General features: G+C 42.0%; 1 protein-coding gene across 1 annotated transcript; it reads right to left on the reverse strand.

Annotated features, from left to right (window-relative positions):
• Positions 1 to 24,417: 24,417 nt before the first annotated feature.
• TUBGCP3 (tubulin gamma complex component 3) lies at positions 24,418 to 83,072 on the reverse strand. The gene is made up of 22 exons (XM_086482098.1): positions 82,997 to 83,072; positions 69,522 to 69,629; positions 67,602 to 67,669; positions 64,251 to 64,328; positions 63,409 to 63,626; positions 57,350 to 57,522; positions 54,660 to 54,778; positions 50,993 to 51,118; positions 47,490 to 47,558; positions 44,141 to 44,273; positions 42,646 to 42,812; positions 40,785 to 40,895; positions 40,286 to 40,394; positions 35,350 to 35,539; positions 33,921 to 34,056; positions 33,048 to 33,116; positions 32,090 to 32,225; positions 29,340 to 29,428; positions 29,074 to 29,205; positions 28,553 to 28,693; positions 27,851 to 27,967; positions 24,418 to 25,558 (listed from the first exon to the last, which is right to left on the reverse strand). Exons 1-22 carry the CDS (start codon positions 83,070 to 83,072, stop codon positions 25,400 to 25,402), a joined length of 2,724 nt encoding a protein of 907 aa, XP_086338224.1. The 3' UTR covers positions 24,418 to 25,399.
• Between the last annotated feature and the right edge of the window lie 61,107 nt (positions 83,073 to 144,179).

Consider the following 144,179-nt stretch of genomic DNA (forward strand, 5'->3'; position numbering starts at 1 on the left):
TGAGAGCAGCCGGCCTGGAGCGTCCGGTGGGTGCCGCAGCAGTCGGTGTGGGGCCGGAGGGGGTTCAGGCCACCCTGCGCTGCTCCCTGCCCTCTGGTTGTTGTACAATAGAGATGTGTTACAGGGTCTGCTCACTGCCTGCCTCGCACAGTGTTTCTGTTGTAATTACGGAAAAGGCGCGGGGTGAAAACAGTGCGTCTGACAAAGTGCTCGTGTGATGCAGCTGTATCCGCTCTTAATCCTTCATTAATGCCTCATCAAAAGAGTACTGTACTTTCCGTTTGTTTCCTTTGCCGAAGGTCAGCATACTTGGAAGCTATTGTCATACAGCATTGCAGACTTTTTACATATTTCTCTGGTATTGTTCCAAGCTATTGTATACGCAAATGAGTCAATTGCTATGCAGATTGTCTATCATTAAAACCATTTCAAAATCAGCTTTGTCGTTGCTTCAGCGTTGGAGCTTGCATACCCTTCCTGAATGTAATGTGTTGTTCTGCATGGGTGCGGTGAGGTGGTCCTGGGTTTCATATTGGCAGAACTTCCAGTGAATTCCAGGAAAATTTTTCCTGGAGCCAGGCCTGCAAGCTGAAGTCCTCTGCTTACAGCACCTTCTCTTTGTGAACCATGTAGGCTACACGTGGCCACTATCAATGCCTGTGCCTTTCCCTCCTCTCCTCCTCTATTCACTCCCTCCTCTCCTCCTCTATTCGCTGGGTTTTGTTTTGCCTCAGCTGCAAAAGTTTTTCCTTGTCACCTGGGAAGAGGTGGCAGCCCCAGAGCTGGTCGCACATTTCCAGTGGGTGACACATCTCCTGCAGCTACCAGCACTGCCTGCGCCAGCAGCTTACTTGCTGCCAACGGCACTGAACCCGCATCATCACCTGAACACATCCAAAGTTTGCACATACCTGTGGTGGAGTCTTCTCTGTTTTCACTATCAAGCAAGAAATAGTGCTTCAAAAAATAAAGGCCACTTGCCTTTTCTATCATCTTCACACAGTTATTTAGTGTTTCCTCTGGGGTTTTTTTGGCAGTTTGTATTCAGTTATCACAAGCTCTTGGTGCAGAACCTGGATTCTCTTGTATACAAAAACTATTTTAATGACTACTGTGTGAAAAAAAGAGTATTTTTATTTGCAGCTGCATTGTAGATATGTCAAATGACATAAAAGTCTTCTCTCTAACAAGTGAGCTATATAATCATAATCAGAAAAAAATGAAAGTAAAAATTAAAAACTACATTTATACAAAAAGATTCAATGGCAGTAAATGTTCATTTTAACAATGTGCAATTTATCAGGGGTTTAGAAGAACAGGAAATGTAGATATACAGTTCTTACCAATAGTAGAGAGCTGAGTTAGGGACTATCTGTACAAATGCAGTATTTACAAGCTATGGGACCTGATGAGATGCAGCTGAAAGAGCTAAAAGTGTTGGCTGACCTCATTGCAAAGCCACTTTCTATCATCTTTGAAAGATCATGCAGGTCAGGGAGTCCCAGACAAGTAGGAAAGGGCTAAATTTATGTTCATCTACAGAAGGACAAAAGGGAAGATCTGGGAAACTACACACCATAGTGGCTCACTTCTTTCCCTGGGAAAACTGTGCCTTCATGGAACATATGAAGGAGGCAAATGAAGGACAAGAAGGTGACTGAAAAAAGCCATGTATTGGGTGATAGCCTTCTATGATGAAACTACTTGCTTGGTAGATGAGGGGAGATCTGTGGAGAACACTACCTTGATTTTAGCAAGGTGTTTGACAGTGTCTCCCAAAACATACTTGTTCACAAACTGGGAAGTTATGGACTGGACAAATGAACCAGAAGATTGATGGAAAACTGACTGAACTGCTGTGACCAAAAGTCAAACTAACAGCCACTTACAAGAGGAGTTCCTCAGGAGTCAATACTGGGTTCAACACTGTCCAAAGTTTTACAAAAAATATGGATGAACAAGTTTAAATGCCCCCTTGCCAAGACTGCAGACAACACTAAGATAGGAAAAAGCCACCATACAGATAGACCTCAACTGGCTGGGAGATTGGGCCAACAAGAATTGCATGAGATTTAGGAATAATAGATTTAAAGCCTTGCACCTGACAGAATAATTCCAAACAGCAGTACAGGCGAGGGTCTGGCTGCCTGGAAAGCAGCTCTGCTGAAAGGACCTGGGGGAAAGCAAGCTGAACATGAGCCAGGAGTGTGCCCTGGCAGAAAGGCAGCAAACACCCTCCTGGGCTGTGTCACCAAGCACACAGTCAGCAGTTCCAGGGATGTGATTATTCCACTGTTGTTGGCCCCTGGAATATTGTGTCCAGTTTATGTCTCCCTAGTGCAAGAACACCACTCAAAAACTGGGGAGGGTCCAGTGGACACCTACAAAAATGTTTAGAGGGCTGGAGAACATGGTATGAAGAAAGATTGAGAGAACTGAGTTTTCTCAGCCTAGACAAGACAAAGCTCAGGAGAGATCTAATCACAGTCTTCTGATACCTAAAACAGAGTTATAGAGGAGAAGCAGATACTCTGTTCACAAAGATGCACAGTACCAGGATGAGAGGCAATGGATATGTAGCTTCAGGAGAAATGCTGTCTGGTTGCAAGAAAAAAGGCTTTGGTGTGAGAGCAATTAAACATTGAAACAGGTTGGCCAGACATATGGTAGAACCACCCTCACCAGAAATATTCAAGACTTGTTTTGTCAGGGCCTTGGAAGACTTGACTGAAGACTCTGCTTTCAGCAGAAAGTTGGAGCAGATGACACACCAGAAAGCTCTACTGCCATTCAGCGAGACTTGGACAGGCCACACAGTTGGGCAGAGAGGAAGATAATGAGGTTCAGTAAGGGTATGTGTAGGGTCCTGCACCTGGGGAGGAATAACCCCATGCACCATTACAGGTTGGGGTGTCGACCTGCTGGAGAGCAGCTCTGCAGAGAAGGACCTGGGAGTCCTTGTGGACAGCAAGTTGACCATGAGCCAGCAATGTGCCCTTGTGGCCAAGAAGGCTGATGGTATCGTGGGGTACATTAAGAGGAGTGTGGTCAGCAGGTCAAGGGAGGTTCTCCTCTCCCTCTACTCTGCCCTGGTGAGGCCACATCTGGAGTACTGTGTCCAGTTCTGGGCCCCCCCAGTTCAAGAGAGACAAGAAACTACTGGAAAGAGTCCAGCGGAGGGCTGTGAAGATGATGAGGGGACAGAGGCATCACTTTTATGAGGAAAAGCTGAGACCCATGGGTCTGTTTAGCCTGGAGAAGAGAAGACTGAGAGGGGACCTTATCAACACTTATAAACATCTAAAAGGTGGGCATCAAGGGAATGGGCCTAGACTCTTTCCAGTGGTGCCTAGTGACAGGGCAAGAGGCAACAGGCACAGGAAGTTCCACCTGAACATGAGGAAAAACTTCTTTACATAAAGGGTGGCAGAGCACTGGAACAGGCTGCCCAGGGATGTTGTGGAGTCTCCTTCCCTGGAGATATTCAAAACCTGCCTGGATGCAGTCCTGTGTAACCTGCTCTAGGTGAACCTGCTCTGGCAGGGGGATTGGACTAGATGATCTCCAGAGGTCCCTTCCAAACCCTACCATTCCATAATTCTGTGTGATTCTGTGATCTACAGAATTCTCTTCCAACCCAGATTTTTCTGTAACTTCTATGGTTTCTACCACAGTAATGGCAAAAATGCAAAAAATCTAAGTTAAATGAACAGCCACTGGAACTACCATCTTATGTGACTTAATGGAAATACACTCTTGGAGTTGGAAACCACCTCCAGCATCCCCTGAAAAAGCACAGCATTACTTAAGGGCAAGGCTGCACGCACAAGTCCAGACGCCCAGTCACCACACAGAAACTGTCCAGAGAGAATCTCTTTTAATTCCTGTGGGGGGAAATTAACTGAAATGAGCACATGCTCATAAAATACTGTGAAGGCTGAAGAAGTCATTACTCATTAAGCTAGGAATAATACAGTATAATAATCCCATAAACTTGGGATGTTCTGGTCAGTGAGAAAGTATTGTCTGGCCACAGAAATTCTGACGCTACACAAGGCAGAATCTGTGCAAGTGATTCACCCAGTGTGATGTTGAATAGCAAGGTCACCCGTGTCTCAGTGTCCCAGCTTCTCTTCCAGCTGGATGTGTTGCTTCCCGCACTCTTTGGTGCTTGCAGATTAGGTGGTACCATGTAGCCCTATAGCACTGGAGACATGCTATGTCAGATGTCAGACCTTTGTAGCTCTTGCTTTTTGACCTCATACACAGACCCATTTCTTACCACAAGGTTGCATTTTGCTTACACTCCCAAATACCCACTTCAGAATCATTTACAGGGAGTTTTGTGCCATCTTGCCACTCTATTGCAAGCATTCTCTCTGGTAATAACTACCGCACGCCCTTGCAGTTTCATTAAGTAACGTATTTTAGGATTTGCTTCTCCATCACAGGGGTCTTCTAGATGTCAAGAGACCCTTGACATACCTCATACACATCACTGCTGCTGTTAGTGTCTGCACTTGTTACGCTATTCCTGTAACTGAGGAAACCAGTACACCGTTCCAGGATCACCAATTTATTCGTAGAAATTCTAAAATATCCTCAATAAGACACCATGTGAAGGTACAGGTTTCTCAATTTCAGCATTGCAAAGGCATGTTTAATGCTATACAATTTACTAAGTAAATTTATTTTGGGAATAATTTCTGTACTTATTTGACTTGGGGCAATTCCACAGTAAGGTAATAAAAAGCTATTTATTTGAAAGAATAAAAATTTACTTTATTTTATTCAGGTTAGATTTGACTTAAAATGTTCTCTTAAGGCACTCCAAGAGGAAATTATGAAGATATAAAAGCAAAACCATCCAGAGTGATCTGTACGAGCTCGAGAATTTGGCCTGTGTGAACCTCACAGAGTTCAACAAGGCCAAGTGCAAGGTCCTGCACTTGGGTCAGGGCAAACCCTGGTATTATTATACAGGCTGGAGGATGAAGGGATTGAGAGCAGCCCTGCAGAGAAGGCCTTTAGGGCACTGGTGGATGAAAAACTGGGCATGACCCAACAATGTGCGCTCACAGTCCAGAAAGACAACCATATCCTGGGCTGCATCAAGGGGAGTGTGGCCAGCAGGTCGAGGGAGATTCTACCCCTCTGCTCTGCTCTGGTCAGAACCCACCTGCAGTGCTGTGTTCAGCTCTGGGACCCGCAGCACAGGAAAGACGTGGAGCTGCTTGAGTGGGTCCAGATGAGGACCACAAAAACGATCAGGGGGCTGGAGCGCCTCCCTGATGAGGACAGGCTGAGAGAGTTGGGGTTGTTCAGCCTGGAGAAGAGAAGGCTCCGGGAGACCTTAAAGGAGATCTATAAGAAAGATGGGGGCAAATTTTTTAGCAGGGCCTGCTGTGATAGGACAAGGGGTAATGGTTTTAAACCAAAAGAGGGTAGATTCAGACTAGATATAAGGAAGAAATTTTTTTACAATGAGGGTTGTGAAACTCTGGAACAAGCTGCCCAGAGAGGTGGTAGATGCCCTATCCCTGGAAACATTCAAAATATTCTCAAGTGCCAGCTGAAAGGATGGAGGAGTTACTGTACTGTAGGAATTGGTGAAAATGCAATGGGTCTACTTCAGTCTGTGTGAACTGTAAGACTTGTAAATCTGAGGTTTTAGAAGCATGAAGCATGTATGGATAAACTGCTTACACAGTGGGAAAGGATTGGTCAGAGCCACACTGCAATGACACTCCATGTCACACTTTATATTTGCTGGTGAGCTGCAGAGCTGATCCAGAGCCTCTTCTACCAGTTCCAGCCCAAGCTGAGACCCAGAGACTCTTGCTACCCCAGTTTTACAGTTAATGCTCAGAGTTGCACTCTGCAGGTATTGGTATCCAGATGTTGAACAGGCGAGCATTTTCAGCTCATGCATGATCTCTGCCTGCAGCTGGGCAAGGCAGGAATGATGTTGAAAACAATACTGTCTGCCCTTTCCTCATGCAGAAAATCAGGTCATGATGCTGACTCTGCACTGTTATCAGTGCTTCATTTTCAGTCTGCAAGCTGTCACATGCCCCGTCATTGGAAGTGTTCAAAGTCAGGCTGAACTTTGAGCAGCCTGATCCAGTGAAAGGTGTCCCTGCCCATGGCAGGGGGTTGGACTAGATGAACTTTGGAAGTCCCTTCCAACCCATATCCTTTTGTGATTCTTTAATTGTCATGAGACAAATGTAGCTGTTGCTGGTGCTTATAACCACGTGCACAGGGCACTTGATGAGGTGTCGTTCTCCTCATTAACTGTCACAGGACAAGCAGCCTTCCAGTTACACAAGGGGAGAATGACCTTGGACCCTGGAGAAGATGCACAGCCAGATTTGGCTGAGACTGGCAGACTTTGCCTGGCCTACAGGCAGTCTCCTAGCCTGAACAGGAGCAAGCCAGGCTGGCCTAGACCCCTTCTTTTCCACTCTCTCTGAGGACCTTCATCAACATGTCAGAGCAGGATGCTACCTGTGCACCTGCACTGCGTGGCCCAGGTTGAAGAAGCCTGCCATGTTGGAGAAGCGATCCTCCACTGCTTTTGTGTTTCCATCTGCTTTTGCATTTGCAGGGACCTTCACGCTTCTCAGATGTGTGGTTGTCCGAAAGCAGTGGTTGCTAGAAGGAATTGTCCTACCCATTGCCCCAGTGTGAGGGTCTGGTACAAGCAAGAGAGATAATCAGCACATAGAGCCAGGCTGGGTCCTGCTCTGCACCCTGTCCCTGTGCAGGTTACTGCCTGCTAGCCTTGCTCTCCTTTTAGCCTAGTCCTAAATAAGAGCAGTTAGATCACTTCAGTGCAAGGAGCAGCAGCAGCACACCAACAGCACCCAAACACACATACAAAAATGTTGATTTATGATTTTCAGTTCCAATATGACAACCCAGCAACTCTGGAGCCCTACCATAATGGTAGCACCTTCTGCTCCTCATCATTTCTTGCCCACTGTGGTGTCCAGCCTCATTTCAGGTTATCAGCTGTGGTATCCAAGCTAAGCGGTCACCAGAAACACCATCCAGTCAATGTGAAAAATAATCAGGTTCAAGAACAATTCACCCCGACTAAAATACTAGTTATTCATTTTCCTTCTGTTTCCAAGGTCTTTCTGCTTGCAATATTCCTTTCTCACGTTTCGCTAGGTGGAGTAAATATTTCCCGAAGTCATCCAGTCAAGACTGCTTGCATACGAGCATGTAAACTAATGAATGGACAGAGTCGGTGAACTTTGGTTTGCTCTTCCTGCCTATCTCTGTGCAATGTAGGGTTGTGTAGCTAAACTGAGTCTTACCTAATACAAGAGGAGTATCATTTTGGTTCCGTACTTCTTAATTTAGTAAAATACAGCTATCCTCACACCGGTTTTGAACGCTTGTTTTGGGGCTTATAGTTGGGTTTTATTCAGTTGAAAGACAGTAAAAATTTTTCTGTTGCTATATGACCTCAGTTACAGAAATACCAGGGCAGATTTTGTTGTTTTTACTGAGTCATTTAGAATCCAAGGAAACAGTCTGGTAAGGCAAGAGGTTAGAATTCAGAATGAGACACTACACAAAACTGATGGTCTATTTGCTGCATTAATTTTGAAATCCAGCTGTGCAAATTTAGTTTGAGAATTCATCGAACAGACCCTAAGAAAACACTTTATGAATTAAAGCTCACTAATGGGTCTAGCTGAGCAATATTTTTCAGCTGAAATGTATTCTGCAGAACAAAGAAATTTAAGTAGGTGCAGTAATGCTATAATAATAATAATAATAATAATAATAATAATAATAATAATAATAATAATAATGCAGTAAAAACATATGATACATGATTCCCTCATGCAGTACATCTTCAGTGGGAAGCCTATAGTTTTTAGTTTTTAGGCAGTAGACTTCAGAGAGATGAGCAGGAACCATATTTATTGCATAGAGGGAGGAGAAGCCCAGTGGATATGCTGCTTATCCGAAAAATCTCCCTCTACTGCATTTATACTCCTTTTTTTTTTCTCATAGAGATCTATTTTGAAACTGATATATCAATGCAAAAGGAATATGGTGTGTTAAGTGTAAATGGCAAGGGGCCAGCAGCAGGGCAGCTGCAGTGGTGGCCTCTGTGAGGGGGTGGCCCCATGCCAGACACAGCATTTCCACCCGGCTCTAGTGGACCCACCAATGGCCACTGCTGAGCCCATCAGTGAGGCTGGTGGTGCCTCAGTGATAATATACTTAAGAAAGGGCAAAAACCACTGAAGAGGCAGAGGAGTGAAAAAAAAAAAAAAAACCAAACCAGGGAAACAGCAGCGCAAACACCAAGGTCAGAGAAGGAGGAGGTGCTCCAGGCACTGGATCAGACATTCACACTGCAGCCTGTGGAGGGAGGACTCCACACAACAGCAGCTGGATATTGCTGAAGGAAGCTGCAGTCCATGGAGAGCCCAGAGTGTTGCAGAAGAAAGGTGTGGGAGGAAAGGAGCAACAGAGAGAAACCGCTACATACTGACCATAAACGCCCCCCTTGCACCATTCATTGCCTCATTGAAGGAACTGAGCGTATCTGCAGTGGTAACAAGTACGGGAGGAGACAAGTCTGAAGCGAAAGATTGAACTTGAGCTTGGGAAAAGGGGAAGGAAGGTGTTTTAATGCTTGCCTTTATGTTTCTCACTACCTGATTCAGTAATTAAATTTTTATTTTAATTGGCAATAGATTAATTTTCCCCAGGTCAAGTCTTTTGCCTGCAGCAGTAATTGGTAAGTGATCTCCCTGGCTTCATCTTATCCCATGAGCTTTCTCATTTTGGTTCTTCCTGTTTTCTCCCCCCTGCACCACTGAGGGAGTATGTGAGTGAGTGGCTGGGTGGGAGTTTGGTTGTTAGCCATGGTTATCCTACCGTGTACGGTTATTGCACCGGAATTAGCCTAACAGACTCCTAATTTTTTTTTTTTTTTTTTTTTGTTTTTTGTGAGACAGACTTAGTGTCCGAACTTTCATACATAGGGATTGTTTCTGGGGATGCCTAATTCAACAGGGAAGATCCTGCAGCAAAGTGAGTACTTTAGGTCTGCGTTATAGCAAAGTGTTAAGGATAGTAATTAGTCTTCAAGAAACACATCAACCCAAGAAAAGGAGTACTATAAGGTGTCTCACTTTTTTAGCTTTTAAAACGTGTCAAAAAGAGGAAAGAAGGCAATACCGAAATCATAGATGGCATAGAAAGGAACAAGAAAGCAGGAAAGAAGAGATATGGAAAGAAGAATGAAGTAACGTGAAAGTAGAAAGGAGGGAACTTGTGACTGTAGTCTCTGGATTTGCAAAGCAAGTGTAATGCTGTGTTGAGGGAATGGAAGTTGTACCAAACCAGGTAGGAAAAGAAAGATATTTTCTTATTTAAAACTGTCCAAAAATGCTTTAAGGGCCAAATGCTGGTAATCATGGCTTCATGTGGTCCTGTGTGAACACAAGGAGGGAGGAAGAGAAGCTTATCCTTTAGGCTGATGTTGGCATAGGAACACATAGGCTGCCCACGGAAAAATGTCTTTTAACAGCTGTGATGTGTAACCATTGAAATAATTCAGTGGCTGATGGGTCTTCCAGTGGTAGTGGTGGGAAGAAACAGCATTCACTGCTCTGAGGGTCAAGCTTGTATAATCATAGAACATCTCAAGCTGGAAGGGACCCGTAAGGTTCATCGAGTCCAACTCCCTGCTCCTTGCAGGACGACCTAAAACTAAACCATATGACTAAAAGTGTCATTCAGATGCTCCTCAAACTCTGAGTCCACTGACAGAAGAAGATCCTTTAACATGGCAGTAGCAATAGGATGGATGCACCAGCAAGCTCTTTCAAGGCCTTTCCTCCTACAGCCTCCCAACCTAGATGATAAGGTCCCCTCAGGGTAGCAGCTTTGAGCCCAGACCTGCGCTCCAGAGCCCAAACTGCATGTGCAGAAATAAAAAAAACATTAAATACAACAGCAAATTTAAATTGTTAGCAAAGCTTGGCAAGTATCTCTTCAATGTTGAAATTACAGCTTTCCAAATCAGTGCTTATTAAATGCCCAGTTGCACGCTGCTTAGTAGGAAAGCATTTAGCACCTGACATGGGAACGAGGTATGTGGGAAGGCAGTGATGACTTCCCTTCTGTTTGACCCTCACTGTAACTGCATGGATAGGCTGTAAAGACAAGAGAGAATGTGGCCGCATCTCACTGAATCAGATCGCTAAAAGTCAGAACCGCCGTAGCCATAGAAGTGGTTCTAGAGACAGTCTACAGAAAAGCTCCAGAGCATATTAGTTTGCAATGACTTGAAAGTTCCTTTTGTTGCTACTGAAATCAAGAAAATGTTGCTGTTCCAGGATTTTCACTCATTCAGAGACACTAACAAAGTGAAAAAGACATTTTCCTGTCAATGTCAAGACAGATTACACAAGAATGTCAAACACACTGTGAGATTATCAACAATGCAAGAACTCCCTTTCTAACATATGGACTGCATGATTCCCTCCATACAGGAGGGACACAAAGGCTGAAGATCATAAAGATGTACGGAAACACCATATCATAATCTCTGCAGCATTCTCTGTTTCTGTGTTGGTTGGGACAGTGTTGACTTCAGTAGTCACTTCAGTGATGGAGAAGAGAAAGCGGTCAGTTGATTCCCCCCCCCCCATGCACATAATTCTTTATTAGATGGTTGATATTAACCATTAAGTCTTTATAGTTACCGAACTCTGGAGTGTGACGTTAGCTGTTAACAATATTCTACTGAGATCTCTGCTGTGAGGTTGTGGTTTGTTTGTTGTTTTTTTTTTAATTAGCTTCTTAATTCATATCAGGGAATGTCCTTTTCTGAAACATTTTTATTATTGCAGAGGATGAATATTAACTAATACTGACACTGCCTGTGAAAGAAAAGAATCAAAAGCAGAAGAACACAGACAAAACTCAGGAATATAAGCAAAAAGAGGATGTGACTGCCATACAAATTGTGAATCTCAACAATAACTGCAGTGAACCATCTGTGACTGCCAGCAGAGGAATCTTAGGGCAATGGTACGGACTCAGCAGCTTCAGAAGAACAGCCTGCTCATGAGGCATTCTAGCTCAGAATCAAAAGCAAATGATGAGAAGACCAGAACTTCTGCAATGCTACTGTGCCCCAAAACCGTGAAACCATTCACAAGCGCCTGTTGTCCACAGCTGCTGCTCAGAAATGAAAAGTTACAAGAACTGCAGTGCCTACTTTACAATAGTGGAGAAGTTGCAATCTCACTTGGTTATTTTAGTACTAGTCATTTTGTACCATGAGAGCTTAGCATCTGTAATTTTACGTGGTGTGATTGTGGCTTGACCCTACAAGTGCAGAAAGTCAAGTTTTCTTTTGCAATTGTACTAATGACAAAAAAAAAAAAAAAGGTTTTCTATTAGGCTTGGGGACTTGCTGATATTAGAACTGGTTGCATCCTAACAGTATCTTAAGTAGCAGTGAGAAGCGAACGAACCAAATCTCCTGTTTCCTCTCAAGAATAAACACACCTGGCTAAAATGGAGCACATGCTTGGTGGCTGGGTATTTGGGTCCACCAACGTAGAACTTGTTGAAAGCATTGGTTATCTGAGACCAGTTGGCAGAGAATAAACATTTGGGACTCCAGAGACACTTCTGCAACAGTTACAGCAGCACATACAGAGACCATTAAATTATTTAAACATGCCTGTAAATGAATATTGAGTTTTTACAATTGGCCAGAGTTGATGTGGCAATACCATTACTGTAACAGTGACACACAGAAGGTGCCTACACTGGAGAGTTAGCTAGTCACCAACCCCTCAGGATGTTTTCCAGAGGTCTGCAAATGCACTTGGATTTCCAGATGCAACTTAATTTGACGATTCTTTAAACCAGAGTCCTCTGAACTCTTCAGCTTTCCCTTTGCACACAAAACAACGCTTGCCTCATAGAACAAATGTTCTTTTGGCTGAAATGCTACCTGCAAGTGCTCCAATGAAGCTGCATTGGCAGGTCCATTAAGTGGAATGGGAATAAAAATACATATTTTATTTCACAGGAGTGAAGACTTCATTCCCTAAAACATGTCTGAACTCATAACTGTAATTGGTGGAGCCAGAGTTACTGAAATGACTTAATAAAACCGCAGAATTTAGTTAGCTGGGAGAGAAGAGTAAGAAGAAGGAGGCAAAAGGCCTGACTTCTGGCTTAAAGGAGAAACATAGCTCTAACTGTAGCTAAAAAGAACAAAAACAGACCCCAGAGGAGAAGTAGAAATAAGACTTTCTGAAGTCCATTTGCAGGTCTCAGCTAAAAGGCTCAGGGAGGCACGAAGTAAGTCCCAGGAGCTCATTGCAGATCTCCAAGGAGCAGGGAAAGAGCAGAGGGCTGTACAGCTGCAGGAGGGAGGACATGACAACAATTCAGTTAAAGTTAGCTCAGTGAAGTGAAGAGGGGGCAAAACAGAGGGAAGGAAGTGGGAGAAAAGACAAGACAAACTCTTTTTGTTAAATAACCACATGACCTGTGAGTGACGCTGAAAGACAGGACAGTTTGGTAGTACAGGTTTCCATCCTCTGCATAGGTCACAATTAGTTTTATCAGATACATTGCCGTAATGGATGTTTCTGTTGCAAAACTTCGAGATTCACGTTTTACCTTGCTAAAAAACCCTGCTTCCAAGCAAAGATCAGAATCTCAGCACAGCTTACCTAGGTCAGGACAGAGCCCAGCCATCCTGTAATGCAGGTGAGGAAGAAGCTGATGCAAAGCAGGCTTCTCTCCTGGCGGTAAAACTGCTTACTTAACCTTAGAGGTTAACATCTGACTGCTTCAGAAGCCTAATATCAATTTAGCCAAAGTTTATACTCCATCAGACCTTTGGATCATCAGGGATGTGCTTCTCCCTGGCCTAAATCAGCAACTTGGTGCTAAGAGATTACCCTCCTCTTTTTTTTGCTCTTCAGAGACAGCAAAATGACAGACAAATCAAACAGACTGGCAGCGTAAATTGCAAGTCATATCACCTAGATTCTTCTGGTGAAAAATACAGGGCACTTTATATTGGAACTGAGAGGAAGCAAAACAGTGTCTTTGCCTCAACTACAGAATCTGCAAAGTCTTGGTCAGCGGATTTCTTTCAAGGGATTGGCAGCTTACTATGAAGTTAATCTGTCCCTTTTGATTTCGATTTAAAAGGCTTTCTCTTGAGAGTAATATATCTAATTGTCCAGAAAGAAAATGACACCGTGGCTGAATCCCCATCTCCCTCACCCTTGGCCACGTTCCCAGGACTCGCTCACCACCTGAATTTTAGCTCCCCTCTACAGGTCCATCCCTCTTACACCACATAGTGCAATTGAAGAGTCTGTGCCCATCCCACCTGGGAAAAGCAGGCTATCCTGCAGGGTTACCACTGGGGAGCACTGCTTCCACCATCAGCAGTGTCTGGATGTCCAGAGGGCAAAACTCTTAGTCTGTACCTGTGGGTTTGAAGCATCATCCTCATAAGAGTTCACCTCCATCATGACTCACAGCAGCCTCACTTTCATGGCTGGCACGTGCCTCTGCTTCCCAGAGATTCAAGCACACTAAGGGCAAAGGGCAAAAAATAGAATGATTTATTTGTGGGCAATTTTTAATTAATTAATTCCACACAACTGTAACTGTAGTTAATACCAGTACCAAAGCCTTGTAACGGGTTTGTTTGCTAGAGAGATCTGTAAACCAACTGCACTCTGGAGACTTCTTGCTTACTCTGCTCAAAAATTAGTGTCTTTCAATTGCAAAAGGCGGAACAAGTGTTTTAAAGCTAATTGTGTTTTTCTTTGTCTAAGTTTGTACTTGGGAAACATAATATATGGATGCTTTAGTTACCTGATATAATGACATCCTTGCAAACAAAAATAGAGATTCCTTCCCCCAATATCTGCGCAGCAATGTGTAAATATTTACAAAATAAATGTAGGCAAGGAGAGAGAAATAAAGCAGTCTTGATTACCCACACCATTTTCTTTCTAACACATCAGATTTTGAAAATAAACTACACTTTCCTTTGACAGTATTGAGGTTTTAACTTCAGTTCTTAGGATGTTTCATATGCAATAAGGTCACTTCTGCTCTGCTGCTACAGTTTGCTCCTGTACAGTAACTGTAGAATTTCCCTACTAAATGACTTTTGTTTCTAATATTAACCTTGAAAACAAACAGTGAAAAAAAATTTAAAGTATGTAAGTTTGTCATAAATATAACACAGTATTGAAAATGAGCATAATTACATGCTTTATATAGCTTCTTAACAAGAACATTAGGTCTGAGTCCAAAACTCTTGGCTTTAACCAAAGTGATTTCAAATAGAACAAGTATATATAGAAAAAGAATCCTATACTATTGTTAAAAAAGGAAAGGGTGCTTTCTTAAACAAAAGAACTTGTGATTTCCTGGACACAGACCCAAGTTACAGTGGGAAGAGCTCAGAAAGCTTCAAACAGAATGTCACATTCATTAAGGATGATTTAAGAAGTTGATTGGAAGAGGTTCAATCAGCCCATTTAGTCTGGTAATTCTAGAAACGTCAGTGTAAAAAAAACCCTACTTTTTTGCGTTCGGCTATACAGTGTCACACAATCACACGACTGAAAACATGTTGCCTGCAGAAATGGCAGACACCGATCACACATGATTTGGCTGTATTATGTCAACACTGATTGCCTTGTCCAATAAGAGGTTCAACAACCTTTGGATACCGAGGTGCAGTCCTTCGCAGCTGTTTCACATATGTGAGCTTCGTCTGCCTCTGGTGCCCAAGGACACGTGAAGCCTTGGCTCTCTTTCTTTAAATGTTCATTGAAGTCCAATCTAAAGCTGAGAAACCGAAGGCTTTCATCAGAACTGGGTGACAGAGGTTTCATCTTCAAATGTCTGCCATGCACGTCAGAGCCTCCAGCGCAAACAGATCGGTCTTTTAAACCGCTCTCCCCGTGCCCTGCTGGCACCCTCCATCCGTCTGAGGGCTCCTGGGCTGTGGAGGAGCAGCCCCTGTGCCACTGCCCCAGCCCTCCCAGGGCAGCCCCACCGTACCTGGGGCACCATCCAGGACCCAACCCATGCCAACAGAAGACCTCACTTTGTTTCCACATTATACATACAATGCCGGCCAGGCCAGCATGGGACCACCACTTGCTTCAAAAACACGTGTTTGATGTAGGCCATATCTACAGCAGCAAGTGCCACCCCAGCTCAGCAGAGCATCTGCCCAGTAGGGCAGTCGGTGCTGCTAACCCAGCCAGCTTCTATCAATTTAGAAGAAAACCCAACTACAGTCTAATTATTGCTAACAGCTCTTAAAAATTTTGTCCCAACTTTTCCCAGGGAGGGAGAATTGCAATATTTGGACCTGGATGGGAAATTTCTCACGGATTTAAAGCTCCCACATCACAGTCCAGGATCTCTACAGCCTCCAGCAAGGGCCACCAGTATTTTTTTATCTGGGGACAGTGTTCTCTTTTCCATTGGACCTGAACATGAAGCACTAAGCTCCTTTTGACAATGCAGCAGTTCGTTCAGCGAGGCTATAGCTTAGCCAGGTGGAAACCGGAATTCTCAATAATAGAAAAGGCTACAGTATAACTAAAAAGACATGTCTGTTATGAGCCCCAACCTTATCTTAGAAAGCCACAGTACATAAACAGCACACATTAATACAGAGGTTGTATAATACAGAGGTTATACTTTGTCTGCACTTTGAATCAGAACTCATAATTCATATAAAACCCCCGAAGGATCCTGGACCAGAAGGCCAGAGCTGAAAACGTGTCATTTGCAATTCTCCGCTGTCCTCTAAAGGCCGTTTCAGGAATTTCAGCCTAGGAGTTTGAACAGCAAATTGCTTCTGCTCTGTGTCCATGTACTAGAGCACAGGCCAGCAAGTCAAACAAAAGTGGGAGGTTTATGCAGAGCTTCAGCTGGAGTTCTGCAAGCCACTACAAGAGATCGGTCTGACCAGAGACACGGAGAGATCATGTCCGTGAGGTGTGTGACACAGCACCAGCAGCATCGCTATCTCTGGCAAGGGACGGGATCAGCAGAATTTCTATTATTCTGCATCCTGATATGGCTGGCTCTGCTGGTGAGGCTTGTAAGCCCCTTACCATGCCCTGGAACCTGCTGCATACAGGAACGTGCATCCAAATCATCTTGCCAGGATGAACATACAAATTTGATCTTGTCTGGTACCTACCTATGCCTTTATAAGGTGCTCTTGAGGAGTTCTCTATTTATACGGAGAAAGGTCAGGCCTTAAAATAAGCCTAGAATTATATAATTGCCCATTTAGAAACCCTATAGTTTAAGTCTCAAGCGCCTGTAAACTTCTTCTATGCAGCTGTTTCTTCTGAGTCACTCACAGTGTTGTCCTTTAATGGTCTTAATTAAGGAAATGGTAACATTTATTCTTTTCTTATACTTCCTGGCTACCACCCAATTATTCTTTTCATAATTATTTCCTATTCCATTATTAATGTCTGTTTTGCTCTTTCAGTTTGCAGGAGCTTTGATTTATTTTAATTTCCAAAATTTTTTGCCTGTGAAATATTGGAAGCTGTGCACACGTCCTATCTCTAGGATAAGTCTGGATCTGGAAAACTCCATTCCTCTGCTGCTTTGCTGCTTTTCTCCTAGAAGATGGGACATCTTACCAGTAAAGATGTCTCTTCATGATGCTAAAACTATTTTTTGCCTGTTTCCTTGGTGTTCCCTGAAGACTTTATGAAAACACATATCTGTTTCCTTTGCTCACAGGGGCTTATAGAGTAGATCTAATCAACTAATTGCTCCTGTGGGCAATGAGGTAACCCATTGGTTGATGGAAATATGAAAGACCTGGAGTATATGGCTTGTAAAGCCTGTACCATATAATGCTGGAGTACAAAGGCAATCTGAGTACAGGACTCCTCAGCGTCTGAACGTTATTAGGAGGGTGTTCTGGGAAATTTGGAGGGGGTATTTATGTAATGCTGCGGTTATGATTATTTCCTCATTTATGGCTTTCTAAAGGATCCACCTTTCCTGCAACTCCTGACTAACTTCACCTGTCAAGAACTGCGTTTATAAGATCCTTTAAACTCTCCCTCCTAGTTGTATCAGAGATCCCAGAATTCCCCTAGATGTTTGAAAGGGAGAAATGAGGCTGGGGGGCAGGGGGGGGTGGGAACTAAGGTGAAAGGGAGATTGTGACATGACTTGTTTTCAGAATGTATCCGTCTTCCTTATTTCTCAGTCTTTGAAAACAAGGATGATGAGAGACATGGGAAGTAAAGTCACTACACATTTCCTCTTCAGTGGTTTGGGAAACACTGATCTCCAGTCGTTCTTGCAGCTAAGTTGCAAATGGCTCTTGAAGAAGTGCAGTGCTCGTCTTGTCTGCAGTGCTTATGAAACCCATTTTCTGTAGTGTCTAATGCCCTATCTGGCACTTCAGAGAAAAATAGTGTTGGCTCATCCATTCCGTTGTAGCTGAGAAATGTCTATCGTATCTTTTTCCTTAGCAAATAAAATGACATAATAATTATATTCCTATTGGTCTACTAGCAGTTTTATTAATTATGTGCACATATTATGTACACACGTACATGTGTATACAAAGGGTATAAATTTATACTGCGTTAGTCTTTTATGGGATAATAGACAAATTATTGCAGTTTATTTATGGACATTTTAATAACCTGGATCACAGCTGTCAAAAATGGATTCTGTTTTTGCCTTAAACTTTAATTGTGTTAATAAAGTCACAATGAGTGGGAATTGTCCTGCTTTTCTCATTTATCAAATACCATTTTCACCCCACATTTTATGTCCTCTTCATGCTTTCTGTTCTCCACTAAACAGTGACATTTTACTCCTCTTCATCTGATGGTTCAATGCTTGTTTTCTAGAGAACGTGTTCTTCATTTTCTGCCCATTATAACATGATCTAATTCTTATTTTTACACACCAGGTTGTTAAAGGAAAGTTCCCATTTGTCTTTTTAGTTGCTGTTGTAAGCTTGTCTGTAATTTCCCTCTGTTTCTTTACGCTCTTCAGAACCATTCATTAGAAACAAGAAGTAAAACCCAGTACAAATACCCACTTCTAAGGAGTGAATGAAGTGCCTTGTTAGAAAGCAAAGCAGAAAACTGTGTTCTTTGCCTCTCTTTTGGCAATTTTTGGAAAAACTTTAAAGGGCGATAAAGTGGCCTTGTGTAGTTTTGGGAATGCTACCATTGTAGAAATGAGAGGGATCCTAGATGCCTAACTATCTTGTTCTTGTGGCATGTATCTCAAATGCAAATAACTGGCTTTCATTCTCCATGGCATTGGAAGATTTCATACATGGCGTAATCACCTTGTGACAGCTTTTTCCTATGATATCTTTTAATACTCAGACTGATGGTAACAATCACTCCAATTGCATTTTCCATACTCTAATGTTTAGCTAACTTAATTGCTGTTCTGATGACTTCTGGAAGAAAATATTTAAGAGAATTCATTCCACAAAGAGCTAAAGTAAATTAACTGCACAGTGATAGAAATGTCACCTCCTACACTCCTCAGATTTTTTTTGGTATGTTTTTCTTTCTCTGCTCTCTCCTGAGCATCTCTTTGGTCACCATTTGCTGTCTTCCAGGATCCTTGCTCTCTTCTCCTCTGTTGTTCTCTCCATTTGTGAGTGGCTGTCCATCACCTCAGTTTCTTTAACTTTCCTGACCTCTGTATTCTCTCTGACCCTGTACACTTCTGCTCATCTTTGCCCTTTCACCTGCACTTGAGTTTCTTTTTCCACTCATGTGGCACTCAGGTTTTGGCCCAATGATTTCATGAAAGAATGTACAATGTTGGGTAGTCAAAGTTTATCAGCAAAAAGCTAACTTTGGAACAAAAAAGAAGGAAAATAAGTACTGATTGAGCACTTTTGCTGCTCTCCTGGTGAAAGAAAGTATCAAGTTAACACTTACAAGCCATTCTGATGCCTTAAAGACTCCATCGCTCTAAGCTAATATAAACTAGTTAAAATAATACATCAATGAGCCTGGCTTAAAATTTAAGAGAGACTGAGCAGTTCATACATTAAATTTGTAGTATTCCCTGTCAACATAAAATTAACGTAATTTCATTATTCTTTAAAATTGCAGTTCAGCAAGCCCTCAGAATGATGTATGACTAGTTAAATCGATGGCTGCAGAGACTTTTCACTCTGAACTATTGCAGACTAAGAAAGAGACTATCTTATCTATGACTGTTCATTGTTATCCTTGACACTGTAAGTAATTTTGGTTTCTTAAACTGGGTAGCGCAGGTGATGGTTACAATGCCCTTCTAGAAACCATACAGATTGATGTCCTCTGACTTCTGAAACAGCAAGTTCTTGTGTCTGTCCCTGCTCTACTTAGAAATGTTTGCACATCTCTTGCAGCTCTCACAATTCATTTTTCCTCTCTCCAATTAGCAGAATCTTACTAGCGGTTAAAGTGGTATTTTAGGTTTCCAGTTAGCCAAAAGATGATTTTCAAAATTAATTAGACATTTCTGGGAAGTCTCTGAGCACCTTTACATGGGGGTAAAATACACTGTCATCGCTGAGGCTGCTCATTTGAGTGAAAATTGAAATGAATACAAATGTGCACACCCACAGCTGGTTTCTAAGGTCAGCATTAGCAAACATTCATGAAATGTCACAGAGGACCTCAGTCTAAGTCTAAAATTTTAAAAATAAGCTTCAGTTTTCTGTCCAGATACCTCCCTTTTTTAAAATCATTCATTACCTTTCAACTCTCTGTGTGTTTAAAAATTTACACGTGCACTGGAAGGGTGTCCTCAAATACTGAGAATCATTGTTGGGTGTGGCATACTGGAAGTTACAGTTTCACACTGACCAAAGATAATTGGCCATTCTTGACAGAAATACCATTTTAAAGGGTTGAAAAAAGTTCTTGTCCAAAAAACAGACATCTTACATATGTGAAAGGAGGAAAACAGAATCCTTCCACAACTAATTTTAATAAAATAAATCACGTAGAATTAGGATTTTTATAAAGAAAACAGCATCCTCCTATGTAGTTGAGAGACCATGGCATTTGTTCACTGCATCTGGTTTAAGAGGAGAAAATCCACAGGACCTTGAGTGAAAAATAGAATCACTAGAATAAAACTGGATTATGATTATGTTCTGTCCTTGATCTCCTAGCCTAAACCTATAACTAATTCCCTGAAAAATACACTATATCATGGGCTTCTGCATTTCTTGGTGGATGTTTCCTCAATATTAAATTGCAACGTACTGTACCCTGAGTCAGTGGAGCTATTTTAACTTACAGAGGGAGATGAAATTTTCAGGGGCTGTTTTTAAAGCTTTTCTTCTTCAGAGTTCGTATTGGTTAAGATACAGTTTCCATGTCAGTTACCAGAACAGAAATCCCTTGTAGTTTAAAAGACTAAGATATAAGTGCTTTCCAGTTCTTTTCCTTTCTGATGTATTTATGATACTGGTAGCACCACATGGATAGCCCTTCACCCCGGAAGAGTTTCACATATTGTACGACATCCTAAGGTAGGTGACAATTTTACCCTCGGTTTCTGCATTTCTACTGCAGTTTCTCGGAAATTTCTTCAGCCCTTGGCAACTCTGAAAAGCAAGGGGCTGAGCATGCAGGGTCAGTTAGCAATGGCCCTGGGATAGGACGCAAAGAGTAGGAGGAACTGGGCCTGTTTCACCCTGGAAACAAGGCTGCTTCGGCCCTCAGCTGTATTTGTATTTTCAGACATTGTAGCTCCAACAGAAAAAGGTTGAAATTACCAGCCAGAAACCTGCATTACATACCTTACAAAATACAGAATAGCCTTGTATAGTGAATGTGTTGTTAAGGATGATACTCTTTGATTGCAGTACATAAGCAGTTCAATGATAAAAAATAAAGTAAAAACTCCTGTTTCTCTTTAGAAATGTACCTGAATGTTGCTGCTGCCACTCACTACAAGGTAAGACACTTGGTGCAGTCGCAGCAGAAGGAAGTTGTCAACTTTTACATTAAGTACATACATTTATGTGGAATTCAGTATTGATCTGGAGGTACAAATGAAATATAAGATCATTCCTCTCACACTTTTGTTAGGAATTGCTGAACCCAGCAGCCTGACAGACGCGAGGCTGCCACAGCTCCACCGCCTCAGGTCCAAGCAGTGGGAAGGCTCAGGATGCATCTCCCATAGGCACAAGCACACAGAGCACACGTACACACCACATACGTGTATATATGTGGCTGACCACACAGGTCAACGCAGACAGACACACAGAGCACTCATGAGAACACAGGCAGCACCAACGGCCTCATCCTGCTTCTCTCCCTGGCTGAGCTGGATGGAGGTCCATTAGTGGGAGGTATAGATATATTATTTATTAGTGGGAGATCTATATATCTGTATCTCCCACTAACAGATAATGTATATATATATTACTTATAATAATAAGTACAATGTTATTCCACACTAGGAGAGAGAGGGTGCAGGGTTTTTTCTAGATCTCAGGAAGAAAGGCCTGACAACAAATGGCTTCACCAAATAGATGTTTTAATATGACAGAAGAAAACCAGGAATATAAATAGGATAAAAAGAGGAGTACTGGCAGCAAATAAAACTTACACCCCTTCAGCTGCTGGACATCCTGCCTTTGTGCAGCACCAGACGGAGCCTGGATGGATCTTCCCGTGGGCACTGCACAGGTCCCATCCATGGAGGGTTTCCTTCTTCCCACGCCCTGTTGCACAGGATGAACTGGCACAGGGCGCTCCATCAGGTCCCTGTACAGCAGCTGCTCATGCTGACATTCAGGCTGCTCAAGCCCCAGGTACGAGGCCCAGCAGAGCAGACACCTCTGTCCAACATCACTGACTCCTTGAATACACCACCTTCCGCAAGGCTCGCAGTACAAATGTGGATCTCCCTCCCCAGTAGCTGAGCTTACACACACAGTCTAGCCAGCAGCTGACCCCTGGACCCTCTCACCTCCACACGCATCCGAGCTGTCGCTGCAGTGTCTGCAGGTGCTGGCACCACAGGCACACATCCCACCCGCAATCCCACTCCAGTTGCTGCACTCAGATCCCCATCACACACACCCAGGAAAGGGGATTTAGTAAGGAGACAGGACAGGCTGCACTGAGCAGGTGAAGAGTAAGGCTAGAAAAACTTACTGACCAGCACCCTATTTATACATGACTGGCCATTTTTATCTGCTTATCCCACATTTTCTTCTTCCAAAATCACCTTTGGGTCACCTGGTTAAATTGCTGCTGCAGAAGAGAAAAGGGTGAGTTGGTTTTCCTTGTATTTTTGGTTGGACAGCTGCTTCATGCAGTGAAGCATTTCTAGGGACAGCATCCTGGAGCGTGGTTAGCTGTGAGCAGCTCGGTCGGCATTTCTGTTGCAAGAGCTTTATAAAATCAGTCTCTCTCCTTCATATTGATGAAGATTCTTTCATGAAAGCTGTGCTTTGTTTTTGCAGAGAAGCCGCACTAGGTAATGCTGACAGTGCCCCAAAGAGGGAAGACCCAGCTGCAGGTGAAGGCAAAGCATAAATCAGTGAAAGGAAAAAAAAAAGCCAACACAGCTGAAACTGCCATAAAAATCAAAGATGACATCACTTGCTCCCATCCTTTTCCAGCACATCTTCCAGCAAAACTGGTCCAGTTACTCCGTGCCAGGGATTTAGAAACTTCCCCCTAACCTGGTGGTCAGAGAGGATCCAAGAGTGGTGATGGCTCTTCCCCAGGTACAGGCACGGGCAAAGCAACCTCTGAGACAAGAATGGATGCCATTGCCTGAGAAACTGAAGATGGCAGGAACAGTTCCCATCCACTTCCAGAGGATTTTCCTGCAGAGCTGGACAGGTTATTCTACACCTTGCCTTTCAAATATTTATGGACACATCAAGTCATAATTTTCTGCTCTGGTTTGAAATGTTGGCGCTCTCACATAATTTATTATGACAACGCTGTTAATATAGTTATTTCCAAGCCCAAAGGAATATTTGAAGTATTTATTGCTCAAGTTTTGATCCACTATCTCAATGAGAATCTGGCCCTAACAGTATAGGGCCAACAGATGATCACAGACTCATCTTTTTGTCTATTTTTTTCATTGCTCCATCTTACTTGAAAAGGGGTCACTGGCTTCCTCAAGCTATGCTTGTTACACCACAGCTGATCAATTTTAATTGTAGGATCAGAAGCTACAAAAATACATGTAGACTGAAATAAACGTGACAGCTGCTGGGTTAGGGGATAAAAGACTGCTCCCCACCCACAAAGAAGCACTGAGGACAACGGCAGGTCCCCAGCAGCCCAGGTATTCCGTGCCTTGTGTTCAAAACGATCCCCTCAGCCTGGCAGTCAGAGCAGCTCCAGCAGCAGTGAGGACTCTTCCCCAGATGGACAGATTTCTGCAGAATCATCTCACAATGATCATTCTCAGCAAGGCCACCATTGCAGGTTTCCTGTGTACCGCTGGATCCATTTTAGCAGCGAAGGGAACTAAACCTTCCTCTGCAACTTGTCCTCTAGTTTTGACATTGATGCTGCCTCTCTGGCCTGCGGATCGTCTAGTGACACACGGGATCAGGTGATGTCTCTCAAGGCAATGGCCAAAACAGTGCACATCCAGCTAATTTTTTTTCCCCAACAGTTTTGGCCAAAACATGTAAGCTTTGTAGTTCTTTCTTACACAAACAATACGCTCCCACCACAACCACAAAAACAGAGTACTCTTGCCTGTCAAGTGATTTGTGACCTTGTTATGCCAAGCTCAGCATCCTTCAGCTCTCCTGTGACAACACAGAACATCACCGCCTTCAGAGTCCATATTTTCTTACAGCTGAAACGCTACCTGCAAGTACCCTCCATGAAGGTAGCTGCATCAGCAGGTCCTCTTAAGGGCACAGGGTTAAAAGCCTTACATGTTTTATTTAACAAAAGCAAGGACTCCAAGGCCTGCACAGTAATGGGAATCCTGGTGTTTGGAAGGCAAACCTGCTAGTCCAGGGCTGCAAGTTGGTGCATTGTCCCCACGAGAGCTCACCTCCCTCACGACTCGCAGCAGCCCTGCCTGCATGGCCTGGCAGGTGCCTGGGTTCAAGCAGGGTAAGGCAAAAGGCAAAAAAGGCCACAGACCTAGTCCATCTGAGGGTAATTGTTAATTAATGAACGACACATAACTCTTAAGTATAGATAAGACTAGTACCAAAGTCCTGTAATGGGCAGGAATCTGTAAATCAACACTCCTAACTGGAAGCTTCTCCTTTCTTACCCTCTGGAAAAATAATCTTTCAATTAGAAAAAGCAAAACGCTTATTTGAAAGATAATCGTGTTTTTATTTTTCTAAGCTTGCACTTGTGGAACATAATAAATGACCTGATATAATGACAACTTTGCAAAAGAAGAATCCCCCTCTCCCCAACATCTGGACAGCAATATATAAATATTTACAATGAAAAAATAGGGAAGGGAAGAGAATGAAGTCAACATCAGCCAAGCCAGTCTGTTTCCACACATCTGATTTTGAATATCAGTTATTTCATTCAGTTCGGTCTTAACCAACACTTTCCTTTGACAGTACTGAGGCTTTAACTTCATTTTTTAGATCTTATGTGCAATAGATACACTCCCGCTCTGCTTCTACAGTTTTCTCCTGTACAGTAACCATAGAATTTCCCTACTAAATTTTTTATTTCAGTTTGTTAACGCTGAAAACAACAACAAAAAAAATTAAATATAAGTGTATGTCTCCTGATACAAAGTTTCTCACACAGTCAAACACATCACAACACTGAAAATCAGCATAATGAAATGCTGTATAGCTTCTTAACAAGGACATTAGGTCTGGGTCCTAATCTGTTGGCTTTAACAAAAGCTCTCTTCAAATAGAACAAGTACGTATAGAAAAAATAACCTTCTTATTTTCTGGTTAAAAAAGGAAATGGTGCTTTCTATAAACAAAAGATGCAATTTCCTTGACACAGATATAAGTTACAGTGGGGAGAGCTCAGAAAGCTTCAAATTAAATTGGCATTTGTTTAAAAGGATGACTTAAGAAGTTGATTGGAAGAGGTTCAATCAGCCCGTTTAGTCTGGTAATTCTAGAAACGTCAGTGTAAAAAAAACCCTACTTTTTTGCGTTCTGCTATACAGTGTCACACAATCACACGACTGAAAACATGTTGCCTGCAGAAATGGTAGACACCGATCACGCACGATTTGGCTGTATTATGTCAACACTGATTGCCTTGTCCAACAAGAGGTTCAACAACCTTCGGATACCGAGGTGCAGTCCTTCGCAGCTGTTTCACATATGTGAGCTTCGTCTGCCTCTGGTGCCCAAGGATACGCGAAGCCTTGGCTCTCTTGCTTTATAATGTTCATTGAAGTCCAATCTAAAGCTAAGAAACCGAAGGCTTTCATCAGAACTGGTTGTTAGCAGGACCAAGAACTGCTGGACGATTCCCTGGAGGAGAAAGAAAAACCCAAGAGACAGTTAAGACGACATCACTGATGTGTTTTGCACAACGATGCCAGGTGGTGCCCAGGCCTGGCAAGGAGGCAGAGGGAATCCGGCAAAGGACAAGCATAAGTGTTTATATCCAACTGCTAGCAAATCTGTTCTGCTAGAGTCACTCTTTCTGCAAAAACCCAGAGCTTCACGTTATCTTCAAATGTCTGCCATGCACGTCAGAGCCTCCAGCGCAAACAGCTCGGTCTTTTAAACCGCTCTCCCCGTGCCCTGCTGGCACCCTCCATCCATCTGAGGGCTCCGGGGCTGCAGAGGAGCAGCCCCTGTGCCACTGCCCCAGCCCTCCCAGGGCAGCCCCACCGTACCTGGGGCACCATCCAGGACCCAACCCGTGCCAACAGAAGACCTCACCTTGTTTCCACATTATATATACAATGCCGGCCAGGCCAGCATGAGACCACCACTTGCTTCAAAAATCACTTCAAAACTATTTGATGTCAGTTATACAGCAGCAAGTGCCACCCCAGCTCAGAAGAGCATTTGCCAGTCAGGGCGGTCACTGCTACAGACCCAGCAGCCAGACTCTACGCGTTCGGAGCGGTTTGTACGCGGGATGTGCACTCGGCAGGCGGGAGCTGCGCTTCTGGAGCCCGTCTTCCCATTCAGCTCTAGCCAATGGACTGCAGGAGCTCCACAGCATGCAGGAAAGGAGAGGACTTTGGGCGGATGGGAAGACTCACTTGAAGAGCTCATTCCTGATCTCCACTAAATCCTAACATGGGCACACCCATAACTAGAGCACCCTGTTACTTCCAAAGATGACCGAGGCTGGACAGGGAAGTCCTGCATGGAAAATCCATAGTTGGGCTCAACAGGAATACAGTCCAAGCAGGCAAAAGCTACATTGCCAACTTGTAGCAATCCTGTAGAGCACACAAACTACAATCTATTCACAGCCTACACTTAAAGAATTCGGCTCCTTTTCCCTCTGTGAGCGAGAACTGCAATATATGGACCCAGGAACAAATTCCTCCCAGATTCAAAGTCCTCGCATCAAAACTTAGGATCTCTACAACCTTCAACAAAAGCCACAAGTATTTTATAACCTGGGCGCACCATTCTATTTTCCTTCAAACTTCCACATGAACTGAACTCTTTGACAATGCAGCACTCTCTCCAGGGTAGCTATAGCTTGGCAAAGCTATAAGGCAATACAGAAATGCATCTGATGCAGATCACCAGAGAGCTGGATTGGGAAGTGCTCTGCAGAAGCTACACAAGTGCTAAGTCACAACTATAGCTGCTATAAAGAACCAATTGTACTCTTACAAGGTAAAATGAATGTATGGGTGACAACCCAGGAAAACTACTTCAAGCTCATTCATTTATCCAGGGAAAGAATGCATGCTTACATGTTTAGTATTTGTCTAAAAGTGTATTTATGGATATTAAAATAAGAAAGAAAGATACAAGAAATACCAACAGCAGGAAGGAAGAGAGCAGGCCCTACAGCTTTAAGCCAAACTCAATATCAGCATTATTAAAAAATCCTAACTTCAGGCATGCCAAAAGTGACAAACAAGAGAAGTTAAAAGGTACACTACGCTCCATCAAGAGTATCTCACATGTCAAAGTCAAGAGATGAGTTGGGAGAGGGTTTTGGTTTTCAGTTGATCTAGCGTCTAATCCTGAAAGGCTGCCGTGGCATAGTGTTGTGTCTCTCCCTTGCATCACTTTCTGGAATGATTTCCCTGATACCTAACAGCTTACTTTTCTGGGGAATGGGAGATTTAGAATCAGATACAACAAATTGAGACAAAGCCAGAAGAATTACCATTAAGGAAGATAGCCTGTGCACATTCCCCCAAACAGCTTACCCACCGGCCATCTCAATGCACTGAAAATCAAGTGTTAGGCCCTTAATAAATAAGGACCCTTTTTGCAGTCTTTAGTAGCAATGACTTGGAGAGATAGTGAAAAAAAAAACAGAATGCAGAAGGAATTTTTTTTTTTTCAGATTACACCAGGAGATAGCTATTACTTCCACTACTGGAAGAAGGAGGACACTTACATGAAATAACTATTCCCCTTTGTCAGAGGAACATACACGATCACAAAACCTACTGTCTACTGAGGAACAGTGAATATAGGCTTCTAAGTAGAAAAGCAAAAAAATGAAGACCTAGATCCACAAACACAGAAGTTACACCTACACAATATTTGAAATTGATTTCTACATATCAAAGCTCAGTATCCATATTAAAAAAGATATAATCTAAGGGGCACCTGGTAAAAGTGAGTGAGTATTCGCAGCTGTGAGCACATTTTGGGTATCGAGTCTTGAAATTCTTTCATCCTTTTACTCTCTTCTTCATCTTCTGACGCAGTTACACCCCACTTGCCCTACACAGAGATCAAATGAGTTAGGAGGTCAAGCATCACACGATGAAAGTTGATAACTGGGCCACCCTCTGCCCAGCTAAACCACCATGTTTATACAAACCAACCATTGCCACAGAAAGCCAAAGATGGAGCCTCTAATATGGAAACTACCAGTCCCCTTGGTGGTTGTACAACACATGAAAGAAATCTGAGGTTAGCAAAGCAGGGGAGTCTCACACCAGCACTGCATGTCCCACAGACTGACAGTAGTGAGGGCAGGTATGGACCTATGTCATTTTTCGCAAAAGGCTTCAGAATATTAAAGCCTCTTCCATTTCCTTCACCTGAAAGAGCCCTAAATTTCTCAACCTTCACAGCACACTAGAGAATCTACTCACCTAGATGTTCTGGACAAGACAGAAATTAAAAACACCATTCAGCAGTTTTGTTTGCATCCACTAGCTACTGCTGACAACTTTTACATTTGTCCTGACCACATTTTTCATTTTTGCTGTACCTCTACATGATATCTAAAATCGCCCATATATCAACAAACAAGTGTATCTGCCTCAATTAATTTTCATGTTCTAGTAAACCTTACTGTACCTCAAGCTCACGCTGTCTTTTCCTCTCTTCAAATTGCAACCTCAGCTGCAACTCCTCCAAAGCAGCTCTGTACATTGCATCTTGGGCATTCTGGAGCTCAATGATCTGATCAAAAACAGCTCGAAGCTGGTTGAGAAGTACCTGTGAGGCAGTTAAGCAACAAAACAATGGAACAGTTGCACAGCAAAAGAGTTTTAAGTTACTACCATTCTTCAGAGCATGAGTAAATGAAATCTTTTTACAAACAGCTGGAGAGACTGTTTTGCAAAGCCCTAAGTCAGCTGTTGCACGATCACACAGCTTCTTAGGACCAAAACCAACTGGCCCGCACTGTAACAAGTTTTATAATCAACATCTGTCACTGTGTCTGAGGAGTATGTACAGAGCCTACCATAATATGGTCTCGTATCAGAGGAAGAAAAATGACTTTTCCCCTTGCTCCTACAACATAAGAGAAGGTGGTTCCTAACGCATAAGCCAAGATCAGAAAGCTACAATTTAATGCAAAGGAGAAGACTTACCCTGGAATCACTATCCAGCAAGCACCGAGCTATGATTGTGTCTAGAAAAACTTCGTGAGCTGCAATGATGTGATCCAAGTCCTGTGCTTGTTGGACCTTGTTCCAGAGTTCATCCCACGAACATTCAAGCACCTGGAGCAATGATTCAGGATTGGGCTGTTTTGATTTGCTAGATGACAAGCTCTTTGAAATTTAAGACACACAACACATACAGAATATTAAAAGTACTTCATTTTCAAGCAACTAATTAGGTGGATAGAATATACCTCAAACGTAATGTAATACTGCATTTGATGAATGAAATGGACCATTTCTGATGCCAGAACGTGACACTGATGCAGCACCCCAGAAAGCTCTGTAAAAAAAAATCCAAAGAGATGGCATGTTAAAGACCGCAAGGACATGCACAGCCATCAAACCAGCTTGGTAAACTTTTTCCTACCAAACTGAATACTTCATAAAACAGCCACTAATCTTGGACAGTAGCAGCAATACTGGCTAGCAACAGATGAGCAAAGAACAATTAACTCCTAGAAACTGTGAGCCAAAGATGACACTGACTGTGTGCTCAGACAGTGCTGGAAACTTGCTGAGTATCACAAGCAAAAAAGACCCTCTCAGTCCCAAGAGACCAAAATGCAGTTAGTGTCCCGTGAGTTCTTTTGGTTGAAAATCTGAGGCCACAGATTTGCAATTGCTTCTGGGGCCTCTTGCATCTCTTACCATTAGCCCTCAAACCACGGATGGACAGCACATTTTTGTATTATTTAGCTACACTGAGACAAAAAGAGAGGGTGGTCGTGGCAGGTGTAGGGAATTTGTGGCCCATGTGGTCCAGGGTTCAATTCCCTGATCCACAACAGAGACCCACAGGTAAGTCACTAATGGCCGCGGCTGCTCACCTGTAAGAGAAGGTACCTCTATTGCGAAAGGGTAATATCAAGATTACCATCAACTGCAAAAATTATCTGGAATGAAGATACTCAGCCTTCTGTAATCAAGCAGATACCCAGACAGAGGAAGTAATTTCTAAAAAGCTGCCAAAGTAATTTGCCACTGAAGACAAGCTATGAGACTATAACAAAAGGTATTTACATTTTCAGATCTTGGGATGTTACAGGACCACCCAATGATCTGCAAGATATTACAACAAGCTACTCTGTACTCCACTCTTATGCCTTTGCAGGAAGTCTATCCCTAACACATTATGTTGCATTTCTTTTAAATAGGATCAATGAAAAAAACCTCCAGGGCTAGCTAAACAACAGAAATCCCTCAACATTATTGAGTTGGATACATCTGTGTTTCTTCTTCCAATTACTTACAGGAAAAGAGTGAGCTTGACACTACTGTCTAGAAGTACTCCTTTAAGCATTAAAAACCCTGGCTGTTAAGACCTTTTGGGAATCGTAAATGAAGCTATCCTTGAAAGTTAACGCTACTTCTTTATGGCTGAAAAACAAAAGACCCTGTAGCTGCTTCCTCCTGTCAGTTACTGTCCTCCTTTTGATGCTCTGTGACTGGAAGGGCATGGTACTGTTTTGGAGGGAGAGAGAGAAAATAAAAGCAAGTTCTACTATTTCTTCGTAAATCAGTGCTGGGGTGGACTTTCCATGTACTTCAGAAAAAAATTCTACTCGCAGCTTCCAACTTAGACATTCCAGTGAGCGAGAAAGATGCCTGTCCCTCCAGACAGAAGGCAGTACAGGTCTTTGTAAACATACTCTCCTTTGTCAGAGGCACAGAGTGAGAAATACCACACTTGGCTCCTTCTGCCAACAATAGCTATAACAGCTTGGCCAGCATTTTAGATGTCTGCATTACTCAAAACACAGACAAACCTAAAGGGAGCAAGCAACTGACCTTTTACCTACAGAAGATTGCTCCATGGCAAAGCAGAAGAAAGGCCTCCCAAAGGCGGCGTGAGAAAAAAAAGGAAGAAAGAAAAAAACCAAACTTGCTCCTGAGAACCCTAGCAATGGGAATGAAATTGAAATGAAACCTTAGCAACAGGAGACAGCTCCAACCTGAAGATCCTTAGGTGGTGAAAATAGAATCTGTTAACTGCACCCTAGTCTCAAAGGGAACAGAAAGCAAGAACACAATAGATGACTGGTTTTGAGTCAAAAGACACACTTATTTGGGACAGAGAAATGAAAATAAACTAAATCCTATCTCCCAGAAGCAAAAAACGGAAACCTAGTCATCCTGTACATTCCAGAGATCAGCCTGCTGCACTACAGCAGACTTTACAAGAGCTTGTTTCCCAGCGACCTTCTGAAGCTAAGGTGTTCATGGCCATCTACCAAACAGTTCCTAATTACAAAAATATAAATAAATCCTTGCAAATATTACTATGCCACAAAGAAGCATAACTCTCCACAGCTATTTTTTAATGAGAGAAATGTAGACAGGTAAAAGAAGTCAAGAGTGAGCCCGTACAGATGCTCATAAATATTCTCATCTGAGAAGTAGGATCAAAAACTCCCAGTCCATTAAACATATACCAGAGCCACTACACTTAACAGCGTTCCTATTTCTTCTCAAACATCCATTTCTCTTCTTAGCTTCTTCTATTCTTAACTAAACAAAAGCCCAGGGAACGCATGAAGGTAAAACTAATACATTCCGAAGTGTGCATGTGTGAGACTTATTAACTCCAGCACGAGAAAGAGTGAGACACAGGGTACAGATAGGAAGGCATCAAGGAAGATGAATAAAAGGGGATGGAAGAGTAACTGCCTTTTTCCAGAGACATGGGATGTTTCATTTGCTCGCTGCTACAAAAACTCACAATGAAGGATTAAGTAAAACAAACAAACAGGAAACTTCCATTCACACTAATGTTATCTTCATCATCATCTACTATTAAACAGTCAGTCAAGAAGAGCAACAAAATATAAAATACACCTGTCCCAACAGAATTTTTTTCTTCCCTCTTAACACACAGCTTAAAATAAGATGCAGTCATCTAAATCCAGTTTACAAGTATGTCACCCATTTGGGCCTCTCTCACCTGGTATACTTTTCAGAAGCTTTGCATTGCACATGTGCCCTTTCCATATATCAGTAAGAATATACTCCATTCGCTTTGCTCTCCAAAGGAAATTAAATACTCTTAGATAGTGGCTCATGCACTCACGGGTAAATACCTACAAAACAAACAGATCAGTACAAATTTAACAGACATACCATGTGTTCTTAAGGACGAAGAATCTCTTCGCAGCTCCTCTTATCTGACCCATGCAGTTTATTGGTAAATATTGTCACAACAAAATCCCTGGAAACACCAGAGCTTTTGGAAAGATCCTCCCTCAAGGGCTGAACTGAGTTACCTAACATTCATGTAGGCACAGGGCACTGCAGGAAGTGTAAGAAGGTGTGAACATGACAAAGCCTAAACATTTTGCTCTTTTCAACCTACATTTTTCATATGCATTCTGCTGGTCAGACTCCTATTTTAATGTCCTGCTTAAAAAAAAAAAAGAAAAATCTTTACTAGTTCTTTACAGAGCCGAAATGCATTCTGATCAATACCGTAGCTGGGTTTTTTTCAGTAGTTCTAATAAACGCTATCTATCAAGTTCCATTTAGACAGTACAAATAGGTTCTCCTCAAATACATTATTTGGTTCCTTGAAAATTATCTCAAATTAGCAGCCGCAGACTAGTAATAATGGAAGAAGAGGAGCACTCCATTTATTAAGTACTTGCTAAAATCTCTGCTGGAACAAACGAATTACTGATTTTTCAGTAATGACTGTTTTAAATGTAGCTTTTCAGCACTTACAGTTAATTTACAAGAACTGAGATTTTAGCTCAACTGTTTATACAGTGGGTGCATCCTAGATGCCAAAAAAAAAAAAAGGACTCTCTCATCTTACACTGTAGAATAAAAAAGGTTATTTCAATTTAAAACAAAACAAAAGAAAATTAGTATCTGAGACATTCACAGCCAGCACAATATGACATTACCGTTGCTATTGGTCCATCAACATGATAGTCCAAGCTGAAGACATCCCATCCAGTGTCCCCAGGAGATACCTGTATTAAAAAGATATGCTACTTTCAGTGTATAATCAGAGCATACTAGTGCTGAAGACCAATTCTAGCTTACTCTTCCATTCTCCACAGACTATGAAAAAAACAAGCACCCACATTAAGAAGAGATATAGGAGCTCCTTGTCAAAAGTAGTAGATTAAGCAAAAATTAATTGAAGTCTGACACAAGGGTGAGATTCATCTCATCCAAATGTTGACATTTGTAATGTCAATGTTTTTCCATTAGAGCTAGTAAAGGAAGTGAAGAGAAGGAAAAATTTCTTTGGCAGGACTCAGCCTAAGGTACAGACTTACTTCAGGTGTTACAGAGTTCGTCAGTTAACTCCCACCTCCGGGACTGGAGATTTCTCATTAACTCAAGTTTCTTACTAGAGGTCTCCTTCATGAAACACTTTCATTGCTTCACTCTTCGTAACTACTGGCGACAAAGAGACTACCCCTCTTCTAACAGCAACAGCAGTAGGAGCTGTTTGCACAACCTCAAAACAGGGCCACCAGCATCAATTACTGTTAGACCCCAAATACTCAACTTTGTATTGTCAATGAAACAGCTCTAAACCCACAGCTTGAAATACAAACAGACAATTGGCAGGAAATGGGAAAAGAAGAGAAGACTTATTAAATGAGGTTTACATAATTCAAAGCAGACTTTAATGGAAAGGGGGGGATGTATTTACTACACACACATATGAAAATTTTGTTTCATATAGATGTCTGCATGTATACGCACACACACACACGCACAAAAAGTATGTTTCGGGTCAGAGCGACCATGATGCAACAGACCTCCAGAAGTCGAACATCCAATCGTTTGAGAATCTCAGGGTTATCAAACTGGGCATTAGTTGCCCTCACGGCCGTTTCAAGAATTCCAGTTAGATTATGCTGATATAAGGTTGTAGCTGGTCGTGCAAGCTCTGGCCTGGTGGTTATGAAACAAACAGTCATGGCCTATTACTGAGATACTCTGCAGCAGCAATTTGGCAGTAACTGCAGCACACAGTGAAACACTTTTCTGACAGACTTTCAAAACCTCTCACATTACTCTTTCAGACCTAACCATGAAGAAAGTAAATGAGCAAAACATTTGAGCAGAATACGTCTATTCATATGCAGCTATACACCTGAACATCAGCATGAAGAGTAACTTTATCCTCATTTAATGCCAGTAATTTGAAATTACCAGGATTGCTAGCATAACTATTCTGTAATTTTGAGTTGCATTCATACCTAAAATGAGGCAGATTACATCATTAACACATCAAACCAATAATTTCATTTCATTTTTGAGAGACCTACTGACAGCCATCTCACAGGCTTAGAAGTGCTGGCAGAAGCACACAAACCCACCCTCTATGTAAGAAAAACTTTCCAGAGAGTTGCAATATGCAAGTAACAAGCACTTTGTAACTACTTCTCCCCCATAATCAGTACTGGAAAGCCCCTCACTACTTCTGTCTCAGATGTAATACTGACTCCACAAACCAACCTTATTCTGCTTCACGCTAATTTTCACTCAAAAAAGCATGGTCACGTACAAATCGTCACCAGACAATGTTGATTTTGATTTACAAGCAAGTTAATGGAAGCTCTACAGAGCCTACCTTCTAGACCAAAGGAAAGCTTTGTAAAGGTCATTTTTGACAGCCTAAATTTCATCAGTAGCACCAACATGTAAAAGCAGTGAGCTTGCAAATACACTTTAAGAACTGAAACTGATACTTGTGAGTGTACCTGAGTGCTTAAAGGAGAGGCTGGTGAGGCATCAATTAAATTTTAAAAAATGCACTGAGGGGTTTTGACACAACATTTTGGACCAAACACCTCCAAAATATTGAAGCCTAACATTCACAGCAATGCCAACTAGTGGCATCAAGAGCACCAGAACTTTTCTGCTTAAACCTGCCGACACGAGCGAGTGCCATCATCCTCAAGGCTGACACAGGGTCAGCATAAAGATACCAATATTAGTGCAACTTTTCAAGACGTTGTGAAATGGTACTGTACATACTTCCTACCAAAAAGGAAGAACAAAGTTTAAGCCTCAGGGTCAAAGAAATTAAACCCAAAATGGAATTTAAGAGTTGTTCAATTAAACCTTTGAGTAATAAGATACTTAAAGGGTCCTCTTCCAAAACAAAAACAGTTTCTGGGCTGATCATGCACATTTGCAAGCATCAGAAATACAACGTCATTACCCTTCCTACTCTCTTACTTGAGCAAGTCCATTAAATGCCTGATAAAGTCTCCTTGACCAAGTAGTAAGTAGCGCCTCATGGCCTGCATGTGTTCCAGTAAATTGTACTTCTTATTGAGAACATCCAGCAGGTACTTGCTGGTTTCAAAATAAGCTGCATCGATTTTCTCTTGAAATGCATTTTCCAGATCTGTGAACAAATCAGCAGCTAAAAAAAAAAAAAAAAAAGGAGAAAAATAAATAGTTAAGATTAGATTAGTATTTTTCCAAAACTGAGGCAAACAAACTTTGGAATTGAAACACACAAGCAAAGAAATTGCTATTCATTCTGATCCACTATATCATACATTTGGCCTAGCCAAAGTGAAAGCAAGTCTAGAGCAGCCCATACTTCAACATTATCACTTTTAATCTGTGCCCAGCTTGTACTTTCCAATAAGAACTCACATTATTTCATCACTTTTACACAGAAAGTGATTTTTTTTTTTAGCCTGCTGAAATACTGCAATTTACAGAATCAAATAATTTGAAGGAGATCTAAAAGCTCAAAGTTAGGGAAAAGCTTTGTTGAGGGGGATCTAAATCAGAAATCACTTCCAAGGGCGAGGGGGAAGAAACCAAAGAATCAGCCAGAATATTCAACAGAAAAAAGCTCTCATATATAAGTCAGAGTAAGAGAGGAATTATCTGGGGGACTGCCAGCAACCTGATGATTTCTTCCCCACCTTTAATGCATGGCAATTTGGGGGCAGAAAGTAGGACATCGCCCTTTAGTAGGAAGCACATTTCACTTTTTTCTACAACTACAAGCTTACTAAGAAAGCGACGGCAACAAGGCTGTTATGAGATAGCAAGAAGGGCAGCCTCTTCAAGCAAAACTCCAAATACTGGACTGCCAACTATCGTAAGATTCAGACCTTCCTCAGCATTAAATGATATACTCCCACTTTCAACAATTTTTAATTATGCAACTATTGCTCTAAAGGTAAAAAATGAAGATCCAGGTACCAAATTAGTGTAAGACAGTGCACTGTCTGCTCCAGGAATAGTTTCAAGCTGTACTGCAGACAGGAAAAATTAAAACCAAGTTTCATGTTGTTCTGATGAGATTCAGCCTCAATTAATAAAATGCTTTAAAACTGAAGAAATAAACAGTGGTTCTAATAAAGAAAGCACTCTTTAATGAAGGAAACCTCACAACGTCTGGTTCAATGACATTCCCTGAGGTTTCCAAACTCTCATTCAGTAACCTGTGAAGCTCTCCATAAGACATCAAAAGCACAAGCAAATGCAAAGACATCGAAGAGATGACACTTATATAACACATTGCACATTGCTGTGTTCAAAATCCCTACAGCTGGGAGAATACTACTTACTCAAGTGACACCCATCAAGCTTAGGAGACGGGAGAATTCATACAGCCTGTAGCAAGGAATCCTCAAAGTCCCCTTTTCACTGACAGCAAGCCAGGAGAGACAGCTCACCAAGGTCTCCGCTCACTCTGGTCAAGGCAGAGATCTGGTATGATCTGACAAAGCAATTCTTGCATTGCTCAGGTAAGGAACCAGCAGCAGTGTTCCCACTGCTAGGAAAAGGGGAAAAACATCAATTCGTGCAAATGCGTTTGTCTCGCTGGTACAGGACAACAGGGCAGTGAGAACATGCAACCAGTTCTGACTTTGATATATTCTTTGCCCAATGGCAGATCCTGTCCTCTTAACTGCTGTCTTCAAAAGCTGGGTCCAAGTGTGGCTGCTTGCATGTGTAGTGGTACCAGCCATCTGATCTGCCACATGGCTTCACTACTAGCTTTACAGGAAGAAGGAAGAACTTCCAGAAGGGGAATAAAGCTATAAGAGGAGTTTCACAGACAGAACTCAGTAAGCTACAACACCCCAACGATCTGTTCCTGCAGCATCTTTCCACAAGACACCACGAGCCTAACAGGCAACGCAAAAGAGGGAACAAGCCAACTCCAAAAGAGTTATAAGCCAACACCTTCAGCTACTGGACACAGGTTGAGCCTAGGACTGACTCGAGGCCCAGCAAAGCCAACAGGCAGCAGACAATTGCCTAGTTTGCCAATGGCAAGCTGCGCATGCTGGTCCTGCCTCCACTCAAGTAGGGGCGAGCACATGTAAAGCAGTACCTATGGCTGAGTACACGTGGACCAGTCTCAATTTCTTGTTGTCCCATGGACAAAGAAAAAGAAAGCCTTTCCCCTCTCCTTAGTACTCCCTCCCTTGCCTTGAGGAAAGAGACTGGGCCACAGCCCTTCGCCTCTGAGACCGGAAAATTCAAGTTGACATGTGTAGCTGTAACACACCACCTCTGCGTGTGTCCCTGTTTGACATGCAAAACTACTAAAAAGGTTGTTTACATCATCAAACAAGAGGCCTAGGCACAAATTCTTAAAGCTGTGCAAGATTATCTCAGGACACTGTAAAAAGCCAAAAATGGGTCAAGAAAGCATCAAAAGCACTGACAGACAGGTCCACAAGCTGCTATTGAATGTAGAGGTCTCATGTCATTCCTGGTTCAAAGTTCCCAAACTGTGGACAGCTAGAGGTTGGAAGCTGGTATCACTTTATCTGCCTTTTTTACCATCCTTCTTCCCCAAGTGCCTGCCAAAATCCCCTGTCAGGCAAGATGACCAACTTCGACACTGTTCTTCATCTCTGACTTCCTGTTTTACTACATGTTCAGACAGGTTTTTTACATTATTACTTCAGCGAAAGGAAACTCGGGAAAAATGAGAGTTAAGGTTCCAAAGCAAACTAAAGGAAAATACAGCCAAATCCAGGAAAAGTAAGGATTTAAAATGAGAAAAAGCATCCAGAATTCAGGCTGGCATCCTAACTTTCCATCATCTTATTATAAGTAATTATCTGAAGGGACTCTCAGGATATTGTCAGATGGCACAAAGAAGGACGACAAGATGCACTTCCAACATCACTGACACAGAATCTTCTTTCTGGATTGAATGGGTAAAATGCCCTAAATACAAATGCAGTTTTGTGGCAGCGCAATACTATGAGGTATTTAGGCTGCAGACCATAAGCTCAGCACATCCTTCAGCACACTGCAGATACAGTGGAGAACATCCATTTCTAAAATGACACTTCTGTCTGAAACGGGTATTCTCTGCACTTAAGATAATGTACTTGCTTTGAAGCTCTTGCCCCCTCCATAAAAGGGAACTTAGATTTGTGCAGGTCTTCCATTCAATCAAAGAGAGAGAAACAAGTGCAAATTAAAAAAAAAGAAAAAAAGTTGGAAAAGCATGGCCATAAACGCTGTGTAAAGCGGCAAAAGTAGCGTAGACAAAGAATGTTTTTGCCTTTTTCAGAAGCATCTGGCAAGATGATGGTTCAAACATGTTTACAGCCCTTATTCATCTAACCCTGGCCCTTCTCTGCACTTTAAGCGCATCTTTGACTAGGCTAGCACTGTGCACTGTGCATGGTATAAAAATCACATTATTAGATGAAATATTCTTGCAGACATGAATAGGATTTCATTATTAGAACATCCTTCATAGAATCGTAGAATCATTTTGGTTGGAAAAGACCTTTAAGATTGTCAGGTCCAACCATTATCCTAACACTACCAAGCCCACCACTAATCCACGTCCCTAAGCACCACATCTATACGTCTTTTGAACACCTCCAGGGCTGGAGGTAGTTATGCTAAAAGTCCATGCTGTAAAGACTTAATATAAAAACTAATGCAAGATTAATCTGTAGGGGAAAAAAAAAAAAAAAAAAAGACAATCCCACAAAACCAAGCTTCAAAGTTCTATATAATAAAGCCACATTTCATTACAGGAATCACAGAAAAGATACTGTACAAGATGTCAAAAAAGTGCAAAGAAGAATCTTCTCAGAAAAATAAGAACCCGACAGAAAACCAAATGTTTAGATAATTCTCTTGACAAAAGCTCGATGTACTAGTGGGACATCATTATACTTTAGAAATTATGTACAAAATAGTATCAGAGAAATTATCCCAGTGATCTAATCTTAACAATCAGACTCTCCTTGATATATTAAAAAAGTCATAAAAAGAAGTTATAGTGGTAAAATAGCACCTTCACCAGAAGAAAGCAAGTTGTCCTGTCTCACAGCTGTAGCAGCATCCTATGCATTACCTTATCTTCTTTGCTTAGTATTTACACATAAAGTCTCCTTGGTTTAGATGTTTGTTATTTGCTATCTTTCATCATAACAACGTTAATTTCATTGCAAAGAATATGCCACCAAAGAACAACCACAAATGGTATATAAGTTCTCATTCATTAAAACTGAAATGTCTTCTAAACAGAAAGAAATAACCTGAAGGAATTCTGATAGTTATGTTTTGGTTCAATGCTCAACAGTTGGCAACCCCAATTTTAAGTAATCTTCAAAAGGAGTTTTACTAACCTTTCACATACTTAATTTTCTTTGGATATATTATAGTGGTAGAGTGCATTTACAGAAAGGTTTCTGTCCTGCCTGGTTTTACTGCTCCTTCTCTTATTTACAACTAACTGATTATTTACTGTTTTTTTAATCACAGAATTAATTCACTATTATTATGGGCTCTTATTATGAAGTATATTTGATGAGAAGTTACAAGAATTAAATCCTTACTGCATGCTCAAAAACATCCCTGCCCCCACCCCAGCCCTCTCAACAAAAGCCAGCTGAAGGCAGACGGGTTTCTGAATGGTTTCATTCAGAAATCCAGTACGTTAACAATCCAGCAAACTTAATCAAATTAAGAAAAGAAAATTACACATATGCATCTTCGTATTTCTGCAAGTATCCATTAAAACACCTATATTTTAGGGCAGATGGGACTTTTGTACTCCTTTCCAGCCCACTATCCAAAATGTCATGTTACAGTCTAAACCGAATATCGTACAGAGCTCAGTTCAAAGGGAAGAAGCCGACTAACACTGATACTCTACCATCTTTTGAAGACTCTGCAGATTTTGCCACAGCAATCATCTTTGTGGATGGAGTTTGATCATGACAAACTTGATGCAAGAAGTTTATAGATTTTCCTATTAGGAGGACCTGAACAAAAAGGGATATTTTTTTTTAAGTTATTTGCATATAAGAAAAGAAAAACACCAAACAAAAAAGCCACCCACAACCACCAGGGTAACAGGATATTTTGTCATCTTTCTGTGCTCTTAGCTTCGCAATCCCAACCACAGCAATCCAGAACTTCAATGCTAACACACAAAGCTTTTAAACACAAATTTCTTTTCCCCTCCTTGAAAACTCCTTAAACAAAGTTTATCAGTTAGAGAACGGAAAGGAGAAATGGTCTTGTCTTCCTCAGCAAACAATTCTCAAATTCTTAAGATGACTATTTATTGTTAAATTTGGTCTATATTTTCTTAATGGAAATCTAAACAGCAGCATAAGGCAAAGAAATCATCAGAAGATGATGATTCATACCTTTTTTGATTGCTCCATTGTAATAAAAGAAGGGATCATTGATTTCCTCAAAGTGTATTTGTCATGCCACAACCGATCAGTTTTAACTGCAGGATCTGAAGCTACAAAAAACTGTAGATTGAAACAAATATTAAAAACAAGATGAATGAAAACTCTCTCCCCTACTGTCTCATTTCTGTATTGAGAAAATTTTAAAAATATTCTGACTTGTTATTTTAACTAAAAAAGGCAAAAAAAAAAATTTTTTTTCATCATTAACATTCAGGGTTGTCCTGGCAATTGTTATGTAAATTGTGTGTTGACCAACATGAACTCTGAGGAAAAAAGTTAAAGAACAGCTCACACAATTTAATCTCCTCTGTACTGACTACCTCAGGGTAAAGTGCACTATCTGTAAAACATCCACTATGAAATAAAGAAGCTTATAACATTTTCTGTCAATTAATTATACAACTAAGGTAAGAGATAAAGTTCAGAATGTAAGTGTAATAGGCTTTCATTTTACTCGTTCTATTTCACTCAAGCCCCTTTGGATTTCCTCCTATTTTAACAAATGCAAAATTGCAGAAAAAAAACCCAAACAAATCAAGAAATCCTGAACTGGTGATCAAATGCTAAGGTCTCCCAACTCCACACAGAGAACACTTTCATTTATAAGAAACTAAAACTACTGGATTAGGTTTGTTAAAATGACTTGTAGATGGATTCTGTCTGCATCCTGTCAAATAAAATACCCATTCTTTGGGCAAGAACTTTTTTCACTGCCTCCAAATACCATTTCCACCAAGAATGGCCAATTGTCTTTGTTCAAAAACTGTGTCTATGGTATGAAAATTGTAGCTTTCAGTACACCACAATCAACAGTGATTTTCCGTTTTAAGAACACTCTTACAGTACACATGTAAATTTTGAATCAAAGAGTTGAAAGCTAATAAATGATACAAAAATGCCAAAAGACACCACCTCACATGTCTGAGGAGTAGCTGGGAAAAAAAGTAAAGTCTATTTTACACTTCTAGCCATAAAGATTCATAGACATTTCACACAAGTCTCCGAATGCTGACCTTAAAGATCAGCTGTGGGTGATATTTGTACTAATTTTAATTTTGACCCAGATGGATAGTTTCAGAAATCAGACCACATACTTCACACTCAGGCAAAGTTACTCTGATGTGGTTCAGAAGTGCTCAATCCATTTTTAAAAATGATTCTTTGGCTTCCTGGAACAAAAAAAGTCACTTTAACAAGACTCTACTGATTGGAGACAGGACAGAGAGTTGGGAGAGCTTAAAAAGGCATAAAAACATTTCTATGAAGAAAAAGGACAGTTACTAGAACTTGCTGTTACAGAAGTCAGAACAAATAACTGTAGAGTTTCTAGAAGAACTCTGGAACCATAAACCTCTTCTACCCAATCTCATAAACCAAAGTTATTTACGAAGCTGAGGATAAGAGTATGTAGTCAGAGTAGAATATTCTGAACTTTATTCCAAATACAAGGCTTGCATTCTAAATAGTAACAAAGATACATTACTATTGTTACACTAAGCAAGAAGAGAGAGATGACTTTGTCTCTCTTCAGAAGCACGCATGTATTTTTAGTCCACCATTCTGCCTCTACGGAACAGACCCAGGATTATGATTCACTGCAGACAACATACTGCATCATCGCAACCGTCAGATATCACACTGACTGAATCCATGAAAAAAGTCACATTTCACGTTGTTATTGTATACATTACTTACATGTTACACGCCTCCATCACAGTCTACTTTTCAAATTGTCCTCTAAGCTTCCCACGCAACATACTTCCACAAAGCAAGCAAACAGATATAATATTTATTGTATCACATATGTTACCTCATGGTACGTATCCTCCAACTCTCCATCATAAATCCAGCGATAAAGGAAATTCAATACCGGATGAGATACTAGGCCAAGAATGTGCTGAACCAGAGATCTCATGTAGGGATCTCCTGTTTTAGTATAGGCATGAACTGCTGAGGCTAGTTCACCACCTTTTCGTCCTGTAAGATCATAGGGAAGAGAAACAGAAACGTATGAAGGAAAAAATACACACACTACACTTAAATTCAGCAGCCATTGATTTTAGCTGGTCATATGGCACTCAGAGCTTTCTGAACAGCAATTCTAAAATGTAGCAAAAGTACATTTTTATTTTTTTTTTAAATGTTGACAGGAAATTCCCAGGTCTTAAGCCATGAATCATTAATCTCACTGAAGCATCAAGCATAGCTGTCTGACAACGTATTCTGTCTACTTTATAGTAGCTTGCAGTAACGCAAATTTCAAGGCAACAGATCATACTCAAAGGTTGACTTTATGCTTATCTTCCCCACCACCCCCATCAGAATAGCATTAAAGGAGCCTTAGCATGTTTTCCTTCTCTCCTCAGATGTTCTGTGTGCATACATATACATAAACGCATCTTTCCTGCTGCTTGGTTACAGTTCCTCCCCCAGCTCCTTTAGGTAGTATTTCCTGTCTTCTTGCAATTGAAAAGTAAGAGGATGTTAAAAAATAAAACCAGGAGTACTTGTTTCACTGTTATGCTGTGCAGCTTAATGTTTCCCTGCAGCACAGGCTGTAGCATTCAAAATTTTCATGAACATCTTAAAAGTAACGCCTACTTTTTTTTCAGAATTGTTACTGATCCCAATAGTCAAGGTAAAACAGATGCTGTAAGCTTTTTTTGGTTAAGATGCTCTTTCCAAAGGGCCACAATCTCCATTTATTTTCAAAGACAGCAAAGCTGAAGTACCCTTAGGGAGAAGCATAGCCTATGGGTCAGTTATTGGCCAAAGTTTTGGTCAACTCCAACACCACTCCTCAGCATTTTTTCATGGATTGCCAACACAGCCATGTGCTATTTGCAGATTTGTAAAGTTTCGTTTTCACATGAATCTGCAGGCAACTCGCAAATGACGCCTATATGTCATCATACATAAAGCAACAGCATAATACTCATACATAGTGAAGAGACTAAGCCAACCACTTCATAGTGTATTAGTAGGCTTTTTAGCAGCGTAACGCTCTCTGAAAGATGACTAAAATCACATAATCGAAAACAGCATGAAAAACGTGCTTAAAATTTGAAGGATTTCTCAAGCATGTTCTAGTTTTAAAAAAAGATGAAAAAGTCAAAGTGTATCAAAACAGCACTATAATTCACCAGCTTTTTCCTTAAGCTTAAAAGGAGAGAATCCTCTGGATTAGCTACTTAAAATTTTCTAAAAAACCCTAACAGTAACATTACTGATATCCACCTTTGGCATGCACAACCACTTAAAGTTACAGAACTTCCCCAGAAATATTAAATTACTGTTAAACAGACCTTGACAGTGATCCACAAGTGCTGCAAGGGTCTTTAACCTTATTTTAGGATCATATGTCCAGACGAGAAGACGGCGAAGTGTTAAACTGCTCTCAAGTCCCAAATTCACGCCCTGATCATCTTCCAATTGCAACTGATCAAATTAGAAACAGAAAGACATATCAAGGAACAAAACAGGCAAAACTGAAGCAGAACCGATGTTTCATTGTTTTTGTTCCGAAGTTAGCTTTTTACTAATACACTTGAAATACCCAGTATTATGTGTTCTCATTAAATCATTGGGCCAAAACCTGAGGGCCTCGCTAGTGGAAACAGAGAATCAAGCGTACATGAAAGGACAGAGACAAGTGGAAGTGTAATAGGGTAGACAGACCACAAAGGCCAAGAAAGTTACAGAAAGCAAGGTGATAGATGGTTAGTCACAAAAGGAGGGAAGAGCAAAGGAAAAGAGAGCAAATACTGGCCAAAGAACTGCTCTGAAAACAGTAAAGAAAAACATCTAAAGGAAAGGAAGGGTGTAGAAGGTAAAGTTTTTATTACTGCACAGTCAGCTTATTTTAGTTCAACATGGGACAAATTCTGTTCAATGTCTTCCTCCAGAAGCCATCAGAACTTATCTTAGCTATATAGTGAGATTAAGGAATTGCTACTGCTGAAAAAAAAAACAACCCAACATTAAAAGCTCTGCCACAGAAAGTCTGTCACAATGTGACTACCATAAATCTTCCAACACCGTGGAAAATGAAAGCCAAATATTTGCAGCCAAGATGCAAAGGCACATCTCATACAAGCACAGATAGGGTAAGCAGGACAAGAATACGATCTAAGAATATAAAAGCAAGTTCCTAGAGCAGCCCAAGAAGATAAACTCTTACAAAAGATGCTCCGTTTCCCGTATGCGACAACCAATCCATCCCATTCTTCCTCATCCAGAGCATTTTTTGCCAAATACAACGTATCAGTTAAACTTAAGACCATTGTCACACACATTAAGCTCAGCCTTAAAGCCAGTCAAATTCACTAGCTTCTGAATGCTCCTGGGTCCACAGGTTTTTTGTTTTGTTTTGTTTGGTAACTGGCAACAAAGAGCAACAAGGAAAAAGACTGGGAAAAATGTGAGCCCAACTACTGAATGGTGCTGGGAAAGCGGTGACAGGAAAAATGGAAAAGGCTGAGGTACTTAATTTCTTCTATGCCTTGTTTTTTTTATAAGATTTGCCATTAGGAATACCAACCACCACCAGAGATCAGAGGGGAAGCCTGGAACAAGGGAGACTTACTCTGAGTGGAGAAGGACCAGGTTAGGGACCACTAAACAAAATGGATATACCTAAGTGTGAGACCTGATGGGATGCACCCGTGAGTGCTGAGGGAGCAAGCCAATGTCACTGCAGGGCCACTGCCAGTTAACTTTGGAAGTTCTTAGCAATCAGAGGAGGTTCCCAAAAACCAGGAGAAAGAAATGTCACTCCTCTCTTCAAGAAGGAGGATCCACAGAACTACATGCCAGTGAGACTCATCTCATCCCCTGGGATGCTGACAGAGCAACTAATTCTGGAAACCATTTCCCATCATACAGAGGACAAAAAGTTTTTCTCATGAAGAAAAGCTCAGGGAAAGGAGGAAGAAGGGGGGCCATTTGTGTGACGGAGTTTGTCTTCCCAAGCAAGTGATAAGTGTGCTGAGGCTCTGTTTGCCAGAAAGTAGCTGGACATTTGCCTCCTGATGGGAAGCAGTGAATGAAATCCTTACTTTGCTTTGCTTGCACGCACAGCTTTTGCTTTACCTATTAAACTGTCACCAACTTGATTGACTTGTCTTGTCTTGCCTTCCATCTTCTCGCCATTTCCTCAAGAGACATGGGTGAGCAAGAGGCTGGGTGGGTGTTTGGCTGCTGGCCAGGGTCAACCCACCACAAAGGCAAATGCAGTTTGAAAATAAGTGATGCCAGAACTTTCCTTTAGTTTTCCCCTTCCATGCTTCCCCTCCCACCAGACTCATCTCTTCTTTTGAAAGGTTTAGTGGAGCAGGAAGGGTAGAGGAACCTGCATTTTAAAGAAGTCATAAATATTTTCATGGTCAAGTACTTTTAGAACTTAGAATAAATCAAAACTCCAGCAAACAAAGAGAGCAAACATATTTTGGACAGAGCCAGAAATAATTACATGAAGAGTAACTGGATAGTAACCAGGAAAAACAAGTAAAAAGTATACATGACAGGCATTCCAAAAGCCAAGAATGTTAAAGAACTGCAAGTGAGTCAAAAGGAACAGATGCTTTGAAAATGTTTACAGAAGCCTATGACAAACCGCAGATTTTTTTGAAGATGGAATTTTAAATGGCATTTTAATTTAACTTTAGGTGAATTCTCAGAATAAGTTTTCGTCAACTACAAACTTGAAAGTCCCATATAAAAAAATCAAATTTTTACTTTAGAGCTAGCATCTAGGTGCACATACCTATAAATATTTGTGGACAAACTGCAAGATTATCACCACTGAGCTGGTCTATGAGTCACAGAAAAATAATACAACACTTAAAGATCTTATTCTTCAATACAACAGAAGGGACAAGGAAAATGCACAAACTGCCCCAGACAGAACAAAAAGTTGGAACTGCTGTTACTAGTTGCTGAACTATGCATAGCTTGAGTACAGGAAGATTTTTTTTCTCCCTTCAAAGATGTGTCGTGCTGTTTGGGACTTGAATGATAAAAGACACCACACAAGATGAAAACTGACAAAAGGGCTGCAAAAAAGGGACAGAGGCTTAGAAATACACATTATATTCCTTGCTTACTTAATACAGAATCACAGAACGTTAGGGGTTGGAAGGGACCTTGAACGACCATCTAGTCCAACCGCCCTGCCAGAGCGGGACCACCTAGAGTAGGTCACACAGGAATGTGTCCAGGCGGGTTTTGAATGTCTCCAGAGAAGGAGACTCCACAACCTCTCTGGGCAGCCTGTTCCAGTGCTCTGTCACCCTCACAGAGAAAGTTTTTCCTTACGTTAATGTGGAATCTCCTATGCTGCAGCTTGCACCCGTTGCCCCTTGCCCTGTCATTGGACATCATCGAGAAGAGCCCGGCTCTGTCCTCCTGACACTCGCCCTTTACGTATTTATAAACATTAATGAGGTCAAACAACAGTGAATTTCTAAGAGAAAAATATTCATTGGTACACACAAAGAGTAACAAATGTACAAGTTACAGAGAATTGTGTCCACTGTCAATAGAAACTGCTGTACATCCTTCCCTTTCTAATGGGATACCTAGGTATACCTTTCAGGAGATACTCAGATAATGTAAAGCAAAATAAGGAAGTTAAATAAGAACCACTTAACTTACCTGAGAATGTAAGACAGACAGAAGTCGGTAGTATTCTTTAAGCTCCTGATGTAAGGCTGCACAAAAACTCTGCAAAAAAAAGAGGAGGGGGGAAAAAAAAAAAAAAAGAAAAGAAAAAAAATCAGGAAAAATCTTTCTGGCTTAATCTAGAATAACTTCTACCCTATCACCACACTGTGAACGTAGTTAGAAATTTCATAAAAGGAATCCAGCTACAAGTGACTTTCTGTTTCTCGCTGTCTTAATTCTATTAACAGATTAAACTATGGTAAGCATAACTCTCCAAACACATATACCATCTCAATAAAGACATTAATAATTACCATAGGGACGTGGAAATCATAACATGACCCAAAAGAAATTTTCTTTAATAACTATGTAAAATACAGCATGTAGTAAAGTAAGAGAGCTTCAATTTCAGGAAGGCCTCTAATTACAGAACATAGAAGTCAAGCAACCATCATTACATTTACAGTATAGACTATATGACATGAACAAGAAAACACAACGCTTACAAAAGAATACTCCCAGTAAGTGCTGCTGTAAATTTTTGGCCTTCAACTGACAGACATACACGATTCTTCCCTTGACATGGAAGAAATGAGTAACACTAAGTATATCCTAAGAAATCTGTAAAATGTGCAAAGTTAACAGGCTTGAACTAAAGCAAAGATTCTTCTTTGTAAAACAATTCTAAGACCAGCTACTTTGGGTTGTTTAAAAATAAATACATAAAGGCAGACTTTAAAAACAACTACTGAAAGAATACTTGTTTAGTAACAGATAGTTTTCCACAGTTTGGGGTAGTAGGGTTTTGCTTTGTTTTTTGTTATGTTCTTAACCTAACGTACCGACTAAAAAAAAAGCCTGCAACACATTTTCTAAAACGGAACTAAAAATATGGGTCATTAATTTTGAACAGAGTTGAAAATTTTGGACTTCAAGCACTTTTGGGTGGTTTAAAAATTGTTTCTTTGTTTGAAGAGTACCTCCGTGCACACACACAAATTCTTCAGAACTGATTTATTAACCAATTTTCAGCTAATGATTTTGATACCTATTTTAATGAACTTTTTTTTTAAAAGGAAATTCCCCAGGACTTCCCCCTCAACCCTTTCAAAATCATCACAGTCAAAGTAATTCGGAAAAAGTACGTAAAATCTCACAAGAACAACTCAAAAGCTTAAAGTAAAATATTTATTCACTAGAGTATATACAAGGGAGAAATCATTACTACAAGGATATGGAGAAAATAAATCTTCTTTCCTGCTAGGAGGCTAAGCAGCCTATTAAAAAAAAAAAAATCATTAATCTTGCCATTGTATCCTTTATGAGGAAAGAGGGTTCCTTTCTTCAACTCAATATTACACATTAGAAAGAAATTTGAAATTAATTTTATTCCAGGGGATACTGAAGGGCAAAAAGAAATCCCCTTATGTGTAACTCCACTTTTCATTTCTTCTCACTTGCTTCTTCAGTACATTTTTGAACCTATTAAAGTAGCACTTGCCAAGATAGAGGGCACAGTAGAGCCTCCAAGAAAACAAAGGCACTATACATCTACTCAAAAAGCGAGAACAGTAATCACTGTCTTTAGTAGCCAAAAGGATTTAGGATCTAACTGGCCATCAATTTTTCAGAGAAGCTTTAGAAGTTAAAATTTACATCCAGTGCCAATTCCTGCATCACAAACTACAGTTTTTTGTTTCCCAAACTGTTATGGAAAACTGGACATTATCCTAGAATTCTGGTTTGGTCTACAGCAAAAGAGAATTCAGGAAAGAAACAGAATGCTTGTTCAAGAGGAAAAAAATTAAAATGCCCACAACCTCAACTGGATCTAAAATGGGCAAAGTGTCAAAATATAAGGCAAGTTATATTTCATTGGCAATCACTCTTTTTGCTTTCTGAGGACAAAGTAGAACTTACATACTAAGTAGCAAAGGCAAAAGAATATAATGTTGAAGTGTAGCGTAATGTTATATCTCTACTCCTAATAGTTGTCAATACCTGACATTTTGCATGGCAAAAACAGTCACCAGAACCATAATAAAAGAGGTGACAGGTATCTTATCCTGCATGAAGTTTAAACAGGGGTTTACATAAGCATTCTTTCAAAACATTAAGAAAAGGATGCTTTAGAATGCACAATATATTTTTGTGCTAAATTCTTAATGCACAGTGCACGGCACCTGAAATTGTCAGGTATAAAAGCCATAAAGACCAATAGTATATGCTCTTTTTGCCCAGATACTGACAGCAGGAGTAGAATATATGTTTTTCTTTGTACACTTTATGTCCTAGAAATACATATATAAGTGCTTGCCTCAAGCAAAATTAACAGCATAGGGCTATGCACATTCAGCTAGCTAAATGCACGGCCTTCTGCACAGGATCTGAAACCTGCATATGGTAGCTAAGATATAGCACATTTAAATTCACTCAAGAATTATAAGTTCTCCCCTTGCTGTAAACTTGAAGATTAAAGCCAGAGACAGTAAAAATAAGCATAAGCAGGAAGCTACCAGATAAAGAATAAGAAACTTCACCCAAATATAAGGGGGAGAGTCTGAAGAAAATGCATATACAGTAGCACTACCATTATAAACCATGGAAATCGGCATTGGATCACTAGAAAAATAATTATTTATATGTAACTAAAAGGGTTACTTAGAATAAGAGACAGAAGGGAACAGAATCAAACATTAGAAAAGTAGGAAGCACTACAGTGTCTCTACTGACCTCTTAAGAAAAATTAGATTGAAGGGAGAAGCACTTCAATTTCTTGGCAGATTAGGTAGGATGTTATGGCTAGAGGCAAGGATAACATTTCTGTCGACTCAGAAGGGATAATATCCAGTTTTACAGAGGGAGCAAGTGAGAGGAAACGGGAATGCCTTAGCAGTAAATGTGGTTTTGGGTATTACAGCAGCTGTGAAGTTACTGTAGACTACAAATCATGATGTTGAAACCTATAAAAACAAAAATTAATATTCTTTTGACACTGTATTCAAAAGAAAGGGCAGAAGATAACAGGGTATTCGCATCTTAGGTACGTTAGTGCAGTATTAACACATGAACACGAACATTAGCTGACGAGAGTGTCTCCTGCATAGGTCACTAACAACTGAATTCATGATTAATTAGCTCAGGGATGCCACCATCCCATTTAAGCAATGCTTTTGTTTATAAACATGCACAAGTACTTAAAATAAATATGAATTTTTAAAAAAGGAGATTAAGGAAAGGAATCTATGCATGAGACTTTCCAGCTACAAATGACAGGGCAACTCCTTCTTACAACCAGAAAGAGCAAATGCCTTTCCCTTGCCTTCAGACTATGACCCATACCAAAAGTGGCAGTCCCTAAGAGGAGTAAATCAAAGGATGAATGATCCAAGCTCCAAAGTTTACGCGTCATTCTAGTACTGCATTTACTCAGCAGTTTCTAAGGGAAACAAGGTCAAAATACTGTCCCAAAATCAATTTTTCAGTTGACCTACCTGTCCCACAAGTCCAAACGCACGATCCAAACTCCTCTGGTCTGTGTATTTTCTTATTTTATTATGTAGCCATCCCAACTCTGCAAGTCTACTTGTAGTATCTCTGAGAGATTTGGACAAGCTCACCTACAAAGTTAACAGAAACAATGACTTGCAATTAAGTCAAATCCCCCACGCCAATACTTGTTTCTTTATAAAAGCCCCTCTTTCTCATAAAACAAGCCAGTTCAGGAAACAATCATTTTACACTTTACAGCAGAGACAGTGCCAAAAAAGCAGACAACCACATAGTTAGCACTATATTTATACTCTTAAGCACTGAAAAGGCAGCAACAACAAACTACTGGCAACTTTGTGACCTTCCCTTTTAGAAATCTTAATGTAACAGTATTCATACAATCTTTTTACATTACGCAATTATGGCAGTAAGAAAAAGGTCTTCAGAAAAGAGGAAGAAATCTGAAATTTTATGATGTAGAATCACACTTCATCTTATCCTGATAATCAGTAACACTGAAAATATTAGAGCTCTAGAAGAGGAGTCAATGACTGAAACTAATGAAGAAACCTAGGGAAAATAATTAGTTACTCCTACATGTGAAACAAACCTTTAATAGAAGACAAATGACCCAATACTGGACTAGGCATCAGGAACCAAAACTTACAGAATCCAAATTCCAAGTTTAACTCCAATACACCAGAAACAGCTTTTACAAGCTATTTAATCACGTGCCCCTTTGAGCTCTTTTAGTCTACTTTTCTTATACTAAGTATCTCACTTCACCCTGCAAGCCTGTCTTAGTCCCAACACCCTATTTAACTACTACTATTTTCAGCTGAATTGGCACGTTTCTTCCTTTAAATTACCAACACATAAGATGCTGTTACTCTTCTTCCTACTTGAGGTTTGCTTCCACCACACTTCGTCACATTACCAAGAACATCATCATCAAGGTTTCAAAATTTTATTGGGCAAAAAACCCCCAATAAATCTGACTGATACATTAGGCCAAGAGTCAAGAGACTGACTTCTGCCCACAGCTTACTGGGCCTATCCCACCTCTACTGACAACTTTAACTTGGGAGAGACAGCTGGAACAGTCCAAACCAAAGGAAGGAAGTGCACCAACAAGCTAAATCGATTGCCAAAGAACTAGAAATCAAGTTCATTCATTAAGCCTTTTAGTCAGCAGTACAGGCATTCTCTAAGATAAAACTCAGCTACGGAGTGTGTTAGCCACAGCAGCGTGGGCTTGACCCAGGCAGCAGCATTTGGTTGTAGGACCTGAGTTCAGTCCCTGGCCCTCTTTAGCTATAGAGGCACAGCTTTAACTTCTTAAACAACACCCGTAAGATAAATTCTAGCCCAAACAAGCATAACTGGACAAAGCTAGAAACTCTGCCCAGAGCTAAAACCAAAGAGATGACATAAGAACTATTTTAAATTCTGCAACTACAGAGTGCTTGGCAAGCATTAAGTACAATAGACATCTGCTGGAATCAAATGAGGAACAAGCAAGATTGGCTTGGTGTTATTACATTTGTATCTCTTAGATCAAATCAGAAGCTGCTAGCTTATACAATGCTGAATGTCACCAACAGACCCAGTATTAACACTGGCATTAAAAAACACTCAGGCAAGAATAACAGCTTGGAAAGTGTGTTTCTTTCTGGAAAAAAAAAAGAGACTGCGTACAATGACATTTTCTTTGTGCAGCTGAGGGAAAACTACCATCTTGCCTACATGGAGGCAACACAGCTAGAGGAGGTATGATCTTGGTCCTCCTTGGTCATCAGAAAAAGTTCCAGCTGCAGCTCTAGTCAGTGAAATAATTTCATCTTCACTAGGTCCAGTGCTCAGTACAAGTGCCAATAAGGAGGAAAGATGGAAGACAACTGACTTCACAAAAATAACTGAAGACACGAAGTTCCCAGGAAAAAGCATTATTGACCACAAACCATCTGAATAATCAAACTGAATTCAAACTAAATCAGTTCTTCACCTCAAACTAGCTTATTTGATATGAAAGCTACACAGAAAACTAATGAAACCTATAGTACCAATTTTGCAATCACTAAGTTTTCTCCATGTTCCTCTAGAAAAATCTATTCTGCTACCTTTCCTTTCCCCTATATAATCTAACTTACATAAGGAACATCATTAACTCGGTTTAGGTGATGAGGAATTACAAACTTCGCAGCATCTACAAGTACAGAAGATGACATCCTTAAGAATCTGTTTATTAACAAGTTTTAACCGATTTAACACAATTTAAGTTTTCCATTTTTGCCTCCACTAAAGCAGCCCCAAATATCATTGTAAAGTAACAAGGGGAACAATTATACATTTCACTTTTTGCTGTTATCATGGAGGAGAAAAGGAAATTAGTTCAGTTATCATCAACATTAAGACAAGTCTGCTGTACTCTTGGCACATGAAATGGCCCAAAATCAATTCCCCTCCATTTTAGGGCTATGCCACATTGTCAGAGCACAAAGCTCTTAACACAAGCGAAAATCAGAAGCACTGTCTTTGGTTTTCATGTTTTTGTTCAAACGGAATTAGCGAGCTGAAACTGGACTGTGAGGCAGCGCTGTCTAAATACTGGATACGGGGAAGATGCTAAAGCAACCAGCGCCATTTTTTTGTTCTTTGCTCAGCAGACTCAATGTCACCCTTTGTTTTTTTTTTTTTCCACCTTGCAAATATGTTTAACATCTCACCACCTTAAAGCAAGATCTTCTCTCTCATGCTTCTCTCCTGTTCCTCTGCCCCCTATTTGACACCTGCCTTCAGATTCACAACAGCTCGATTTTCTATCAACAACAGGAGTTGAAAGCACTTTCTTCAGTTCTATCACCAGTCCTTTCTTGGGTGATCTGCACGATCCTATCTGATCACTTACAAGTTGTAATGAAGTCCATAACATCAAGCAGCTAGCATCCATTCCACTTCTCAGGTTGTTAAATTTAATCCAATTATAATGTGGTCAAAAGCCTGCATCTGCTTTATATTAATTCTTATACACTGGGGAGGGGAAAGGATGACAAAGTCCTCAAATTAAGCCATAACTTAGGAGTCTTTGTACTGGCTTAATAGTTGGGAGTCTATTCACATCTTGTGAAACACTACAATTTCTTCCTGGGACCTAATCTACCCAATCAATTTTAAATTAGTACTGTTAGAACTACGCTGTTATACTAAAAAAAAAAAAAAAAAAAAAAAAAGCTGGGGGAGGGAATAAAGACTTCGAATTATAGAATCATTAGGTTGGAAAACACCTCGAAGATCATCAAGTCCAGCCATGAACCTAATATCACCATGCCCACTAAACCATGTCCAAAAGCGCTACATCAACACATTTTTTGAACACCTCAGGGATGGTGACTCCACCACCTCCCTGGGCAGCCTGTTCCAATGTTTGACCGCTCTTTCAGTAAAGAATTTTTTCCTAATGTCCAATCTAAACCTCCCCTGGCACAACTTGAGTCCATTTCCTCTTGTCCTATCACTAGTCACTTGGGAGAAAAGACCAACACCCCACTTGCTACAACCCCCTTTCAAGCAGTTGTTTTAACTTTTTTTTTTTTAAACATTTTTTTCACGGCTATTTTCCCCCTACATACCTCCCTGCTCACACATGAAATACAAGTCACCATACAGTACCTTTCCCTCCACTTTATAGCAATTTTCAGAATTGCACATTTTGATGTTTTTGCCATCTATTCCCTGGAAGACATACAAAACATCTCTCACGAGGTTTGCTTCAGTTATTTCAACAGAGCCTAGAAAGAAAAACCAAACAAACAAAACAGTATTTAATTTGTTGGGACAACTAGTTTTGATTACAACTTCAAAAAGATATTTAAAAGCCTAGCCAAAAAAAAAAGAACAGAAAAAGCCTGTGTTTATAACCTGTAAAGAAATTATTTAAGCCTCATTAACCACCTGACAGGAAAGCCAAGAATTCCCTTTACCTGCCTCTGCTGATATATGGGATTCACTCAGAGAAGGTCAGCTTGTATGACACAGGGCATGTTGTATTTTAAACAACACTTCAGTCAGTCCTTAAACTTATCTTTTCTGATTCGATCACCAGTGCAAGTTCTGAGGCAAACATCAAAATAACTTTACCTTCCTTCGAACAAACAGCTGAAGTAGTTAAATGTGATTTAGAATAATCTCTTCTACATTCAGCTAGGAAAACAACAGAGTTAATCCAGAAGGATAATAAACAAGGAGCTGCTTGTTTATTATCAGCTTTCAATCACACATGCCACTGCTCAGTGAAAAGATTGATCAAAACCAGACTGCCAGTTGCATAACGGTTATATAGCTGGCAAACAGAAATACTGTTTCTGAAGAAAAATATACCTTTGATTTAGTAAAGTTTTTGCTGTTGCAGCATACAGTTTGCTTCTGGCTCATATCTCTAGTTAGAGGTCAGATTAGGTTTGAGATTTAGTATATCTATTGGTTTAAAGGATATGGAAGACGGAAAAAAGTGCTCTGCAGGCTACTGCAAATACGCCCACCTTTTCTGGACAAAACAGCACCATCTGCTTTTGTAACTTCATTTAAGATAACAAAATTGAAACAATTTCAACAACGGCTATCCAGAAATTGAGATGCGACAACGTGCTCCCCCCAGATTTGACAACACTCTTACTCCCATCAGTTTGCCTCCCCACCAATCCACTTTCCCGAATAAAAAAAAAAAAAAAAAAAAAAAAAAAAGAAATTCTATTCTTATTTTGGGAAAACGTAGCCATCACCTTAAGATGCTGTTTAAAACTCAGAATCCCCTCAAAATACTAAGATGTGCACGACAGTAGTTAGTCCCTTTTAGGAAGTGTTAGTGAAAAGGGTGAAAGATTCAAGTTCACGTTTCTTTAAGTGGTAAATAATACAACAGGTATTAATATCAACTATACAATGCTCCTGATTATACTGTCTGTGTAGGCGTAGCAATAAGAAAACTCCAATGAACAGCAACCAACTTCAGAAGAAAAAAAAACAACCCTTTTAATTACTTAGAATAATTTTGTATTCATAGAAATATATCTTCTTGACAATAGCCATTTATACTCTGAATGCAGTCCTACTTTATTTGTACATCAACAAGTGACTACATTTAAGACAGCTGTCAGTCCTTATACCCATCCCACATAAGAATCTAGATTCACAGCTGCTGGCTGACTGAATTAAACAAGTTTGTATTGCTCTTTATGGCAATTAGTACTACAAAAATAAGAGGCGGTGCTAATTCTATATGTTTTTTCTCTATTTTTCTATATTAAATATCTCTCTATATAAAAAAATATATTGATAAATATTTTATACATATACACAGACATACGTCCTCTTACACATTCACAGTATTGTTAATTAGGTTCTAAATGCCAAATGCTGCCCTCAGATATACCAGTACAACTCTGTTTGGTCTACAAGCTGTTGCTTTGGGCACTCTTACTCATAAAGATGCGGAGGCACATAGACTGTATTTTAGCTTCTAGCTATCCACATTTCTTTATATAGGAGTTAATAAAAAAAAAACCAAACTCAACACAGAACATAAAAACCCCACATTCTCTTATCTTTCTTTGCCAGAGAGTAACGGCACTGTAGGACGACAACACCTGCTGTTAGCGCTCTTATTCAGAAAAGTCTCCCGCTTTTACAGTAAAAGCAGAGTGGGTTGAAAGTTACACAATTGCCACAGGGATCATCTGTTAAAAAATTTGTCCTTAGTTACACTTGTATTAATTCAGAATAGATCCTCTAGGCATCAGTTTCGAGTTTATAGCCATTTAATCAAGGAAATAAATTAGTAATATTTATCTATTTTTTATTTATTGACAGTATTTTATGTCAATTGCTCTAAATACAACCACCATAAACAGTGTGCTAATTTAAAGAAAAAAGTTTTAAGAGCACTATATTCCAGTGCTCATCTCAGAGTTTTAAAAGACAGAATCGCAAATGTTCTATTCATTGAGCTCTCTTTCTGACTTTCTAAAAGCAGTAGCATCTTCTGATTATCAAGAGGGATGATCACTCACAAACTGCAGTCACCTGATTCTGACAAACACTGCAGTGAAGTCAGACTTTTAAGAGGACAGAACACATTATCAAACCAATCACTGCAAAAAGAAATTAACAACCAGTGAAAGAGATTGTGGCCAAATATAACAGTCTTGCGTATTTGCTTCTATCCTCCTACCCCATACATTCTAGCCAAACACTCCTCAGAACATTCAACATGCTATAAAACTATTTCAAAATCGTTAAAAAACGATGGAGGATATAAATAACAATTGTAAAAAGCTCTCTCTAACAAATACATCTTCGCTCACCAGTTGTATCCCCTTCTCGCCTTGACCTTGGCACACCACGGGAGACAGCATTTGAAAAGCCTTTTGAGGTAGTGCTTTGTAAAGAAGGCTGGCTTGCAGTTAGAGTCCATGCGAGACGTGATCCTAATTGCTGACGGAGGCAATCTCCAACGCCTGGAGCTTGATAGGATTGTCTAAAAGGACAAAAGGAAGAAACATCTTTAAAAACTTTGATTCTATACCAATCACCTGATTTGGAGTATGCAAATTTTGAAAAAACTTCCCAAGCTAGAGTTTAGTTTTTTGTGGATGTTTTGTTTGTGGGAGCTTTTTTTTAGTAAAGGAACCTTTAAAAGGGTGCAGAACATACAAGTAATTTATTGCTTCCCATAAGCCCACACTTTCAAGAAAAAAAAAAAAAACCAAACTGTAGAAAAGGAGGTATGAATTTGAAAAATATGATTTCATATCAAAGATTGACTTTGTTCCCAATGAACTGTGTAGATATGCTGGAATGGATTAAAAGTGAAGTCAACTATAATAATAAGAATAACCAACAACCAGAATAAACAACTTAAATATAAGTTTTGTTATTACTTGAAACTAGTTACATGCAAAAGAACTAAAGGAAAACAGAGAAAGAGGAGAAAGTTCATTTTCCTGCTACTCGACTGTTTAGTATACTTTTAACAAGTGCCTGAACAAGTGATCAAGGAGGGAGCATCTAGACAAGCTCCAGCTTCCCTTCCCCTCAAACTTGTCAATTCTTCTCACAAAAATAGTCTTAAATGTGAAAAATGCTAAGACTAGAAGTTAAGTTTCTGATTATTTCTGTTTCATGATGATAAAAAATAAAGTTGAAAATATTTGTGAATGATATTTGCTGTGACTATTCCCCCCCCAACTGAACATAAACATTCAGAAATACATTTTTAAAAAAACTAACTAATTCCACAAAGCCGTGAAAGCAGTTGCAGGGACAGATGGAACAAGATTACAACACAAACGTCCATATAAAAATGGTCAAGGAAAGCCTTTCCTCTCTCAACTGCCCCATCATAACTCATGGGGTGGTCACGTCACACTTATATGAATGTAGCTCATGAACAAGAACACAACCCGCAAGACAGAGCAACTCCGTTGTGCTTCACATTTATAACACAACTTGGGTACAATGCTGGATTTAGGCTGTTACCCTTCCAGAAGAATCTACTCTAGAAACAAGGGGAAACATGTATAAAGAGAAGTTCAGGAGGAATGAAGCTCACAGAAAGATCCAATTTGGGTTGCCCAGCTCACAGACTACAGGACTGAAGAGACAGCAGTGAAATTGCTATAAAATGGAATAGTCTGAACAGGTCAGACCAAGAATATATCAGGAACAGGATAGGTTCTGCTGATACTTTTAAGCAAGCAGATACATGAAATAACCTCAGTGACATACCATTCTATACTGTATCATGATTATATAATGGTAATATCTCTGGAGATCACCTCCTCCAACCCTTCTGCTCAAAGCAGGGTCAACTAGAGAAGGACAGTTACCTGGTGCATTTCAAATATTTTCAAGCACAGAGACTACACAACGTCTCTGGGCAAGACATTTCAGTGTCTCATAACATCCCTCCTGCCATCAACACGCACCCCACCTCACTGCAAAAGAAAGGCTTTTTCCCTTATGTTTAATTTGATTCCCACTCTTATAAGTTTTGCCAGTTACCTCTTGTCCTTTCCCTGGGGACTACAGACAAAAGTCTGGCTCAGTCTTCTCTACAGCCCTGGTTGGATATAATCACATGGATAAGATTCTCTGAGCCTTTTCTTCTCCATGCTGAATGGTCCCAGCTTTCACAGGCTCCCTTCATGTGTTAGATGCTTCAATCTCTTTAATTAGTTTTGGGGTTCCTTCTCCAGACTGTCTCCAGTCTGACCATGTCTTTTTTTGTACCATAACTGGACCCACCATTTCAGATGTGTCCCCACCAGTACTGAGCAGTTTTACCTCCCTCAGCCTCCTGGTGATGATCTTCCTAATGCAGCCCAGGAGGCTACTGGCCTTTTTTACCACACGTTGCACACTCACGTTCAACTTGCTGTCTACCAGGAACCCCAGGGCCTTTTCTGCAAAGCTGCTTTGCAACCAGTCAGCCCCCAGTATGTACTGGTGCATGGGGTTATTCCTCCCCAGACGCAGGACTTTGTTGAACTTCAGAAGGCTCCCATCAGCCCATTTCTGGAGCCTACTGAGGTCCCTCTGAGCAACAGCTGAATTACCTTCTTTATCAAGCATTCCTCCCAGTTTTGTATCATCTGCAAAGTTGCTGAGGGTATACTCTGTGTCACCACGTGGGATGAAGGATCCAGCCCCTGGGCTACACCAGTAGTGACTGTGCTCCAACTGGACTTCATGTCACTGATCATAACCCTTTTGAGTCTAGCAGGTAAGCCACTTTTCAGTCCACCTCACTGTCACCTCATCTAGTCCATATTTTATTAAGTCTGTCAATAAGGATGTTACAGGTAGACAGTGTGAAAAGGCTTATTAAAGTTGAAATAAACAACATTCACTGCTCTCCCCTTGTCCAAGTCAGTCTATCTCATCGCAGAAGGCTGTAAGATTGGTCAAGCATGTCTTCCCTTCTTAGTCTGTGCTGACTACTCCTAGTCCCTGCTTCTTGTCCTTCACATGCCTAGACACATCCTGTGCCCAGGATTAGTTGCTCCATCACCTTCCAGGGGTTGAGGTGAGGCTAACTAGCCTGTAGTTCTGTGAATCCTTCTCCCTGAACAAAGGAGTGACATTTGATTTCTTCCAGTCCTCAGGAACCTCCCCCAAATTGCCACATTTCAAACACTACCAAGAACATCTTCACAAACAGCTCCCTCACCACTTGGGGATGCATCCCATCAGGTCCCATGGGCCCTCTGATCATCCTCTGCCAGGGGTAAACTGGGAGCAATGAAGACTTTCCCAAGGGCCTCAGGCTCCTGGGCTGGTCTTAACCAGCACAGATCAAGGGAAAGAAAGCACCAAGTATCTTAGCCTTTTCCACATCAGCACAGCCCCTGCCCCTTCTCTAGCCTTCCTTTACTGCTTAATTACTTGTAGAACTCTTTCTTGCTGTCCTTCATGTCCCTTGATGAGTTCACCTCTAGGTGAATTGGTGCTTTCCCCGCACATTCAGTGTCTCTGCCCCTGGGGCACACAGGATACAACTCTTTTGTACACTTTTTAATGTCTAAGTTTTGTCAGCAGCAACTTGTTTGTCCACACACACTTCCTGCCAGCTTTGCTTAAACTCCTACTTGTCAGAGTGGACCATTCTTGAGCTTGAAGGAGATCATCCTTGAATACCAACCAGCTCTCAGGTCAGGCAGTTGGACTAGATGATCTCTAGGTCCTTTCAAACTGAACTATTCTATTCTGTTGTCTCCTGAATCCCTCTTCTCCGGGGCAGTCTCTCATGGGACTCTTCCAAGCAGATCCCAGAAGAGGCCCAAGAGGAAGTCTCCTCTCCTGAAGTCCAGGAATGGGATCCTGCTTTTTTCCCTGCTTCCTCCTTTCAGAATACTGAACTGCACCATGCCATGATCACTGCAGCCAAGGCTGCCCCCAATCAGTTCTTTCTTGTCTGTAAAAAAGCCAGATCCAGCAAAGCACCTGTCCTCACCATCGCCTCAATCACCTGTGTCAAAAAGTTCTCACCAGTGCACTTCAGAAGCCTTCTGGATTACTTGTGCCCTACAGCACTCCCCCTCCAGCAGATACTGTGGTGATTAAAGCCCCCCACGAACACCAGTGCCTGCAAATGCAAGGCTTCTTCCAGTTGTGTAAAGATCTCATCTACTTCTTCCTGATGAGGCAGTCCACAGCAGGTGCCCAGTCCAAGCATCACCCATGCTGGTCTCCGTTTAATCCTAACCCATAAAGTCTTAGCCGGCACCTCATCTGTCCCTAGGCAAAGCTCTGTATGTTCTTGCTGCTGCCTCATGTAAACAGCAATTTCTTCTCCTTGCCACCCTAGCCTGTCTTGTCTGAAGAGCCTGTATCCATCCTTTGCCACATGCCAGTGGTATGACCTATCCCACCATGTTTTTCATGACCCCAACCAGATCATATCTCTAGTACTGCACATATACCTCTTAAGTCCTGCTGTCTGCTCCCCATGCTGCATGGGTTAGCGTGTAGGCACTCCAGCAGAGTTCTGCTGATGTTCCAGAAAAGGTATGAGAACTTCCCCCATACGTCTGTCCTCTCCAAGTTCCTCATTTGTGTAGACGCACTTGGGGGGACCCTGTTCCGCCCTGCTCTGTTGGTTTCAAGGTCTCTCTTGATCACATCACCCTGCATCTTTTGCTTACTAATCTGGTCTATACTTCCTCAATCAGCTGTGGGGCACAGTCCTCCCCTGTTGCTCCCAGTTTAAAGGTATCCTCTAGTCGTGTACCCAAGATACACCATTCAAATCTAGTACTGACAAAGTCAAGTAAGTATTTGTATTGTAAAGCATATTAATAACAATAAAATCCAGTTGTGTCAACATTAGTTATTATTTCTGTAATATGAATTCAATAAATCATGTCAAATACACTGTATTAAAAAAAAGTATCTTCAACACAAAATAAAGCTGTGGCACTTTCTGAAAATACATCTAGTCCAATTTTCTGTTTATTTTGCAATTGTTGTGGGGGAGGAAAATGAAGAAACAAGAAGATGGTGTCTTTCTCTTTTCCAATTACGTGAAAAATTAATAACAAATTCCATAAATTAGCCTTATATTAGGAATTTGGTCAAATCATTAGTCATTAAGCTTTTATTAGGACCAAATAATATGGCTTTTCTCATTTCTACATCCCTTATATGATTTTTTTTCCTTTTATTATGTTCTCGTGTGGTTTTCTGATATTAACTACAGTTTCTTGAAAAGTGACGTCCCCATTACTTTTGGACTACGGCTTTACTTCCAGACGTTTTGATTCAAAGTTGAAACATTTTTCGTTTAAGGTTATGCAAATAAGTCACTCCTCACTTTTACTAGTTTCATAACTTTCTGTTCACTTTTCCATGCTCAACCTCTATGAGGCAATGTATTTCCAGGCACATAGTACAGACTCACTGTTGAGCCACTCCCTCTCACAGATTATGAACGTACGTTCTCTGTCCTCCATAGAACATGTGCAGCACATCTCTGTCAGGTTTTGTAGAGCTGGTACCAATGGCACAAGAAGGGCTCAGCTTTTCAGCATTTTACTTCCCGTGTTAGCTTATTTAACAAAGTCAATACTCAGATAACCATCTGATGGCTTACAATGGCCAGCTTTTACTCATCAAAAATCTGAACTATTTCATATTTTAATGTTTCAGTTCCAAATGTAGATTCACCTTGGTATGAACACACAATTAAACCACTGCTGAACAGTAGGTGGTTTAGGATTCTTTTTCTAATAAGTAATTTTTTTTTAAATCAACTCTTGTATAAATATTCCATCCCTCCCCCCCCTCCCCCAAAAAAAACCCTGTCCTCTCAAGATGCAAGACTGCTCTAGTACAACGGCCAGCCTGCTGTGAACATGCTTAAAAGAACGTCAGACCATCTCCCATTTGAAAACGGGGACTGTTAAGTCTACTTATTTGACACTGGCTGAGGAATGCTTTGTAAAAGGAACTTGAGTGATGACTAAATCTAAGGTGTTTACAGAAGAAAGAAAAAGACTATTTTAAAGAGTTTCAGAGAATGGAGAAATCTGGAAAAGGACTTGGCACTAGAATCCAAAGGAGTGGATCCAATAAAATACCAGCTGTTCAGCAGGATCGCTAAGATTAAGTTTAAGAATGGATACACTTGGCCAGCCATTTATGGCTTCCTATGGTCACATGACAGCACCTGATATTCAGAACTGTTCAGCTAAGGAACTCAGCTTCTATGCACCTACAGTGGAATTTCCAATGGCATACAAATGGGGATGGTGGAGGTTAGAAAAAGAAGGGAAAAAAAAAAAACACACACACAAAAAAAAACCCCAGATAATCTCTAGTCTTTTCTCCAAACCTATTTGTAAGGTCAAACAGTTTAATTTACCCTGGAAGGAGTGATTGTGGAGTTGGCGTTGGCCCATTCAGGGCATACAGGCTGATGCTGCTGATCCCACTGCTCCCCATGCTGCCAGAACTCTGGGCAGACTGAGCACTGCGGTCTTGGTAATTCAACGGAAGGCTTTGAGGCCTGGCATAGTAATAAGGGGTTGAATGAGCATCCCGTGGCAATGCTTGAGCAAAAAGCGTGGCATAACTTGATACCTGGAAAGGAAAGCATTTGAAAAGGAAGGAATAAAAAGAAAAGATTTGTGAGTTGCTTTAAGTCATATCTTTCTTAACAGGAGTGTAATACTCAAGAACGCAAAAAAGAACTTAAGACTGTGTTTATGCAAAGAAAAATTTGTTGTTACAATTATAATGACAAAAAAAGCAAGCAAAAAAGTACTTTAGTCAATATAGCTTATTTTTGCCTGCAAATTGTCATTAGCAATAGCTGCAAAAAGCACTTTGGTGCTAGCAGAGCCGCAACTAAAGGAGGAATTTTGCTCTCCCTACTCCATTTCAAACTCATTAACACATGAGCAGACATTACACCCCATCAAGCAGAAAGCAAACAAAAACCCCACCCATCTAATAAAGTCACAACTTCAGCTACAAATATTGGACAGCTCGTATTTTTACATTTACTTAGTATAAAAAAAAAAACCAACACAGAAAAAACCTGCAGACACTTGTGTTAAGTGTGTTCTTCCTTTCAGCCTCACACCCAAACACCACAAACACAATCTGAGGTGTTGGTTAAGTCTGGATGACTTCTTAATGACATCTAAAATAAGTGACACACATTTACTGTCTCTCAGAACTAACGAAGGTCTCCTCACCTACCTTGTTAGACTGCTTACGTGGATCTTCACTAAGGCTAAGCAGGAGGTAGAGTATTGACCATTTGTTTTTCAAAATGCCCTTTAAAAAAAGATGAAGACAAACAGAAATGAGTTTGTTTTAACTCTTAGTAATGATGAATTTCTTTTTAATTATCCAGTCTACTAACATGTACATATATAAATCAATTTTCCACACAAGTAAGATCAACTCAGAGCCACATTCTGGAGTAAACTGGGAATGTGCAGTGTAGCCTCTGTATTGCTAATTTTATGAATTTTCTCCACTGTATTCAAATCATGAACTCTTACCTGCTCTAAGATCAGCAAGTATACTCAAAATTCATAGCTACTACGAAAGAGATCTATACAGAGTTGAACTTTTACCAGCATTCCCACACTCTCAGCATTTAAAACTTGTCAGATGTGGATGCTACTCTAACCTAAAGGTGAAGGAAAACTCTTGGTACAATTTTAAGCAAAGAACTGTCTTTTCTCCACTTTCCCCTTCACAGGGAGGCTTCAAAAGTTTGAGCGTTTCAATTTCTATTACTTAAAATGCCATTTAAGGGAGCTACCAAGATTTTCACAGTTTAAGACATGTTAACACAAAACTTGAAGAATAGGCAATATAGTCTGTAGCAAACAGCCAAACAGACAGATACATACAGACTGTTAGACTAACACTCTCAGCAGCTTTAAATCTCAGCAGAAAGCTTACCAGCCAAAGACTGAACAATGCTAAAGCCCAAGGTACAAAAAGAACACTTTGAAGAGAAGAGTTACCAGAAATATTAAAATGTTTTATTGCAGATACACATATGTTTCTAGATGTGTTACTCCGTAGTTCTGTGACACTAACACTTGTCCCTGAATTGAGCAAGGACAGAGAACCTTATACGGACATTAAGTAGTGGAGTAAGTCAAAGACACTCATACAAGTTCCCTCACAATATCGATCAGGCTATGGTCTGAAATACTACACAATGCTGAATATAAAGGAAACTTCAGTCATACCAAGATTCAACAAAGACTCCATCGCTTATGAAGCAATGTAATTCAGTCCTATCAGTCTTGCAAAAAGTGCTTTCGAAGTCACTTTGAAATTCTCTTTTTTAAACACATTTTCATTCTGACCTTTTTTCTATTTTACTTGTTTCTCCACAAATCATGCATTTTGTGTGCGTATGTTACGTGGTGTAAGAATTTTGTCCATTCCTTCTTCAGGCCATTAACCAAACCTACCAAAGCTGTATACTGTTATATAAGGCTAGAGGCAGACATTCTACATCATTATGTAGAGCAGAAGTTTATTATCTTCTGCTCTGATCTCAGCAACAAGCAAAAAGTAGAGGTATTGCATCTGCTGCAAATAACCAATCCAGCAACTCATTAACAACTGGTGAAGAAGGAGCAGCAACATTTCCATTTCTCCTGCTGGCCAGGACAGAGTAAGTCCGAGTGCCTCAAGCACATGGTTTGGTTAATTGGCAAGCTGCCACTAAAATAAGCACTGACCTCCTTTTCTCTTTAGAGTAATGGAAGAAACAAAGTTAAAATAGATTCACAGAAGCTTTTTTCTTTCCCTTAGTTGCTTTCAAGAGAACTGCTGAAGGAAGAAAAAGCCTCATTGATTCAGAAAAAACATATTCCTTCTGTGCCACTCCTTCAGCTCGTGGGGAAAAGAAATTATTGTCCACCATCAGTAATAAACCTAACAGCATACTGAGTAACAATTGGTAGCGTGAATTTTAAACAAGGCAGTATTCAGATGATACCATTTCAGGTACACAAGATGCTGGCACATGGGGGAAAAGAAAAAAGAAAAAAATAAACTCAAATATTTGAGCAGGCAGCAAAATATGAGGAGACAGCTGATGTAAGACTGTATTACATTCGAAAGAATAACCAAACTGATATGAACACAGACCCGGCATTTTGTTTCAAACTTTACAGCCATCATGCTCTGCAGCTATGTCGCTTGCCTAAGTGCAATGGTATGGCAACATAGTACATAAGCTACAGAAATAGGTTACAGAAAATCTGTATTAAAAGAGCAAGATCACACAGTGTAATACTTGCAAGAAGAGGTTGAAACCAATGGCTGAGGTCATCAGAACAGGTGTCTGCAAACTGTTTCACTGTACAAACCAATACAAATAGTACACAAACCCACAGAATAAGGAAAACAGGAAGAGTTACATAGTAACTTTTGCTCCAAGTACTAACAAACTAACAGGTAAGCTAATGAGGAGAGGGGCAGGAGCGAGTTCTGACTAGTCATACTTTCCACAGAATCGCTTTTTTTGCAATCTTAAAATCTTAGTATTAGCCTGTAAAACTCAGACATGATCTACACATAAATGAATACATAAAAAGCAGAAGAACAGAGAAAAGCTTATCTCCTAAATACAAAGAGCAAAATAAGGACAAGCTTTCTGTTATATGGAAACATCATCCTTCACATGAACTAATTTTTGTTGTCAGGTATGTGCAAATGACAACTGGGAATTTTATTTTTATTATTGCCCACCATATTCTACCTTGCTAAATACTCAATTTTATGGAGAATCCAGAACAGATTAGCAGCAGTCCTTTTTCACCTACCTCAGCTAAATTTCTATCCTTGCATCATTCTCCCCTTTCACCTGATCCATCTTCCTGCATCGTGGGCTCTCTATACACCACCATCTTTTGTCAGAATATCAACATGCAGCATTCTTCAATTAACACTGGTGTTAGCAGAACCAAAGTCAACAAGCCCTTAACTTTCAACATTAAAGCCCTGAGGCACTTAAAAATTCAGAAGCATGAGGACTGTTTGAAACCTAGATTAGTAAAATCAACACACTCACAACACATTGTTGTAAAATAAGTGACGAGAAAATTAATCTGTTTTACATATAAAATGGACACTTTCATTTTTACAGAGTTGCTTCCTTCATATGAAGTGCTCCTTCATGTAACTGGACTCAAACTAGAAATGTTTCCTTTATTCTTTTCTGATCTACAATTAAATCCAAATTAATTTCTAATTAATAACAAACAGCTCATAGTAAAAAAAAAAAAAAAAGTAGTAACTTTTTCACAAAAACTACAAAATGGTTGAGGTTGGAAGGCACCTCTGAAGATCATCTAGTCCAACCCTTCTGCTCAAAGCAGGGTCATCTACAGCAGGCTGCCCAAGACTGTGTCCAAGGATGGAGACTCCACAACTTTCCTAGGAAACCTATTCCAGGATTCAAACATCCTCTCAGTAAAAATATTGCTAACGACCCAAACACTCTCCAAAACAACCCTATAACACCAGAACGTGCTTTCAGTTTCTCTACTATTTATATATTTACTACACTACCTGTGAACCGAGTTTTCTGTAGAGTTCTGAAAACAAAGCAGCATCTGCTTCCCTCCTTTGTCGTACAACTATTAAAAAAGAAAAACAAAACCAAAACACAAACAGATTAAACATTTGAAACAAGTGTAATAGTCATGTCTGAAATTATATATTTGTGGTAAATTGGAAAACGTACCCAAAGAAGCTTAATGATGCCTGTCTTACTCTGTTTACTGTTTTGCCTGTTTTCATGTTATCTGCATTCCAGCCCTGCAAATTCTTGCATCAGAAGTGATGCAATGTAAGTACCTGTTTTTCTTAGGGTAATCAAAATATACACCTTCTAAATAAGTGCCCTTTTAAACTGTAGTCTGCCTTTCTGTAAGTTTAGGGAATTAAAACGCAACTGAAAGCAGACATAGGTTAAAGAATGCTATGAAGCCCTTCACAAAATAAGTGTAATTGTTCCTATTTTAGGCAATAGAAGCAAGAAACAGTAGTAGTAATGCCACTTGCTCAAAGTCAAGCAAAATTCCAAGGTCACACAACTTTTATACATTAAGAAATAACAGTCTAAATCACTGCCAGTTACATAACAGAAGTCTTTGTTCAGAGGAAGAACATCTTTAAGCTTTAAAATGTCTTCAGAAAGGCTGTGTTACACCAGAAAAAGCCACGTTTAAAAAAAAAGGTAAAAAGATTTGAAGAAATCTTAATAATAAAAAAAATTGCTGTTCAATGCTAGAAATGTCAATCAGCATCAAAAGCCACTGCTAAGTACACTTTGTCACTTCCTGCATGGTAACTCCAAAATAAATGTAAAGTTAGAAGGATAGATCCAGTCACTTGTTACATGACCACTAACATCAGCCTACAAGCTGAAGTTGGGAAGAAGGAAGATGAGGAAGATGGCCCTCTTCAAAACTCCTGGCAACAGGCCCAAAGAAAATATGCTGTGCCATCTAGTACTAGCCAAAGTATGTAGAAAATCATCATGCAGAAGATGTAGAAATCATCATGTGTATTCTGTAGATTCCAGTGTTTTGGAGTTGCATCTAGAGAATTTCTGATGGGCTTATTTGCCTATCAGCAAGTCATAAAAGCTCTGTGTTAGCAAAAAATACACATGTACTTTAAAACAGTTACAACCACCGACTTCAGTCACCCTAGTTCAATCTCCCCGATTAAATATTCAAAGCTCAAATACGAAGCTTTAATCTAAGTAGCATAAGTAACTGTTTCTGGACATTCTACTGTAGAGTAGATAATCTGCTGAAAGCAGTATTCGGCTTTTCAAGAAGAATGCATCACGTCCCCATTGGATTCACACAGTGCAACACTTGACTTAGCGCAGCACAGAGCACAATGGAATCTAACTGCAACATGACTTACACTGTCATGGTCTAATGTTTTGGTTTTGAGAAGGTGACTGAAGAAAACTTGTAAAGAAACTGAAGGCAAGAAATATCAGGCAAGTCACATAAATGATTCCATCAATTCCCAGGATGATCATTCAGCAAGTTTCACACAGATGCTCACAAAGTTAACTCTGCCGAAGTGTAATATTTCTAATGTGCACATCACAAAAATACCAGTCTTCGTAAAGTCTGAGTATTATTAAAGTGAAAGGAGTGCAATATTAATTGTTCTTTGTTTTCATGGTGGCTAAGATACAAAGTAAATGGCCACAAGGGAAGTCTAAGCTGAGCATTCAGAAAAATCTGAGCCATACAATCTGAGCTATACAAATAGCTCTCAGGAATACTAACTAGGGAATTAATTAAATTTCCATCATGAGATTTTCAGGGTGTAAGCATTAATAACAGATTAGATAACTGTCTGTGAGGCAGACTGTCCCATTTTCAGAGCAATAAATTGATCAAACAACTTCTTGAAGAACTTCCACTCCTTTTTCTAAGAAAGAAACAAAGATGCACTTACGTTCTTTCTTGATTTTCTCTGCTACAAGAAATTCATCCCGTTCCACAGTGGGAGCAAAGTTGCTTCCAATAACTCTCACTGCATACTGAAACTGTTGGGCTGCATCAGCTGAAATAAAAACCAAAAAACCTCTCAGTTAAGCAGACTGTTAAAGTTCTATTGAAATAAATTTTTTAAAAATTAGACATGAGATTACATTTCTATGGCTGAATCCAGCGTAAATATACCTGGCTTAGATCAGATAACGTTATTCTATAATCCTTAGACACACTTCTAACCAGACGGCGGTAAAGTCCAGTTTACCCATGAGCATATCATCAATGCCATACTTCAAGCACGCTCATCTGTATATACTCTGCAAAATCCCTGCACTTAAATTTGTGAATAAGCCGTTCCTATTCCATCTCGACAGAAGGCCCACCCAGTTACCAGGGAGCTTTAGCACACTTCAAAGGAACAGGGTAATGGTCCACTGGAAGTAGAAATATTCTAAGCATTGAATCATCTCTTAAATTAACTAATATTTACAATTGATAAAAACCACCTGGGAGATACTAGGAGCCAATTACTGATTAAACACATTATAATCTCCAGAAATTTATGGAAAGGAGAAATTTGAAATCAGAATGTGCTACATTCTTTTTGAATGCTCATTTTTTACTCTCTTGTGACATCAATGCCACCCACTGGCCCTAATCTACTAGAATACAACTGTAGACCAGCAAACATTACCAGTTCACACAAAGCAGTACTTTACACAATCTGGGAAAAAGTCTGCTTAGACAGAATCATTAATATTTAACAGTATTTGACAATATTGGCCTACAAAAGGAGCAACGGTATCATTCTGCTTCCAGGGAAGAAGATGCCAATATCCAGACCACTGTAAGGTCACAAATCTGCGTGGCTTAAATGCTTCCCAGAAAGAATAGTTCTACTGTGAGACTAAGAAACCTTTCATTTCCAACAAGGACTTGAAAATGCAAGCATAAAATAATGTAATAGTTCTGCTATTGATAGCTTAAACTGAACTGATGAACCAGGTGGAAAGAGTTAAGTATGAGGAAGTGTTTCTGAGTAATTCTTAAGTATAATGCATGTCATTACAGAACAACTCAAGATTTCCAAAGGTATTCTGCAAGGTCAATTAAAGTCAAATACTGGCAGTAAGTTAACCCAAACAATAGTAAGAGTTTTGTCTTTTGTTAATTCCTCAACTGTGTACCTAGCAGCAGTTAAGCAAGAGCTAGGCTTTTCTAGTAATTCTTACATATTTTTGGCATGCTGTTATAGTGATAATATGGGCTACAAATTAAAAGCAAAACCAAAAAGAGTTCCAGGTCAAGAGTCTAGGATGAACTAAAGTCATGAGGAGGATCAAGGTTTGATACCAAAGTACTTTATCAGTTATGACATGTATCTAGATTACATAATAAACCTCCTCACTGACTATCCACTAAAAAGCAGGGGAGAATGTATCTCCAGTAAACTAGTTCAATACAAGTTAAATAAAAATAAATAAGCAATTAATACCCCCCACATAAATAGATGTCATCTTATAAAAAAACCCCAAACAACAAACACAGACACACACCCCCCAACTACTACAAAGCTAGAAGAACTTACCCCTACAGTTTCTCTTCACTCATTACACACATTACCCCTTTTTTCTAAGGAAAACTGCGTTCTGAAATTAACATCTATGTCCACCTGCACCACCCTATCCCTCAGGGATTATCCTTTAATTTTTTATTTTTATTTTAAGTACATTTGATAGAGCTCTCAGGGATATCAAGTTTAACAGGTTTCAGAGAAACTGGGGACTGGTAGGACAAACATCCAAACAACCCTCCCTGGGGCACAGATTGCAGTGAAAGCTCAGTGTTTAAGTAATCCCCCTCGTCTGCCTGCATAGAATTAGCAATGCCAGGTGCTGCCTCCTGCCCGGCCCACAGCCAGCAAGCATGAAGGAACAGAGACCTGGAGGATGAGGGAAGAGGCATTTCTGAAGATAGCTGCAGGGAATGGAAGTACAAGCTGGCAGTATTGCAGCTGAAGAATACAAGATAATAATTCTGCTATGTCTGGACAATTCATCATTATTCACTCAGCTGCTTCTGCTAACTTTTCAGTACATGCTACAACTTATACTGTGATTATCAGCAAGCTTAATGCTTGGAGAAAAGAAATAAAAATCAGAGCATTTTATTTATTTACACTGAACAATGCACAGTTTTTCCATATAAGCAATCCTGTATTTACTGTGTTTATGTATTTTCTAAAAATGCTTTAGTTTCTGAACAAAATGTTTCATAGCATTTAAATCTTTTAGAAACAGTGATATGTTTCCTCTCTGTTGTTCCCTGTGGTTTTGGGTGTTCGGTCTAAATTCAAGTGAGCCAAGATCCACACAATGAGAAATCAAGTGGGTTTACTGTCTTTAGTCACCTCATGAGATAATTACAAAATCCAGCAAAGATGTGTACTAAGTCTCTAGGGACACTCTGGAATTTCACTTCTCCAGGAGAATTGACTCAGAAAGACAGCTGTACATTGCCACAAGTTTGGGCAGGGGGTTTTCTTTTTTTTTTTTTAGTTGATGAGGTTGGAATATAGATTTTCCTCAAAATAATAGAAGAAAATCATAAACTTTGCCATTTGTGTTTTCCAATCTGCCTCTGACATTACAGCTTTTAAAAGACTACCTGTGCTTCTAGTTCTGTAGTACAAGGAATACTGATAGCAAGACTGAGAGACAAAGAAACAAATGTAAACGTTTCTGGACAGAAACCTTGAAGATTTGAATATAAGTCCTCAATCTATGTCCTCTCCAGGGAACTACTTGGTAGAGTACCATGGGATATAGCCCTGAAGGGAAAAGGGGCCCAAGAAAGCTGGTTAATATTCAAGGATCACCTCCTCCAAGCTCAGGAGCGATGCATCCCCACAAAGAGGAAGTCAGGCAAAAACGCCAGGAGGCCTGCGTGGATGAACACGGAGCTCCTGGACAAACTCAGACAAAAAAAAAAAAAAAAAGCTTGTGGGGGGTGGAAGCAAGGACAGGTGGCCTGGGAGGAATACAGAGAAAGTGCCCGAGAGCAGCCAGGGATCAGGTTAGGAAAGCCAAAGCCCTGATAGAATTAAACCTGGCCAGGGACATCAAGGGCAACAAGAAAAACTTCTATAGGTATGTTGGTGATAAAAGGAAGACTAGGGAAAGTACGGGCCCTTTCCGGAAGGAAACAGGACACCTGGTTACCTGGGATATGGAGAAGGATGAGGTACTCAACTTTTTTGCCTCAGTCTTCACCAGCAAGTGCTCCAGCCACACCACCCAAGTCACAGAAGGCAAAGGCAGGGACTGGCAGAATGAAGAACCGCCCACTGTAGGAAAAGATCAGGTTCAAAACTATCTAAGGAACCTGAAGGTGCACAAGTCCATAGGACCTGATGAGATGCATCCACAGGTCCTGAGGGAACTGGCAGATGAAGTGGCTAAGCCCCTATCCATCACATCTGAAAAGTTGTGGCAGTCTGGTGAAGTTCCCACCAACTGGAAATGGGGAAACATAACCCCCATTTTTAAAAAGTGGAAAAAGGAAGACCCGGGGAACTGCAGGCCAGTCAGTCTCACCTCTGTGCCCGGCACAGATCAGTGTCTTTTTCTCCCCTCACCCTGCAAACAGCTGCATCAATTTCACGCATCAGATACATTGAGCTTGCTGTTACATAACAGTCATGCTGCAATCACTTTTCTTGAAGAGGGCTGTACACGTACATAAACAGATAGCCATGTATTTTAAGCCCATCAGCTGTCATAATGGTTGTTCTCTGAGGATGTCAGCAATTAAATGCATCTATTGGTTATAAACTATATGAATCTTTATTTTACTGACAAATATCCGTATTAAGTTATGTTTAATCACTTTAGGTACTGAAGATATTTCACAGACTCATAAGAAATAATCTGCTGAAGAAACTCCCACAGCAGGGAGTTTTGTTTGTAAAAGAGAAGCCGGACTTGATATGAATAAAACATGAAAATCTGAATAAAATAGAATATAAACACAGTCTTGCTATGATGCTATGGAATTGTCAGTGCAAATCTGTATGTGTAAAGAGCAGATAATTTTGTTCCATATTGTTAGCAGGTTTAATAATCAGAATACTTTGGATGGAACTGTAGTCTTTCAACTAGAGATCTTTCTTGGACGCCTTGTTAGAGCAGTATGGAAAAAGACTATACTAAGTTTCTCTGCTTTAACTAGTGTTGATATGGTTGGTGTTGAAATAGAAGGTTATATTTAATTCTTAAAACTTCCCCATTACACAAGAAAACCCTGCTACTTACATTATTAATTGTATCTGTTATGGGTTTTATTAGATCATAGAATGGTTTGGGTTGGAAGGGACCTCAAAGACCATCTAGTTCCAACCCCCTGCCATGGGCAGGGACACCTTCCACTAGACCAGGTTGCTCAAAGCCCCATCCAGCCTGGCCTTGAACACTGCCAGGGAGGGGGCAGCCACAGCTGTCCTGGGCAACCTGTGCCAGTGTCTCACCACCCTCACAGTGAAGAACTTCCTAATACCTAGTCTACATCTACTCTCTTTCCATTTGAAACTGTTACCCCTCGTCCTATCCCTACACTCCCTGATCAAGAGTCCCTCCTCACCCTTCCTCCAGGCCCCCTTCCAGTACTGGAAGGCTGCTGTAAGGTCTCCCTGAAGCCTTCTCTTCTCCAGGCTGAACAACTCCAACTCTCTCAGCCTGTCCTCACAGGGGAGGTGCTCCAGCCCCCTGATCATCTTCGTGGCCCTCCTCTGGACCCACGTGAGCAGCTCCATGTCTTTCTTGCACTGGGGGCCCCAGAGCTGGATGCAGTACTGCAGGTGGGGTCTCACCAGAGCAGAGCAGAGGGGTAGAGTGACCTCCCTCGACCTGACGGCCACGCTTCTCTTGATGCGGCCCAGGATACAATTTGCCTTTTGGTCTGCGAGTGGACGTTGCCAGCTCATGTCCAGCTTTTCATCCACCAGTCCCCCCAAGTCCTTCTTGGCAGGGCTGCTCTCAATCCCTTCATCCCCCAGCCTGTATTGACACCGGGGGCTGCCCCGATCCAGGTGCAGGACCTTGCACATGGCCTTGTTGAATCTCATGAGGTTCACATGGGCCTACTTCTCAAGCTTGTCCAGGTCCCCATGGATGGCATCCCATCCCTCAGGTGTCAGCTGCACCACTTGGCTTGGTGTAGTCTGCAAACTCACTTAGGGTGCACTCAATACCACTGTCTGTATCATTGATGAAGATATTAAACAGCACTGGTCCCAATACAGACCCCTGAGGGACACTCCACCAGCCCCTGTCTTGCAGCCCATCCACTTGAGATGTGTGGGAAGAGAGGTTGCCAGTGAAGACTGAGGCAAAAATGTTGTTGAGTATCTCAGCCTTCTCCTCGTCCGTTGTTACCAGCTTGCCAGTCTCGCTCATCAGGGCGGTATGCTTTCTTTAACCTTCCTTTTCTGGTTGACATAACTGATTCTTTGCATCCCTTGCCAAGTCCAGCTGCAGCTGCACCTTGGCTTTCCTGACCCCATCCCTATACAACTGGGCAGCAGCCCTATACTCTTCCCAGGATACCTGTCCCCGCCTCCACTGCCTGTGCATTTCTTTCTTGCCCTTTAGTTTGACCAGCAGGTTTCAACTCAGCCATGCCAGTCTCTTGCCTTGCTTTCCTCATTTCTTACACCAGGGGACATAGAGCTCTTGTGCTCTGTGGAAAGCTTCCTTAAAGATCTGCCAGCTCTGTTCTGCACGCTTGTCCCTGAGGGCAATTCCCCAGTGGGTCCTATTGACTAACTCCTTGAAGAGCTGGAAGTTTGCTTTCCCAAAATTCAGGGTCCTGACTTTACTCTTTGCCTGACCCATATCCTTCAGGACTGTGAACTCCACCAGTGCGTGAACACTGTAGCCCAGGCTGCCTCCAATCTTGATGTCTCCAATTAGCTCACCTGCATCAGTGACCATCAGGTCCAGTATTGGCATCCCCTCTGGTAGGGCTGTCTATTATGCCACTTAAGAAGTTATCCTCGATGCACTCCAGGAGTCTCCTGGATTGCCTACAGCTTGCCAGGCTACTTTTCCAGCAGATGTCGGGGTGGTTGAAGTCCCCCAGCAGGACAAGAGCCTGTGAGCTTGAAGCCTCTTGTAGCTGGAGTAAGAAGACTTTGTCCATAGGCTCCCCTTAATTGAGTGGCCTGTAGTAGACCACAACTACAAGGTTCCCTTTGTTGCCCCAGTCTCTAATTCTTAACCATAAGCTTTCAACTGGCTCATGGCTATTTTTCAGAGACAGCTCTTCACTCTCTAACCATTTCTTGATGTAGAGGGCAATGTCTCTGTCCGTCCTTCCTCACTTGTTCCTTCTGAACAGCCTGTAGCCATCAATAGCCTCACTCCAGTCATTGGATTCATCCTACCAAGCTTCTGTCATGGCAACCAGGTCGTAGCTTTCTAGCAGCATGGTGGCTTCCAGCTCCTCCTGTTTATTGCCCATGCTGTGTACACCGGCGTAGAAGCACTTCAGCTGGGCTGCCGGCTGTGTCACCATCTTAGAGGAACACCTCTTAATTCCTTTGAGGGACTTCATTGGTGTTTCCCTGTTGGCTCTTATTACCTCAGGAGCCCCTGGCTCAACTCCATAAGACTTCAAGTGTGCTGCAGTGTACGCAGCACACCTCAGAGCGACAGGCCAAGTGCCCTCGCTAGCACCCCGTCCCTCTAATCATGGTGTCATAGCTTGTCACAGGTGAGCCTGATATTATCCCCATTCCGCTTCAAGTCTAGTTTAAAGCTCTGTCAATGAACCCTGCAAGCTTGTGAGCAATGATCCTCTTCCCCTTTTGAAAAAGGGTAAATCCTGTCTGATGCCAGAAAGCCTGGTGCTGTGTACACCATCCCATTATTGAAGAACCCAAAATTGTGGCAGTGACACCAGCCCCAGAGCCATGTATTAACAGACTGGGTCCACCTGTTTCTTCTAATGATGCCGGCCACAACTGGAAGGAGAGAGGAAAAAATAACCTGTGCTCCAGACTCCCTCACCAACCATCCCAAGGCCCCGAAATCTCTTTTTATTGCTCTCGGACTACGCGTTGCAGCTTCATCACCACCCACATGGAAGAGCAGTAATGGGTACTAGTCTGAGAGCCAAACCAAGCTAGGGAGTGTCCGAGTGATGTCCTTAACCTAGGCCCCAGGGAGGCAGCAGACTTCCCCAACAGATATGCCAGACAGACCTTTTGGATCCTCTGTTCCCTTCAGAAGGGAGTCTCCTACAACTCTATCCTGCCTTTTCTTCCTTGTGGAGATGGTCACGATACAGGGGGTAGGCCTTTCTGACCTTGGTGACACCTCTGGCATAGATGGACCATCATCCATATCATCCATTGACTGGCCTTCCACATCCAGAGCCTCACACCTGTTGTACAGAGGCACTGCGGCAGGGGTGCAAAGTGGGCAAGGAGGGGGTCCACCTGCCACCCTGAGCATGGGCTTGTCTCCATTCACCGCTTTCCTTTAAGCTGCTGCTTTCAGCCTGGCAGGGGGAGGACAGAGGATCCCCAAACTTTGAAGCGCAGCACAGGAAACATAACTATTCTTTAATTCTGTTAGTATTGCTGCCTCTTGTTGTATTGTCAGTAAACAGATTTATCTGAGGAATGTCCCACTGGACTATCAGCAGCTCGGTCACACAGTCTTCTCACATCTTTCCCTCACTGTGAATTTTTGCCTAACTTGTCAACTTGCATTTGCTTCCATTCTTAGCATAGGTAAAAGCCCCTCCATATCACCTTTTGAATGAACTCTGTGCTTTCCCCCCCACCATGAAATTTTAACAACTATTCCAATAGTTCAGAGCTCAAAAAAAAAAACCAACAAAAAAAAAACCCAAAACCACCACACAAACAGCAAAACCAAGCCTGCCACTGACATTACAGAGACTAAGTTAAAGCCATAGTATGAACTTCAGGTACCAAACTGCTCTCTGAAGACTGAAATACTACTTTCTAGAGCATGTCAATCTCCAGAAGCACTTTAGTACACAAAAATCTTTTTAGGATTCAAAGCCAAATAGATGTAGCTTGAATAATTACAGCAATGCCCTTTGATTCCATTGGAGGCACTAAGAATTCTTAAAACTGACAAGCCTGTATGGCAGGCTACAAAGTCTCTGACTAAGATTACAAAGAGGTTTGTGAAAGACAGCTAAGAACAAGAAGCTTTTTGTCAGAAGGATTAAATTCATTGTCCAAAGAGAGGCATGCAACCCTGAATAACTACTGGAGTACACAAATAAGGGGGAAAAAAAAAAAAAAATCATAGAAGTTACTGCACAGGCAGACAAGCTCTCTGCAAGATCAGGTATTAGTGTGAAAGCGAGGTGGATAGCCTGGATAAACACAGAAAGATTGATAATGCAAAACTAGTATGCTAGTTCTTAAGACACTGTGAGGACATGAGGAAGAAAGAGGTCAGCAATGGCTCCTACTGCAGAGTGCAGAGATCCCCAACTAACGGCTGTGGGTGACTGCAGACACACAGCACCATGGGAAGCTAGCTTTAAGCCTTTACGTGAGAACTGGCTAAAGCACAGGAGCAGAGAGATTCCAAACCTTAGTTCTACCAAAAAGAGTTGAGGTACATTTTTTTTTTTTAATTATTATTTTAAATCATGTTCTTCCATGTAACTCAACAGACCTTGTAATGAATTTCTCAGAGGTAGAGCTGTTCTCAAAAAAAAAAACCCAGTAACCAGGCCTATGCAGCTGACTGATTCTGGAAACAAAGCAAGCCATCTACTTAGCGGATGGTCTCAAAAAAAGGGGAAAGAGAGAGAGGATAGCTCCACCACTGGGAGCCTCTGCAGTCACATTCCATCATAGCACAAATTCACTTCAACATGAATCTTTAAGGTGGAGGCCTCCCAAGGCCATCACAGGCAGAAACGAAAGAATCGTTGATGGAGCCGGTGTCTGCTGGGTTTACAGAGTACTTCAGGCATGGGATTGCCAAATGTAGACACGGATGCAGAGTAAGACCACTCATCCCACATTAGCTGTAAGTGCACCATTATGATACAGACAGTGTAGAAACGGAATCCTTAAGCTCCTTCTGAAGCCATAGCTTCCTCACAAACATAATAAAATACAAGTGCTGAGAAGGAACATAGCCAAGTAGAACAAACATTCCGAAGTACAAACTGGGAGAACATACAGGCAGAAAGAACCATTAGATCTTCAAATCTCATCTCCTTTCTATTATTTACCTATTACATTTCACTCAATTACATCAGCGCTTTGTATTTTACTAGACCACTTATTCCAGGAAGGTATCAAAAGCTAAGATTTCAAGAAATTCACAGCAGGCTAACTACAAAAATCGTTAAAGATGGCTGTTTGTACCTAGCTTCAGCTTTTTGTTACTAATTTTTACTAGAAATTTCTCTAATAAATTTAAAGATCTCTTAAGTATCTAAGGTTTCTTTCCTAAACTCTGTAGAAGTTATTACTTATCAAAGACTAAACTTTTAATCCTTGTAAAGTTTTCTTCAAAAAAGAGAATGTGCATATACAAAGCAGCCTAACTTCATCAGTACACAAGGAGGGGAGAAGCTGCATGTAGATCACTAATCACACACAAATACCGTACTTCAAACCTACCCTGGGCTGAAAGGAAATCAGAGTTACAAGCCTGAAAAGCAATAAGATGCTAAATAACCTGTCTGGTTGTTTCCTTACTACCTAGGGATGCATGTATCTACCTCAACACAGAGGATGCTGGTACTAAAAAAATTCCCTATTGACTTTATTTGTTCCTTGGACATAAAAAACGGTGGGAACAACCACCACTTTCATGACTGAGATTTCTTTCAAAGACTTTTTGATTTATCAGTCTCTAAGTACTTGAAAACAATAGCTGAGCTGATAAACTAACACATGTACTACAGTTGACTGTTTCTAGAGAAGCCTTATGTTAGAAGGGTGAGCCTTCGGTGCTAGAGTCCCTCATAACACAGGAATAAAGAGCAGAGTACGGACTGGCTTCCCATCTGTCACATGCATAAAAATATGGGTAATGGTAAACGTGGCAGACAACCCATACCATTTTCTTTTTCAGTTGTTACTTCAAAGAAGTCCTCAGATAACCCACAAGTGATCAGATGTAGCAGGCAGCAGCTACCATGATTTTGGGCAAAATTTCCCCTTTCATTAGTCATACACACAAGGGATTTTAGTTAGATTAGTAGAACCCCAGTGTAAGGGAATAGGCCCAATATTTGTTTAAAAAATACAACAAAAATCAGAAATATTCTGCATGTTTTCACACGTACTGCTTGTAAATAAACTTATTATTCCAGTTAGAAGAGACATATATATACACACACATATACACACATACACACATACACACACAAACTATGGCTTCAAAAAGACTAGCTCCAAAGCTGGCAGAAGTGAGCCATCTTTCAAGACTCATACTTTGACTGATAAAAACAGAGGTTTGTTTCTATTCTCACACTCTGTTTTATTAAGTATCACAGAACTAGATAAGATACTCAATACCAAGAAACAAGCTTAGATTGAGTTTAGATTGCAGCCCCTTTCAAATCCAAGAACGGGTCATGAAGAAAACAGGATTAGACGACACAGAAATAATGTCCTAACAGAAGCCTCCACTACTCCAATAAACCAAGACAATCTCTTTTTCAAATTTTTTTTTTCTTTTTCTTTTTGGAAGCAGAACTTGCACAATAATTTGAGATTTCTGGTAGCAAAAACTTTGAAGTGGTCTTAAAATAAGAACATATTGTATCAGAAAAGAGTTTCCAACAGATGTTAAAAGCAGGAAACAGCTTTAAAAGCAGACCTATAATAGCACATTGTAGGCTGATGTGAAATACCCTTTAATATACAGTTAAACCAGTTGTTAAAAGAAATACATGGTTACATAAAAGCACAAGAGATATTAAACAATTTAGAAGCTACTGTTGATTTGGGGGAGATAGGGGAAGAGTAGAAACTTGCCACATCTTGATAAAATCTCACATCAGGAACTCCCGTCACCGAATTATTACAGACCGACAATTCTGGAAATGGGAAATTTATAGCACTGCAAAAGTCTTAAACATGCAGTGGAGACAGAATGGATTCTGGAAAAAAACAAAACATGACAATCAACAGCCGTTGATCATAGAATCACAGAATCATTTAGGTTGCAAAAGAGACCCTTAAGATCACTGAGTTCAATGGATCAACAGAATCTTTTCTGTGAAGGAGTCCCTACTCAACAGTTCCATGAAGCCAAAGAGATTTCAACTTCTTACCAACTCTTTACAGCTTCTCAGATGAATCACAGAAGGGTTTGGGTTGGAAGGGACCTCAAAGACCACCTAGTTCCAAGCCCCCTGCCATGGGAATGGACACCTCCCACCAGACCAGGTTGCTCAAAACCCCATCCAGCCTGGCCTTGAACACTGCCAGGGAGGGGGCAGCCACAGCTGCTCTGGGCAACCTGTGCCAGTGCCTCCCCACACTCATTGTAAAAAAAATTCTTCCTTATGTCCAATCTAAACCTACACTCTTCTGGTTTAAAACCATTGCCCCTTGCCTGTCACTTCAGGCCTTGGTAAATTCTGTCATTCTTCTAAATCTCCTTTAAGTACTGAAAGGCTGCTACAAGGTCTCCGCAGAGCCTTCTCTTCTCAGCCTTTCTTCATAGGAGAGGTGTTCCAGCCCTCTGACCATTTTCATGACCCTCCTCTGGATCTTCTCTACCAAGTCAATGTCCTTCTTGTACTGGGGACCCTAGAGCTGGACACAGAACTCCTGGGTCTCTTCAGAGCACAGGGGCAGAATCACCTCCCTCGACCTGCTGGCCATGCTTCTTTTGATGAAGCTCAGCATATGACTAGCTTTCTGGGCTGCAAGCACACATTGCCAGCTCATGTCCAATTTTTCATTGACCAGTATCCCCCAGTCCTTCTCGGCAGGGCTGCTCTCAATTCCTTCACCCCTGATTTTGGGGATTACCCTGACCCAGGTGCAGAACCTTGCACTTGGCTTTTTGAACTTCATGATGTTCACATGGGCCCACTCCTCAAGCCTGCCGGGGTCCCTCTGGATGGCATCCCTTCCCTCAAGCATATCAGCTGCACCACTCGACTTGGTGTCATCTGCAAACTTGCTGAGCGCATACGCAATCCCACTATGTCATTAATAAAGATATTAACCAGCATCAGTCCCAATACAGTCTCCTGAGGGACACCACTTGGTACTGATCTCCATTTCAACATTGAGATATTAACTACAACTCTTTGCACGTGGCCATCCAGCCAGCTCCTTTTCCACTGAATAGTTCATCCATCTTCTTTTCAATTTAGAAACAAGGATGGTGTGTAAGACCACAAGGTGCTGTCTCCAACAAATGGAAACATGAAGCTTGAGAGAGAAGTACATTTGCACCTTGTCACTCGTTTTCTAGACTTCTAAGATAGCAGTAATTCACATATAGGCCATGTTTTAGCCCATTGGAAACCAATTCTTGACAACAGGTCAATACTCAAAATTATGAGTTACTGTCACGGAAATACCGAAAGTCACTCCAGGTTACCTTGTCCTAAGAGAGTGGCACGGGGAGAAAAGAACAAGTAAGTCTTTTCAGCCACTACTCATAAGGAAGAAAGCCATCTCTCACACAAGAAAACAGATACAACAAAAGCTATGGCATGAATTTGTCTAGTGAGCAATGCTTATAAACACAGCAACTTAAAAAGGAGACTTAGCAGATGCACCTCTTCCTTTCCACCCTCCAACTCCTTGCTAAAAACAGTCTTTGCCGTGACTGCAACAGATAGAAACTTATGCAAACAGGCAAGAGATTCATTCCCTTGCTGGAGGATCACAGCAGCATCGAGATGCAGAGGACCTGTAGAGGACTTAGCGGATGCCAATGGCTCGACTTGAGCAGACACCGGAGGAAGGCGGAGATGCCTGGACGCGCACACGATCCACCTGGTGCCCCGCTCCCCACGAGAGGACAGCGCCGTTAGCGAGGCGCTCCGGGGGCGGAGGAGGACACGAAGAACGCCGCAAGCCCACCTCCCGCGGCTCCGGCTCACGGCACCGCGGCCATGCCCGGAGGCCCAGGGCGGATCGCCCGGGCTGCCAGCCCCCCCCACCTCACCGCGGCCACCAACGCGCTCCCCGCCGAGGGGGCGAGAAGGACGCCCTTGGCTGGAGGTCTGGCGGGACCGGTACCTCTCCACCCGGCGGAGGCACACACCCCCCCCCCCCCCCCCCCCCATCCCCAGCACCCCCTCGCCCCGCCGTGGCAGCCCTCCTCGCCCCCTCCTCATCGCTCCCGGGTTCCAACGGCTGTCGGAGGCGGGGGAGTGGCGGGAGAAAGCCGTTACCTTCGCTTTTGCCCAGGATGCGGCAGCAGAGGTTCTGCAGCAAAACGTTGGGGGATTTTTGGTCCGGAGTCGCCATCGCCGGCCGGGAGGCAGGAGGTGGTGTGGGGAAGGGGGGCGGGGAGAGGGGGGGGGGGGGGGGAAAGCGGGCGGCAGAGCCAGCGGCACGGCAGGAGGAAGGCAGGAGAGGAAGCGCCCCCCGCTCAGCAGCTCAAGGACCCGGCGACACGTCCCGTCCCGACCGCCGCCGCCCGTCGCCTAGGGCGCCATTTTAACAGAACCCGCCGAAAGCCGCAGCGGCGGCAGCCCAGCACCCACAATGCCCCTGCGCGCGGGGCGGCATCGGAGCGCGCCGCGCCGAACACGCTCCGCCGCGCCGCCGCCGCCCCCGCCCGCAGGTTCCGGGGCAGGCGCCGCACTCACCCCCCGCCGCCCGCCGCCCGCCGCCGCTTCAATTAGCGCCGCCACCGGGCCTGGCACACCGGGGACAGAGGGCGCGCAGGGCCCCAGGGAGGCCCGGGCGTGCTGAGGCACTGCGGCGGTGAGCAGGCCTAGGCCACCGCTTGTGAGGCCTGCGATGCGCGGCAGATCTGGCCAAAAACGTCCCCCGGATTCCCAAAAATGGAAATAGAAGATTCCCATTCTGCAACATCTTTCCATTTTGGGAAGTCGTCCTCTCACTCGTCCCTCAAAAACCCGGGGAGATGAGGCTCATTCATCTCTCCTCAGAGAGGAGGATGCTAGGCGCAGCTGCAGGCTGGCTGCACTTGCCTGTAGTTCACTGCCCAGGGGAGTCAAGGCACATCGGTGACTTTTCCACACAAAGTAGTTACAAATCAATTTCGATCTGGAAAAATGCGTGAAGACCCACGGCCCACACCTTCCCTGCACCGCTCGGCCTTGCGGCTGGGCAGCCCCGGTCCCCTGCGGAGATCTCGGGCTCCAGCCGGCTGGGCAGAACGGGGTGAGGGGGCAGCAGGCTTGTGGCTGGCCTGCGGTGCTCCCAGTGACCTGCTCCTCAGGCTGGTCACCCCCTAACACAGACACTGACCTTCCAGGATGCATGTCTTCCATTTCTTTTATTCAGTAAATTCATGCTGAGTCCAGCCCAAAATGCATAATTAGGGAATAACTATTCTCCCTGTGCTGCTGGAGCCCTCTCTAACCCACCTCTGCTCTGTCCCTTAAGAGGGGCTTTGAAACGCTGCAGTGGCCAGGTGGGCTTGGTGCACCACTGGCTGTAAACAAATACAGTCCTGCTCTGCAACACACTTCTTTCTGGCAGCCCCTGTTGGCTTTATTATCTCTGAGTAGCCACAATTTTGTGTGTATGCTTTCTACGGACACGTACATGCAGGCTTTTCATTATGGGAACATTGTAGTTGTAAATGATGGCTCATCACTAGCATCACTGGTAGAAACTAATCATGATGACAAGCCAAGAACTGAAACATATGGATGATGTATGGGGTTTTGTTACTTGGAATGTTGTAGTGGAACCATCACAGTCTTACCATTCATGTTATAACTCTTCAATTAGTGATACTTTCCTTAGATTCTTTTGAGAAGTAAGCTAGAACCCAAAATTAATGAAGTTATCATAACTTTATCCCATGTGAATAAGGGGGGTTGTAAGCTGCATCTCTGACAATTCCAAAGGAGTGACCTCTTTCTGTACCAAGCAGCAGAAGAACCTCTGTTCCGTTCTCCGTCTCCCAAAGCAAATGCAGTTATTGTCCTACAAAAAGCCAGTGAGTTGCTGCTGCTGACAGTCACTTCAGATTTAGATTCCATCATGAAAGGTGTTAATCTATCAAACAGCAAATATGGTTGCTCACATGGGAAAAAAGCCTTCGGCAATAACATCAGGAAGTGTCATTCATTTGCAAAATCTTTACTTTGCAAGGGAATCCAGTCACTCACAAATATCCTATTACTGCTTTTAAGTGGATATTACAAATTCTTTCTGGTTGTCCTGGTCATTTTACCTATGGCAATTATGTCACCATTCTGAAATCAGAACACATTACGGAGCAGCACAATAAGAACAATGCCATTCGTGTGTGCCTGCAAGCAAAAGTACAATTACTAATCTAACCTTTTCAACTTCAGCAAAACCACATACTGCAGCCGACTATTCTGTTACATTACTGGGAATGCATTCTTTCATTTCTAACCTCTTTTTCCTAAGGAAAAGAAGCTTATGCAGTTATTCTGTGGGCAGTGCTTCCTCATAACTGTTGCATCTCTTTACCAATTTTAAACAAATTTAGTAGAGGGACAGAGTTCTTAAGGATATTAACTTAATGAATATTTTATGGAATTCAGTGGCTGAGAGTACTAAGGTCCAAGTTAGTCCCCCCTTGAAAAGAAAGGTAAAGAGAACTTAGTTCTCCCTATTGTGTTTGCTATTAGCAAACCAGCTGATTGGGATGCACACCCTGGACAGCATGCTATACCTAGCTCTGAACCAGCTGCAATACCAGCTAATTCTTGCCTGGCCTGATGGATGGAGGATCACAGAATCATAGAATTATGGAATAGTTTGGGCTGGAAGGGACCTCCAAAATCACCTAGTCCAACCCCCCTGCAGTGAGCAGGGACACCTTTAGCCAGATCAGGTTGCTCAGAGCCCCGTCCAACCTGACCTTGAATGCATCCAGGGATGGGGCTTTGTCACGGTTTGAGGCTGGGCCGGCCACTAACGAATGACAGACGCTCTCTACTAACCCCTCTCCCCTCCCAAAAGGGAAAAGGAGAGAGAACAAGGGAGAGAGACTTTATGGTTTGGAAGAGAAAACTAAAACAGCTTTAATGGAACAATAACAATAAAAGAAAAGATAAATAATAAGAATAAGGAAAAAAATGAAATATATACAATATGTACAAATATATACAAAACCAATACCGAACCCAACTCCCCCCACCCTGATGACAATACGTCACCACCACACCGCAGGGCTGGCACTGGGGCAGTCCCAGGCTGGACTCGGCAGCAGACAGGGATGGGATACAGGAGCTGGACTCAGGCACTGGATTCAGGGATGCACGGATCAGTCCTCCTCAGATGTCGGCCATCGAAGAAGAGAGGAAGAGACGAAGAGAGCAAGACCCTCGTGATCTCTCAGCTTTATACTGAATATGACGTATATGGGATGGAATACTCTGTTGGTCAGGTTTGGGTCACCTGTCCAGTTCGCTCCTCCCTGTAGGTGCGACCCTTTTCACTCCCGGCACCCCAACACGCATCACAAGATTTAGCAGTGACCTTGGTCGCCATAAGAACAAGTATAAGCAAGGGCCTCTCTGCATACCGTTCCTTGGTACGAACTATAAACACCAGGCCTTATCACTGCTAGGAGCAGTCACTGTCTGGAAAAACAGGCTGCTGTTTTAGAAAATGCTGTTAGTTAGAGGAGACTTAACTGAAAAGTTAAAAGCACTAAAACAGAAGTAGTTCTGATTTAGCCCAAACCAGGACAGGCTTCTACCACCTCTCTGGGTGACCAGTCCCAGTATTCCACCACCCTCATCATAAAAAGTTTCTTCCTTCTATTTTGTCTAAATCTCTCCTCTTTTAGTTTAAAGCCATTACCCCTTGTCCTATTGCAGCAGACTCTGCTAAAGAGGTTGCCCCCATCTTTCTTATAGATCCCTTTAAGCACTGGAAGGCCGCAATAAGGTCTCCCTGGAGCCTTCTCTTCTCCAGGCTGAACAACCCCAAATCTCTCAGCCTGTCCTCATAGGGGAGGTGCTCCAGCCCCCTGATCATCTTTGTGGCCCTCCTCTGGACCTGCTCGAGCAGCTCCATGTCTTTCTTGCGCTGGGGCCTCCAGAGCTGGACACAGCACTGCAGGTGGGGTCTCACCAGAGCAGAGCAGAGAGGGAGAATCCCCTCCCTGAACCTGCTGGCCACGCTGCTCTTGATGCAGCCCAGGATGCGATTGGCTTTCCGGGCTGTGAGTGCACATTGCTGGGTCATGTCCAGCTTTTCATCCACCAGTGCCCCCAAGTCCTTCTCAGCAGGGCTGCTCTCAATGCCTTCATCCCCCAGCCTGTATTGATATTGGATGCAGGAACTGAAGGTGAAAGGGACAGAGAGCTCTTGAAATAATGTGGGAAGTGGTCAGAAAGAGACAGGAGGGATGCAAATTTCTGGGAAATAGAGGAAACTAAGCTTCATTAGTTCTGCTGCTCACAGAACTCCTTGCTTTTTTCTTAATGAAAAGAATTAATCCTGCAATCCTGTCTTAGAAATGCTAATTCTGATAAAGCAGGTTGCTAGCGTACGCAGGTTATCATGGTTCTACCAACTCCATTACAGCTATGATTACATAAATCAGCTTAAGATATCCCCCAGCATTTTTATGGACATGCAGAATCATGTCTTAATTGATTTCATCTTTGAAAAGTGAGAAATAAAAAATATCAACTATTTTTTCTTGCTGTATAACTATAAGCTCAGTTCACCTTGCTGCTTGGCCACTGAGCTTTGGACATTAAAAAAAAATAATTGCTGTTCAGATTTTTCATAATGCAGAAAATCCCTCGGTTAGCCTAGTTAAATGCATGCTTTTAAAACTATGACAGTGACTTACAAGGAATTTAGTTTATCCACAGAAGCTTAAAGAGACTTGCACTCAGAGCTGCTACATAAAGAACGTATTTCTGATAGTAAATAGCTTTATAACAGAAGAACGTACAATGACATCCAGCAGGAGATGGAAGCTGAAGCTTGGCAGAGTAAGGCTAGAAAAAATTATGGGTTTAATTCAATAAGGATATTCAATCAGTAGAGAGAGATGTTTAAGAGCATGGCACTTTCTCCACATCTCAAACATTTTAGATCAGCCTTCTGTTACAGGCCTAGTGACCAGATACAAACCGACACAGAAGCTACTGAGTTGGGTGTATGTTGTGCACAAGATCAGACTGGACCCTTTTGGTCTTTAGCTCTCTAAATCTAAGCGATAATGCTGAGAAAAGTTTCTTATCCTTATGAAGAATCCGAGGGTTAATTGCTCAGGTTTTCCTATTTCCTTTACTGTTATGTCTACAGGGCACACTACCTTAAATAGCTCTAGCTGTTGGTGGGACACACCAAAATCAGTAGAGCGTCATGCTGACACCCCCAGCATTTTGCTGTGGCAGATAGACATATTTTTTTTGTGTCATAGAACCAATGTCAAGAATTATAGTGGCTGGAGACAGTGGAGGGTACTGTCTGTGCCTTTCTTAGCGTGTGGCCTCCCTGAAGGAGCAGCAGCTGGGACTCTTCTGGCTCCAGCACCATTTGGTTTCTGTACCCAAGCACATATTGTCCACATAGGCACTCGTATAATGGCCTAGAGCCCTGCTATACTGAGTCTGCAGTGTTAGAAGGTTACTAAACGTGCCCACAGGTCTGACTTGTGAAAGGCCATATGTTTTAGGATGAGGTGCTGTGACCTGATTTCAGATAGACGTTTCCTTGTGCATGAGTGAGGCTCAGATGAAGAGAGAGTTTGATCCAAACAGTTTAACCCTCCTGAGTGTGTTAGTTCTGCACTGCAGCCTACTTGTTGTAACTTCCACAATATTGCTACAACCTCTCTGCTTTCAAAGCTCTTCACTTAAGCTGTTTTTCTATTGACTGAGGAGCCTGAGGTATGTTCCATAATGCCATATACCTACACAAAATCCATTGAATTGGCATGTATATCAGAAAAGAAAGCTGTGTTTTGAAACACCTTAAGAGGTGGCAGAGACTATGACTTAAGCTATATAAGGGCAAAACTAAGGACATCTTAATTTTTTCTTTTGGATTTTTTTTTTAGTATTTGCGGTAAAATAACAATTTTAGATAAATAATACTAGCTATCCTTTAAACTGGAAGTAGTAATAATGTTTTGCTTCTCAGAACAGTTGTCTGTCTTCTGGTGGTGCCTCCATTGTTGGATAAGTTTCATTTTTATCAGTCCGGTACTTCTTAGCCGTAAACAGAATTCCTTTCCAAAGTGAAGATATGCAGACACACACACAATGAAGCCCACTCAGTATTAAATGTTATTGATCACACAGATGTGGACGGCATTATATATCTTTCTAATGAATAGCATAGCTGCAGCCAGCAAAGAGGCATTCCAACAAGCCCAGTAAAACTACCTGACATTTCCTAAGTTTCTGTGCTGCCCATAGTATCGCAGCCGTGTTACATATACGGAGCTGCAGTAAAGAAATCACATCAAATCATCTTCTACCAGAAAGGGATTTGGTGAAAATATTTTGCAAGAATGCTTCTATTTTGTCAAAACCCCCCAAAATGCTGTCAAAATATTTCTGACAGTTAAAGCCACTTTGTGACAACGATTTGATTTTAAAATGCAAAGCAATAATTTTGGAAGGAAGCCTGGAGAATGAAGCTCTGAAATAAAAGTGAGCTAATATTTCCAAATATGTGTTTCATTTTGTGTACCACATCAGCTTTTCAGTAGGAGTTTTGACCATACCTGGCTTCAGTATCTTAGAGCAAAGACTTTTGATCTTTCTCAGCCCTAGACAAAGGAGGCGGGGGGGACACGACAACTGTCAAAATAAGACACTGAATACAAAGACGATATGTAGCAGACCAATCAAAAAATATGTGCTCTCTGTAAGGAGATAATTTCTATAAATGTGATAATATCACTAGGCAAAAGTAACTAATTAAATACAGCATGAGCTCTACAAAGCATTGCAATACTATGCAAGCAGGAATGACAAGGTAATTGGAGTTTTTGGATCAGTTTTCTTTTTTTTTGGCAGTGGTGGGTTTTTTTAGCTAATTTCACTATAAAGCAATAAGGTTAGAGATTTTTTTGTTTTGGTTTGGTTTGTTTTATTTTGTTAACCTTACTTTGTTTACTCATTTCCCCAGGTGCATATTTCCCATGCCAACAGGAACTCTCACATCTGTGTGAGCTGAAAGCCTCAAGGTCAAGGTTCGAGTTTTTCCTTATATCACACAGGAGAAGAGACAGCAGCCAGTTGGCAAAGGAGGAACCAATTCTTCCTGTGCTTTTGTCTGAAATATAGAAAATATTCATAAACTGATATATCAATGTCATCTTGTGCTTGTGTTTGAACTAGCTGTATTTAAGCAGTTTTCTGACAGTGTGCTCTTTAAGGGGTCAGTCTGCAGATTTTACTCTGTAATGCTTTTTAAAGTGTTTATTGGTTTCCCTGCTCTCCCGTCAGTGTTTGGAGAGTTTTTCTGATACTCATTTTTTCCTTTCCAATGAACTAGTCAAGAAAATGATGAAAATATCTGTATCTCTAGCTGTGTTAAATGTATAGGGTAAACAATTCTAAAAATGGAGGAAAACATTTTTGTTTTCTTTCCTGCGAGTTTATTTTGAGTATAGCAATTAGTGACTTTGTGACAATATGTACCATGGTTCCAGACAAAAGTGACTGTCATGATAACAATATCCCCGGCAGAATACATCTTGAGCTTCCTCTTCTTACAAACGTTGGAAGAAAAATTGCTATTCACTTGGTGAACCGTTCATATTCATGGAGCTGATCATCCATCTCCTAAAGTCCACTTCATATCAACCTGAGCTTTTTTCCATTACAATTCTTGAAGATTACTGACTTCATTCACAGTATGAGGAGGAGTCTGTGTATATTACTATATATTTGTAAGGAAAGACATAGACAAACTTCAGTCCATAGCTTTCTTAAGAGAATAAAAACAATTCCTAGTGTTCCTGTCAGCCACATTCTAGTCTGGTGATTAATATCCCGTCTATCTAAACTACTGAATATGGTATTTTTCTCTGCTTCCTGCATTAAACTATTGAATCATTTTGCTGTGGCTGGTTAAAAAGCTACCACATTCTATTTAAGAGGTGAAATAAATTGGTCTAACAAAGTGTCTTTTAAGGCCTGAATTTACAAAGGGATGTAGGAATACATGTTCCCATGGCTGTTAAAACATTGGTGGGTTTTAGGCTTGTAAATGTCTTCGTGAGTCCAAGGCTACATTACGTGCTCCCAGATGCTCAGATTAGAGGATGCTATAGAATTTCAAAGTACAGCTTTTTATTTCAGCTGTTGAACTGGCAGCAACAGAGGGGCTATAGACAAAGAGAGCAGCGCTGGAGCTACAAAGATTTGCCGATTCTTAGGTGTGTGATTTAGCAAGGGAGCCACGTTTGGCTCCTAACTGCAGGAACGTTTCTTTGTCCTGTGGCAGGGTAGTTTTTCTGTAGGTAACCTCTTTTGTGTTATACTGTTCAAAGATTTCTTAAATATAATAGCTGGTGGATTAGAAACTGATCTCAACACTTCTGCACTCCTGAAAATCCGTGGCAGTTAAAAGCATATTCTAGGAGAGTCAGGCTCCCAGAGGCAGACATAAATACATGAGAGATGCAATCAGATAGTAACTGGAGCCTTTGAGAATGAGGTTTGTTGACTCTGTTTCTTGGGTTTCCTCTGTGTGATTAGATCAGCTCTTAACTGAGAGCCTACGTAGACATGTCCAGTGTTTCCTTTTGTAATAACAGTCAGATAACACCTTCCATCTCAGGATGTCCGTCCCTGCACACATTTTTAGTATTCTGTGAAGCAGAAAAGGGTTGGAGTCCCCATTTTATACAGAATAAAATATGGAAATGTGGACAGGCACAAATGAAGCATTTTGCCCAGGTTTATAAACAAAATATCTGCCCAGCCCACAAATATAATCCAGATACTCTCTTTTTCTTATATTTTAACCACAGAACCATCTTTTCTTCCTACTTAGAATGCTTTCAGTGTTTTTAAATGCTGCAATTATCCTTTGACTGCTTTCTATTTAAAGACAGGGATATGTACTCAGCACACCTCTAGAAGGCACACCAGCAGCATACATTTGTTATGAACAGATTGTTCAGGTTTCCTAAACCTGAAGAAATAAGTCATTATCTTTCTAATGCTGGAAGCATTTTGAAAATCAGAAAACCCTCTTATCCTCAGTATAAGAAAACATAGTGAACGCTATATTCCAAGTAATTTCAAAAGAATAGTTTTTCGTGAAGATTGGAATTCACTGGATTATGATTACAGTTACCACTATTGCTTTATGAGGGAGAGAGTATAACAACAGTGGCATAATCTTTCTGTAAAAGTCTTCTAATAGTCTCATTCAGGAGTATCTTTTCTCCCAAGTGAGTTGCTGATAATATGAAGAAATGAGATTTGCCTTCAGTTGTTTCTGATTTCTTACAGAAGTGAATAGCAAGGATTATTGTCCTGCCTGATACAGACACTCTGAGACAACTAAATACGTGATCAAATAATCAGACAAAGCAATGTCTAGTCCAGGATACTGTGCAGGTTTGTTTCGTTTCCCAGCCCCTTCCTCTGCTGGACAGAAACACAGCAGAAACCAGACAGAACTGTTTATCAAACAGTTAAGATGGAAGACACTGAGTAATTCCAACACAGTCTGCCTTACTGAATGGAGAAAGAATTTCAAAAACAAACCTCACATAAGCTAAAACTTGAAAAATCAGTGTTAGCTGAAAATCAGAAGTTTTCCTGAATTGTCTAATAAAATGTGAGGCATCTAAATTCAGTTACCGGCACCTCAGGATTCCAGGTGCCTTGTTATGTTTGCCTAATAGAAAGATAGTCATGTTTATTGTAGGAGGACTTCACAGTATTTGAAGCTGTTTGGGAAAAAAAGAAAGTCTGTGGCTGTGTAATTACAGACTACCCTACATATGTGAGGCAGGAGTACTGCCACGCGTTCAGCCTTGGCTTTGGTTTCTCAATTTCCATTTACTGTTGCTATGTAAGGCCCTATGTTATAGGGAGCTATAGCAATCCTTTAACAGACAATACACCACCACCACCGCATGTATCTAGCCCGTACTTATTGCCAGTGTTGCACTGGTGTCGACTCTTTAAAAGGCTGGGTAAGGGGCAGAAAATACACGTTTCCTCGTGACGTGCCACAGCATTACAGCCTTACCTGTGCTTACCCATTGACATTGGCTGCAGCACAGCTGTAGGGCCTACTGCCAGCAGACCGGGCGGTGCCGTTACTTGGGAGTGCGGCACGGCTCCCAGCTGGGCCCCGCACGTTGTCTGCTTCTGCATGGAAAGCAGGGAGGAGGCTACTGGGTGCCCAAGGCTTGTTCCAGTATGGAGTTGGGAACTTGGAGGCTTATGCCTGTGAGAAGAGACTCTGGGTGTTCTGTGTCAATGTAGTTGTAATTCCATCTGACAGAGTCCATATGTCTTCGTGGAAAGAAGTTCTGAGGGGGCCATTTGAAGAAATTAGTGTAATAAGGGAATGATCTATGTTAATAAGAACTGGCTCAGCTAATATATTCTGTGCGTCTGCTAATCATAAATTTTATCTCATTTTAATCACCTATTACATTTTAAGGATAAGTTAATCATTGTTTGGAAGTTGACAAAGTTGTCCAGAGAAAAGCTAACATTTTTAAAACTGCAACTCTCCACTGGAAATGATGGAAAGAGCAAATAATAGCCAACTCTGGATTTCCAATGTCTAAAATCAAGTTGGTCTTCTATAATGTAATTTAATAAAAACATGAGGCCATTTGGCTGCATGATAAGAACGAGACTGTTGGGAGAGAGCTCTCCTGATGAGCTCTCCAGATTATATTTCTGTCCAGGCTAGCTTCAGAAGATGCAGCTGAACAACTGCAACCTGAGAACACAAGAGTACCAGAGCAGAGAGAGAAATGGGACGAGTAAAACATAAACACTGAGACACGACATTTGGTAAAACAAGCACCAGACTCTGCATCTAATATTCTCCTGCTATAGAAAACAGGACAACACTAACACACATCGGAGCTCACGTCTGACGGCACAGAGACCTTTTCTCTGTTTGACACGGCAGCGTACCGGTAAGCTGCGTTACAAACCTGCTCCCGCTTCTCAGCATGAAACAGTAAAATCGGTAATGTTAGTATTAGTTCTGTTTTAAGGAGGATGGCTTAAGAACATGAAAGCAGGTTTATTTGGAATATCCAGCTGAAGTTATCTGGCCAGCAGAAAGGAGGAGAGCTTCTGTTAGCAGGAACGTGTGCTTTTGCCCAAACACTGGAGATCGCTAGTTATGTGTCTGCGATAGCAGAGGGAAAGGATGCTTGCATCCATGCAGAAGGTCGGGCAGGGCCTTTTGGGCCTGAAAGACCTTGGAACAAATAGTTTGAAATTCCTCCGCATTCAAGGAACCGACGCCAGGTGGCACCACAGAAGGCGAAGAAAAAACCTAGCGCTCGCTCAGGCAACCTGGGTCTGAACCACCGGGATCCTCTGTCAAATGCAGGGGCACTAGCTTAGCGGTGCTGCCCTGCCGGTGGCCGTCGTCAGTTACGTTACCATTTATCTGACGTAGCTGTTGCAGATCAGCAGAGATGAAAAGGAGAGCACGTACCATCTAGTTAATAAAGGTATGTTGTTGGGTTTTTTTTTTAACGCAGACTGCATCTCTCACTCGGAGGAAGAGGGCTGCTCGGTTTCGCTCTGCTGTTACAGGATGCATTAACTGTTCGCCGCATATTTCTGGTTTCTGCCCACTGCCTGAGACTGCTGCTGTTTGTGCATACTCTAGAGACAGCTCAGACTTGTCCAGACACCAAACTACCCCCGCTATGCACACCCCAGGGTGTGAGCTCTTCCCAGAGCTTTTCCGCTTCTGCTCAGGCAAACGCCACAGCAGCAACTTAGCTCTGCAGGCTCGCACTTCATCATCTCAGCTGTTATAGAAAAACAAAAGTGCAGTGCAGCAGGCGGGATGCCTTTCTTTCCTTTCTACTATTGTTCATGTGAGGGAGGAATACGTGTCAGACCCTCAAGACTGGCCCAGAAGCTAAGTCCCTTTCTTTTCTCCCAGCAAGTGAAGCTGGCCAGACAGAGCAGACTGAAGACCAGGAAAAGTTCTGTTTCCAGTGAGCCTGCTTCGAAAGCTGGAGAAGAGTATATTGGAAGGTGAAAGGGTCTTCCATCTGTACAGCTTGCTCAGGGTTCTGCATTGCCCTGTCTCACCAAAGCAGCCAAATCACTGCTTTGAAGGAAAAAGAGAGATTTTGTGCTGATCACTAAACAATGCAACAACACCTGGGGACCAGGAATATATGAACATAATAAAGCAGGGCATTATACAAAGTCTGTTACTCTCAGTGTCTCTGTAAATGAGTACATAGATCATGCTGAAGTACAGCTTCAGAGGTTCAATATAGCTATGATCTAGGTTTTGTATTGTTAGTGCCCATCCACTGTATCACCTCCCAGCATGGGAGAAACAGGGAGGTGATGGTATCCCTTTTCACATGCCACCTCTTCCAAATCTTCCCCAGCCTTCTGAGCAAAAGCTCTGATTTATAAAATATCAGATTGAATGCTTCCTAAATTCATGTGAGAATAGTGAGTTTTCTTGCACCAGAAGTGTGACTGTGAGCTGCTCTGCCTATGTGGCTCTCCCTCTTGGGGCACTACCTCCCCACATTTCTGAGGGTTCAACTTGACAGGCTGCTGTTGGACCAGATACATGCTCTGCATGCCCTTGCATTCTTCTTCTCCCCGAAGGCATTAAATATGGAGCAGTCCCATCTGCCATTCTGTTCTTTTGCCACGTATCATCCAGAATAACAGAACTCTGTAGCGGTGGGGGAGGAGAACAGGTTGTGAGAGGAGAGTGAGCACAAAAATAAAATTTGAAGGATTAAGATTTGTTCAGAATTGAACAAATTGTCAGTGCTGTGTCAGCAGGCATCTGAGATTTCAGCTTGTGACATCAGCGCTGGTCAGGAGAGACATTCAGAATTTAAATATCAAGAGGATGTTCCGTTTCAGACGATAAGAAAGAGTCTGCAGAAGTCAGATCTAACTATAGAAAATATAAAACTGGACACCTCCTACATCTGTTTCCTTAGATGCCTGATAAAATGACATGCTGCTTAGACTGGGTTGCTCCCTTGAGTCTATCAACGCATCGTGTCCCAGCCCTTTGGGAATCTGCAGGGGAGCTACAGATAATTTTTTTTTTTTTTTTTTTCTCCCAGATAAACAAATTCCTCAAGTGCATGAGAGGACAGGACACCATCGGGCGTGCTGAAGGAAATATGTCAAATCAAAAAGGCACAGTGTCACGTTAGGGTGAAGAAGACGAGCTCTGCAGGACACCTTTTCACAGAGCTTTCACTGCTCTGGTGCACCAGAGCCTGAGGTTGAGAGGATGACCTTCAGGACAACCTGCAAGATTCAACTGCTTACCCAACTCTTTTCTGCAGGTGTGATTTATTAAAATCGTATGATTTATTGCATATGTTTTCTTGAGGATGGTAATTCTTTGATGTGTGTAGCTCACCCATAGGATGCAATGGGTCTATGAAAAGTCAAAGTGTATAATTGCTTTCAGACGATGAGTTCCATCTTGCAATTTATAGCAATTTTTTTTTTTTCTTTCTGCTAAAGGTAAAGAGATAAACCAGAAGTGCATTTTTTAACTTTGGGGCTATTATTCAAGAATTTCTGTTTGTCTTATGTCTTTTTGTACATACTTCTTAGAACCATGAATAAAATTGTGGAAAAGTCTTGATAATATATTGGAATAGAATTTGTAGGATCATACTAAAATTAATATATTTATATTTTTGCTAATAATAGAATTGATTTGGGATAAAAGCAGAGAATTCAGTTGGCTGCTGTTCCTTACACGAATCTGTAAGTATTCAAAAGTGGTCATAAATTCCAGAAAAATTATAAAGTTTAATACAAATAAAGAAATTAATAAAAGAATCTAATGTGAATATGCATTATTTATGATACACTATATTTTTCCTATTTTGAAAGTGTATCATCCAGTCAAGAGGCAAATTATATATACCGAAGAATGGATATCAAGATATAGATTATAAGAATATTCGTATACTGAAGCCTGTTTCGTAAGGAAAACAAAGCAGAAGAAAGTCTCTGATATTACAGCAAGATGATCAGGAGCTTCCAGAGCTCATTGCAGGAAAGCACTAAGAAACAGTTAGCCTCATTATCTCTACAATATAGAAAATTAACATGAATTTTGGATAGGTATTTTTCACCATTATTCACTCAAACACATCATGCATTTTTGAAGGCACAAGCATATTTAACTGGGACATTTCACATAGAATTAAATGCACATGTCAATTAAACAGTCCTTAAAACGTCTTACGTCAGTATAACTGAGATCCATTTTAGGTACAGCTGTCAGCTAAAAAAAGGACTTAAAATTATTGACAGGGTTTACTTTTTGGTTCATGCACATTCATTTTCCATTGACTTTGCTGTCATCCGTGCACTGTTGCTGCTTCTCTTTTCCAGAACAGGTTTGTTCTGTTCCAACATCTTTTCTGTTGTAAGATGCCATCGTAGAGCCTCAGTATTCTTTCCAGTAAACAGATTCTTCCAGCTCAATAACACTTTTCTCCTTGTTTGTTTGATGAGGCCGAGGTCAGGAAACAAAAGGATTTTGTTCTCCCGATACTGGATATTGCATTGCTAGAGTTGCTTTCAGCAGTCTATCCTGTTCTCCTATTTCAAACTTAGACGAAATAAAAACACTCCCACTGTCATTCACAGTCGCAGTCTCCTCACTGGTGTTCTACAGCACTTTTCCGTGCAAAATATATTCTTCCCTGACACCAATTTCCAGAAGTTCAGCAGGAGTTTTAATAATAAATGAAACAGGATCTATCTGGCCTGTACCAGAGGGGAAACGAAGGCTGTGCAGAACTTCAGACCTCGTTTGGTTTTCAGTTGCTTCCTCGCTTTTGTCTAGTGACACACATTTCACAAAGGACTGCAGACACCTCAGCCACCTTCTCCACCTTCAGCCCATGCAATTTTAAAGGCACTTTTAGGCTCTTTACCTCCCCTTATCATGGAAATAGAAGCTTTCAGGAAAGAAGTAGAACAGACAGATGGGGGCAGAAACTATTTAGCTATCTTACCATAATCTGCCCACATTCAATGGTATATGAACTCAGAGCTCCAGAGTGCGGGCACATGCTTCCGATACAGCCTGGGCCATACCACAGAGGGGCCCCAGTATGTCATTGTTATCTAACGCTCTGTGCTATCTGGTTTGCCAAGTACTTTTTAAAAAATATGCATCTGGAAGCAATTATTTTCATACCATAAGTCTTTACCAACAAACTGCCTATTAGGAGGGAGAGAACCAGACTTTCACCACAACGATGCACAAAATGAAAACTATAATAGTTTTAAACAACATTTTAGCTATATTTCATATCATTTTCTTAAAAGACATAGCTTAATGCTAACTGAAAAAAACAGTCAAGGGCAACACCACCAACCACAGCATTTGTACTTTGCTTTAATCTTGTCAACATTTGAGAATAAAGAACAATCAGAGTGTAATACTTAGCTTCTCTTCACAAGTACCATCTCCTTTTCCCATTACAGTTTGACAGTGGATTACTGTGCTCTCTGCTGCAAGTAATCATTGGTCACATCCTTCTATCAGCTAATTGCAAGCAAACACTTCCTTAAAATTCTTGCCAGAAATTCTGGCCAGAGAAGCATCTGTAGCAATCATGCCAGGTTTAGCCCCATGCTAACAGAATTGTGCAAGGCAGGGTATGCATTGAGAAACAGCTACATGCCTCTCAGCAGAGATCACAGAAACACGTGTAGTTGGGCTGTGTCTAGGCAGCACAGGCATTATCACAGTGAGCTTCAACAGCAACACACAAGCTTCCCACAGGCTAAGCGGTGGTCACATCCCAAACCGCTGGCATAGTGGAGCAGTCTGACAGCAAACCTCCTTTACATTCAACGAGCCTGCTGTATATCTGGCCAATCTGCCGTATATGTGTTTCTGCTGCAACATTCTGTTGTTCATGACGTGATCAGGACAAAACAAATGTAAATGAACAGTTACGATAACCCATTACCATTTTCAGAACTTTTAGCAGAGACTTGTTTTCCTATAGACTTTTCATGACAAAACAGATTCATAATTCATATTCCCCTGCACGCAAAGACTTTCTGGCTGAAAAACATCCTTGGCTTCCAACTGGAGAAGCAGGCAGGAAGGAGAGGAACATTTTAGTTCCCTGTGTCCTTGTGTAAGTCTTGAGATCTGCAAGGTAGATGGAGAATATCTCCTTTTAGACCATCATCAGCTTCTCCACCACAAGATTTATGGTCTTTCCCCTCAATGTCTACACTTGAAGTAGTGTCAACCTTTTATGTACATCAGTATATGAAAATGGGGGATTGGTTAAAACTGATTTAATGTCTCAGAAATCTAAAGGCACGACAGTAGCCTTTTGTCTTTCCCAAACCTTTCTTTTGACATGAATGCTAAGGCATAGCATAAATATCTCAGCATCCAACACCACTAGAAATGTACTCCTTCTCATGTGAATTTTCACTGTGCTGAATAACGTAGGTGAAATGTTATTTTAAGATCTGAAATTATCTTCTGAAGAGTGGTTGTGTGCACACATGAGAAAAAGCAAAAAAGCTGACTGATAACAATATCATTGCAGAGAAAAGCTCAGTAACAAATTATTTTGTCAGATCCTCCCTGTAAAAATAGGAATACATTTTTCTGGATATGTATTATTTTATTATTTTAATTATTTATATATACTTACTATGCTTCACTAATAGGAAAAGTAGGCAAGAATAAGGACAAACAGTTAAAAGACCTTTAATTAGAGGTCACTGGCAGACAAGTTTTGATGACTCAGACACAAGATGAGCAAGTTTATTTACTGCTAGGAAGAGGTTCTCATCTGTTCTGCACAGCTGAGAGCCATCCTTATGAAGTCCTTGGCCATTTTCCTAGGAACGTACAGCTGCTGCCGTGACTCTAGGTACGTATCACACGAGTCTGTTTTAACTTTTTATGACACTGGGGCTCTATCTCATTTTGTTTCACAGTCTACAGTTAATTCTGAATCAACTCTGTGGACTTCAGCACAGTTTTTCTTGCTTATGCACAGGATGGATACGGGTCATTCTGTTTAAAACGCTGCTGTGACCTAGTCCTCCTGTAAGGAACACCTCTGAATATATACATGTGTCCTGGAGTCTCCACTTCTATTCTGGTCCCTATAGATGTTTCTCTTCTGCAGCTTTGGCCCTTGCTGCTCCCTGACAGTACTGATTAGGGACCAGTCACTGGTAGAACACCACCATGGTTACTCCAAGGACAGTGAAAATGCTTGCAAATCTGATTCTGAATTATATGCCTGCTTGTATTTGCTGGGAGTCCTTTAGAAAACAACATTAGAGCAGTCAGAAAGACACTGCTATGCCCCCCAGCATTATGAAAACAATGTCAACCAAATATAAGACAGTGTGTTTCTGGGATTCCTACAAACTGCTTAGCTGATAAACTATAGTTGTGCTTTTGTCTTGTCAGAGCTAAGAAAAGACTGGGAGAAGTATCACTATGCTTTAATGGAAAATGAGAAGTGTTTTGAGTAAATCAAGGCATTGTTATGGATAGGCTTCAACTGTCATGATGGGACAAACACTTTTGTACAGATTGTTTTTTCACCATCATGATGAAGGCTGACAGTGCTAATGGGGTAGGCTGTGAGGAGAGAAGAAAGGAGTTAAGAGTCTGTTAGCCCATCCCAATAAATCTGCTTCTGACAGATGACGAACAGGCAATCTCTAACTTAAAGAGTTCATAAAGTACACTGTAAAAATACTTGTGTGTATTTATGACACGTCCTGCTTGCATCTGCAAACTGAGTAAAGTCAAATAATGATTCAAACTGCCAACAGAAGAACCTTTGCTCAAGTCTCATTTTGAAACACATCTGAAGACAGTCAGCACCAGCTGGGATTTCTTAACTGCCAGGAGTGACAAGTATCTATTACTGATGGAAAAGATGAACTGTGGCAGAACCATCTCTTAATATGGAAACACTGATCCACATTCCATTCATTTAGAATGAGAATTGTTCATATAAAATGAAAATGTCCTGCTCCAGCTGCTACAAGTCTGAAACCAACAAGAGAGATTTTGAATTAAATTAATTCTGAACGTCTTCCCATGACTATGCTGATAAGATTTTGAAAGAATATATATTTTATATATTGTGGAAGAAGACACATTAAATCCTCTTCTGAAATATGTATTCCTTCCTGTCCTGGCCACACACACACCACCACCACCACCACCACCACTCTAGGGCAGTTACATTAATCAGAAATACTTACTTCAGTCTGAAAATACACAGAACAAAGTTTATTGGTGAGAATAACTGTATTTTATTATTAAAATATAGAAGAAAAATGTAATGTGTCTTACACAGTTCTTACCATACAATGATCTAGCAGAGATTTTATTTTTCTGTCCTTAAATGTAAAGATGTAAGTAACGACAATTCTTAAATTTGGAATATTTTAATGTTGTAATACATCTGGGTTAACTTAACCTTAACAACAGTACAATTACATTTTCTGAATGACCTTATTTAACATCACTGTAAATGTGGTGAAAAAAGTCATCAACTCAGCACAAATGTCTTGTAAGACAAGGTGGAAATTCCCCAAAGGACCACGTTGTTCTTTTCCACTAAAGGAAAAATTCTGTCATGGGAGCCAGCACCTGCAGGAGTTTCCCCAGGTTAAATACTTTATACCCCGTTCTGAAGGAACAGCAGTACTACAGGTAAAAACACAAGGTTCTAGCTCTCAGTTTCCACTGGAGTCTGTGGAAGCCCACAAAGATGCTGCACTTTTGTAAGAGCTTTAAGCCTTCCTGTTGCTCTTCTACTCTTACCTAGAAACACCGTTAAAAGTATCAGCCATCCACTATAGATATCTGCATTGATGCATGCCTTTATAAGGTTCACAGTGTGGAAAAAGTACCAAAGGAAAAAAAATGCAGCATATGGTAATTTTCTGGATCATTCTTCACTGTGTACCAGGAAAAAGGTGAAACACATTCTTTTTCTCCTCTAAAACCATATTCCAATGATAAGTTATTTTTGCCAAATACAGATCAATTCGGGAGTTAATTTAGACTTTGAAAAACTAGATGTAGTCACTTATGCAATTCCTGTCCAGTTAGTCCTCCACCGTATCCTGAGGTTAAATTCTTTATATTCGATCTAATTGCCAATAAACCAGTAGCAAAGTATCCATATTTCAAAGAAGAAAACCCACAAATTTGATACAGGATTATTTTATAATTTTAAGAGTTTGTGGTGGGTTGACCCTGGCTGGACACCAGGGGCCCACCAAAGCCAGTCTGTCACTCCCCCTCCTCAGCTGGACAGGGGAGAGAAAATATAACGAAAGGTTCATGGGTCCAGAGAAGGACAGGGAGAGATCGCTCAGCAATTACTGTCATGAGCAAAACAGACTCAACTTGGGGGAATTAGTTTATTACCAATCAAATCAGAAAAGGGTAATGAGAAACAACCCAAAATCTTAAAAAAAGCTTCCCCCCAACCCCTCCCTTCTTCCCGGCATCAGCTCTGCTCCCGATTTCTCTACCTCCTCCCCCAGAGCAGCAAAGGGGGACAGGGAATGGGGGTTGCAGTCAGTACATCACATGTTGTTTCTGCCGCTCCTTCCTCCTCAGGGGGAGGACTCCTCACACTCTTCCCCTGCTTCAGCTTGGGGTCTTTCCCACGGGCTGCAGTTCTTCATGAACTGCTCCAGCATGGGTCCCTTCCATGGGGTGCAGTCCTTCAGGAACAGGCTGCTCCAGCGTGGGTCCTCCACAGGGTCACAAGTTCCGTCAGCAAACCTGCTCCAGCGTGGGCTCCTCTGTCTCCATCGATCCACAGGTCCCGCCAGGAGCCTGATCCAGCACTGGCTTCCCATGGGGTCACAGCCCCCTTCGGGCATCCACCTCCTCCAGCGTGGGGTGCTCCACAAGCTGCAGGCAGACACTTACTCCACCGTTAACCTCCATGGGCTGCAGGGGGACAGCCTGCCTCACCACAGTCTTTGCCACGGGCTGCAGGGGAATTGCTGTTCCGGCGCCTGGAGAACCTCCTCCCCCTCCTTCTTCACTGACCTTGGTGTCTGCAGAATGTTTCACATATTCTCACTCCTCTCTCTCGCTGCAATTGCTGCTGCGCAATAACTTTTTCCCCTGATCAAATATTCTAACACAGAGGCGCTACCACCGTTGCTGATGGCCTCAGCCTCGGCCAAGAGTGGGTCCATCTTGGAGCCAGCTGGCACTGACTCTATTGGACACAGGGGAAGCTTCTAGAAGCTTCTCACAGAAGGCACCCTTATAGCCCCTCCTGCTACCAAAACCTTGCCATGCAAACACAATACACAGTTCAACAGTACCACACGATCAAATTGAATGCACATAATCGGATTTATTGAAGTCAAATGAAGGTGACCATAACTGTTACTATCCAAAGTGTTGTGCCTAAAGGTTCTAGAAAGGAGGGGAAACTCCTTTTTGGCCCTCTTGCCATAGAAGGTCAACTTTTCTTGCAAAGAGTTTCTGATCCTGGAAAGTGCTGTCTGGGTGCTCAAATTATGTTAATTGGATTTATTCATGTACTAAACCAGGAAAAAGTGTATGGGTGGAAAAGAGAACCATACCATGTTAATATTAAATTAACATCAAGATTCACCTGTTATGTCAGTGGTGGCTGTCACTAGTGGTAACTGTTATATAATTCTAAGCAGAGCTATGTCTTGAACACTTAATTCCTCCTCTATATTACATTTATGATTTCCTAATCACCTTCACACAAAGGCATTGCAAGGGTCAGCTGAGATGCTGCTTTGACATGATGTGTATAAAACAGGTGTGCTACTGGAACTCTAACATGACTTGTATTCCACTTCTACGCAAGATTTCAATTACTTGTATTTAAAAGACCTGTAGCTGTGGCGCTTAGGGACATGGTTTAGTGGTGGACTTGGCAGTGTTAGGTTAACGGTTGGACTTGATAATCTTAAAGGTCTTTTCCAACCTAAATGATCTTATGATTCTATTACTTGATTACAGCTAGTAGCATTCCAGGGTGGCTCAGCCTTACCTCTAGGAGTTACAAAGATTCACAGTAATTTTCTCGGATTGTGATAGTGTTTAAGCTAACCAAGATTTGAAAAGTTTCTCAGTGCAAAGAAATAAAAGCTGCCCTGGGATGTCATGAAGGAGCACTACGTCGGGCAGAATTGTATCGTAAGTAGAATGCCTTAAACCAGGGCAGTAACTTCAAGCTGTTTGATCTGTAAAACAACTTTTATGTATGTGACATATGTATATATATCATAAATCTGTATGACCATATGCAGCTTAGTGATATAGACCATATATCTTTATCATACACAGGAAAATAAGATGTATATTAGGAAAAAGGCTGAAGTGGCAAATACCAGCTAAAACATCATGTAGTAGACTGACATTTAGCAGGAACTAAAATGCAAGATAAAAAAAATCTTAAAATATAGTTACAGCAGAGCAAATATTTTAAAGGCTGCACTATATAGTACTCTCCTTCAAACACTTGAATGGATATCCATATGAAATTACAAGTAAAAATGAGTACTCAGTTAAAATGCATGCTCAAATTGTCACTTGTCATTTCACTATTACATAAATGAATTAGCAGGCTCCATTAGTTTCACCATTTTGGCACAGCTTTCATAATTCCTAGATTTTTTTAACTGCCACAGATGTCTATAAAATATTATTCTTGCTAGGCAACTGCATATCAGCTGTAGTGGACAGGACAAAAACTTATATAATTTTCCTGTATTAAAGTAAAAATATTAAAATTATTTTTTTTGCATTTGCCATTGTGTTGGCTTTCAAGTCTTTTTAATGGGTATAACCAGTTTTAAAAAATATATTCAATAAAAGAAAAATAATACCAGCTTTCTCTCATGGACAAGGAATTCAATCTTTTTATCTTGTTGAAAACACTATTCCAAATAACCATGTTTATTTGTATTTTAAAAAAAAAATCACTCTCTCAAATGTCAGTTTGTATTTGATAATACAGGACTGACCTGACTTTAATGAAGAATTATATTTGGTATTAGATACAAAACTAATGGCACACTACATAACAAAAGATGTGATTATTTCCTACTCTGTTACATATCATAGTTTTTCAAATACAATCCTTTTCAAATACTAGGAAAATAAGTTTATCCATCTGAAACATGGTTGGTCTCAGCCATTACAATGGCCCAGCTCACACATTTCTATAGCAACAATATAAATAAAGATTCATGACTAATATAGCAGATGAAATCAAGACGCCTTGGTCCAAGACTCTGTAGTAATACCCTGTTATGCATACTATAGAGATTCTATCACATGAAACTGATTTTAAATCCAATCTCCAGTAACCTAAATACCTATTGACTTCTGAAGTAAATAGAAAAGTCAGTGCTGACAGCATGAAGTTACTTTGGAAATGGATTTAACCTGTACTTACCCTGCAGCTTTATACCTCTTCGGGAGATTTAGCTTTTTCTGAGACAATGCCAGGGCAAATATGATATACTTGGCCTTCTAATCCCAGCCAGGCAAGCAACCCAGGAAATAATATTTTTTACATCTCTCTTTCTTCCGTAACTGAAGACAGGGAACTCCATGTTCCTAGCGCTAAGTGAAGATAATATTTCCTCCTGTACAGGAATCAGTTAGACTTGATTGTGAGAGTAGGGATGCATTTATGTAAAGGCACAGGAGAAAAAAAACAGATATGATGAGAGGTTTAAAAGCAATACTTTTTCCTCTCAACAATTAGGGGATCATTATATCATTAAATATATTTACCAAAGACAAAGCCAATGACTGTTGACCTAAAATGCCCTTAAACTGACAAAGATTAAGTTTGTTGCAGAGAGGATCACATGCACAGAGTGTTATTAGCAGGGGCAATCATTCGCAGCTGATGGCATGCAGTATCTTCCTCATTGAATGCTACTTTTTGGGAAGGGGAGAGCGGAGGGAGAAATACAGTTCCCAATGGCCAGCTGAGAAGGAAAGGGATGGCAGACCCTCCGACGAGCATCCTCTCCTGGACAGCGGGTACTGCCCACCGTCCCGCTTTCCCTGCAGTAAAGCTCTGGGTGACCTCAGGACCTGCCCCAGGCCCTGTGTATGATGTTGCCAGTGTGGGTTGAGTGCTGCGTGCTGCCCGGTTGGGGAAGTTTGTGCACTCAGTCACGGGTCTCCTCGGGTCAGACAGCTGCTACAACCAAGGGTGCGAGACAGGGGCATGAAAGGGTCAGTCTTGGCCAGTGCTGGTCGCTCCCCAGAAGAACCAGCCACCACCACAGCAGCGGGTTCGCCGCGGTGAGGCCATGGGAATAAGAGCGTGAGCTCAACTGTGTGGGGACATCCAGGGAAAAGGCTGGAGGCTGTGGGGCAGCTCGGGGGCAGGAGCACGCAGCTGGGAGGGAAAGGCAGGGTCCAGAAGGGCCAACAGGAGCCCTTGAGCCATAGGAAGGGGAAGGGACCTAAGGCACTGTGCATCATGAGGGAACACAGATCATGGAAAATAACACAAGTCACTTCCAAAATCTATCTCCACATTGCTGCCCATTTTAAGACTACGAGCATGAAACTTTTTTACATTTGCCTTACATGATATAATAGATATGAACTAAACTTCACAAATCACTCATGTCATCCTCTACTGTACTGAATTCACACGTTCCTTTCACAGTCTCATCTTTGACACTCCTCCCAACCCAAGCCAGGGGCATACCTTCTTTCTATCTACCTATGCTACAACCAGGATACAGTATGTTGCCTCTTTTTCCTAGACTGAGCAAACTTAGCACCTTTACTCAGAGGCATAAAGAACATGTAACACCCATCTGTCTCTTCTAATTATATTGTCCTGGAAGCATAAAAAATACAACACAATTTGGTAGCCAGTTTAAACTCAAGCAATATCCTTGATGCGAACACCACCCATGGTGTACGCAGCAAACACAAGGCAAGACTCCTACCCTATACTTACTCTACTCTGAGTCTTAGGTACTTCTTAAACCAGAGACTGCATCTTTTTGTTTAGGAAGTTTTAAAGGATTTTTCTTCCATTAATTTTATTAACTTTTTAAATCCTTCTTGAATCACTTTTTAAATCTAAACTTTTGGTCTCTGCATCAGCCTGTGATGACGATTTCCATAGTTAAATTTTACACCTTGTGAAAAGGTGTGCTTTGAATTTACTGTTGGGTAATGTCATCTGCTGTCACCTAGTTCTTGTATCATGAGGAGATAAGAAATCGTTGTCATGCATGATTTTTTAAAATTTTTACTACCCAGTTATCTGTCATGCAAGCTGAAGTGTCCGCATCTGTTTTCACAGCCTCTTCCACACCTTGGATCAACATTGTCATCTTTCCCTATACCTTTTCTAATACCCTTTTTGAGAGGAAGGAACCAGAAATGCATAATGTATTCAAGCCCATATAAAATACACTTCCACACTTGATCAGATAAGTAGGAAAAGGTACAAACATCACCGAGAACAATTCAGTCATGACACCTTTCTCAATCTCTTCTAAATTTTCAGGTATATTCTAATAGTCTGCTGTTTAGGCACAATATAAAAGGTATTTTTCCAGTAGAAATTAAGCTGAAACTAGCAATAATTTTGTCTCTCTTCCCACTACCTCACCTAGCATTTTCTTTTCATGACAGATTGGTGCTCCTTAATAAAATGGCAGAATTCAAAATCATTCCTTGTTCAATGCAAACAGAGGTAAAGAGTTAACAGCTAGTTTTTGTTTCTTAATCTCATGTTAGCATATTGAATTAATGTACTTCACAAAAATAAAAAACATTCATGAGACACTTCAACATGGACGATCTAGGTGTCAAAACATTAGCTGAAGATTTGAGAGGACAGAGTTTGTTTACATTCTGCCTCAAAGACTTCCTACATAACCTGTGATAAAAAATCCCAAAGGAGTTCAGGGCTCGCCTCCCCTGGGATCTGGTCTGAATCACTCTTTTTACATCTATATTATCCCATAGGGCAAGGGGTGAGGTAATGGCCAGAATACTTCCTGACAGAGTTTCACGCCTTTATTTGCCCAGCTCAGTGCTTGGCCTGTGACAACCTTGTTCAAAGGATGAGGCAGCCTGAGCTCTGGCTACCTACAGACCTCAAGTGTCTGTGCCACGTGTGATGTAGAGCCATTGCGACTCCCACACTAGCCACAGGCTCGCTCACTGACGTGTCCGTTGTCGATCAGCCACGTGACGCACTGAAGAGGGCTCTTGCTGAGTGTTGTGACGGACTCAGCCAGGATGCAGCGATGCCAGCATATGCGAGTGCACTGGGGGAAAAAAGTAGAACTAGGCTGGGCCTAGTTCTACTTTTTTCCCCCAGTCTGCCCTACAGTTTATGTGGGGCAGGGTTCAGCTTGACCAAACTTTAGGTGTCTACAGTAGAAATGTCTGCATACAGACAGGTGTCCACAGTTCAGTTAAATCAACAAGCCAGTAGAGTCAAACACATGCAGAGGAGAATTTATCTCCAAAAGGAAACACATCTGGTCAACTGAAAGCCTCACTGAGTTCCCTGCCTGCACTGACTAGCTCTCCGTTGACTGTGGTAGGAGTTCAGACACTTTCTTCAGGTGGAGATTCTTCCAGTGCAGACACTTAAACTTAGAGCAAGTCAAATTGCATTCCTAGATTTCATGGTGTATACTTGCATTTAAATTATATGTAAATTCTGAGCTAAAATCAAGACATAGAACAACAGATGAAAGGCACCATGGATGTTTGTTGTGTTTCCTTTGGCAAGTGTGGAGAAAAGTACTTTCTCTGTCTCACAGTGCTGTTCTAAGACAAAAAACAATGATGCAGAAAAAAAATATTGAGGACGATTAAAGTACCTCTTCATAGATAAAAGGGGCAAATATTTTAGGAATTCATTGAAACTTCTAGTATATTTTCTTTGTGTCTGCACGTTAAATAAAAGCTCATATAATGCAGATTTGGATAAACACTATTGGTTACCATTTATCGATTTTTCCATTAAAAGCCTATTCTTAGGCATCTACCACAAACTCTAATATTATGGTGTTCTTGCTTGTCACTGCTAGGAGAGACAAAGCTAGCAGTCTAGCAAATTTCAGTGGATCCTTGAAAGTATTTTCAGTATATCCTGTGTTAGTGCTGGTTAAATCCTTATTTATGCCCTTTAGCTCATGCTCTTGTAACAAGATACTGAAGAGAGAGCACCTTTTCGTTTATTGCTTTCTTGTCTAATGCAAAGTAGGAGACACCAAGGTTTAGCATCTAAGGTTTTAAGATTTAATGTTTTAAGGTTTAACCCTGTTAGAAATTGAGTGCTGTTTCACCTCTGAAACTGTTCTACATATAAATCCGAAATACAAGAGCATGATTCAAATAGTTTGCTCAAGAGAATGTTTATTAAGAGTGAAAATCTTGTTAGTTTAGAAAAAACAGTAAGCAAAATACAACTATTTAAAGCTTCATAACAACTGAGTAGGTGGTTAAAAATTTGGATAATTTATAACACAAAAACATTTAACTTGCTTCCCTGTGTCTTTCTCTTGGTGTTCTATCAATTAAAAACCCAGTCTTTTAGGCAACTTTCAGACTTAGTATTCTGATTCCCTAGGACATCTGCTATCAACCAAAAGAAAGCACTGACAGCCTATGGTATCCAAAGACCCTCATATCCCAGTCCTTTATACTCTGTGAATAATTTTGAAGATGAAGTTGTGAGAGACCTCATCACCATATCAAACATGTCAATCAAAGATTCTTCAGAATTTCACTAATGCAATGCTGACTAAGAAATATCATTTGGGTGAGGAAAAAGGTGTCTAGATTTTTTTTATCACTGTATATTTTTCAATCTTACCCATCTCTCTACTCAGGGTCCTCTCTGCCCTTCTGTAAGCTCTGGACAAATTTCCCAGTTTCCCCTCAATATAATCAAAGGTTTTCGGGTCCTCTTTGATCTTGCCTGCACCTGACTGAGCATAAAAGAGCAAATGTTTTGGATCGTGATTTGCATGTCAGCTATTCCGGCATGACATATCAGACAGTATCAAGCTCACTCTGCCTTTGAAGCAACAGGATTTGAATTTTTTTCATAGTTAACTAGATACGAACTGACAGACTAAAGTCTATCTGTCACAGTAAGGCAATGGTTAGGATATAAATGTATTAGACCTCTTCTTCTTCTTTGTGCTTGGAGTGTTTGGCCTGATTGGCTTTAAGAATTACTTCCAGTGGGGCCATACCTGAATTAGCACGCAGAGGTGTGCCCGACTTCCTTCGGTAACACTGAAGCTTTGCTGAGAATAGCAGTTCCTGGTCCTGTTTTTTCAGGCAATCATTTACAGAATTACTCTTTTCCAAGTTGCCTGTGTGAGAGGACAGAGCTCAAGAAAATGAGAGTCTGGCTCTCCCAAATACTAGGCTAATTACAACTCTGACCTCTCCTGATTTCCCGTAGCCTTCACTGGCTACAGTCGACGATTTTCCCTCTCTCTGCCTGGGCTTCAGGCTGCTGGGTCCCATGCTCAACGCCAGTGACTTCAGCCTTTCTAACATGTATTTGGTTCCTCCAGTTTGCTTTTCTCTGGAAGATAAGACAGCAGTACACATCATCTTTAGCATTTATAAGTAATGGAGCATGGTGGTAAAGGAAGTATGTAAGAGAAAAGAGAAAGGAAAAGAACTGTCCTTTACTTTTATACATTTGCTATGTTCTTTTGTAGAACAATTACTTTTCTAATGTATTTCTTCTGGAAAATAATTGCTTTTATGATTGCCTTCTCTAATCTCTAAAATCTTCCTTGATCCAGAGATTTTTATAGAGGAAAGGACCTCAAATAAGATGGCAGACAAAAACTCACTATAATGAAAGTGAGTCCAGAGGTTGAAAACCATGTGTTTTCCTGATCCTCCTGTCTTCTTCAGGAAGACTGACCACCTCCACTCTTCAGAGAACAGGTTACTTTCGGTTCTTTGTATGTCTAGGTCAAATCACTGGCAAAACCTTGGTAGCATCACATGTGGGAGCAAGGCAAAAGCTTGTAAAAGCAAGGAAATTTTATCTGTCTCTTAACTGTATGCTATAATATACTTATCTGACAGCCAATATGCTATTTAACTGCTTATCATTACACCCATCTCTTCTAAACAGGACTAATGTTTTCATTCTGGACAAAGCACGGTAGCATTTTCCAGTGATCTTTCTGCAGGATTAATAAAATTCCATTTGTATTCCTAGAAAATTATTGCAGAACTGACTCTCCCTTTTTATTGGCCCAAATATATGGATGCATTTTTCATCTGCATTTGGCCTCTTCCTGTCACATGAGAATCATCACAACTTTAGCACCAGATTTTCTAGGATACAGTATCAATCCTATAAATCATATTAGCACAAAGAACAATTTTTCCAGGTACTGTAGTGCCAACTAGATGCCAGGAGACTGTTTTTGCCTTCTTAGTGTTTCCTGCCATCAGAGATTTATTTGCAGTAAGTGATTCTGTAAATCTGGCCAAGTCCTTTAAAGGTTCGTTGAGCTTGTATTCCTGGCTCTGTAATGCTCCTCAGGGCTGTGATCTCAGACTAACAGCATCCTAGAAAGTCACTCCATCCTCTGCTGTGGAGACAGATTTTTGTTTATAATCCTTTTTCACAAACAGGTCCAAAATGTTCTTTTGAAGCATTTGTGGAGTCTCCTTTCTTGTTACCTAACAATTCAGATGATTTTGCTAATACAAAAGATTACTTTTACTGGACAGATTTAGGGAAGTTAAGCCATTTTGAGATATCTGGTTGCCCCTACTTCCCCTTCGTCTCCCATTTCAGTTTACCACTGTAGATTAGGACAGACTAAGACTTTCTTCACCTGTTGATTGGAAGCTAAGAAATAATGTAGCATGGTATTTGACATCTCCTGAAGCTGCTACAACTGGAGCCCCCTACCTCCCCCTTGTCAGGTTGGTGCTGAATCCTGCCCTGAAACAGATTCTAAAAAAGTAATCTGAGTGCGATTGACATCAAATTATGATATTGTTGATACCTACCTATCAGAAACAACACATCTCCAGAGTTTTAAATACAACATATAAGTAAGAAGAGTGCTATTATGCTGTTTTACAGCTATTTGCCCCTTACCATTAAGCCCACGCTAAGTAACTGAAGTCTGCAGGGACACACCTTCCTGTTTGCAATGAAGTGCTGTGCAATTCCAGGCTTTTTTGATTTTGAGATATAAATGTCAAGGACACAAAAACTTAAGCATTGGCTGCTTCATATGTGCCTACATCAAATGTATGAACAATCCACTCAGATCTGAGGGGAAGCCATGCCAAATTTTCTAGCTTTTAATAAAAAAGCCTTGGCAGCCTAATGGTATAGGAAGAATAACATGCAAGCTTATTGAAAAAGGAAAGCATATTTCCTTGGAAAGCACTTTTTTTACCTTAATCATGGAGGAAAGTTCATTGTCTTCACCTTTTCCCGGCAAAAAGAGATGACACATTATGTTCTGTCAGTAGTGGCTGGAACACAGAACCACAGAATGGTTGGGGTTGGAAGGGACCTCTGGAGATCATCTAGTCCAACCCCCCTGCCAGAGCAGGACCACCTACAGCAGATTACACAGGAACACATCCAGGCGGGTTTTGAATATCTCCAAGGAAGGAGACTCCGCAGCCTCCCCAGGCAGCCTATTCCAGTGTTCTGCCACCCTCAGAGGAAAAAAGTTCCTACTCATGTTTAGATGGAACCTCCTATGTTCAAGTTTGTGCCCATTACCTCTTGTCCTGTCACTGGGCACCACTGAAAAAAGACTGGCCCCATCCTCCTGATACCCACCCTTTTAAGTATTTACAAGCATTGATAAGATCATCCCTCAGTCTTCTCTTCTCTAGGCTAGAAAGCCCCAAGTCCCTCAGCCTTTCCTCATAAAACAGATGCTCCAGTCCCCTAATCATCTTAGTAGCCCTCCGCTGGACTCTCTCCAGTAGCTCCCTGTCTCTCTTGAACTGGGGCACCCAGAACTGAACACAGCACTCCAGATGTGGCCTCACCGGGGCAGAGTAGAGGGGGAGGAGAACCTCCCTTGACCTCCTGGCCACACTTGTCTTAATTTACCTCAGAATATCACTGGCTTTCTTGGCCACAAGGGCACATCGCTGGCTCATGGTCAACTTGCTGTCTACCACAACTCCCAGGTCCTTCTCCACAGAGCTGCTCTCCAGCAGGTCAGCCCCCAGCCTGCACTGGTGTGTGGGGTTATTCCTCCCCGGGTGCAGGACCCCACACTTGCCCTTGTCGAACTTCATTAGGTTACTCTCTGACCAGCTCTCCAGCCTGTCCAGGTCTCACTGAATGGCAGCACAGACTTCTGGCATGTCAGCCACTCCTGCCAGTTTTGTATTGCCAGCAAACTTGCTGAGGGTGCACTCTGTCCCTCCTTCCAGGTCACTGATGAATATCTTGAACAGGACTGGAACCAGTACTGACCCTTGGGGATCACCACTTGTTATGGACCTCCAACTAGACCCTGTGCCACTGAGCACAACCCTTTATCTTTCAGCCAATTTCCAATCCACCCCACTGTCCATTCATCTAACCCACACTTCCTAGGGTTACCTATGAGGATGCTGTGGGAGATGGTGTCGGAAGCCTTGCTGAAGTTGAGGTAGACAACATCCACTGCTCTCCCTTCATCTACCGAGCCAGTCATGCCCTCATAGAAGGTTATTAGATCAGTCAGACATGACTTTTCCTTAGTGAATCCATCTGGACTCTTCTGATAACCTTCTTTTCCTCCACATGTTTTAGATGACCTCCAGAACGAGCTGCTCCAACATCTTCCAGGGATGGAGGTGAGGCTGTCTGGCCTGTAGCTTCCTGGGTCATCCTTCTTGACCTTTCTGAAGACTGGACATTGGCTTTCTTCCAGTCCTCAGGCACCTCACCTGTTCTCCAGGACCTTTCAAAGATGATGGAGAGTGGCTTAGCAATGACTTCTGCCAGCTCCCTCAGCACTCGTGGGTGCATCCCATCAGGACCCATGGACTTGTGGATATTCAGTTTATTTAATTAATCTCTAATTTGATCTCCCTCACCCAAGGGAAAGTCTGCCTTCCTCCAGACTTTCTTTGTCACTTGCAAAGTCTGGGACTCCTGAGGGCTGGCCCATGTAGTAAGGACTGAAGCAAAGGCATTCAGTAACTCCACCTTCTCTGCATCTTCTGTCACCATGACACCTGCCTCATTCAACAGTGTGCCCACATTTTCTCTAGTTTTCCTTTTGCCTCCAATATCCTTGAAGAAATCCTTCCTGTTGACCTTGACGTCCCTTGCCAGGTTTAACTCCAAGGAGGCCTTGGCTTTCCTTGTTTCAACTCTGCATACTCTGACAGCATTCTTGTAATCTTCCCAAATGGTCAGTCCCTTCTTCCACGTCATGTAAACTTCCTTCTTCCACTTGAGCTTTTTCAGAACCTCCCTGCTCAACCAAACAGGTCTCCTGCTTCCCTTGCCTGATTTCTTGCTCTTAGGGATACACCGATCCTGAGCTTTGAGGAAGTGGTACTTGAATATCAACCAGCTCTCTTGAGCCCTACCACCTTCCAGAGCCCTGGCTCATGGGATTTCTCTAACCAGTTTCTTGAAGAGGTCCAAGTTATCACTCCTGAAGCCCAAGGTTGCAGTCCTAAACACCTGGAAACCGGATATAATGCAGGATCACTGTACACAAAAGGAGGAAAATTGCTGGGCAAAAAGGAAGCACAGTTATGCTTTTCTCAGTGAAAATAATACTTAAGTAAAAGCAGCAATAAGTAGTATCTATTTCAAGCAATAATGCTTGTGTATTTGGAATAAGAGCATCTTTAAAAGTGTAATAAAAGCAAAGTAAGGTAGTCTCATGCTATCTGCTCTTGGGTATTCTTTGTCCACTAATTAATACGAAATAAAAAACTGGGCTTCTAGACCAGGCTTTCTAGTGCATTCATATAACATTATAGGCATATACAGTACCTCAATACTTCTTTAGGCCTTTGAACATGACTATGGTTCTATTACTAAATGTTGTTTTCTTGCATTATTCAGTAAAGTTATTTTTACAGTATTTTGTTTATGTGATGAACACAAGAATAAACCAACTCAATACTCATATTTCTAGCAGTCTCCAATTTCATGCAGTAAAAATACCCAACCATGCTTTCACTGTAAATAAAATGTTTCTTAAAAAAAAATTCCCATCAGAGTACTTCTCTGATTCTTATTGAAGTCAAATTACCTGTTTACTTTCTGTATAAATACAGCTAAATATGTCTGCTGATACCAGCAGATGCACAGCCGTGAGATAAAATTTTGTTTGTTTGCTTTTTAAAATTTTCTGAGTGTAACATAGTATTCCCACAGCCTTCTTTCGCCTGCTGAGTATGAGACTGAATAGAAAGTACTATGACTTAACAAATGCTTTTATTATCCAGGGTTTTGGAGCCATTAAGGGCTTGTCTAAAAACTACAGAGCTGTAATGGGGCCATCCAAATGCTCTTTACGCTCACTAGCTTGGGTACTGGCAGCAGTCTAGTCATGGAACTCAGACAGCATATGCTGCTTCTTGACTAAAATTAGCTTTTATGTCCCATAACTGTAACGCTTAAGGGATATATAATATAAGAATACAGTTTCAGCTACCGTGTTCCAAATCTATTTTAGCAGCAAGTTCTTTATGAATAGCAATGCATATGTATATGCATTGCATCATCTGGTACATATGCTATGTATACATATATGTAAGGCATCAGCCACTGGGTTATGCGCTATTTGAAAGGTGACATGTTTTCTATCACCATATGTGTGTATATACAGTGACTAGTACTAAAGGGCCTCAATGTAATCAAATGTTAAACAGAAAAAAGGAGTTCGTATGCATGTGCCTGTGTACACATTTATAAATAATTAGGTCAGGAATTAATGTATAAAATAATGAGCTATCAAATACCCATCTCTCCTCTGTTCTATCTTGTCCCTTCCCCTCATCTCTCTTCTCTCTGGCTAGCAGTTACCCAAGTCTTGGTCAAATTTTTTTCATAAGGCTTTGTTTCTGTCTCTGACATCACCACCCTTCACCCTTGAAGCAACTCCTCAGAAATCCAAGAAGCCATTCAGATTGATAACGTGCTGAACATTAGGAGCAAAATCATTTCAGTTACACCCATGCCAACTGTCTTGGTTTGAAAAAGACAGGTGTCTGTGGAGGAAGGCAGGAGCCTCCCTTGAAATGGAGAGTGCAACCCCCTTCCCTCCAAACTATTATAATTTTGAAATTAACGGGCCTTCAGGCAAAGATATGGGGAATAGGAATAACAGTTCTTTACTAATATATATATATATATAACACAAGGCAGGGAAAAAACAAACAACCCACTGGTTTACACTGACAGAGTCAGGAATACAACCTGACACCCTGTTAGGGTGGCAGTAGCAGTCCGATAAGATGCTGGCTGCAGTCCTCCTGAAGTGATGGGTGTAGTTCTGTGGAAGCAGCAATCAGGTAAAAGAGTCTGGTCTTCCTCCGAAGGTCCAGTGGTCGGCAGGTAGCTCTCGTCCTCTGGAACTCAGGTGGGGGGAAAAGCTCCTCTGGGAATCCAGTGGAAGAAAGGCGCCTAGCGTGTTCAAAATCTCCGTTTTTATTTGGCATGGACTGCTTGGCTCCTTCCCCCCCCCTCCCCGGGCGGAGTATCTCACAATGGGATGGGGAGTCGTGAGGCAGTTCCTTGATGGGCCATTAACAGGAGATAGCCCAGGAGCGAGTTACCGATGGGTCAGGCGATAAGGCATTGTTGTGCCCATTGACAGGAGATAGTCCAGAGGGGGGGAGGCAGGGAGCACCGCCCCACCTGGTCTCAACAGCTCCTGAAGATGGTAATAGAATATATTTTTTTTTTCTTTTGGCACATTTTACACTGTAACCCAGGACATAATCCACCCCTTATTCTATTACCATCTACACCATACCCAACCCAATGCCCCCTTACAGATACATATATACATATATACACAATGAAACCTTACACAGAGTTCTCACTTAAAATTAGGTCTCCTTGTGGTACACAACGGGTTTCCCCATTTTTCTGCATTACCCACCAAGTGTAACCAGGTCCTTGAGCAAAAACAACCCCACGGAGGGGTGTGCCTTTGCCTGATGTGGGATTAATCCAAACAGTCTTTCCTAACATACCTCTCGTGTGTACCACAGGGACTTTATCTCCGTCCACTGTGTGCAAGGGTCCAGACTGGGCGGGACCAGCTCGATTGATGGACCCTCGGGTATTGACCATCCAGGTGGCCTTTGCTAAGTTCAGTTCCCAATTTTTGAAAGTCCCCCCTCCAAGTGCTTTTAGGGTAGTCTTAAGTAGCCCGTTGCACCGTTCAACTTTCCCGGCAGCTGGTGCATGATAAGGGATATGATATATCCATTCGATTCCATGTTCTCTGGCCCAAGTGCTTATGAGGCTGTTCTTGAAATGTGTCCCGTTGTCTGACTCGATTCTCTCAGGGGTGCCATGTCTCCAAAGAACTTGCTTTTCCAGGCCCAAGATGGTGTTCCGGGCAGTAGCATGAGGCACAGGGTAGGTCTCCAGCCACCCAGTGGTTGCTTCCACCATGGTCAGCACGTAGCGCTTGCCTTGACGGGTTTGGGGAAGAGTGATGTAGTCAATTTGCCAGGCTTCCCCATACCTGTACTTCGACCATCGTCCACCGTACCACAGAGGCTTCACCCGCTTGGCCTGCTTGATTGCAGCGCAGGTCTCACAGTCTTGGATAACCTGGGAGATACTGTTCATGGTTAGATCCACCCCTCGGTCCCGTGCCCATTTATAAGTGGCCTCTCTGCCTTGATGGCCTGAGGCATCATGGGCCCATCGAGCTAAGAACAACTCTCCTTTATGTTGCCAATCTAAGTCTATCTGGGACACCTCTATTTTTGCAGCCTGATCTACCTGTTCATTGTTACGATGTTCTTCGTTAGCCCGACTCCTGGGGACATGAGCATCTACATGACGGACCCTCACAGGTAGCTTCTTTACCCGAGTGGCAATATCTTTCCACTCATCAGCAGCCCAAATTGGTTTTCCCCTACGCTGCCAGTTGGCCTTTTTCCACCTTTCCAGCCAGCCCCACAGAGCATTGGCTACCATCCATGAATCAGTATAAAGGTAGAGCTTTGGCCACTTCTCTCTTTCAGCAATGTCCAGGGCCAGTTGAACGGCTTTGAGTTCAGCAAGTTGACTTGATCCACCTTCTCCTTCAGTAGCTTGTGCGACCTGTCGTGTGGGGCTCCATACGGCTGCTTTCCACTTCCGGTTCATCCCTACGATGCGACAGGAACCGTCAGTGAAAAGAGCATATCGTGTTTCCTCTGCTGGTAGTTGGTTGTACGGTGGAGCTTCTTCAGCCCGCGTCACTTGTTCCTGCTCCTCTTCGTCAGTGAGGCCAAAGTCTTCACCTTCCGGCCAGTTCGTAATTATCTCCAAAATCCCAGGGCGATTTGGGTTTCCAATACGGGCGCGTTGTGTGATGAGGGCAATCCATTTGCTCCATGTGGCGTCAGTGGCGTGGTGGGTGGAGGGAACCTTTCCTTTAAACATCCACCCCAGCACCGGTAGTCGGGGTGCCAGGAGGAGTTGTGCTTCGGTGCCAATCACTTCCGAGGCAGCTTGGACTCCTTCATAGGCTGCTAGGATTTCCTTCTCTGTGGGAGTGTAGTTGGCCTCAGACCCTCTATAACTTCGACTCCAGAATCCCAGTGGTCGGCCACGAGTCTCTCCAGGCACCTTCTGCCAAAGGCTCCAGGACAAACCATTGTTCCCGGCCGCAGAGTAGAGCACGTTCCTCACCTCTGGTCCCGTCCTGACTGGGCCAAGGGCTAGCGCATGAGCGATCTCCCGCTTGATTTGGGCAAAAGCTTGTTGCTGTTCAGGGCCCCAGTGGAAATTGTTCTTCTTGCGGGTAACCAGGTACAGAGGGCTCACGATCTGGCTGTACTCAGGAATGTGCATTCTCCAAAAACCTATGGCGCCTAGGAAAGCCTGTGTTTCCTTCTTGCTGGTTGGTGGAGACATCGCAGTGATCTTATTGATGACCTCGGTGGGGATCTGACGCCGTCCGTCTTGCCACTTTACCCCCAGGAACTGGATCTCTCGGGCAGGTCCCTTGACTTTGCTCTTCTTGATGGCAAAACCAGCTTCCAGGAGAATCTGGATGATCTTCTCTCCTTTCCCAAATACTTCCTTTGCTGTGTTCCCCCACACAATGATGTCATCGATGTACTGCAGATGTTCCGGAGCTTCACCCTTTTCCAGTGCAGCCTGGATCAGTCCATGGCAGATGGTGGGACTGTGCTTCCACCCCTGGGGCAGTCGGTTCCAGGTGTACTGTACGCCCCTCCAGGTGAAGGCAAACTGAGGCCTACATTCTGCTGCCAGAGGAATGGAGAAAAAAGCATTGGCAATGTCAATAGTGGCATACCACTTTGCTGCCTTGGACTCCAGCTCGTACTGGAGTTCCAGCATGTCCGGCACGGCAGCGCTCAACGGTGGAGTCACTTCATTCAAGCCACGATAGTCCACAGTCAATCTCCATTCTCCGTCAGACTTGCGCACAGGCCAAATGGGGCTGTTGAAGGGTGAGTGGGTCTTGCTGACCACCCCTTGACTCTCCAGCTCGCGGATCATTTTGTGGATGGGGATCACGGCATCTCGATTCGTCCGATACTGCCGGCGGTGCACTGTCGAGGTGGCAATTGGCACTTGTTGCTCTTCCACCTTCAAGAGTCCTACTGCAGATGGGTTTTCTGATAGTCCGGGCAAGGTGTTCAATTGCCTAATGCTCTCTGCCTCCACAGCAGCTATCCCAAATGCCCACCTGAGACCTTTTGGGTCCTTGTAATAGCCATTCCGGAGGAAGTCTATGCCCAGAATACACGGGGCCTCTGGGCCAGTCACAATCGGATGTTTCTGCCACTCCTTCCCAGTAAGGCTCACCTCGGCTTCCAACAGAGTCAATTGCTGCGATCCCCCCGTTACCCCGGCAATGGAAACAGGTTCTGCCCCCACATGTCCCGATGGCATTAGGGTACACTGCGCACCAGTATCAACTAACGCTTTGTATTTTTGTGGCTCTGACGTGCCAGGCCATCGGATCCACACCGTCCAAAATATCCGGTTTTCCCGTGCCTCTCCCTGGCTAGAGGCAGGGCCCCTCTAGCACTGGTTACCATTCCCTTCCTGGACATACATACTAGAGGTTCCTTCAAGGGGATCTGTCAGATCATCCTCCCTTCTGTAATATCTGGCAGCTCGGTCCTGGGAGGTTGAGGCTACCTTCACTTTAGTGTTACTCCCCCGGTTAGTGTTTCCCTCCTTGAGTTGACGCACCCGTGCTGCCAGGACAGAAGTGGGTTTCCCATCCCACCTTCCCATGTCTTCCCCATGGTCGCGCAGGAAGTACCATAGCTCAGCTCGTGGGGTGTACCCTCTCCCTCTAGCTGGGGGACGTTGGGCTCCGACTTTGGGGCCTGTGACTTGTACCGGTGCCAAATGGGAACTGCTCCTCCTCACCTCCTGCTTTATTTCCCTCATCTCCTCTTGTAGGCTCTTAATCACAGCAGAAACGTTAGCCTGCATTGGGCCATTGATCATGCTTTCAAAATTTCTAAGCTTGCTCGTGACAGAACCCACTGTCTCTCGGTCGTTATCTGCATTAATCATTGCAATGAAGGTGGAGTATTCGGATGGCCCTAGAGTTGCCAGATTCCACAACATTTGCCCTGTGCACCTGACTTTGTCAGGGTCATTACCATGCTGTCCATCCCTCCCAAAGAGTACCTCCAATACTGCCACTTCTCTCAGCTGCTGGATCCCTTCCTCAAGGGTCTTCCAGCGCATTCTATGATGGTGCTCCTGCATTCTCTCTCTGTGGACAAACCTCTCTCTCACACTCATTAAAAGCCGCTCCCAGAGGGAAAGGGTCCCTGGCTCCCTTACAAATACCAGATTGACACCTGAGTCCTGAGTCAAGGGTCCCAAATTCCTTGCCTCACTGCCATCCAGTTGCACACCCGTACCCATAAGATCCCAGACCCGAAGTAACCAGGTTGTAAAAGCCTCACGCCCCCGCCGTACGATGTCTTTGTGCAGATTACGGAGACTGTCGTACGTCAGGGACTCTGTGATTATCTCAACCACTGGCTCGCCTGCAGGTTCTGAGGGCCCTCCTTTCTTAACTGAGTGGTCTGATTTCATCTTAGATTTCCTCGTTTCCACAGGGGCGACTGCTGCTGGCTCTGACTGCCCTTGCGTTTCAGCTGGAACCTGGACGGTTGTAACGTCTGTGGGTTCTACTGCTGCACCATTAGACTCTCCCTCTTCAAGGCAGGAGGAGGGATTCCCAGCAGCTGAGAGAATGCACTCCTTCAGCATCTGGCCCATCTCACGTATCTCCTTCACCCAATCCGAGTGGTTCATTTCTGATGTGAGCTGTGAGGCAGGGTCAGATTCTGGAGCAGCATTCCTAGTCAGGGTAGTTATCCAAGCCAATCTCCCCTGATCTCTGAATACTGAATAAAACAGGATTATCAGCAACACCAGCCACTGTATGATATCATTAGCACTTAGGAAAGCTCTGAATCCTTCGAAAACTGGTGGAGTAGACCCAAAGAGCTGGGTTAGGGGTTGGGAGAAAGTTTCTCCCGGTGTCATTTCCTCACAGTAGGTACCATTATTAAAGTAACCCCAAAAGCATACATTTAGTGTTTGATAGCTCCGAATCCATGTGCCCGCCTTCCAGAGGAAGTTAATAAGCCATGAACTCCTCACCTTATTAATCCATAAAACAAACTGGATAACAGTCACGGTAGCCTTAGTTATAGGACCCATGTTTAGATAAGGGCCTGCAAATGGGAGAAATACAGCCACCACCACATGCCACACGAATCGGGATAAGTTAGCCCACATGATGCCACTTAACAAGGAATCTATATCCAACGCACAAGAACCGTTATTCCTTTTATCTCTCGATGCCCTCGAGCCCCACGTTGGGCGCCAAAATCTGTCTTGGTTTGAAAAAGACAGGTGTCTGTGGAGGAAGGCAGGAGCCTCCCTTGAAATGGAGAGTGCAACCCCCTTCCCTCCAAACTATTATAATTTTGAAATTAACGGGCCTTCAGGCAAAGATATGGGGAATAGGAATAACAGTTCTTTACTAATATATATATATATATAACACAAGGCAGGGAAAAAACAAACAACCCACTGGTTTACACTGACAGAGTCAGGAATACAACCTGACACCCTGTTAGGGTGGCAGTAGCAGTCCGATAAGATGCTGGCTGCAGTCCTCCTGAAGTGATGGGTGTAGTTCTGTGGAAGCAGCAATCAGGTAAAAGAGTCTGGTCTTCCTCCGAAGGTCCAGTGGTCGGCAGGTAGCTCTCGTCCTCTGGAACTCAGGTGGGGGGAAAAGCTCCTCTGGGAATCCAGTGGAAGAAAGGCGCCTAGCGTGTTCAAAATCTCCGTTTTTATTTGGCATGGACTGCTTGGCTCCTTCCCCCCCCCTCCCCGGGCGGAGTATCTCACAATGGGATGGGGAGTCGTGAGGCAGTTCCTTGATGGGCCATTAACAGGAGATAGCCCAGGAGCGAGTTACCGATGGGTCAGGCGATAAGGCATTGTTGTGCCCATTGACAGGAGATAGTCCAGAGGGGGGGAGGCAGGGAGCACCGCCCCACCTGGTCTCAACAGCTCCTGAAGATGGTAATAGAATATATTTTTTTTTTCTTTTGGCACATTTTACACTGTAACCCAGGACACCAACCCACTGACGTCAATGGGACTACACAGTAGCAGGCAAAGATGAGAAGGGAGCCTAAGGGCTAAGTATTTCAAAGAAGGAATCCCTGACTCATGACCTTAAAGCATGGAAGCCTTCATAAATCACTTCTCCCACTACTGGATTCTTCCCTTAATATCTTGCCTTTGATGAGTAGTCTGAGCCATCCCCTCTTTCTGAAGGGGGAGGAAGGGCACAGCAAGCAAGAGTGGAACAAGCTGATATTTCCCTTACTCCCTTCTCTAAGCAATATGGAAAACTAAGGCAAAAATTTGAAATTACTCATTGCTCATGTACTTCTCAGTATGAGGAGGCAAAGTGGTCGCCAATTGAGAGAAATCAATTTCAACAGCAGTATGAAAAAATGAACAAACCCTCCCGCATCCAGTTAGAAATCAATACCCATTACACAACTCATTCTGCCAGGATGATTAGTTCCAGAAATGTCACACATGTACATACACTTCCCAGCTCAGATGCGTCAGGGCAGGCCTGTGTGATCCAGGACAGCACTCATACTTCAGTTGGTGGCTTCGAATCACAGATGTATCTCCGTGTATAAGAAAATTCAGCTACATTCATCTTTCTGCAGTAACACTGAAGATCATTTGTAATGGTGGCCTAATTTGAGGCAGTAAACTGTCAGTAAACAATTATTTTAGGAAGTAAAAGAAAGAGGCATACTCAAGAAGTAAGATAGTTTGTATTCTCTCCTTTCACGCAGGGATGTTAAATCACTAGTCATGGAGGATACAAATCATGCACTTGCCACAATTCGGCCCTTCCTTTCCAGCACCAGCCAGCTTTGCAGAAGCAGTCGTATCAAAATAGGGCAAAGCAACAGTAGCCCTGACTGTCTTAAAATCAACACTGAATGGCTGCTGCAGGAGTCCCCTAGTATGCATGTCTATTTATAGAGCATTAAATACTGTTGGGGGCACTCAATCATAGTATTTATCTTACTACCAGATACATCCCTCTTAAACGGTTTCTGGTAGTATTATCCACCTCCACTGTTAAGTTCACTACTGTTAAGCATCATTTTCCCTGGAATAATTCCCAGCTAAGGATATTTTATTCTGTCGCACGCTTCTGGAGACTAGAAGGTCAAATAACTTTTCAGCAGCCTCTGCCTGGTTCCAGCAAAGACTTTCACCCACAGATGGGGTGGTAACTGGTTTCCCTTGCCAGGACAGCCTACTCCAGCAAACAGATGTGTCGAGCTAGAATGAATGTAAACACAAAGTCAGGAAAAGGTTTGGTTTGCATAACCAGAACTTAAGCCCAGTTACACAGAAATGTGAGCTTCCTCAGAACTAGTTATCTTAGTCTGCACAGACTTAACATCTCTAAAGAAACTGGTGCTTTGCAAACCACTGCCTCTTAATAAAATCTGTCCCCTGCCAGGCTTTTTGCGCTGGGTAGACATTGTTGACCGGCTCTGCTTCCTACTCAGCTGTAAGTTAGATGGGTTTCCTGCTTTCAGGACTGACAGCTTTTGGAAGTATCATGACAAGGCATGGATGTTGTCACCAAGGTTTATTAATCCTTTTCTAATTAGCATGGAATCCATACACCCATTATGTGAAACAAAGTAAGACACAGAAAAAACTAAACTTCCAGTACAACAGCAGCACACACACTGTGTGAGGGCGAGCTACTTTCATAGTCATACAAATCCTCCTGTGCACTCTCAGCAAGTTACACAAATTTCCTCTTGCTTTCAAAATTTGTGAAGAGACCAGAAGACCTTCCTAGATTTGCCAATTAATACTTCTGTCCACAGAGAATACGAGCCTTTATACTGGCCTGGCTCCCCTTCCTGCTTCCCTCCACAGGATTTAAATGAGCAGAATGTTACAGGAGAACATGGAATTCAAATTTCTGTAATTATATAAAATAGAGAGATATTTTACAAGTCAACAGGCCATACTCTGGAGAGGAAAGCTAAGACAATGAAAATGCTCATATAATTTTTATTTTTGGCTTTTTACGCAACTCTAATTTTTATTTTTATAGCCCCTTTGTAAGGATGTAAAGGTTTGAGTTAGTGCAGGAGGAAACGTTCTTCCTAGAATTACTGCTTACTTAACTAAAAGAATTTCTAGTAATATACAATGACAAGTTGGAACAAACTTGTAACAGCATCTTTACTGAAATTACAAGCAAACTCCCGCAGGAAAAAAAAAAGCAATGGCTGTGGCCATTACACATTTCACAGCAAGTGACATGATGGAATTGAATGTTGTCATGGCTGAAAGCTTCAGGGATCTCATACACTTCATTGAGTCTGTCTACAAAATGCTAAGTCTCACCATGTTCCCTCACAGCAAGATTCCCAGTCCACAGAACGCTCATCATGCCAAGCCTCTGCAGTGCTCAGGAAGATGAGCCAGACATAGCTGCAGTAAGGGAAAACACAGAAGCATCTTAAAGAAGCACTTTTCAATCAAATACACCGTGGCCATAGAAGCAGGTTTTGGTACTTGCTACATGCAGACGAAAAAGCTGTGTATTGAGCATTAATAGTGAAAACATCGCCAAAAGTAATTTTGAAAACATTTATTGGAAGACTGGTCGTTTTGCTAATCTGAGAGAAAATAGTGATGCCTTTTGGACAAAGGAAATTAAAGAGGTGTGGTCTGTGTCACTGTCATCTGGGATTTACCTACAGGAAAGAAAAGAATATGGACCGTATCCATCCTACTTCCACCCCTGCTGCCTATGGGGGGGGTCATCAAGAGGCCTGGAGGGATGAAGAAAGGACTTCCTCCCAGACACCCTCCTCCCACCACCACTGCAACGCTGCTGGGTCCACTCTCAGCACGTGAGAATGCAGCTTCTAAGAATAACCAGGAGGGAGGGGAAGAGCAGAACAATGCAAAGGTACGCGGGCCGTTCTCTATGGGACAAGTCAGATTTGCCCTAGACTGCAGTGCCGTGTCCCTTTCTTAGGAATTTGACCTCCAGCTGGATGTAACTTTCAAACTGGAAAATCTGATGACTGTATCACTGCATCATTTTTATCTAAGCAAAAGGTTCATTTTTGTAGTGTTTAATATTTCTGGTACTTTATGTATTGATTTGTAACTACTCATGCTTCCTAAATAAACAGTTATAAAACAAATTGAACACAGTCAGGAGAAAAAGCAGATATTCTTGAGAAACCTGAACCACAGCTTTTTGAGGCCCAGAATGCTGATACTGCTATATTTAGTGCCTTATTTGATGGGAAAGAACAAACCACTAAAAGATTTCTTCCAGCTTCTATTGAATGCTACATTAGAACAAAAGTAATTTTACAGATGACATTAAAGTAGCCAGAAAGTTATATCCTTTTTATTTACTGTCCTTTTGGAGGATCAGCTGCTTGCTTTTATTGCTAGAAAATACTGTCAAAAAGTATTTCCTAACCTGGAAGTATGTTATGACGAACACCAGTCGTACTAACTAGTCCATCCTGTTATTATCATGGAATATGACAGGAATTTTCATGTACTTTTAAAAAAAGTAATCTCTTTTTATTGATATTTGAGGGAAAGAAAAGCAGCCCCAAGACATGCAATATATTTGGAATTTGACAGTTTCACAATGTAGAACTATTGCAGTTAGACATGCTGATCAGAACAATGAAAAAGGTGAAAAAAATGTATGTAAAGGTGGGAACCAGCCCTGTGAAGTGCTACCAAAAATAAAATGAAATAGCAAAATAATGTTCTGTCCCTTTAAGATACCAAAAATAAACCACAACACTGTCCTCATCTAGATCCTGATACTGCACTCAGCTCTACAGTCACAGGAGTCTGACTGTGGGGAGTTCATTGCCGGATCGAGGCACTGGAGTGTAAAATAGAGACATAAGGCAAGACTAACATTAATGCAAATCCAAAGTGAAGAGAACACAAAGTTCACACAGCAGCAAGGACAGAATATTATTCACAATACCTACAGATTCCAGCACTTTCCTTTCTTCTATTTATTCGCTGCTCATTTGTATCTTTTTTTTCTCTTTGGTTATGCAGGGTTGCCACTAATGAGGTTTGTCACTGTTCCAACAACAAATATCTCTGAAGGTACTTGTGTGTGCTGTTGGAATGGGAAAGCAGGTGAGTGACCAAGGAAGTAAATGGAAGATCACATTAGTAACCGTAGCAGCCAACAGCACTTCATCCCAGGAGAAGCTTCCTCTGTAGGCTGGCCTTCCTCCTAAATGAGTTTAATAACACCGCTTCACAGCAATGGGGCAATTCTTCCAAATGGTCCACATGACGGGACTTTCTACTGTTTCGTGTCACTAGTAAGACCTTCCTGAATGCTGTGCCTTTCCTGATGAAAAGATTACTTTGCAGCAGCCAGGGACTGGATCTCTTGCAAAAATATATATTTGCTAACGACCAAAATTTCCATGTGACTCATTAAGTTACACACACACAGGTAATGCAGATGAACAAATCTGGGTTGTAATTGCAGAGATTTGCCTGAGCTGGCAGAAGATTGCAGCCAAATTATTTTAACTGACTGCATTTATTTGATTGTGTTGGATACTTAGAAGCCCAATTCCGCTCTTTTAGAGGATTTTGTTAAGAAACTATGTAACAAAGGTCACCTTTGTTAGCAAGGATGTGGGAATCACATTTTGTCATAATGACAGTGCATTTAGCTTTTGAATATAACAGAAGTTATGCATTATGGCCAGAGGTTAGAAACAGGGAGGTCAAAGAGCCAGAACTATGTCTCATTTTCACATGTACTTCCTAGAAACAGCAGATCTAGACAAAGAATGTCAAGCAAGAGTGAAGTGATCTTCAATCTCCAATGCTTAATTCTCTGTCTTTTGGGCCACTCTACTTCTAATAAAATTATCATCACAGTGGTTTGATGCTGGCCACTTTACTTGCTTTGGCTTCACCTTTGATTTAACAACTGTCCTGGGCAGGTAAGTCCTCAGAGTACCGCAATAACTGTTAATTGCATTCTTCTTCAAAGGAAGCACTTCTATCACAAACACCAGGCACTGAAATGTTTTTAACATAAACCAAAGACTTCAAAATTGGTGTTGGTATCTCTTTTCACAAACAATATCCAGAAGGATCTGAGAAAATACTATTTGCAATAGATCAAAGCACAAACATCTGTTACACTGAGGGAATAATTTCCCTTGTTAATACGAATTACCTAGTTTAAATATATGGTGTAGATGCAAGAAAGAGATGAAGTTGTTCTTTTGATGAGCTTTTCAGAAATATAACAGAGGGAAAGACACAATTAAGAAGTGATATATTTGTAGGGGAAAAGCCAGGAACACTACAAGATAAGTGATTTCACTCAAAGCACACACCAGTTCCTCAAGCAGATGAGCTGCACACCATTAATGGCTTTTCAATCTCTGTTGTTTCCCTCTCCTCATGCTGTTCTCACATATGCCCAAGTCAACTCCTACCACTCGCAGTTTTTTCAGGAAGTATTTAGTCACTTTGGCCAGAACTACTAGAGGTACATAGTCGCTAACGCAATAGGAAGAGGAATCTAAACAGATGTTAAGCATCTTAAAATCTAGACCTCTAGCACTTCTGAGGTCTACCGTATTATCAGTGTATACTGTATCACCATTGTGCCTGTGGTAACTGCGGAACTTTATTGTGGCCCAGCTCTAAATCCTGCCTTCCCACCTTCCAAAGCTGAAGTGGACTAAACCACAGAGTATCACCGCCTCAAGAAGAGAATTCAGCATGAAGTGAGCTGCTGCTCTTGGACCAGTCTCACAGTATTTTCACTGCAATTATGAAACATGGTAACTCAATAAGGATTGCAAAGTAGCAGAAAATACAGCTGTACACAAGATGAGTAAATCTTTTGCACACTAACATACTCACCTTGATGCCTATTTAAACAACGAGCAGGATCTTTCAGGTTGAGCTGTACTGATATAGTAAGTAATCAGAAGGGATGTGAGAACCTGTGGTAAGTAGCAGGATCTAGAGCATTTGGTAATTCAGCGGGGCAGGCAGGAGTAGGCCGAGGCCAGTACTGGATTAGAAGGAATCATTCAGTAAGAAGAGGAAGGAGAAATGGGAGAGCAATAGAACAGGAGGTTCTAATTTGCAGTCAGAAAAGCAGCAAGAAATTTAGAAAAGACAGGTAGTCAAGGTAGAGACAGCGTACAGGTAATTTTAGGCATTTATTTTTAAAATGAGAAATGAGGAGTGAAATAAATGTGATGGCATATTCAAAGACAAAGACAATTAGTTTAATAAATTGCTTAAAAGTGAAACATTGCATAATAGGCAGAACAGATCCATGACCGGTATGATCAAGGTTCCTCTTTTGGCTCGACTGCTAAGTCACAATGTGACCTTTAGCAAGTCACTTCAGGCCAGATCCAATAAAGGACTCAGGCACCTTAAACCCGACTTAGGCAGATTTGAGGTACCTAAGTCTAAAAGTATGACCTAAACACCCTGCTCAGTTGCACACTAACGCTGGAGGAGCCTGTCACTGCAAGAAGGCATAGATAGCTGCTGATCAGTTCTCTCTGCACAAACACCGCTCAGTCGGCAAGGGTGCGCTGTGTCAACTTTCAGTGGCCAACCTCTTTTCTGGGCTGCACGTTTAGGTTTCCTTTTCGTGCAAATATGGGCACAAAGGACAACTAACGCAGGCTGGGATTTCACCTCAGTATGTGCCCAGAATCCAGCTGTGCTCCTTTTCTCCCTTTTTATTGGCAGCATAGTGCCACAGGTTCATCGGGAAGAGCAGAAAAATGGCTCCGCTTAGCTCGAGCAGTAGCCTGGAAATTGCAAATATGCATCTGAGCGTGTGTGTCCCTGCCCTCGGCTGAAAGAGCCAGGGACAAGAGGAGCCGTGTTCCCATTTTCACCTTAGAGTATACAGCCAACCTTTGCATCCATGTAGAACCCACACCCACGAGTGGGCTCCAGGTTCCAGATCCGAGGAAAATGTTTCTGGCAGCCCCGTCTTGGTTACCTAAACTGAGGAGACAGCAAGGAGCTCAGAAATATCCCCCTGACGATCACGCTCAGCGCTAAGCTGTTGTTAACTGTTACCAGCTCCCTGGGTGAACTTCCTTCCCTCCTGAAACCCTCCACACGGTGCACCAAGTACCATGGGCACTGCACACGGGTTCTCTAATGGAAGTAGGGTACACGTATCGCAGGTTTTAACCTGTAGGAGTAACTACCCGTTTCTCTGAAGAAACTACACTTAATTATGTGGAAAATACATTGCCATATTTGGATGAAAGAAACGACTGAATGTATTCAAAGAAAGAAAACTTTAAAAAGCAATTTTCTGCAGTATTCGAAAATTCGCTTTCATTCAAAATCTGAGCAAGAAGCAATGTCATTAAAGACATTGGATTGATTAAATGGCATGGTTTGACTAGAAGTAACTCATAAAAATATTACAAAATACATTCCATAGATTCTTTGAAAATGGAATGGCTAGACAGAGAAGTATCCTAAAACCCAAGTGACACAATTTCCTGTTTCAGCTTCTCAATCTGTGTATTTCGACATTATGACTTTATGTCCATGAATTAGGTTCTTATATATATATATATATAACTGTAACAAACCAGTTTCCTAAAGACTGATGATAAGCACACATGATATTATTTTAATATGTAATTGTTCATGTAAACAAACAGATTAAGAAAGTAGTTTTGTGTTAACTCATGCAGAATTGCTAATTTTGAGAAAATTTCCTGTCATTTCATAGCTCTTTTAATTCTTTTTCCCTTTCAGTTTCAGTGGTAAATTCTTGAAAGTTACATGTAAGTACAAAACCCTGCATTAGAGAAGTGTTAGGTCTGTAAACAGAAGCACGAAAACAGGAGGTGCTGCAAAATGAATATAAATTATTAGTAGTAAACAAGATGAAGAAAATTTGGTTTTAGACCAACATCATTTTAGAGTTTGAATAGCAACATTAGCTTGACCACACTGCACTTACTGTGCACTAAATTAGACATTTTGCAGTCCAACCAGTAATAAAAACTGCTGAACATATATAATGCATCTAAATTAAAGGTGACCTGTAAAGAATCAGTCACGTGTCCTTTCTCTTAGTATTTATGTGATGATCTCAAACAATGTAATCTCTGTTTCTTCCACACGTTAGTTGTGTTTGAAGTTCAGGTACTCTTTGCGTTGGAAGGTTTTACAGTGTCCAGAGAGCTACTGAATCGTGACAACACAAAAATCAAAGAGGCAAAAATTGCCTAGTTTTGGCCATGAGCTAGGTGGTAAAGGACGGCTGACACAACTGGCGCTAGAGAAGGTATTGGATTTTCATAAGTGCAAAATCCTTTTGATCTTGTTAAAATTAACTTTTTTATTGAAATATTGAATTTCATTAAATTAATAAGGTCAAACTACTTTTGGATAAAGTACTTAGTTTAAAGTCTTAGTTTTATATTAAGTTGTACAGAGTAATACACAAATTATCTGGAACTACCCAAAAGATTCTTGCAAACTTCAGCGAGTCCTTTGGCATGAATGGCATGAAAACACAACAGCTGAGTAAAACAAAGGCCCTTAAAGGTGTTCTTTCAGTTACCTCAAAAAAAAATGAATAAAGACACGCTCCTACTTCTCTTTGTGCGCATTTTTGCTGACTTCTGCTTATCCCTTCACCTACCACAAGTCACGTCTCCTGTTTGCGGGCTTACCAGGGCTGCAACGTTTGGGCCCCAGTCACTAAAACCAGAGATTTCTTTCAACTGTTTCTGCCGCGCTTTACAAACGGGGCAGTTCCCACCTGTTCCGCGCCCGGGCACACCGCTGCGCCCCTCCGCCCCGCCTGCCTTCAACACTGCCCTGCCGCGGGCGCCGGCGCCTCAAGGGACCGGCGCAGGGCCGCGCCAAGCGGGTTTTGCCTCGACCACCACGTAGACCCGCCGCGTGGTACCGGTAAACAGTTACCGAAAAGTATCTGCGCGCTAACGAGCAGCACGTCGTACTCCGGCGGGCCGCCACAGCAGAGCCACCGTCCCCTCACTGCGGGCACCGACGGCGCTACCCGGGGCCGCCGCCACGACCTCCTCCAGCCCCGGCGCTGCCCGGAAGGGCGCGGCGGCCGCTCACCGTCGCTTTCTGCCTCCTCACCTTCCCCTCGCGTGGGGCGCCCGACTCCCTTCTCCCGCCCCGCGTCCCGCTCCTCCGCGGCAGGCAGGCAGCGGGGCCGGGGGCGGGCGAAGGCGGTGAGGAGGGGGAGGAGGCCTCTACGCGCCTGTCTCCCCTCGGCGGGTTCCGCGCTGGCCCCCAAGCGGCAGCCGTTCGCCGCCGTGAAGGGCGGCGGGCACCGGCGGGCACCAGCCCGCACCGCTCCGGCAGCCGCGCGCGGAACAAGGCGGGGGGGGGGGGGGAAGAAAGGGGGCGCCAGCACGCGCATGCTCGCCCGCCCGCCCTCGCGTGACGTGCGCCGCCGGGGCCGCCCGACGAGATCAAAGCGGGAGCGGCGCGAGCCGGGCCGGTACCGGGCGCGTCTGCGCGCGTGAGGTGGAGCGGCGCGGGGCCGTCCGTCCCCCCCCCTCCCCTCAGCCCGCCCGCCGGATAAAGCGCTGGGCCGCCCGCGCGGGGCGGGCAGAGCTGCGCGGGGGGTGGGAGCCGGAGCTGACCGACCGACTCGGCGGCTTTCCTCTCCGCGAAAGTGTTGTGGCGGCGGCGGCGGCAGCAGGGGGCATGAGGGGCCGCGGGGCGCCGCGCCGGAGCGGCGGCGGCGAGCACATGGCATAGCCGGGGACGGGCCGGGGTAACAGCGGTCTGGCGGGGCGAGCGCGGCTCCCTGCATGTGGAAAGTGAGGCGAGCCAGGGAGCCCGGCGGCACCGGCGAGCACCCGGCGGCGCGGTCCTGAGTGCCCGGGCAGCGGCGGCCGCCCGCCCGCCCGCTATGGATTGCAGCCTCCTCCGGACCCTCGTGAGCCGATACGTGAGTACCGCTGGTTGGGCCCCTCCCGGCAGGGCCCCCTTCCCTCGCCCCCGGTGGGGCTGCCCCTCTCTGGGGCTTCCCGCCAAGGTGCAGCCCGAGCCCCCGGTGTGTGGGAGAGCCCCCGCCGAGGCGGACGGGAGGCTACGGGGCTGCGAATAGCGGGGAGTCGTGCGGGTCTCTGCGGGGTAGCCGCACCGCGCTGTGGCCCCAGGCTTGCAGAAAGGGCTCGGTCAGGAGTTTGGCGGCCCCGTGGCTCGCACGGCGGTCAGGGGAGCCCTGGGGACGGCTGGCGCCGTTGTTAGCGGGTTCCCTGCAGCCCTCTCCCCGGGGTAGCTGGCAGCGGGGATGCCCTTCGCTAAACCAGGACGGGTTGACCTAAGTTCAGAGCACTGTAATTTACATAGTTATCAGAGCAGATAAAACCTCTGGTGGTTTTTCTTTCTCTTTGTTATATTGTTTCAGTCAAGCTGCGTTTTTTGGATTTGCCCAATTTAAATAGGCTAACGAATGCTCACAACAGTCCCAAGTTTTTGTAGATGTGCGTGGTAAGATTCAGACGCACTAAACTTGATGTACTTTGGAGAAAGAGTTGATCTTGTTTATTGGTCAGCATGTTTTCCCTCACCCATACTGAGAGCAAATCAGTCGTGCATTACAGTGGATGTCAGTGCAGGCTGAGGTGTGTCAGTAAGGGGAAATCCGGTTTGTTGAACCCCTAAGAAATGTTCAGGATAATGGTTTTAGTAAATTGGCAGAATGGCAGTAAGTGCGGGGTTCTAAAATACAAGAGTCGGGGACCACCAGTACAAGGGACTGCAGATTTCTGCTTTTGGGTGGTGTAGAGGAAACTTTAAAAAGATGGGGAGAGATAACTGGGATTTCAAAATACATTTAGCTTTTCCTCCTGTGCAGGAAGTGCTGTGAGGAAACTTTCATGCTGTGACCAAGTGAAAGTAAAATACGCTTAATTTTGTGCATGTCAAGAGATATCTCAGCACAGTACAGGCTGAAGGCATTCTTCTTTAAGTATGAATGAAGAAAAATAGCAGAGGTGAAAAACAATGTGGATTTTTTTTTTTCCTGTTTACAATAAGGTATTATGTGGGATGAGAAGAGAATGGAGAGGTGAGCACTGAAAGCAGCTATGTGTATATGGGTCCTTAGAAAGCGGCCCCGAGGGAAGGAGGAAAATGCTCAAAATATAATGAGGTATAAGCAAAGCCGTAGTCTCAGTGGATACGCAAAGCTCAGGTGAACTGGGCTGAGGTCTGTTTGGAAGCAGGCAGGATCAGTTTGGGTATAGTGATCTGTCAGTGATAATCTGTGGGATTCAGTTTAAGATTTGGCTTGGGATGTGTGCGTGCTCACATCTGGAGCCTGTACAAATAGCGCATTCATTCTGCACAGAGCACGCTGTGGTCTCTAAATCTCTTCGGCATAGCGTTGTTGCTAACCTCTCGTTCAAAGTAGGCTTAAGCATCAAATGTGAAAGAAACAGGCTTGACAGTAGCTGCAGTAGTTATTTTAAAAGATGAAGATGTAGAGGAGAAGGCAATATGTTGAAAATAAGGCACTTGAGCTTTGAAGTTGTGGGCTGTCCTCACCCTCCTGCGCGGGTGATGAAAGTAATTCTGCAGTCTAAAAGCTAAATGAAGCCTTATTAAATCTGCGAGGAAGTGTTCAGATTTCCTAGATCACACTACTTTCTGTATTGTGTATATGCCAACAGGCTATGTCTAGGTAATTGCCTAGCTGTTCCAGGCTGTCTTGTATATTTTCACCTGTTGCTTCTTGTTCTTTTGCATTCCTTCAGTTTCTTAATTTTGAATCCTTTCTTCCAAAGAAAGATAATTTTGGAAAAAAGGTGCTGCAAGTGAATTTGTGTTCATCATTTCAGTAAGGCCGTTAAGGTCTGGCAAGCTGATGCCTGTGTGTATTGTGTGTTTTCTTTTTGTTTTTTTTTTTTTTAATCTCCATGGTTCAACTATTATTGTACGGCTACAGCAGTGAAAATGAAAGTTGATAGTTTGAATGCTGGGCCTGAAACTGACTGCTGTACATGAGTAGCAGATGCACATGTCCTCGGTATTGCTCTGTGGTTGTTCACCCAAGCTCTGTACACACCAGCTATGCCTCACAAGCGCAGATGTGCTTGCCTCTTTCCAAGCTGCTTTTTAATAAGGGAAAGAAGGTGGTGACACTTCAGCAGGAGAGTCGGAGAGGACAGGTACATCTTGTGCTTATATCAAAGTAAGCTCAAGCTTGGGTTTAGTTAAAACCTATGCAGAAACTATTCAATGACAGAGGTCCTAGAACTATGGATTTCTGTTCTGCAAGTTGTGTCCTGGACTTGTTCAGCTGCAGGCCCTTCCCAGAACAGGCTGGCCTCTGGATTATCCTCAGAACACTGTTGCAGGCTAGAGGTGGTGTTGAGGTAGCTGGGAGCTCTTAGCAGCGGTACGGTATGATCTTGGGATAACAAACAGTTGCTGTGTGTTGTACTAATGGAGACTTCTAATAGGGTGGTTTCAGAGTTCTGCATTTCTTCTCTTTCCTTGTATGATATATTGTAGGACATAAAGGCATAAGTTGAATACCAGGGTTCTTGTCCTGATTGTGAAGGTGTGTTTCCCTCCCTGCCTGCCCCTGCCCCCCCCGCCCCCCCCCCCCCCCGCGTTCCCCTTTCCCTCACTGTTGTTGTAGTCGCTGTCCTGAGCAACGCAAAATAATGTGTATCTCCAAGGCCCTACAGAAGCATAACAATGACTGGGTGTTGTCAGTTCAAGTTGAAGTCAGTTTCCTGGTTAGCATTTTTAAATATTTGTCTGCTGTTTTACCTGCACTGAGTGTTGTCCTTGTACCTTCCAGGCATTGGAATGGTTCAGTGATGTGGATTGAATAAGGTACATGTGCAGCATGCTAGTCATACTGTAGTTCCTATCGCTTCACCAAGAGATGGTGTAGCCTCTTAAAAGGACAGAGGCAGAGATGTCTTTCTCTTACTAAATTTCTAAATTGACATTCTGTTGTTCTGCCTCTTTGTATCCATCGTACAAATTTTTGTTTGTTTTTACTTAAGCTCTTATTTCCCCTTACCATTACTGCAGCCATACACAATTTACAGCATTGTCTGTGAAGAATAACTTTCTATATAAAAGATGTTTGTTTCACTGCAGTGCAGCTGACAAAGTTCAGTGCAGTTTTCTAAATGCTTTGTGATTCTTCAAGCTGAAATACAGCAATATACATTTCCTTAATTGCATCTAATGAGATTATTCTATATATTTTTTTACTGCTTCAAACTGTATGAGCTATAGCAGAGGCATCTTTAAGTAACAAAGTAGAAACATCTTTGTATACAGCTTTTCCATTGTGTGGAACCACAGAATCTGAATAAGCCTCCTACAGTAAGATAAATAAGTTAGTTTTGACAACTGTATTGTTTAATTTACTCACCCAAATAATGGAATTAATGGCTATGTGGGGTTAGCATGAAAATTGCCTTGGAGGGGGGTATACTGTTTGTCACATACTCTATAAAAATATAACCTTTTTTTGGATGTTGCTTTTGCATCCGACATCATCTGTCTTCTCCTTGGATTGTTAGTGCATTCCCCAGAGGATATGTGCTACCCCTGGGAGGGCAGCCTCATGGCCTGAGAATGCCGAATTAGTGTGTACTGTCCTGTAAGTGTTGTGCAGAGCCTGCTACGTGCTCAGTAATGAGAGGAACGTGTTAGCTTAATATTAAGCAATACTCAATTTAGGAGAAAAAACAAGCATACAATGATAATTAAAACGATGTCCATACAAGATTAGCGTTCATTTTGTAGTCAGACTATTTGGGACACTGTGTGGATATCATTAAGCAATGCGTTCTGTCATGTAACTGCAGTTGTATTAATTTTTTTTTCTGGTAGCTTCTTGCTGATCTTGGGACTTCTGAAGTTCTTCCTCTTCGTAGTCAAGAGATGACTAATACTCTTAAAACAAGTCTTGATGAATCTTATAATTGATAAAAGGAAGATTTAGTTTCCTTAATAAAACATGTGCATATGTCTTGTGTATATTCGCGATAGCTGTTTATGTCTGAATGTGGATTTGGATATTCCTGAATATTGTGGATTCGAATAGATCTGGGCAGTTGGAAAAATGTCACTCTTTAGCATATGGTTGTTTGGACACTAAATGGTTGTTAGACATCTTGCAGCCTATGCTGACAGTCTGGTCTTTATTTGTAAGACAGCTGGCCCTCATCAGTAAATACTCCTGTGCAAGTTGATGGCTCGGGGTTGTACAATAAATACTACTGGGTCAGAGGTCTGAGTTACTGAACAGTTTTGCCTGTATTATGTGATATATTTAGAGATCTTGCCACTTTATTGCTTCTCTTCTTTCAAGTTCTCCTGTAACTCAGGATTACAAGTTTGGATGTTAAGTATTTGTTGCCTGTGTAAGTATCTCTAAATGTGTGTAGCAGCAGATAAGATTTGCTTCCAGAAAGAACACTGATTTATTACAGTTTCGGCCTCTGGGAAGCTGCTGGCCTATTAGTTCTACAGACTTTTCTGAAAAAAAATATTTTTTTGGCGGTTGGAATAAATGAGTTCACATATGGATGCTTTATTTTTCATCAGAAGTGGATCAACTTTAGTCATCGTTTGAGAAGATGATGGACCAGCCTAACAAGGAAGTTGTTAGAGGTTTTTAGCAAGTTCTCTGCTATACTTCATGGCAGCCTGTGGCTTTTGGTCATTGGTTTAGACAATTTTGTTGCTTTTATTTGCAATATAATTCTAAAAGTGTTTTCTAATTAGATTTCTAAAACTGTTTTCTAATTAGATTTCCTAAGTATTTTACTTGTGTATGTAGTTTTAGTAGACATAAATGAATGTTGAGCTTCAGAGTTTTGTTCATTTACCTAGCTTTGATACAGCAAAGGTTGCTAACTGCTTTGACCTGAAAATAGGCAAAATTGTAAGCCTCAGTGCTCTGGAATTATTTGTCTAAAAGGACAGTCCATTTATCAAGTGTTTCAGGTCACCTACTGTTTTTAATCTAAGTTCAGTTAATACATATAAGGGTACCCTTGGATTCCAGTTCTTGGTTTTGTGTGTAGTTACTCAGCTTAATCTCCACCCTTGCAGACTAGTATCAAACTAGTGCTGTGTAGATGTTTCTTAGTTGGGGTGCCTCTTAGCATGAACACTTTTTTCTCCAAGCTGTCACTTACAATAAGTCAAAAGGCTTGTGTTGTTGGTGGGTTTTTTATGATTCCAGGGATCTAATTTGACAAAATCTTAAGCTGTTTTAAATGTCGTGTAAATGTGTTTTATATATGGACTCTTTGTCTGCAAACCATCCTGATTGTACAAGATTTTCTCAACAGGAGCTATGTGTGTATTCACAGGTCAGCAATTAGTAACTTGCATTTCTCAAGTGTTTGTGTCTGTCCCTGGTATGCAATGCGTTTTTGTTATCTCTTGTGCAAGTCAGCATGTCACAATGTTTTCTCGAAACCCGAGATGCTTCCCATCTTGCGTCTCTGTTTCGCTGTGGGTACCAGTTCTTCCTCGTGTGAAAGTGTGACAGAGTGCGTCTAACAGCACGAGTAACTTCTGAATTCCTGTTTCCCCGAGCACCTTTGCTTTGTTATTCTCCTAATTGCCTTTTGGGAGGGAGGTGGGGAGGGTCTGTAGGGAGTGCTGACTGCATACTGCATAGTTTTCAGCCTGTCATTTTAAAAAAGGCAAAGTTTGAAAGCTTTACTTACCTCAGAAGTTAATTCTCCTGAACACTGAGTGTGGCTGACAGATTTTGGCACTTCTCTGCAAATCTAACTAGCTCTTGTCTACTAATAGCAACTCTAGTTGCTCTAGAACTCTACGTTCATTCTGGGTTGTAATGTACTCTTAAGATGCTTCAGTACAATCAGAGGCTAACACCCCCCCCCCCCCGCACACACTGTCTCTTTCCCCATTGATTATTTATTGCTGAGGGGGAGAATTGCATGGGCTTTGGTTTTTTCCCTTCCCCCATCAATTAGCTAATTTACGCAAGAAAAACATGATTTCCTTTTTCTTTTGAGAATAAACAAATGAAAATAGAACACTGTGCATGTAAACCAGCTCATTTGCAGGAAGCCAGAGTACATATAACAAGCTGGTTGCTACTGACTACAAAATACTGCTCATCTGTCCTCATCAGATGCTTCTCTGATAGTAGGAAACATTGCTTTTGGAGCATCTGAATAGTGGAAGCATTTCAGTGACTTAAAATAGCTCAAGAACTTTTAACCTTGCCATTTTTGGCATCAAAAATACTTGTCTATTCTGAGATGAGAACTGCGTAGTTGCTTTTGTCTTTTGATAGTGTGTTTGGGTTTATGATATTTAATATAGTTCTGCTTTTACGCCTTTTCTAAAGCACTACAGAGTATCAATGCTGAAAGCAGGAAGCTGTTTCAAAATAATTTTTGGGAATGGAAGAGGGCAAGGTACAATGTAGCACATTTATAGCATAATATCTCTGATCACCGTTTCTTGTTCATTCTTTGCTCCTGTCATAGAACAATAATTGAAACAAGAGAAGTGGCACAGTGGAATGGAATTTTCTGAGTCTGCTTTTTAAACCCAAAACACTTAGAAAGCAGTAACTGGGCTGACAAGTAAAATGTTCCACAGATTGAAACTGGCTACTGTTTGTGCTGTCGAGATGGAGATAATAAACTTGTTTAATCTAATGAGGTTTAAGTGTGACTAGAAGACGGTTGTGTTTTTTGAGGAGCTGCAACCTGATTGATGGTGAGATGTCTCCTCTGTCACATGCAGGTGTGGCAGGCAGAGGAAACCAAGAGAAAACTACTACGGAAAAGACTGAGCAGATGTTTTAGCACCTGTTATAAAACTGGATTCAACTTCACTGGTTTATTTTTTTAAGCAAAATAGCCTGCCTCTCCTCATCTAAGTCTTTTAGTCAGATTATATTTTTCCAGAATAATGCTGCTTATTCTACTGGTTTACCGTTACACAGGATAATGTAGTTTTTCTATTTGTATAATTGTCAAGGGACATTTCAGTTGAAGTTCATCCTGAGCTGTGAGGCAGAATGATGCCAGAATGCTATTATCTTCTTTGCTATAATTGCCATGGCAACAGCTGCAGGTAGACAAGGCAAACCAAGGATTCTTTTTCTATATCATACAGACATGAGCTGGGTTTTTTTCTTCCTTCTCAGTAACAACTCTGAGAAGCCTGTGGCACAAACATGCTCTGAGTCATCATGGAAAGTGTGGGTTTTTTTTTTTTTCAGTTTAACTTTGATTTTAATTTTGTAAGTGTTGAGTATTTGATGCTATATTAAAAATGCCTTCTTTCTAGGAAGAAACTGGCATCCTAGCCTGGATTACTCTAGGAGACTGAGATGAGCCAGTGGCTGGTGAGTTTGTTTGGAACATCACAGAAGACCACAGGCTGATAAGGCACCTAAATATCTTTGCGGATCTGGATGTTCTCTGTGCATTCATCCTTTCCTTGGGACAGGGATGAGAGTATTACCCAGCTCTTCCATAGAGAGAAGTTGTAAGGGTAGTTTAATGCTTTCAGGTACTAAAATTACTATGTCACAGGAAGAAAACTGGGTGTGGACATAAGCCTATAATGACTGTGTCTTAGGGTTGTTTTTTCCCCAGTTAATTAAGTGTTCTACACTGCTGCTCCTTCTGCTACCCCTTATTTCCCCCTTTATTCTTCCATCTGTGTACATGCACATGCATTCATGTGCAGATGTGTGCGCATGTACTTCCTGAAATTGTATGTGGTTCATTTGGCAATATCAAGAATTATGCCAAGATTTACCAGTGATCCAGATGTGTATTGGTATTTTTAAAAAAAGGCTTCATAATGGCTTTTCCGTCTGGTTACTGAGGTGTACTGTAGAACTGTTGTCTTGGGTGCTTGTTCTTGTTTATGTTATCATGGTAGTTACTACAAGCATGAAACCTTGAATTCGGAGTTTTTGTGGGGACACTTTTTAATTTATTCACCTCTTCCCTGTAGACTAATTTCTCTTTTTTGAAATAGGAGACTGGTTAATTTGTTTCCTTCATTAATCATTAAACTCATCTAGATGGGGGCAGGGTGAGGGGGAATAGTGTTTCTTTTTCCTGGTGACACTGACTATAATCTCTTTGCTTCAGTCAAAAGAGGATTTCATCTAACCTATTTTGAATAGAGGATTAAGGACAATTAGGCTCTTCCTCTGCTTTGCCACTAAGATAGAATGTTGTGAAATCCTCTGAAAAGCACATCTACTGATGTGCCGGTAAAGTTTTGCGAAATTGATGTTAATAATAACAATAGTTATATGCAGAAAAAGAAACTTTGTGTATGAAGTGCTTGTCCAGAGAGAATTGAGTGGATGAACTGGGGAGAGGGAAGGAATTGAACTGTTTACCTGGTAGTTTTTTGTCTCTAATGCTTCTGCTTCACATCGTGAAGTAGACATGTAGATGAACTGAAATGGATTTCTTATTATCTGAATTACATTAGTAATGTGCAGTTCATGCTCAGTGTTTTACATAACCCACAGGAGATATGAAGGGCTAACCCCAGACAGCAGCTAAGCCCCATGCAGCCACTTGCTCGCTCCACCTCGGTGGGATGAGGAAGAGAACCAGAAGGGTAAAAGCAAGAAAATTTGTGGGTTGAGATAAAGAAGGTTTAATAGGTAACGCAAAAGTTGCACACACAAGCAAAGCAAAACAAGGAATTCATTCACCACTGCCCATTGACAGGCAGGTGTTCAGCCATCCCCAGGACAGTAGGGCTCCATCACAGTAATGGTTACTGGGGAAGAGAAGTGGCATCACTCTGAATGTGTGTGTGTCCCCACTGCCACTTCTTCCCCCAGCTTTATATACTGAGCATGATGTCATATGGTCTGGAATATCCCTTTGGTCAGTTGGGGTCAGCTGTCCCAGCTCTGTCCCCTCCCAACTCCTTGAGCACCCCCAGCCTGCTTGCTGGTGGGGTGGTGGGAGAAGCAGAAAAGGCCTTGACGCAGTCTAAGTGCTGCTCAGCAATAGCTAAAACATCCCTGTGTTGTCAACACTGTTTCCAGCACAAATCCAAAAAACATAGCCCCATACGAGCTACTGTAAACAAAATTAACTCTATCCCAGCCAAAACCAGCACAAGGTCTTTTCAAAGTACTATTAATGACTTGTTTGCACAAGTGGTTATAATGAAGTACAACCACTAGTATCCATTATCTGTGCTTGTATAACTGTTTTGTGCCACTTATAATGAATATGTGGGCTCCCTTGAGGTGGATCTGAATCAGCAGTGGCATTTGATAGCTAACATTAAACTGCTTCTGCTTGTCAGGAGGTCATTGCAAAATAAACCCATGACAAATACTACTGTTATTGGAGCATGTATGATGTGCATAAGACAGTATAATGATTAATGTGAGGGGAAAAATGGCTGTGTGTATTTTGGAGAAGGTTTGGCTACCAAATCCATCCTGTAAATGATAGAACTGACTGACTTCCATGAAATATGGATAGTACGCTGCAAAGCTACAAAGAAGATAGTTGAATGACGCTTCCCTCTGAGAAATGGCTCTTACAGTTGTAAGTGTATTACTAGCAGTTGTAGGTTACTGATAATCATAATTTCTTTAGTTTTGTTTCCTGCAGAACACTGGTCTAGACAGTTCAATCTAATCTTATTTTTGGATGATAATACATGTGAAGAAGGGTGGCCCATAAAAAGCTGAAGTCTATTTATTTCATCTTATTCATTAGGTGACTTGGAGTTGAATAAACTGTAACTTCTGACTTGCATAAACAGCATTTTCTGAATGAGCGCAGTGTTTGGCTCTGGAGTCCCAAAGGTCACTTCAAGGAGAATTGTGGTCTTCTGTTAAAATATGTCTGGTGTCTTTGACTATGGCTTTGGCTTGACACTATGCCTTCGTATGCCTTCTATCTTCAGATGTTTTAATCCTGGTATCTCTTAGGCTATCGTTAAGACTTCAGCTGTGTAGATGGGCCTAGTATCAGACTGTACTGGTGAATAACAGAAATGACATACCAATCACTGGATGCGTTTTGGGTAGTGTATTACAAATACAGAGGAAATATTGTTGGGAAAGTTGATATCCTGCTTATTCTATTTTTTTAATAATTTTTTTAGAGGTAGAAGACATTATTTACAATTTAACTACTGTGAAAGCTCTTAAAAACCAGGCTGCCATTTAATCTTACTATAAGATGTGCCTATGTAGAAACAGACTGTATTATGATGTGGGATATGATATGTATGATACTGCAAAGGTAGTCTCAAAACAGTTTATTGCCCAAGTCATAACTAAAAGAAGAATTAACTCTTATGCTGATGTTAATGGGAATATAATGTAAATAAGTTCAGGCTGGACCTTTTGCTTTGGTCAAAAAGACTCCTTTACACTAAAGCAGGTTTTGATTGATTAATGTTAGTACATTTGTTTGGTTTAATGCTCAGTAGTTTCTCTGTAAACATAGAATGTACTCAAATGCTGTTGTTATTCATTGGTGTTTTGTGTGTGTTATAGAATAGCTGCAACTCCTTTCTAGTAAATTACGTGTGCTTTCCTTTTCTTTGATTTATCAGTGGAATTACATTAACAGTAGATGTGATCTTATGAGTTATTTTAAAATCTTTCACATTCTAGCCTTCTGGCCACCAGTATGAACTTTAGAAAGCTTAATTCTCAGCAAAAATATTCTGTTCATCTAGGCTTTTAAAAAAAAAATCAAAGATTTCTGAGGTAACCTCAAGTATTACAAACATTGCCAAGTTAATTTAGTGTTTAAAATCCAATATATAGATTTTAAAATGTCATATACTGTCTCATTTTTAAGAATCTTTAGTATTTTTATCTTTCTGTACCATTTCAATTCCTGACCACCTTAAACCAAAGCAATTCTGGGGGTTCTAAACAAATCCACTCTTTCTTGTTGACTTTAAGCTCTTTGCAGGAATGTGTATCCTCTGTACAACAGATATATAGTCACTTAAACATATGGCTGATCATTAATATCATAGTGGGGAGGATGGGGGCAGGTGGGTTAAAGCTGAGATAAGGCATTTGTTCAGTGGCAGTCACTGAGCACAACTATAAAATTCTTTCACCTAAGATTTAAAAAAAAAAGCCACCCAAAACAAAACCAAAACTAACCCACAGGGTTATGGTAACTTCACCTGTGAATGCTGTCGTATTGTTAATCTCTTAAACAGTGTTAACTGACTGCTTAAAAATTTACAGTTGTCAGGTGCCAAGATGGCCTAATTGAGTACCAGGT

The sequence above is a fragment of the Leptosomus discolor genome, chromosome 1, assembly GCF_034619465.1.
Source record: "Leptosomus discolor isolate bLepDis1 chromosome 1, bLepDis1.hap2, whole genome shotgun sequence".
Lineage (NCBI taxonomy): Eukaryota > Metazoa > Chordata > Aves > Leptosomiformes > Leptosomidae > Leptosomus > Leptosomus discolor.

What these genes read in the sequence shown, in the direction of transcription:
- TUBGCP3 (XM_086482098.1), bottom strand. Translation starts at nt 83,072, where the DNA reads ATGGCGACTCCGGACCAAAAATCCCCCAACGTTTTGCTGCAGAACCTC. An exon ending in CATCCTGGGCAAAAGCGAAG is followed by an intron (nt 69,630 to 82,996) that starts GTAACGGCTTTC and finishes TTTTTATTTCAG; the next exon opens with CTGATGCAGCCCAACAGTTT. An exon ending in AGAGAAAATCAAGAAAGAAC is followed by an intron (nt 67,670 to 69,521) that starts GTAAGTGCATCT and finishes CTTTTTTAATAG; the next exon opens with TTGTACGACAAAGGAGGGAA.